The sequence below is a fragment of the Phalacrocorax aristotelis genome, chromosome 1, assembly GCF_949628215.1.
Source record: "Phalacrocorax aristotelis chromosome 1, bGulAri2.1, whole genome shotgun sequence".
Lineage (NCBI taxonomy): Eukaryota > Metazoa > Chordata > Aves > Suliformes > Phalacrocoracidae > Phalacrocorax > Phalacrocorax aristotelis.
The window spans coordinates 163,345,175-163,473,469 of record NC_134276.1 but is presented as its reverse complement, the minus strand read 5'-3'; the positions used below and the strand labels follow the sequence as shown (position 1 = coordinate 163,473,469).

The 128,295-nt window shown below is 51.7% G+C and overlaps 6 protein-coding genes across 8 annotated transcripts; 3 read left to right on the top strand and 3 right to left on the bottom strand.

Moving 5' to 3' along the window:
- The first annotated feature begins 9,751 nt into the window (after nt 1-9,751).
- On the top strand, nt 9,752-16,492 carry TNFRSF13C (TNF receptor superfamily member 13C). Its single transcript, XM_075078415.1, has 3 exons — nt 9,752-13,287; nt 13,765-14,001; nt 15,575-16,492. Exons 1-3 carry the CDS (start codon nt 13,143-13,145, stop codon nt 15,895-15,897), a joined length of 705 nt encoding a protein of 234 aa, XP_074934516.1. The 5' UTR covers nt 9,752-13,142; the 3' UTR covers nt 15,898-16,492.
- Nucleotides 16,493-38,962: 22,470 nt separating this feature from the next.
- On the top strand, nt 38,963-49,005 carry SHISA8 (shisa family member 8). The gene is made up of 4 exons (XM_075078403.1): nt 38,963-39,514; nt 47,302-47,426; nt 47,537-47,677; nt 48,222-49,005. Exons 1-4 carry the CDS (start codon nt 38,967-38,969, stop codon nt 48,536-48,538), a joined length of 1,131 nt encoding a protein of 376 aa, XP_074934504.1. The 5' UTR covers nt 38,963-38,966; the 3' UTR covers nt 48,539-49,005.
- A 647-nt stretch (nt 49,006-49,652) lies between these two features.
- SREBF2 (sterol regulatory element binding transcription factor 2) lies at nt 49,653-75,814 on the bottom strand. Of its 2 annotated transcripts, none has more exons than XM_075078392.1 (19): nt 75,609-75,814; nt 70,702-71,088; nt 69,653-69,819; nt 68,273-68,413; nt 66,301-66,522; nt 65,050-65,164; nt 64,661-64,842; nt 63,677-63,869; nt 62,521-62,702; nt 61,601-61,874; nt 60,447-60,616; nt 60,067-60,235; nt 59,378-59,498; nt 57,752-57,861; nt 56,301-56,433; nt 55,594-55,762; nt 54,168-54,353; nt 53,158-53,269; nt 49,653-52,506 (listed from the first exon to the last, which is right to left on the bottom strand). In XM_075078392.1, exons 1-19 carry the CDS (start codon nt 75,688-75,690, stop codon nt 52,286-52,288), a joined length of 3,336 nt encoding a protein of 1,111 aa, XP_074934493.1. In that variant the 5' UTR covers nt 75,691-75,814; the 3' UTR covers nt 49,653-52,285. The 2 variants fall into 2 exon arrangements, with proteins under 2 accessions (XP_074934493.1, XP_074934488.1); XM_075078387.1 differs by having other exon boundaries at nt 69,638-69,819; nt 75,609-75,810.
- A 526-nt stretch (nt 75,815-76,340) lies between these two features.
- On the bottom strand, nt 76,341-83,840 carry CCDC134 (coiled-coil domain containing 134). Of its 2 annotated transcripts, none has more exons than XM_075078332.1 (7): nt 83,750-83,840; nt 79,554-79,671; nt 79,177-79,298; nt 78,846-78,930; nt 78,381-78,562; nt 78,070-78,141; nt 76,341-77,692 (listed from the first exon to the last, which is right to left on the bottom strand). In XM_075078332.1, exons 2-7 carry the CDS (start codon nt 79,654-79,656, stop codon nt 77,567-77,569), a joined length of 690 nt encoding a protein of 229 aa, XP_074934433.1. In that variant the 5' UTR covers nt 79,657-79,671; nt 83,750-83,840; the 3' UTR covers nt 76,341-77,566. The 2 variants fall into 2 exon arrangements, with proteins under 2 accessions (XP_074934433.1, XP_074934440.1); XM_075078339.1 differs by having other exon boundaries at nt 78,393-78,562.
- Nucleotides 83,841-84,244: 404 nt separating this feature from the next.
- Nucleotides 84,245-123,905, bottom strand: MEI1 (meiotic double-stranded break formation protein 1). The gene is made up of 31 exons (XM_075078287.1): nt 123,750-123,905; nt 123,346-123,469; nt 120,450-120,500; nt 118,554-118,627; nt 117,785-117,890; nt 117,022-117,225; nt 115,654-115,781; nt 115,035-115,149; nt 114,098-114,214; nt 113,473-113,572; nt 110,825-110,959; nt 110,170-110,284; nt 108,516-108,634; nt 107,318-107,459; nt 105,803-105,914; nt 105,096-105,156; nt 103,732-103,829; nt 102,450-102,624; nt 102,203-102,350; nt 101,365-101,637; nt 98,123-98,288; nt 95,902-96,006; nt 94,125-94,235; nt 93,353-93,534; nt 90,903-90,984; nt 90,237-90,442; nt 89,462-89,543; nt 87,301-87,407; nt 86,324-86,455; nt 85,869-85,978; nt 84,245-84,529 (listed from the first exon to the last, which is right to left on the bottom strand). The coding sequence occupies exons 1-31, from the start codon at nt 123,867-123,869 to the stop codon at nt 84,484-84,486; spliced, it is 3,846 nt and encodes a 1,281-aa protein (XP_074934388.1). The 5' UTR covers nt 123,870-123,905; the 3' UTR covers nt 84,245-84,483.
- A 909-nt stretch (nt 123,906-124,814) lies between these two features.
- SNU13 (small nuclear ribonucleoprotein 13) lies at nt 124,815-127,460 on the top strand. Its single transcript, XM_075078360.1, has 3 exons — nt 124,815-124,935; nt 125,767-125,887; nt 126,918-127,460. The coding sequence occupies exons 1-3, from the start codon at nt 124,933-124,935 to the stop codon at nt 127,178-127,180; spliced, it is 387 nt and encodes a 128-aa protein (XP_074934461.1). The 5' UTR covers nt 124,815-124,932; the 3' UTR covers nt 127,181-127,460.
- The last annotated feature ends 835 nt before the right edge of the window (nt 127,461-128,295 follow it).

Here is a 128,295-nt window from a genome sequence, read left to right as displayed (position 1 = left end):
CAAGGCACAAAGCCTGTATCCTTGCTCAGAGGACACACAAATCCTAGCCCCAGTTTTATTGTTGCTGCCGGGGGAGGGCTAGGTTGTTTGTCAGCTGGAACAAAAGGAGCTAAACCATTCAGCTGTGTTATGGTGCCCAAAAGGACTGGAGTCTGGCTAAAACCCAAAGGAGAACAACATGTGCAAACTCTTGCGGCTGTGTAAGGAGGATTGGGAGCTTAATGGCCATGCCCTACTTTCAGCTAGCTTTGTGAAGGTACTAGCCAGGACTTTGCCACCAGAGAGGGGTAATCATGCTGAGAAACAAGTTTCTCTGTTGGTTGTGCTGTCTCAGCCTTGCTCTCGCTTTGGGTCCCTCAAAATAAATGAGACCATGGTTTAGAATAGACTAGTTTCGATTTGCTCTTGATGTGCAGGTGCAGTCTGGGGGAGGGAAGGAAGGGCTGCGGCATGAAATGAGCCATTCTTTCATGTCTTCCGCAACTGCTATAAGGTAAGGAGACTCTTTTGTCTCCCAGGTCACTCTCCAGTTGCCTCTAATAACTATGGGACTTGGGTAAAATCCCTTTGGCCTTGAGTAATTTCGCTGTGCTTTCTTAACTGGTGAAAACGAAACTTTCTTTGGTTCACCCAGAATGCTTTGTAGAAACCCACACGTGCTACTGTCCATTCCTTCAAACGTAGAGGTTTTTTTTCCACTGCTGTGTTTCAGATGTGGTATTTCTTTCCTTCGACTACTTTCAAAGAAGAAAGATGCTGTTTGTACTTCCTACAGGTGGCCAAATCCCAGCTGGTACAAAAACATCTAGTTCCTTAAGAGCAGCATCTCGCTTCATCTTGGGGCAAATATTTTTCTTACTCTTAGGAAAAAGTGTTTACTAGAACTGGCAGGGGAAGTGGAGCATATCTAAGAATATGACACTGTGTCTCAGGTCCATCATGTTCTACAACCGAAAGTAGTTGGGACACATCTAAAGCTACAGCTTCAATGACATAAATACCTCTAGGAATTGTCAGCTATTACTTTAGACAGCCATAACACTGCCCCTACAAGAGAAGGCAAGGCAGCTGAGGATATCTCTCATCTGGATGGAGTAGCCAGGGCTAATGTTTGATAAAGGTCTTACGAAAGTAGTACTTGGATGGGGATCAGAGGCATGGGAGGCCTGAAGCTGAATTAAGGCTAGTGACTCAGGTTCTGTTGTGTTTAAACACCATGGAAGAGCTTGCCAAGCTGGCTGAAATATAAACTAACAGAAATATTTTGGAGCTACTTGCTTTCTCTTCCTCTCTCTGTTGCCTCAGTTCCCTATCCCTGTAGAGGCTTACAAAGAGAAATTCCCCTTTCTGTGGCAGAAGTACCTGTGAGCCTTGCTGCTTTGACTGTTTCAGTTGTTGATGTGTTTTTGTTTATCAGCTATGTCAGCAAAATTAGTGTAAAGCGACTTAGAATAAAATACCTTCCACCAGTTGCACTGGTGTAAGCTATGGTCATGCAGTGCTTTTTTTTTTTTGGGTGGAATTGAATGAGGCTATAATAGTTTCTTCTGCTACGGCAGGCTGACCCACAGGATTTTGCCTTCAGTCCAGTCACTTGAAGAAGATTTTGTATCCTCAGCCTGTTAGCTGAGCTGCTCATGGAGGTGCTCTGTGAGAGATTTCAGCACAAATCAGCTTGGATGGCATTACCTGTTGGGATTATAGCTCTCTGCTAGCCCAGGCTTTCCAAGGGAAGGGGTGGGGTTTTTTGCTGGCTTTGACACACCAGCAGTTAAATCAGACCAACTTTTAAGTGTGGTAAGATGTGATACGCTTCATCTACGCTAACAGGAGAGAAAATCTATGTACTGATATGATGCTATAGTAAAAGATCTCTCTGTCCTGGAGCAAAGATCAGAGCTGGGTTTATCTGTCCCTCCAAACCTTGAAACTGGTGTAGAGGTTTAGATTTAAGGCCACCTGTAATATTTGCTTTGGGGACTGGTTAAAACTGGATATATCTGCTTGATGGGGCTGGCTGAGCCGCTGTGGTCACTGTAAGAGCTGCTTGGTAGCTCTCATCATGACCACTGTCCACAGCAGCAGTGGGCAAGAAGGGACTTCTGCTCTGCTGCCTGGAGCTGGCCTGCAGAGCTGTGGCGGAGGTACCTGCTCTGCTGGCAAATGCAAGGGAGATGATTTCTCCTGTGGGGTTTTTAACTTGTTTTGATTTTTCAGGAGCACTGGGCTTTGCTCTGGCCAGATTCCAGCTGCTCTGTCTTCATTCAGCTGGCCCAGATCCCCTGGCAGTCTCCTCTGCACGCTGAGTGTCCCCTACTTCCCACCCTAAGCTGGTGTGCAGTGTTGCTGTGGGCTGCTGAAGAACTGCCACTTTCCATTCAGTGACCAGCTGTCCTTCACTGGTGGGGAAAAGTGATTTATATGCAACAGAAAGCAATAGCTGGCACAGCCCAGAGCTGGCAGCCAGAAATGCTGAGCTCGTTTTACCTCTGTGGCTGATTTCTTGCATGACTCTGAGCATGTGCGTTAAAATTCACCGTGCCTCACTTGCTCTGCCTCTACAGCAGGAGCTGCCTCTGCTGGAAGGGTGTGATGAGGGTGAAATTACATTGCTTTGGGGTCACAAATCTGGAATTGGGTGGAAACATTCAGAAGAAATAACTCTTTCCTAGTTAGGAGAGTTTGAATTTTGCCTAAGTTATGGGGGAAGAAGGTTTGGTGGGACCTGCCTGCCAGTTACCTCCTGAGATGGGCTGTATTTTATGCTGCTTGCCTGCCTGACTCTGCGGCAGGCAGGGAAGCTGCCTGAAACTAGGCTACGATCATTCTCATAAGGCGTTGCGGCATGGTTGGGTTTTGTTGTGAACCAGAACAAAACTGTTCTCCAAAACACTGAAATTCCCCGCACAGTTCAATTATCCTTGAATTGGCTGGTCGGAGAAATCAAAGTCCCTGGATCTCTTCCTCACTGTTAAATATTAATACAGTGTGGCGAAGCTAGGCAGGACGGTATCCCCTCGGGTCGGCTCTGTGAAGGAGGGGCGGTCTTGGCTGTGAAAAACCGGTGCGCAAGAGAGGTTGAGCACAGGGGACTCGGGAGTGATGTGACTTGCTCAGACGCCTTGGCAGCTGAGTAGCGTGGGCTCCCGGCCCATGCTGGGCCACGTTTCCCTTGCCACAGGCTCCTTCTGCGGGAGCTGACACGTGCCGTGATGGTGACATCCCTCGTCACCCTCGAACTCACTGTGCAGTGGGGCGTTTTGTGAGGAGCCAGGAAAGGTGCTGTGCCCGTCCCCCCGCCCCGCTGCCTCCTTTGCCGAGGGAAGTCAGTGGTGTGTGAAAGAGAGCCCGTGTTTTACATACGCACAGGCTGCCTCCTCGCCGCCGGCCCAGGTGCAGCTGCGGGCTGGGTGCGAGAGCCCTGTGGGCTCTGCATGTCACGGGAAGGAGCACCGAGGTGGGGCGAGGACAAAAACAAAGAGAGAAGCCACCTCCCCTTGGGAAACCTGGCCCCGGTGCACAGAGGCTGCTCTGTCGTTTGGATCCTTCTTCTCTCTCAGCACTACAAGCAGCTGTGCCAGGGTCAGCTGAAGGCACCCGTGCTCTAGAGCAGGCCACATGCAGGAATGAGGCAGAGGCACACTGGTGAGCACTTGGAAAGACCTAAAAAGATTAGCAAGTATTAAACATGCTAAGGAGGCTTCCCCTGTTTTCTGGCAGCATGTCCTGTCTTGCCATGGAAGCTCTCCGGTTCCACCATATGCCTACGCTGCAGTGATGGGGTGACGGTACCGTGCTGTGGCTGGGCCTGCCTTGCTCCTGCCCTACTGGCTATATTGCCACAGAGGTTGGTTTAGCAACGCATCTTGGGTGTTTGCTGAGGGTTGGCAGTCCTTGAGGCACGATCACTGCACTGGTCAGCTCAAAGCTCTCTTGAACCTCTGTGCTGGCCGGTCTCCTAGTTTTGACAGCAATGTTGCCATCACCCCAGTGTGAACATTCTTTTTTTTTTTTTTTTTTTTTTTTTTCCCCTCCACTGCTGTGTTTCCTTTTCTTGCTCTTCCAGAGATGACAGATGTGAAGCCAGGGCTGCGTTTGACTCAGCTCGGTATGTAACAACCTGTGGCTCACGCTGCAGTGGAGCACCTCTCTTCAAAGCAATATGCCAGCATCAACTAACTAATCCTCGTTCCCCCCGTGGGACTGAGGGGTGACTCAGTGCCTTGTGCTGTTATGCCAAGCAGCAGAGGATTGAAGGCATTGGAGCTGGGGAAGCCCTGGGATAGTGCGGTGTCACTCTGTGCCAGCACACTGGGCACCTGTAGTCTCAGACTTGCATGCTTATTCCCTGAGCTCTGCCCAGGCTCCTTTTAAGCCCTGCAGAGAAGGGCTGAAAGCTCTTCTACTTTAGAAGCAGGGCTGAAGCTGCCTTCACCTTGCTTTGCAGGGAGTGTTTTTACTACCTGGTGTTCCCTTTTGATCTTTTCCATCCTGCTGCTCCTTTGTTATAATCCAACTTGGCCATCCTGAGCCATTCTCCCTGCTGTTCTCTCCTACAGGTCCTTCATGCCTCCCTGGCATCCCTGGTTGGCTGTGCTGAGCAGCAGGCATGGGCGTCCAGGTGAATGGCAGAGGCAGGGAGGCTTAGGCACTGTGGAAATAGAGCTGTGGTAGTGGTGCACATCTCCCTCGGGCTTCATGACCCCCAGCGAGCTGCATGCCAGGCCATGCTGGTGCAGCATGCTGTAGCACGGTGTGGCCCTGAAGAAGTGCAAACAAACCCCAACACCTGGCCTTGGCTTCCCTGGCATCCATCGTGCTGCTGTGTGTGAGCTGCTCCCAGGGAAGGGAAGAGGAGTTGCTTGTGTGCAGATGTTGCATAATACTGACCTAGTTCAAACACAAGTTTGTGGGCTGGGAAGTGTTTACCCGGCCTGTGGGGAAGAGAAAACCCCTCCAGGGCCAGGGCTGCTGCGCCATGTCCTCTGCTCTGTGTTGTGAAGGAGATGAAATGTGAAACGTGTTCTTCCTCCAGAACCTGGCTTTTCCCTCTTGCCGAGGTGGCATGTGGAGCATCACCTGCAGGAGTCCCTTCTGTGTGTGCATGAGCCGTGGTCTGGATGAGCTCAGCCACTGCATGGGACTAATACATAGTGATGGTGTCCTATAAATTATATAGTCGGTATGTTTGCCATCTGCTCTGTGCTGAAAGCTGAGTGTGATTGAGACCTTCCCCCCTTCCCAAAGCTTGACTCTCTTGCCAAGCTTGAAACGTGTGCGGATCTCCCCTAAGTGGTTCTGATTGAATCAGGTAAAGAGGGAATTTTTTAAGCAGGCTGCAATGTTCCTTGCACCCAAAGTGAGAGCTGAAGCATAGGCCAGCATGCTATTACCATGAGACTATGAGTAAAAAGCGAGTCTGATTTCATGCTAATTGGTTTCTAAAGGGAGCGAATCTTGATTGCAGTGGTCATATCAAAGAATCAAAATAGTAATGCAAAAAGCAAAGGAAACCCCAGAGTGATTCATATGAGAAGGGGAAATAAAGACAGTCATGGAGGAAGAAGGAGTTTGAGGGGGACTGAATTGCTCTGCTGCCCAAAAGAAGGGGGGATTTGAATCAGATTATCCTTATTAGATGTCTCTTTAAAGCATCATCAAACCAAATGAATGGTCCAGGGGAGAGCTTGTAGCCATGGTGTCTGTGATTATCACCAGGGATTTACAGTCCTAGTTATCTAGCTTAGAGGCAAGATTATTAGGGGGTATAATGCTGTATCTGCCCTCAGCTTCTAATGTGCATTTTTTAGGTTGGGTGATGGAAGGTGTTACGTTGCCACACGGTCCCTCAGAAGCCTGCCTGCATCCTCTGGTGGTCCAGCCCTCCGCAGTGCTGTGGGTGCAGCATGGAGGGTGGTGGCAAATGTGAGCCAGAGATCTACACTGGCCAGGAGATGTTCCCTGGGGACGGACAGGCAGTCTCCACAGTGGACTGTGACAGAGGGCAGGACCTCCCCTATGGGTGCTCTCACTGAGATGGGGAAATGGGGAAAGGGAGCTTGGAGGGGAGATTATGTCTGCCTGCCTCAGCAATACGGCTCACCCACTGCGAGCATACCCCTTCCTGTGGCAGCCTGTGCCAGTGCAACTTATCCTTCTTCCAGCCAGAGCCTTTGAGGCCCCAGAGGCTCAGAAGTTGGCAGGGCTGTTATGGGGGAGCCCCTGTGACCTGTGGGGAGGACCCTCTCTTTGAAAGAGAATTGGTGGACTTTGCCTACGGGTCCCTTTGAAGCTGGGGGTTGAGCGTGGCACAGGGCTGCTGGCAGTCCCTTTCCGCCTCCCCAGCTCTACATCCACAGCAGCCCATCATCCTTCCCTTCCTCTCCTTTCCTACCCAATGCATTGCACCCCTGTTGCTTCTCCAGGATGGCTGAGGTGTTGTGCCCAGATGCGGGTCAGGAGAGGAGGGGTGCAGGCCAAATCCTCCTGTCAGCTCTCTCCTACGTTGCATCCTTAATGTGGTGATTGAAATTTGTAATGTTATTCAGCATTTAAGCCAGCCTTTTTACACCAGGCCAGTACCCAAAGGTCTGTGAGAATCCTGAGAATGGTCTGGAGGTACTAGTGAGCAGTGAGGCCACCGCAGACCTAATGAAATGCTGTTGGTGTGGAGGTGCTTCAGTTGGAGAGGGAGGAGAGGGGAGGCTGTCAGCTAGAGCCTCACAGCCGACAGCGTGGTGGTGATGAGCTTGCTGCTGGAGGCAGCCAGCCGGCCGCGGGGCCCGCTTCGGCTTAGAGGAAGTGTGCTTCCTTGCTTCTCATCCCGGATTGGGGCTGCACTCATGTCCAAACACGTGCCCTCATTCCTCCTGCAGCACTGCGGTCCCTCTCAATGCTCCAGGGCTGAAATCAGCTTCAGTTTGGCATCTGACTGGCCAAGCAGCCTACAGTCAAAATCCCTGTACTCCCTCAGCTGAGCTGCTCATGGGGCATTGTCCAGAGGTGACAAACAGAAGAGCTGGAGCTCCCTGGCAGTGGGGGTGAGGGAGGCTGGCCTTGCACCTACCGCCACTGCCTGGGCCCGGGGTGGTGGGAGGCTGCAGGGCAGCCACAAAAGCCAGCTCGGGGACTTGTTTCTGGAGCAGCGGTTAGTACTGGAAACCACACAGGCTCTTGTACCCTTACTCCTGCTTAGACTGCTGCAATCTGCAGGTGCCACAAGAGTTTTGGGGGGTTTTTTTGGTGCATTCTGTTCCCCATTTGAGCTGTGCTTTAAGTTATTCAGGCATGCTGCTGGTTGTTAGAATCTCCATTAGGATGGCTCCCATGGCTGGTGCTGAGGAGCAGGACTGCAGAACAGCCGTGCTGGGGCTGGGCTGCAGTCCTTGGGGGCGGTGGGGTGTTATTTATTTACAGGGAAGAAGGGTGGTTCAATGGCAGGCAGCAGGTTAAATTGCAATAATTCAGTGCAATCAGGACAAACATAATTTCTTCTGTGTTGGAATCACTTGCAAGCACCTTCCTGTTTTCTCAGGGTGCCTTCATGTTCAAATATATTCACCAAACCATTCCCATGAGTGAGAGCTGCAGCTCTGGCTCCTGCAAGCAGTTCATTATAACGAAGCACTATGCAAAACGCAATTGGGGCTGCTTAGTTTGGTTTTGACTTCCAGGCTGACCCAATGAGTTCCTGTCCCCCTTGCTGCTGGAGCAAGCTGCAAAGGGTGAGGGGTCAAAGGGAGACAGCTCCTCACCTTCAGCGGGCTTTGATTTTTGGCTCTGGAGTTGTCTGCTGGAGACCTCCACGCCCCAAGAGCACAGCAGTGGGGTTCCTCACTGCAAGTTCTGGGGGGGTGTGTGTTTTCTGCACGCAGTCTGGTAACCAGGGAGGTTTCTGCCCCAGCATACCCTTGCCTGAACCAGCTGAACCCACCTGCTTGGAGGTTCATAGTGCAGCAGTGCATCCCCCCCAGCCATTTGTTTCTGTTTCAGTGCTGGAGGTGCTGCCCGGCCCTGCCAGCGCACGTGAATGCTCCCTAACCAGCCGCAGACAAAGCTGGGGGCCGCTTAGCCTCCACCCACCCGCTCAAGGGGGTCAGCGTGAGCTCCCACCCATCCTTAGGGTCAGGATGGGGGCAGCATCCCTGCTGCAGGCAGAGCGGGCAGGGGGATTTTCTCACGGGAACATCCAGGCAGAAGGGCCAGGCTCAGCTTGTGTGTGTCATTCATGACATAAGGGGGCTTGTGAGAGCCTGGGCAGCATCCAGGGCCAAAGGCACGCTGAGAGTCCCACCGCACTCTGCAGAGCAGCAAGAGCAGCCAGCCCACTGGCTGGGAACACCCCTTCCTCCACCCCACTGCCTGCTTTTGGCAGGGGAGGTCAAGGGCTCAGCAACGCCAGGGCAGGATCAGGAAGGGGGGGCAGTCCCCCATGTCCTCAATGCTACTCTGTCCCTCTTGGGGTCTCTGGAGCAGGGAGGGGGAATGGGCAGAGGGAGCTTGAGCCCAGGCAGTGCAGACCCACTGCACTCCCTCTGCAATCCTAGAGGCATCTTCAAAGGGCAGCCCACCATAGAAGCCTAATTTGGGTGCTCAGCATAACCCCTGGAGGGGTCCAAGTCCCCTTGTAGAGGGAGCCAAGGACACCTGCTTTTTTTTCCTTAACCTCATGGACAAGCACAACTCTAGGGGCTTTTAAACAAGAAGGGGAGGAGGCAAACAATGTTCAGCAGAGCCGGTGCCACCAGGGCACTGCCCCACACCAAACTCCCCATGGAGATGGCTGAGCAGTGCCACAAAAATCCTTGTAAGAAGCAGAGCACCTACGGGAGGAGTCTGGGTTTAGGGTGTTGGTGAATCTCTTGAAGCCTTCATTTTCCCATCTTATTCTTAAAATCTTTCCAGATTTTGTCCCTAAGCCCAGCTGGCTTTGAGAAGGCAGAGCAAAGGTGGGGCTGTGCTGTGCTGGGGCATCTTGGCAGATCCCAGGGAGATTTGTGCTGGAGCCCTGAGAAATCGGCTCCTGAGAGCCACGGTGGGACCTTTCAGGAGGGGTGCTTCCCACCAGCTGCCACAGAGGTGCTGGGAAGGGGCGCAGGGGTGAGGTGCCAAATGTGCTTCGGGGGTTGGCTCCAACCAAAGCCTTCCAGCAGCACCATCGGGATGCAGGGCAGATGTTGGGCCGTGCCGAGGTGTTCCCAGGGCATTGGGTGTATCCTGTCAGAGGTTTGTCCCAAGGTAACTGGGTCTGCCTGATAAACACCTTGCGGCTTTTTTGATCGACAAGTCTTTGGGTTTCCGGTGCACACGAGCACAAGGTGAACTTTCGGTGGATATTTTCTGCTACGGGCGGTTCTGCAAGCGTGTGCGTGAGTCACTTCACCCACCCCTGACACCAGAGGAACCGCTCACACGAGTCCGGTCGCTCATGTATGCACGAGCACTCACAGGACACCGCCGTCCTTCCCTGCTCCCAGGACCACCAGTGCTGCCCTGTCCCTTGCTGGGCTCTCCGCGGGGATCCCAGCAGCCAGCCTCAGCTGAAGACAGACCTCCCAGTGCACAGTTGGAGAAAACAGTATGGAAATCGAGCTCTCTGAGTCCAGGATTAAGACATAATTTTTAAATCACTCGTTTGATATCTTTGCTGGTTTATTTGTTTAATAAAAGCACTTAGTGCTGGGACCAGAGTCCCAGGCTCCCGAGGCTTTCGTTTCTCTGCCGAGGAGATAAGAAAAGCACATTTCCTTATCCAGTGAGTCATTTTTTTCTGCCCTTTAATTATGCATTTGTGCTATTATCAAGCGTATTCAGCTCTTAGATGCAAACAGTTCAAACTACTCACCAAGCTTTAACTTTTGCTGCTCCAAAAATGAGCAACACTGTTACGAAGGGCAGGGGAGGCAAAGATGGGGGAGATGAAGAAAGGGGCAGCTGATGCCCAGAGTTGGCTGGGCAGCCCAGGCCATGCTGGTGAGCAGGCACATGTGCAAGTGCCGCTGGGGAAGTCAGCGGTGCTTTTTTTCTGTGAGTAAGTGGTATCATGTGTGAATTCAATCATTGTTTTCTTGGCCCAGGAGGGAGGAGACAGGCCAGGGAGGGAGTGTGAAAGAGCTGTAGAGGGGGACAAAGAGGGCTTAGAAAATGGGAGGAAATAGGGTAAGATCAATTGCGGTGATAAGGCTGCAACACCCTTCCATGTAACAGGACTTGGCATCACAGCTGCCGTGCCCAGGCTCCCCACTGTGTATTCCCAGTGTCAGGTTTTCACTCCAGGTACCAGAACGGGAGCCATCAGATCCCGAGCTCTATTGTAAACCTCACCCTCTGCATCAAAAACAGCATGTAGGTACCTTGGTTTGGGATTTCCCTGGTGCATATATTTGACGGAAGGGGATACAGAGTTAATCTGTATGCGTGGTACAGCAGATGCCAGGACGCATTTCCACCCCACTTACCAAGCGGGGAATGGAGAGGGAAGAGTGACAGTGCTACAGCAGGAATGGAGGCTGAGGGTTGCCAAGAGATAACTGACATGGGGGAAGCACAGTGCGGGATTTCAGGAGGGGGAGCAAGACGGGGATGATGGAGGAGCATTCCCTTCTAGAAAAACAAGACCAGCAGGTGGGAACACCCTGGGGCAAGAACAGCAAAGCCTTTGAAGCTGGGAGCTGTTTTAGGGACAGGTATCCTGACAGAGCACTGGCTGTTTTGTGGCCTTCCTCTGCCTCTGTGCATGGCTCCAGCCGCACCAGCCCACAAGGTAAGATATTTTCTGCTCCCTTGTCCCTACCCTTATGCTTCTGCAAGCTGCCTGCCAGGGACAGCAAGCACTCCATGTGCCCTCTCCTCCCCAGGGCTCTCTGCTGTGGACCTCAGATGTGGCCTGGAGCAAGCCTGAACTTTTCTGCTGAACCCTCAGCCCTCCCTGCCGTGGCTTTCTGACCCCACAGAGATTCTCCCAGTGCATCCTGATGCTGGATGCATGCCTCTCCTGCTCCTGTGATTGCACCACAGCCCCACTTCTTGCCTGGGGAACACGAGAGGCAGGGAGCCGATTGAGATGGGCTATGGAAAGATGTCCTCCCTCAGCATGTGCAGGGGCGAGTGCAGCCTGTTCAGTGCAAGCATCGAGCTGGAGGGTGCTGAGCTGGCCGTGCCGCTCATGGCTTCGGAGGTCGGGGCCGTGCCGAGAGAGGGAAGTGCTTGGCGTGCCCCTGCTCACTCGGAGAGTTTTACTTTGACTAAGATGGAGGGGGAATAACTGAGTCACAGGCGCAGGAATGGTGGCCGGGCTCACGCAGCTCCTCAGAGGAGTGGCAGCCCGCTGGGTTTGGCACAGCTGTCCCTGCTGGCACAGCGCAGCCGGGCAGGGCAGTCCCTGGCAGCTGGGCACATGTGCACGTGTGCAAGGGGCAAGGGAGCAAGCGGCTGGGCACGCCGGCTGGAAAGGGAAGTGAAATTGCGGCAGACGTGGAACCGGTGGGCAGCGACCGGTTTTGGTTGGGACTTTCACTCACACCACCATGGTGCCTGGCAGGGAGGGCTGAGACAGTGCTGGGGATGCTTCAGCACTGCCCTGGTGCAAGCCACCCTCTGGGGATGCTGGTGGCAGGGAGGGAGATGCGACCAGGGGGCTGGAAGGGTCCTGCTTTAGGGCAGCTCCTGCCCTGTGTGACATGGGGTGCTGGAAAGCTGTGCTTGAGTTGTGACCCAGGGCGTGGAGCTGGTGCCTGCATCCCACCCAGGCCTTCAGGGGGTGGGGTGCTGAGGCTGTGGGCTCAGCTTGCCCAAAAGCCACTGGAGAGGGGCAGGCACACCCAGGGACCAAGTCCTCTGGTCTGCCTCAGAGGAGCTCAGTTGCCCAGTGGGGATGTCTGGTACTCTGTCACCTTGAGCCAGAGCATCCTTGGGCTTTTCTCCTCCTCCCCTCCCAGCCTCTGACCAGGACAGCAAGTGGCAGAGACCTCACTAGAAAGAGCCTGCAGGTCATACCTGCTGCAAGGATGGGATCCCAGCAGTAACGCCCTGGTAGGGCTCTCCTGGCCAGGGCAGGTCTCCTGTGCTACTTCCTTCAGCTGAGAGCAAGCCAGTAACTCTGGCTGGTCCCTTTCCTTCCTGTGGGGTGAAAAAAAAGGGGACATGACTTTTGATTAGTAAGGATGGAGAAGAGCTAATTACAGCACTGAAATCCATCACTTATCCACTTCAGATCTCAAGCACTGGGCTTGGATGTGTGAGTACCGGTGGCAGGACATTTTTCCTGCTCCTGATCAGGAACACCTAAAACTGTTAAGGGTTTATTTAGTCCCTTCCAAAGGTATGGGGACCAGACCTGCTTTGCCCATGCCCTGGCCAGTTACTGAGCAGAGCCAGATCTGAATCACAGAGAATGAGACATGGTGCCAAGGGGCTGGGAGGGTCTTTGCCACAGGTCTATGTCTGGGATGGAGAGGATGGGGAAAGTGAGGTGCTGGAGGTGATGGAGAGCACCATCATTAGTAGAGATGGAGAACACACACTAGTTGGCTTGCCCATGCAGCAGTCACTAACAGGCCATGTCCTGGGGGCAGTGGGAGCTTTAAAAAGGGGAAACCTTAGTGCCCCTGTACTCTTCTTCTCCAGTCCTTTTCTGCATTTTCCATCCAAGCTGGATCTGTGACCCTGTGATGAGGTCTTGTAAAGACCTGGGCACAGGAAAGCCTCCTGTAGGCACTGGAGGACGTGAAGGGGGCTTTTCACCAGCTGACAAGGACAGGTGGGAGCTGGGGGGATATGCCTGGGCTGGGGGTGACGTATGGCTGGGATGGGGAAGGCTGAGGGCCAAGGCGGTGACACCGCTGGGCTGGGGAACTGTGCTACTGGGTGTGGGGTGCTGCATGGCTGGGGCACGCCAGGAGCTGCGGAGATTTCAGAAGCATATTTTGGAGGAGAGGGGTAGTTTGAGGGCACACTGCACAGGCCGGCAGGGGTAGGGCTTGGGCGCTCGCTCTCCTCCTCCCTGGTGAAGATCCGCCCCAGGGCAAGCGCAGCGATCTCAAGCCCCAAGGGAGACGACGCAGCTTGACAGACTGTATCTCCCTCTGACACGGGCCCCAGGGCGCTGCGATTTCACACTTGGGCAGCCCCTTCGCTGACGCACCATGTGGGAGCCAGGCTCTCACTCCCGCTCTGCCATGTCCTCATCAGGAAAAGACGCCGCTGCCTCCTCCTGCCTCTCCTCCCAGTGCTTCGACCCCCTGACCAGGTTGTGCGTCAAGTGCTCCGACTTGTTCAAGGACAACACAAGTAAGGGGACGAGGGCAGCCAGGGACCATGCTCCCTGGGGCTGGGCAGCGGTGAAGCCAAGGGGGCTGGGGGCACCCCAGGGGTGGGCAGGTGGAGGGGACCTTCTCCTGTGTATGAGGATGGAGGTGGCAATGGAGGATGAAGCTCTGCCTTCACCTGGACAAGGGGGAGGAGGAGAGAGGAAGAGGGTAGACAGGTCCAGTGAGGGGATTGTGGTGCAGGGAGAAGATGGGTGATCCAGCCCAGCGCAGGGGTCACAGCCTGCCCCAGGCGTGACCATGGGAACAGGAGGATGCCCTCATCTCCCACCAGCCAGGAACGGCAGAGGGTGGGATGAGGGTCCCATCAGGCAGGGGGACGGTTCATTGTGGGTGGTGAGTGGGAAGCAGTGAAGATCCACTCTTCTTCCCCGCCACTGCAGCCCTGAGGCTGGACAGACGGGTGGGTAATGCTGCTGCCCTCCTTCCCTCACCCCAGCTCTTCCCCTCCTGACACTGCCGGCATCTCACCCCTCAGCAGAGCCCTCCCACACGGCACCCACCTCTGCCCTGGCGCCCACCCTTCCCTCGGTAGACCTGCCCAGCACCCTCCTGATCTTCGGGGTCCCAGCAGTGGTGGGGCTCATCCTGGCTCTGGCTGCTCTCTGGGGCTTCCTGGCCTGCAAGGTGGGGAAGCGCAGGAGGAAGAGGAAGACAGCAGATGAGGAGGCTGAAGGTAGGGGACCTCTTGTTCTCCCTGTCACAGCACCCTGAGGACTATGGGGACTTGCCACTGGCTCCTCTGAGGCACATCCCTGTCGAGGCCGGCCCCTCCACCTTGACACAGGCTCCACAGGCATCCCGGGGCATATTGGGGCAGCTGAGCTGAGTGATATTGTCCCATGTCCCCTGGGAATCCATGCCTGTACCTGACTGCCAGTGCAACCCTGATGAACCATGCCTCCCTTTGCCAGGTCTCCCTGTGCCTTCGCTTGCTTAAAGCACCTGCTGGCACTGACCCCTCTCCACGGAGGATAGGTACAGGCACTGGTGAGGAGCATCTCCCTCTCCCCCAGTAGCTGGAGGGCCATGGATGGAGTGGGGGCTGCAGGGGCAGCGGTGGGCATCTGGGGACGGCTCTGGAGAGAGACTCTCCCCACAGTGCTGTGAATAGGGGTCCCATGTTGAGCGCCCAGCTTGCTATTCCCACTTGGGATGCACAGTGCCTTCCAACACGCACCCCAAACACCGCAAGAGTGTCAGGGCCAGCCCCATCTGCACGACACCAGCGTACCGTGTGGGGTCATCCCCAAAGGCATCAAAAATAGAGCTGGGGGATAAGGGATGGGGCTGAGCCTTTCCTGGCGGGGTATTTCCAGGGTGGTGAGGTGACGGTCCATCTTGTTGGGGCATCAGCCAGGGGCCAGGTGGCCATTTCCTGCCCCAGAGACCCTTGCCTTAGCATTGATTCAACCCTGGCTGCTCTTGTCAGAAAGTCTTGCCTGTCTTCACCCCTCCCCATCCCCAGGCAGGGGTATGGTTCCCCAGGACCTTCATGTGAAGCTGCCCTGGGGGATTCTGGCACCTGCCACTGCCCCACCACCTGGATGGGTGCCTTTGTGGGGGGTGATGTGACTGGGGGCAGCCAGTTCTCATGCCCCAGCTTGCCCACACACCACGAGCAATGCAGGCTGAGTGACTCAGACCCAGGGGGACATTACCTGGGGTCTTTCTGCTAAAGCAAGTGCAGCACCCATGATGTACATGCCTGGGAAAATATCTGGAATGAAAAAGGAGGGAGAAATCCAGTGGCAAGAGAGGTCCGGCCATGATGAAGGGCTTTGGAAGCACCCCTTGGCTACTCCCCTGCCGCATGCCCTGGTCCCTGTCTCCCCCGTCCCCCCGGGCTGCACCCTGGCAAACACACTGCTGCACTGAATGTGTGGAAAGCTGCAGGAGGCTTGGGGCCAGAGGCACACGCCTGTGTTCGAAGTGTGTAAACAAGTCTATTTTTAAGCGGGAGGCAGTCAGGGAGGGAGAGCCACCAAGGGCCGGGCTGCTCTGCTGCCAGCAGGGTTTACTGAGAGGGCTCAAAGTGCAACTGCAAGTTTCTGCCTTTTCCTATTTTTTTTTTAGGGGGGAAAAACCCCCATCATTTGTAAGCAGGAGGAGTTCTGCAGCAGAAGTGCGGTGGGGACCTTGCAGGCTTCTCTTCCTCCACCTCTGTCTTCCCCTCTGTGTGTCCCCAGGGACAGGACCTCCTGGCCCCATTTTGTGAGCTTGTAACCCCTATTCTTGCCCCCTCCCAGCAAACATGGATGCCACCAGCACCCTGGCCAGCCCAGGCTGCCAGGACCCTGCCATGCCAGAGAGAAATGCCACCGTGGCCCCGGCCCCATGCCCACATCTCAATGGAGGCCTGAAGATGCCAGGGCTACCCGGCAAAGCCGGGACAAAGCGGAGGCCATGCTGCCAGGGCGATGCTGACGGCGACATCATCCTGCTTTCCACTGTGTACCCCCGGCACGAGGAGTGCAACCACAGCTTCCCACTGCCCGCCACTGAGCTGGGGGCCACGGCCCTGGTCACCACCAAAACCACCCAGAACTGTGCTGGTGAGGAGAGAGCCTGAGGGTGGAGGGAACAGGGCTGGAGCACTCCATCTGCTCCCTGTGGACACCCAGAGCCCGTCACTGGGGCGGGCAAATCCTTGCATGGATGTGAGCTGTCCAAGGACCAAAGATCTTGTCTTGAGCAAGATCTGCCTTCTAAGATGACTGTCCCTTTCCACTTTCCCATTTGTGCCAAGTCCCAAGTTACACCTGTAAGTGCTGGATGAAGCAGAAACAGATCATGCCAAGTTACGCCAAGATGCCAACAGCTGCTGCAGCCATGCTGTCAGGAGGAGGCAGAGGAGAGATGGCTGGTGAGGAAGGAGTGTGGCAAGGACTGCTGTGCCGTTTGCAAGGCTGCTGTTGCACCAGGATGGGATTGCCACCAGATGGGCAATTCCTGGGGACATGGGGCTGGAATGGCAGAAGGAGGGGGGGAAGGAAGATAGAGATGAAAGCAGGGAGTTACATTAGGATCAAGTCCCACATCACTGCGATTAGCTCAATTTTTGCTACTGACCTCAATAAAAGGAGGCTTGGGGCCATATGGAGCAAGGTGCATTCAGCATCTGCTCCATTTACAGTCCTGCCCCCCTGTCTGCTGCACACTGTAATATCCAGGTCTCTCCTCCCTCTGGCTGCTCTCATGCGGTGGCAGGCATCCACTAGCGGCTTCGGGAACCCCCTCCGCAGCCAGTCATCCACTGGCATTCATGGGAATCCCCTCTGCAGCCAGTTACCCGGGGGATGGGAAATAAGTCTGTCTTCCCAAGCAGGGAGTGAGAGAGGGAAGGGGGGAAAAAATCTGCCTTTTCTCTGACCTACAATCACTGAAGCTGGGGAGGACCAGAGGCAGGCAACGGAGACTGCTGGTCTAGAGGAGCTCCATGAGCTTGTCATTATGGCCCCAGACAACCATCACTTCAGCTCACGGTGGCTGCAGAAATACCATGTGTCACCTGGGATGACAGGGCTCCTGGTGATGGATGTTTCCACGCTGTGCAGAACCAGGGAGGGAGTGATATAAGTGCAGGCGGGATGACTTAATTTATGTGTCTTCAAGGCTTTGCCTGTGCACTAGAGCTGGCCGGTTGTGCTGGTCCAAGGCACCACTCTGTAGATGGTCTTGTTCGACCACCTGCAAGTGGCTTTACTGTGCAGGAAGGGCTCTGCTTCAAAAATGAACTTGTTTGTGTGGGAATGCTGTTCCCAAGTAATTGCAGCAGTCAATCCCCCGGCTGAACAGAGCCTGGCCAACGGCTTGGGTGAGAAAGCCTGCTGGGTCCAGAGGGAGTGGTTAAGCAGTTAGAGGTGGGGGAGTTTATTTGCATGAAGTGCCATCTTGGTGGCAGCCCAGCTCTTCTTTTGGTGAGGTGGCCTTATTGCCCAGGAGGCTTTGGGGACCAAGCAGCGGTGGCGAAGCAAGGTGTGGGAGCACTGCCACCAAGTGCCAGTGGGCCACTGAGGGCCACAGCTCATGGTATAGTCATCCACTGGTCGCTCTGACCAGCGTGGTGATTTGAAAAAGAAACTCCCATACAAATCCTGTTGAAAAAAACCCCTCTTTCAGCTCAGGTAAGGGCTTCTGCTCTCATTTCTGCTAGAGCTTCAGCCAGGCGTCTCCTCTACAGGACCCCGTTGGCATCTGCAGTTTGCAGAAGCAGCATGTCAACTAACATTGGATTCCTCAGCTGTCAAGTGCCCCTCCGATTTCCGATCGGTTATGGCATGCAGGTCATTTCCACACATCCTGTGTGCCCGACTGCCAGCATGGTGGGGCAGTGCTCCCCTCCTGCCCAGCCTGCCTGCCTGGGGGACATTTGCAACCCCCTCTGTGTGTGCTTCTCCATCCTTATGTACAGGGCAGGGGATTGCCCGTCTTCTCTGTATGAAGACTAGAAAGAGACAAATAACATGGTCGTAAAAATGAAGGAATAAAGTGAACCCATTGCCAATGCACATTCAGGGGTCTGTATGGGGTCCCCATTCCCCTGGTTTCAGGGGTCTCCACCACGGTGGCCCCAGGGAGTGCAGCAGGGCCTTGAGCTGGAGAGTCTCCCTTTGCACTGGCTTCAGTGGCATGTCCCCTGCACACAGCTGCCTGCTCAGCCAGGGACTAGCTGAGCCCAACCACCTCCATCCCCACCACAGCCTCCCCAGGAGTTGGCTGATGGGCTGGGAAGCGGGGTGAGTGGTTTTTTTTTTTGAGGGGGGGTGTTGCCTGTCTTTGACTTTCCACAGCAGTTTCTCACTTCCCCCTGCGAGGCAGGAGCTGTGCTTCCTCCCCAGCCCAGCGCCCGCCCCGCTGCCTGCACAACTGCCTAGAAAGGCTGGCAAGGCCGTGCTTCACCTGGCTGCAGGGGCATGGGGTTTCAGAGGGAGACAGGGGAAAGTCTGAGGAAACCCCGGGACAAGAGGAAGGAGCTGGGTCTAAAAACCATCGCTCCAAAAACATCTCAGGCTTATCCCTAGCCATTTCAACCCCACTGACCCTGCTGTGAGAGAGATTGTGGGCGTATTTGAGCTCCTGCAAGTCCCAGCCACAATGCTGGTAGTAAAGGACAGAAACTTTGGTGTCCCTAGGGATGGGGGTGTGTGGGGGTGTGTGTGTGTGTGGTTTTCATCCCTGGTCTTAAAGGCAGGAGCCAGCTAGCCAAGAGACCCTTGTAGCACAGGGAGGGGAGGCACCAGAGGTACCCTGGCCAAGGGTCTTCTGCAGCCACTGGTCATGTCTGCCAAACCCTCCTCAATCCCACAGGCTCCCCAGCCTCCAAAGTGCTCTGCTTTCCTCCACTAGCCTCCCCACCTGGGTCCTTCTCCATCACTTTTTCCTCTCTCCTCTCATTGCTGCTTCACCCACCAGTTTAGTCTCCTGATAGTTCACCCACGGGCCCAGGTACTCCAGCGCAAAAAGCAGCCCCACAAACCCAGCTTGCCCCTCTGTAGGCTTTCTGTAAGTGCTGGACCTTGACAGCAGGGCATGCAGGGTACAGTAGGCACCATTTTATCCCATGCACAAAGCAATACTCTGACGGCCAATGTCCAACAGGGACCACCCATCTCTGGGTACAGCCTCCGATCCCCCCACTTGCTGCAAGAAGACCAGGGCTGCATGGTCACCCCATCACCCATTTATGGGGCACAGACCTCAGCTGACCCCACAGGAGCCTTCCCTACCACCTGCTTCCCAGTGCTAGCAATGGCAGAGGGAAATGTGGGTGCCGGTGGGCTGCTGTGGGTGGCAATGAGAGGCCAGAAGGCCCAGGGTGCCTGCCACGAGGTGGCACTGACACTGCATGCCAGTCTGCATGGCTGCAAAGCTGCAGGGGAGCTGCATGGGAGGGTGAACGTCCAAATGCAGCAAGTGTAGCCAGAGAGGGCCAGGCAGGCTAGTGGCCAGCCCCACTTTGGCCAGACAGAGGGGTGACAGCTGGGCCTGACTCCGCCTGGCCACGCAGACCATCACCGTGGCCTCTGGGCTGCCTGGGAGAAACAGCTGCTGGTGTATCTGGCTGCAGGGCGCATCACCACGGTCTCTGGGCTGCCCAGCAGAAATGGTCATTGGTGGCTGGACACCTGTGGGCAGAGAAGGCATGAACTGGTGGGACAACCAGAGGCAAAGCGAGATGCAACAAGCTGCTGCTCCTGCCTACAGCAACACTGAACACCTCTACCATCACCCTGCTCCCTGGAGCAGCCCATCCCCAGTGGTGTCAGGCCTCCCTAGGCACTCCCCAGGACTCAGACCTGCCAGCCGGCACCTCCCTTCCCCATTCCCTCCCCATCAGCCTCTACCAAAAAAGAAAATACCATGCTACCCGTCAAACTCCCCAGCTGGAAAAGGCCCCAGGCTGTGGAGAAGAGGCCGCCTGGCCCCCTGTGCAAGGCTGTCAGGGGACCACGGTCTTCCTGATGCCAGTCATCAGCATCCCTCCCTAATTGCTACCCATTGCCTAATGACAGTAATTAAGAACAGTGAAGCTGCCTGGGGACTGGAAGCGCTGATGGAGCTGAGGGAGCCAGATGGTGTTCGCACTTAAGGAAAGATTTGAAAAAAAAAAAAAAAAGATAAGATAAAAAAATACCGCTTGGCTTCAATCAGCCTTCCTTTCCTTTAGTGTCATGATCCCTTTGGTCCATGGATGTGCTGGGGAGACGCTGAGATGTGGCACTGGCTGCCTTCCCCCACTCTGGCCCCATCTCCAGGTGTGTTAGGGTGCCTGGGGAGCGGAGGGAGGGGGCATGGACCCACCCAGGTGCCCTGCACACAGGGGGTTTCCTCACTGCCATCGTGGCTCAATGCTCTCCCCTGGGGCCGCCCCCACTGCTCCCTGCTTTGTTGGCCGTGCAAGCAGTTTCCCAGGGGGATAAGTTATGGGGGGGAGCAGCCAAACACTGCCCCAAGGGGCTGTGGTGAGCAGGCAAAAGCTCCCCTGGCAGAAAGGGCTGCCCTTGTTTTCAGCAGGTGAAGGGACAGCCCCACACTTTCCCCGGCACTGCAGAGCAAGGCCACCACCCCGGGGTTTGCAGGGGAGCACCCAAAACCTGACCTCAGGGACCAAAGTGGTCGGGAAGGAACCGCGATGCACTCAGCTTCTCCACCCTGGTGAAACCCCACCCGCAGCCAAACCCCCCCAAACCCTTTACCCCGTTCCTTCTCCAAGCCCCGGGGCAATGCCACCTGCCTCCAGAGCCACCTGCCAGGCTGTGGGTGCACCTGGGGCCGGAGGGGTGCGGGGAGTGCGAGGGAAACCCCCCTCCTGTCCCCACTGGCTGCCCTGAATGCTCTCGGGGTGCGCGGGCCTTTCTCCCGTTGCACTCTGGGGATGCAGGGACAGGGACATGCTGGGCAGGGAGGATGCTAAGCCTCATGGAGGAGGGTGCTCAGCCCCATGCCATGGTGTCAGCCTGGCCCTGCTCAGGGGATGCTCCAGGAGGAGGCCCCAAGGCAGGCACAGGGCAAGCCTGCACGTCCCCTGGGCTTCAGGGGGTAACTCCCCTCTCCCCAGCAAATAAGGTCATTTTAAACCCGCTCTTCATCCTGATCCCAGCTAGTGAGGGAAGAGAGCCCTGCCGACTGACACAAACCCCATGTGACACCTGAAGTGATCGACAGCGACAGGCAGATTGTGCAGGGAGAGCCTCTGTGCTTCTGTAAAGGCACTGCTGTGACAGGGACCGACCCCTCCACCGCTGGGGACACCTCCGAGGGTTGCAGGACTCTCCTCCTGCTGGGAGGTTGGCTGCCCCATTGTGCCATTCCCAAAGGGCTGTGGAAGCGGACATGGGATGTGTAAGAACCCCAAAAGTGGGGGTCCATTTCTGGGGCCCCCCAAGAGGGATCAGCCAGGCAGCAAGGTGGCCACCATCGGAGCTGGAGCATGTAGCACAGCCTGCCCTGCTACAAGCCCAGGTTGCATCCTCCTCTTTCCCACCCACTTTACATTATTTCCCCCTTTTCCTCCCCTTTTTCTGAGTGTGGGGCTGTGCTGGGAGCCCAGGATGCAGCCAGAGGGGTGCAGGGGGAGAGGGGTCACTGGCAGCGGGGTGCCACGGGGGAGAGGCCCCATGTCCTTCATCCAGCGGCTCTGGTGTCCGCTGGTTGCGGCTCACTGGCTGCTGGCAGGAGCTATTCTGAGTCTGGATCGATGGGCGAGTGTGGGGGTTTGGGTGACAGCTACAGGAGTCATGTTGGGAGGAGGGCTGCGGGCAGAGAAGAGCAGGTGGAGTTTTTTCATGAGGTTCTCCCATCCTTTTCCCCTGACCCTGTCCTGAAAGGTTTCAATTATGCAGATGTTTTTCTTGTTTCCTTCCCTACAGAGGTTGCAGTCTGACTGGGTCCCACTACGCAGATGCCATTTCCTGATTTGAGAAGAGCCGGCATTTCACGGAGCAGCAAAACTCCAGGATGAAGGCACCTGCAGCCAAAAGCTGTGGCTGAGACCCAGCTCAGGATGGCAATTTAAATAGGAGTTTACAGTGGGGGTGATATGCAAAAGAGCATCTTCTTCTTCCTCCCAAAGCCCCTGCGATTCTTACTCTTTGAATATAATGATATTTTTAATAAGAATTTATAAGGCTGTTAATTCCTTCATGAAGTTAGGGTGATTTTAAAGCAGGTGCTTTAAACACAGCACTGGTAAATTTGGGTATTGGGTAAATTCAAGTATTAGAATAATTTTTCTTTTTTTTCTATTGCTGTTTTCCTTAGCTAAGAGCTTCACCTTCTCCGTGAGCTCCCTCAGAGAGTGGCCCTGGCTCATTTGCAATGGGAGATCTGAAAGCACTTCCTGTTCCAAACGAGAGGGAGCATCGTTTTGATGCTGGGCAATCCCATATGGTGGGGCAGAAGGGACTGGAGCAGTGGATTGGGATGAGGGGGAAGGAGAGACCAGTCGTCCCCCTCCCAAATCCCCCACAGAGCACCCACACAGCCCCAGCCCCCCAGGCCTGCCCCCCTCAGTCCCCTCCTGTCAAATTCCCTCTTGTCTCTGCTTCCCCCCCCTCACTGCTAATATCAAAATGAAGTCTACAAATGCTGCTGGGGTGACACATTTCCCAATGCATTCCCGGTAACAGTCTCTCTGGGTTTCTGGTTTGCTATTCAGCTCCTCAATTATTAATCTCCACAAGGAAATGGGGAAACAAACTCAGCGAAGCAAACTTCATGCCCTGTAGTGACACTGTGAGTTATTAAAAAAAAAAAATTCCCCAATGAGTCATTTAAGATGTATTTAATCAGCTCCAACCACAGAGAGGCTAGTCATGACTAGCTGCTTGCTGCCGGCATCAGCCAGGGAGGGCCAGTGGCAGGGCTGAATCTGGATCCCCCCACGGCATTTCCCAACTGGGATATTTGGGGGGAGTCCTGCCAGTGACGGGTAAACCCTGGCTGTCCTCATTTACAGTTTAAGGTGGTTGGGGGGTAATTGTAAACTCCCTGTAACACGCATAGATGTCCGGGGTTGTGGTGGGGTGGGATGTGGGAATGCAGTGGATGCAGGGGATGTGGGATATTGTAGGGACCGTGGAGGAATGCAGGAGATGGAAGGATGCAGGGGATTTGGGGGATGCAGGGCAATGCAGAGGGGTGCAGGGGGATCTAGGGGGATGCAGTGGGATGTGGGGGACGTGGTAGGAGCTGGGGGATGCAGGGCACACAGTGGGTTGCAGTGGATGCAGGGGTGCAGGAGATGGAGGGTATTGGAGGGGATGGTGGGGATGTGGGGGGATACCCATGTCCATGGGCACATTGTGCCAGGGGGCTGCTGAGGTCCTTTTGCAGGGACTTGGAGAGCAGCAGGGTGTGCGCAAGGCCAGTTCCTTGGGAGCCCTGCTGAGCTGTCCCCAGCACTCCCCTGCCCATCTAAGCCCCATCCCAGCTCTGATGCCGAATGGCCACGGAGACAGCAGCAGAAGGGCTCCCTAAACACTACCTCCATGTGATGGTGGGGGTCTGCTGCAATCAAGTAGGCATTAACCCCATGCTCAGGACCAATCCCCTTGCCTCTGGGGGTCACTTTCTATGGGATCCCCCTGCTCACCACCTCTTGTACCACAGCCAGGCCCCTCTGCTCCCTCAGCCGCAGATACCCATTGGGGCAAGTCCCATGTCCCTGGTCCCAGCCTGGAGAGAGGCAGTGGCGATGCAGGAGATGACTAAGGGTGGCAGAGCATGTGTACAGCCCAGTATGGGTGGGTTCTAGTAGAGAGAAATTAGGGGGTAGCCACTGGCCTGGGAGGTGTTAAGAGCAGCTTATCTTCAGCCCATCTCTTGCTTTCAACCCAAATTCATAGCTAAAATGCTCATGCCTAAATTATGACGTACATCGAACTCGGGTTTGTGTGCGCCACGGAAGGGAAGTATTGAAACCTGTCTTGCTTCAAGGGATGCTCTGATCCACCGTCCTCTCCCCACTGAAGGCATGCACTAAGTCCAGCACAGACCCCTGCTGCCACCCCACATGGTCCCCAGTTCTGCACTTCCCAGCCCTCCCACCTCTCCAGTTCTCTGCCCCAGGAGCGAATGCTCACTTGGGCAGCGCTTAACCTCTCGCTCCGCTGCCCCCGGAGCTGGGTGCAGCCATCGAGCTGCTCTCCCTGCATGCCGCTGGCACGCCAGGCTCTGCTTCAGCTTGAATGCTGGGAAAAGCAAAGGGCATAATTTTAGGAGAAGCGTGTGAAATGTGTTCTGGCAGATCAGCCAAAGAGCTCTCCAGCGAAAGGAAAGCATTAACATTTGCAAAAGGTCCTTGCAACAAAGCAAAACATTCCCAGCAGGCAAATCCAGATGTGGCAATGTACAAGCCCTGGGATGCAGACAGGGATGGGAGAGGTCCACTGGTTTGGGAAATGGTCTGGGAGTGTCCCGGGAAGGAAAAGTCTCTGGGCAGGAGTGTTATGCTGGTGGGCTGAAATGGTGGAGGCAGTCAGAGTGGGAGGGACTGCTGGCTCCTGGCCGGCATCGACAGCACGCAGAGAAGCAAGGGTATGGGTTTAGATTTGCCTGGGACGGGATCTCCCCTGAGTCTGAGCTCCTTTCCTGCACCAGCCCCTCTTCCCAACATGATGGATTCACAAAGAAAAGAGGGTAAAAAAACCCTGCAGCCTGCAGCCTGTGATTCATCCTTACTATATTTGCACTTATTATTAGAAAGACGAAAATATAGCCAGAGCTGGAGTTACAGATTTAGTAAGCAGGACTGCCTATTTCAGCATATACTGCTCTCCCAACAACTCTGACGCTCCAAGAGACTGACTTACACCCTCACTAGCGTTAAGGCATAGCCCCACACAGTCTGATAATACATCTGAGTGGATATATTAAGCAAGTCCTTCAGGGAAGGCAATGTTTGGGTTCCTGGTGGTGCCCACTCAGCATCCCGTGCCACTGGCTGGTGCCCCCAAACAGAATCACAGAATCACAGAATGGTAGGGGTTGGAAGGGAGCTCTGAAGATCATGTTGTCCAACCCCCCTGCTTGAGCAGGCACACCTAGAGCAGGGGGCACAGGAAGGCATCCAGGCAGGTTTTGAATGTCTCCAGGGAAGGAGACTTCACACCTCTCTGGGCAGCCTGTTCCACTGCTCTGTCACCCTCATACTGAGGTGGAACTGCCTGTGTTCCAAAACTCTGCCTCAGCATTCAGCCTCCTGCTAGCCCTTGCCCAGATTTCGGAAATCCATGAAAGAAAGATCCTGGAGGTCCATGAAAGCCATAGGTGGGAGAGACTTTTTTGCCCTCTGCTTTACAAACCTCTATTCCTGGCAGGGAGCCTGTGCCAAGGTGAAAGGGGGGAGACAGTGAGCTTGCCAGCTTCTTGCTGTAACTCTCCCCTTTGCCCTGAGCCCCCAGCTTTTTATGGACAAATTATTAACAAACCCCACAAGGGCTGACTGTCGCTTTCTTGAACCCAGGGGTCTCAGCAACCACGGCAGGCCCCATGCCAGCCCTTGTCCTTGTGCCCAGCCAGTGGGCTCTGCACCCACCATGGAGGGAAAGAGGCTGATGTCGCCCCATGACACCTCTCTGTGCTACCCCATGTGAGGAGACCTGCTGCTGTTCGTGAGCCTGGGTAGCCTGCCTGAAGGCCACAGCATCTTCCTGCATGGGGTTTTCCTCCCCACCAAACTGCTAATTGTGGCCAAGTGGCCAGGGTATCTGCTGCAGTCTGCTTGCTTGGTTTAAGACCTTTTGGTTTGCTAAGAAACCATGTTCATACAATATTGTGGCTGCCTGTGAAAGGTGTTTTTCAAGGTTTAATATAGCAGCAGGTGGCTGCATGACCTGAAGAAGAGCAAATAAAATACCAGGCACCAGGTGCAGTTGCTGGTCTCCAGTATCTTGCTTGCAAAGCATTGGTGTGCTGAGCCCACTCCAAATGCCGAAAAGCCAACATGGAGGGGCTGGGAAGGCAGCACCAGACCACCACCACCAACCCAGACCTTGCCCTGTCACCAGCTGGGGCTATCCTTAACTAGGAATGGTGGGATGAGGACAGAGAGGGAGGTAGCAGGCTCTCATCTGGGAATGGTGGGCACTGTGCCCTGTTCATAACCGTGTAGTTTGGAAGGGTCTTATTTGTCCTGATGGGTATCCTCAGCAGCCCAGCATTGGGAACACCCCCTTGGTCACTGGACCCAACCTGGCAATAGTTAACTGAGGACTGCAAAGCAATCCAGCAGCAAGTCTTGCAAGATGTATCAAGCTGCCCTGCTGCACAGCCAGCAACCACCTTTTCCATGGCAGCTCTTGGCCAAGGCATGGGACCTGTGCTCATCACTCCATGGCAAATCCCCTGCTGCCAGCCAGCTCGCCCACCCACTTCCTGCTGGGCACTGGCGGAAGAGAGAGGACAAGTCCCAGGTCACTGGGTCTCACACTGCACCCATGCATTTGGGCCAGCCCAGCTCAGCTCCCTGAGTGGACCAGGTCACCATGCAGAACACTGAGTGTCTTGCTGAAAGACACTGGTGGGCTGCAAATAGCTTCACCCAGAGGCACAGGAAATTTGGGTGCATTTTCCTGTGTCATGACAATGCAGCGCCTGAAGCAGCTCAGGCCAGGGAGGCGAGCAGGGCCTGGGGATCCATCCCTCCAGCCACCGGAGCCCATGCAGGGATGCAACCCTAATGGAGCATGCAGTGTAGTGAGAGGTATTTTTGGCAGCAGCACGGTGTCCCATGTGGCTGGGGTCTGCAGGGAACACATCCTTGCGAGATGCTTTCATCCTTTTGCTGTCCATAAGGGAGAACCAGCACTTTGGATGGGCAGTTTCCGATTGCTCCAGTCCCAGGGAAGGAAAGGGAGGGCACAAGGGAGACAGCTTTTGGGACTGTGTGTGGCAGGATGCTCTAAGACCCCAGTGTGGTCATATTGGCTGTGAGAAGCCCTGGGCGGCTCCACTTTTGGGATTGCAAAATACTGGGTGACCCCAACTGCCCTCTGGAGAGGTGATGGCACCCCTATTTCTGTCCCTGGCTTCCTAGGAAACATGTGGGAGGTATTTTTATCCTCCTGCTGGCTCCCTTAGTCACCGGCGCTTGCTTTAAATGGGTCAAGAAGGAATAAAGTTGCCGCAGCCCTTTCTCCCTCACTGCCTGTCTTGGAGCACATTTACCAGCAGCACCAACACTCCCTCCTTTTGTTCTTCATCCTGGCCAAGTGCTGCCATGGACCTGGGAACCTAGGAGAGATCTTTCCCACTCAGGCAGTGTCAGCTGCAATTAACTACTCATTAGAAGTCCAGTGGCGAGCACCCTGCTGCAGAGGTTCTGCACTTCAGGACAGCACAGGGTCTCCCCTGGGACAGCAGGGAAGAAGGTGGGTGCCCTGGTGGTGGCAGACACAGCATGCTGGAGTGGATGGATGGGCTGGGGAAAGGGTCAGAAGAAACCTACGTCCGTCTGGAGTGCCCAGACACATGGGTACAGGGCAGCAGAGCTGGCCCTGGGGTATTGAGGGCAAGCATGGCCCCACTGAGTCATTTCAGGAAAGGGATGAGGTACACCAGGACAGCCCACAAGATTTGCATCTGTTGTCAGCAAGGCCAAAACAGCATTTGACATCAATGACCCCAAAATGACAATGATCTTCCTAGGACATAGTGCCTCTCACTGCTGCAAGTCCCAGCATCCTCTGATGCATGCTCTTGCATGTCTCGTGATCATCACGCCAGCATGGCTCAGGCAAGCCTGCCTGGGCACCGTGTTTCATGAACTAGAGTTTGGGTACACCTCCTGCTTCCACCCAGAACCACAGGAAACCTCAGAGGGTTTGGAGCCAGGGGTCTGCCTGAGCATCTACCCCTGGTGCATCTCTCTTCCAGCGATGACACTAGCTGGTCACAGGGCGAGGACATTTTGAAAGGTTTGCTCATGAATGGTGACAACAGAGCTCCATGTCTGCCCATGCCCAGTGTTTCGAGGGTGTGATTTCCACTGTGGTTGCCTTTGAGGCTGACACCTGGTTTGGAGGGGACAGAACTAACCTCCAAGGTGACCTCAGGAGATGAGCAGAGGGTGAGCCACAGCACCCTGGGGAGATTTGGGCCTAATCCTTGTGACATTTTATACCCAGAGAGAGAAAAAAACAGCAGGAGGCAAGCCGGGTATGGGGAGGAGGGCAATGGCTGACAGAACCAGGCAGTCACCTCCATCACATTTAAGGGAGTTCATTTCCCTCCTGTCTCCTCAGATCTGTCCTCCCACTGTACTTGCACAGGGCCATGTGTCACAGCCATCCCAAAGAAGAGGCAAGGGGAGGGGGAACAGTTCATGGAGACACATCCTGAAGAGGAGCCATGGCCGCAGGCATGTCATGTGGATGGGGGTGCATCCCCGGTGTGAGCTGGATAGAGAGCGGGGGGCCAGCAGCCTGCCCAGGACCCCTGCCACACACAGGGAGGGTGGGATGGGTGCTGGCAACCTGGCTCGCCCACTCCGGTGGGAAAGCATCTTTGCTGCAGGAGGAGACTGCAAAGTCCTTCCAGGTCACCAGCAGCTGTCTCGGAGGGCCCCAGCACAGTGCTACTCACGGGTATCTGAAGGCAGGACCCAGGCCTGCAGAAAGCCAAAAAGTGGCATAAAGACAGTGAGATTAAAAAAAAAAGGTTTGGGGACTTTTCTTATTTCACCTCCAGCTCCTGAGCCTCCAGGCTACACTCATTTTACCTTTGCAAGGCTTTTCTCTGTGAGCTGGAGGACTAGAAACCCGTGTCTTGCTAATGAAGCAATTGTGTGGGTGGGGAACCTGGCAGAGCTTTTGGGGCTCCAGTCCCTTTGATTTCTAAAGCCACTGAGCCCCCCTCACACAGCTGGGGAGGGGGAAGTGGCACGAGAGCAGCAGCGAGGGCAGCGCAGCTTGTGGAGGCATCCATCCCCCAAGGCAAAGCCGAGGCAACGGGAAAATGTCTCTGGCGATGATGTGGAAGACAGCAGAAGGGCTGCTCAGGTGTTGCTAATTTTTAAGACTGAGCTTTTTTTGTCTTTCAAATTCAGCTTCTCGGCAAGGCATGACTTTTCCTCACCCCTGCCATCCAGGCCACCCCTTCTCCCACTGGCCCTGCCACCTGCCGAGGGCAGGCTCATGGTGGCCACTATTACCATGCAGCCAGGAAACTCTTGTTTGGGGCTGAAGGACAACCTGGAAATGACAGCTAAACACCTGAACACGAGCTCCATGCTAAAATATCACCTGCTAAAATCACCTGGCCCTCCAAAGAGCCCTTCGGTATGAGGTATCTCTGATGCACATACCACTTCCCTGCTGCAGGGTGGTGCAAGTGTCTAGGGTTTTCCCCTTTACCTAAAGTATTGAAAATACTTTAGATAGAGCAGTCTAGACCTGTCAGCCCTCCCCATGAAACATGGTCTCTAGCCTTTACTCAGGAAGGGCAAACTGGGGCAAGGGATCTCCTGCATTTCCAAATGCTTAGCCCTCAGCATCCTCCATGCCTCTCAAAGTCAGGGGCCCAAGGTCTCATCTCAGACTCCTAAATGCCAATGGAATAGAAATCAGGAGATGATGCTTCTGGCTGTGCTGTGGTCAGCAACGTGTCTGGGATAATGTGGCAGCTTTGGGTCATGGCAGGGAGCTGATTTCTGAGCCAGCTTTGCTCTGCCCAGGGTCTGGTTCCCCCTTCCCACCTCCCACATAGGACCCTGTTGAAGGGACCATCTATCCAAACTCTTCTCCCAGTGCCGGCTTAGCACGCAGCAGCCTCCCCTTCCCCAGCAGTGCCAGGGCCAGCTGTTCCGTCCTTAAAAAGGATGGTGGGTGGAAGTCTTTACACCTATTTCGGACCTGGCCCAAGACTGCTGGGCTTTCCGTGCTGCGGGCGGTAGATGGGAAACTCATTGCTGGTGGATGCCAAGTGCTTATTTTTCTCCTCACATTTGCAATTACCTCCATTGGCTGTGACAAATATTGGCAAGCTTTAAAAATTAGCAGGGCAGCCACAACCCTGCATTTATGCCTCTTGCTCCAGCAGCCCCAGCCTTGCACTTAAGCCCATCGCCAGCCAGGGCATGAGCTTCATCACCATCTGCCCACAAAAGGCTGATGGTGCTTCCTGAAACACAGCGTGGGGGGCAGAAAGCAAAGGGCGAGACTAACACCAGCACCAGTGGGCAACCGCACAGGGTGTCCACAGGCTCTTGTCACAAGATGAATGTCCATCACTGAGAGCCCCACTTAGGGGAACATCAGGGACATCTCTGACATCTCTCTGCAGCAACTAAGAGGAGCGCTGGGGCGAGGATTAACACCTGCCCTGCAGAAGGCCTGGGAGGCTTGAACGCAGCTCTCCCTGCCAGGTCACATGCCTTCCCTGCCTGCAGTACGTGAGCCGGCACAGGCAAGGCTTCACCATCCCCTCCACCTGCACCCCACCGGCAGGATCCCACGTGCACCGGCGCATGCCCCAGCCGCCTCGGCCACCGCGCTCGGGCAGTTGCAGAAGTGAGAGCAGACCTGTCACATCCTCCGCCGTGAGCCTGATCTGCTGCTTTGGCACGTTTTTAATGACACTTATCTTTCTCCAGCCCGAGATGCTCCTATAGCCACATACATCTTGTTGTCTGGATTTTCAGGTTGTCTCCTGTTCTTCTTAATTTAGTCCTATCCCTTTCATCACATATTTTCCCTATTACCCTGTCTTTCATGGAGCTGCAAGGGGTTACTGAGCCCCTTATCCAGTCTTGGCACTTCACAAACCTCACATAGATCTTCAGAAATAATTTGTTGGGAGTCAGTGTCTCACCTTCTTTTCCTTCCCTTCTTTTCCCAAAGATTTTCCACTGATCCTTCTGCATCCCTGGTCACAGGAGTTTCCACTGCCACTCACCACCCAGTCCCTTGCCTCCTTGGGGTGAGGATGATGCTCTTTGGTTTGGCTCAAATCTGCTGACTTAATTGCTCTCCTCTCACCTCTAGACTGCTCTAAGCAGTGCCAGCTTCCCCCCTTCCTTGCTTTATATGGGATTTTTTATACCCAGAAATATTTGCTTAAGCTGCATCTCACTCCACAAGCTTACAATTGCCATATGCTCTGGTGGCACAGGAGCAGGAAGGCTCCTGGTACACTGGGCAGGTGATGTGGTCACGCATGTTGAGGGACAGTCCCTCGCTGCCTGATGAGCCGGGGGCAGGAGGAGTGTGGGATCTCCAAGGAATGGGGGCAACCCAGCTCTAATGCCAAGGCTCTTCTACTGTTATTAGAAATGGTGGCAAGCAGGCAGCAGGCAAATTGCATTTTAAAATGAGTTTTGGGAAAGTATAGTGAATATTTTGCACTTATCCAGTGCACAGCAACAAAGAGTGGGATGGAGGGGGTAGCTGAGGCTCAGTGGGAAATTTACACCCCTGGCTGTTGCAGGTGATGAACACTTACTTGGGTTCAAGGGAAGCCTGGACAAGCTCAGGAAGGAGAAACCCTTTGAGAGATCCCAAACCCAAGAAACAACCCCTGGGTCGGGAGTCCTTCAGCTCCAGGCTCCTGGAAGTGAGGAGATGGCCTGGGAAAGTCTCATTAAACACCCTCCTACTATCTCCTTGGCATCTCCCTTTGGTCACTACCAGAGATGCTTCCCAGGGCTGGACAACCCCTTGTTCTGACCCTGCCTGCTCTTACCCTTTCCTTCTCAGGGGCTCAAAGTCACAATGGCTTTGGATGGCATCCCTGGGTGACAAACATAGGACTTGTTTCACCCAGAGCCCTGCTGCTGGTGGCATCTGTCCTTGTCCCCAGGCTGGGATTTGGGAGGCAGAAGGAAAATGTCGTATCTGGTGGGAACACCAAGGTGACTCCCAATTGCTGCAGCAAGGCTCCTGCTGGCAGAGCACAGGGACGGTTCCAGCGGGGGGAAAGCAGCATGCTTGACTTTTAGTCTCCCAAAAGACAGAGGCTTATTGCACAGCAAAATGTCATCAGGTTAATGACAGGAGACCTGAAGCAAATCCCTGACACTAATAGGATTGGGCCGTCTTCAGCAGGTCTCACTTGCAAAGGCGGATCAGGCCAAAACAAGCTGGCTCGAGATCCAGCAGGCTCCCAGTGGGCGAGCGAGCTCTGCCTGCAGCCAGCTCTCTGAGAGCAAAGTCCTCTCCCTCATCTCTAATCCACAAAAAAGAGACATCAAAGGGTGAGCGCATCCTCCCTGGGACTGCTCTTGGGAAGCCAAGGGCAAACAGAGCCCACGGTCTGCCGGTGGAGAGGGAAAGAGGCAGCTCAGCATGTGTCCAGAGAAGGGCAGCCGGAGGAAGGTGATGGTCCTGAAGGCAGCATGCTGCTCCATGCAGAGGCAATGCGAGGGGACAGCATAGCTGCACCTCCACATTTTCTTTTTCTTTTCACTCACCCTCGTCCTCTGCCATGTGAAAAGCAAACCTGATCTGCTGCCCCTGCCCTCCCCTTCCCTGGCATTAGTTAAGGACCATGCCTTCCCAGTTCTGCTTGAAAGCCTTCCCCGGTGCCTGCCCAAAGCCCCTCTTTCTCAAGATACATTCCTTGATTGCTTTTCCACCCCTTTGCACCTCAAGCAAGGGCAGGAGTGGGAAGTCTGGGGCCAGACTTTGCTGGAAAGGCCTTATCAAGGGAGGACAGAGGTACTGAGCCCCTCTGCGTCCCCACAGGAGTAGCCTATCCCCCAGCACGGGGCAGACCAAGCAGAGGAGGTGGATGTGCTCCTGCTGCCGATGTCCCACTAGCCATCCTCTGTTTCCATATTGAAATATTGCCCTTGTAGAATAAAGGAGATTTCATCTGCTTGCTGGGACGTTTGCAGGCAGCCAGCAGCCCTGCTCAGATGCAAGCCGGCTGCCCTGGCCAGCCTGCCTGGCACACAGGCTCTAGCAGTAGATTGCCTGCTCCGGCCACTGTGGCCACCTCACTCCCTGGGGCTCCCCAGGCCACAGCATGTCCACCCAACCTCTCCCCAAGACAGCTGCCAGCACAGGGTCATGCAGCACACACCTGCACCCCTCCACCAGGTGCTTATATGTACACACTTGCCCAGGCACATGCAGCCCCCCACCATGCATTTACACACATACACGTGCGCATACGTGCACACGCCCACGTGCACGCACATCCCCTGCCACACACTCAGAGACACACCCACACACCCCCACTCATTTATGTGCCTGCATCCCCTTCCACGGCCCATATTCCCCGTGCCCAGCCTGACTTGCCAGCACTTACACTCTCCCACAACCACAGGCACAGTTAGACCCACTTGGCCCAAACCTGTGCTGGGCGGGGGTAACAAGACCCCGCACATCCCCTGTTGCCTGGGGATGAGGAGGGGCAGCTGGTTTGTACAGGGACATCCCGCTGCGCCGGCCGTGCCACGACACCTTGCAGGCTCTGAGCCTCCCGTGGCACCTGAGTGTACCTGGCAGCCGGCCGGCGCCTGTGCCAGAGCCTGCATTTGGCATGGCCACCTTTCCTGAGGAGAGGCTCTGTGCGCTGCTGCCGGTCTGCTGCCGGGATGGCACGCCACATGCTGCTCACGGCCATATGGCCTCCTCCCGCTGACCCTGCCTCAGCCTCAGGAACTAGCACCATAAATCACCCCACCCTGGGCAAATGCCAACAGCTCACTCTGCTGCCACAGCCATCTCGGCTCCTGAAGTGCGGGGGGGCAAAAGCGTTGGGTCCCTTTTGCTGCATCAGCCTGGTTTTTATTGCTCCACAGTTGGCAAAAGCAGCCTGGGGCTGGCCCTGCTGCCTCTCGCCCGTGCTGCAATGGGGCCCCTTTACACACAGCGGTCTCCCCCAGCCCCAGGGATGCCTCGCATGGGGACGGCTGCCTCGCATTCCTCTCCGTTTGGGTGTGTTTTGCCCTAAATGATTGCAGTTTGAATCAGCACCTTGTATGAGGGGTGGTCGCGGTGAGAGCGGCCAGTGGAGGAGAGGGTGGGGAGGGGGAGCACAGCCAGGGGTGCCGTGGCACTGCTGGGTAAGCTGGGCTATGCACTACCACCTCAAGGCGTGCTTAAATGCATGTAACTATTTAACATGTAACTATTTAACATGAAAAACATTAACATTTAGCATACATAACATATTTAACATACAAAAATAAACATATTTTTGAGGCTTTTAATGCTCAAAAAGCTGGTGGAAGCTTGCTTTAAACAGGAAAGCAGAGGATGCTCAGGCTCGCCCCAGGGTAGTGGGGCTGGCTGCACAAGCCCAGTGTGGGAGGGAGGTTTGGGGCTGGGCTGTTCCCTGCTCTGCTTGCAGGCACCAGTGAGGGGATGGTTTTGAGTCCTGCTGGCCGCCCTGAAGCTCAGATGAGTGTAAAGGTGGCTGTGAAGACCCCACACCCATCCAGGCTGCTCTCCAGATAGGGCCAGCAAAGCCCCTGGGGCCAGCAAATGCCTTTGAGGGGGGAGCATTTGCCACCGTGGCCTCTGCCACCAGCAAAGTCTCCAGGATTAATCCTATATGCAAAGTCCATACTCAGCCGGCACCCCAGCACCCTGGGGGTCGTAGCTGATGCTCGGGAGTCTCCATGGCTGCATCTGGGGACATTGCTGCCCTCTAACAGCGGCAGCTGGGGGAGCTCAGGCTGCCAGCCTGGATCCTGCTTGCCAAAACCGCAACATAAATGAAAAATAAGCCTTTGCTTTGAGCAGACATTTTCCTGATTCCTCTGGATGTCATTTGGGTTCAAATCCAGCTGCCTTTGGGAAGCTGGGAGCTTGCAAATCTCAACTTTTGAATGTTTGCAATTATGATTGTAATGGTAAAGGCACATATGCTTCTGTGTTTTCTATAAGCCGTTATGAGGCACAGTTGCTCTTTTACAGCTGTTTTAGAGCCAGAGCATCAAGCGCAGGCGGAATAAAATCCTCGTGCACATTGGGCTGGAAATAGAGTGGCTGGGGGCTGCTCCAGGCTCTGCCACCACGACCCTGTGCCCCCAAAGTTCATTTAGCTTTCCCCTGCTTTAGCTCTCCATCACTGACACCAGAAGCCCAAGTTTTGCTTTGGGTTTCCTAATCTGTGGAGTGCATGAGGACATGTGTAGGGGAACAGCATCTTACTGCACGTTAGCCCAGCACTCGACCCCAGTGATCCCTTTTCCCCGACCCAGACAGTGGATGTGGGAAAACTCAGGGCTTCCCAGTGGGATGCTGATGGCCAAAGAAATTTCCTGCATAGTGAATGAAAAATACAAGGACAACCTCTTCCCTGGCTGGAACAGCACCAGCTTCGGCAGCCAAAGTTTTGGCGGGGAGCAGGTTCCTCCAGGGCGTCCTGGGGGATGGTGAGAGGTGCAGGGGATGCTAGTGTCCCACGTAACCCCAGGGATGGTGGCAGGACCTCTGCCTCTGCTCTGCCTCCAGGCAGGGGAGAGAGTTGTAGTGTCTGCTGGAAGCGCTTCCTGACAGCCATCCTTCACCTTCAGCTTTTCCTAGCTGACGATGTCAGGTGTTAGCTGCTGATTCACAAGCAGCAAAACCTGCCCCAGCAGCACTCCTCAGCACACAGGCAGGAGGTGCCAGCTAGTGGGAGCCCTCCTGCCTTGGAACAGCCCTTCGGTGTGGGGCATTGACACCACAGCAGCTTCCTTTTCTCTGTTCACCCCTTGGACCAGGGCCAGCTTGGTCCTGCATGGCAAAAATCACTTTTTTGGGCAAAAGGCTCTGATTCCCCAGCTCTAGGAGGGGCTCCCTGTGTAGCTTTGGGGATCTGACCACCCACTGCTGGTTTTTCCTAGGAGATGATTGCCCCCCAAAACTCCTGCACTCAGGGAGGCTCCTGGGGCTTTGCTTCCCATTGGTGATGGTGATGGCTCCCTCCTCCTCCTCCTCGGGCAGGGGCCTGGCAGCTCTGCCTGGCTTGCACCCTGAATGTCGGCAGGGATCCGGGTCTGTCAGGCTCTCTGGCTGTGACAGAGAGGATCTCCTCCAGATCGCCATGCCCTGCCAGAAACAATCTGTTTATAGTGTCAGTGCTTGGCATATCCCTTCCCGCTCGGTGTTGAACCACCCGCATCCTATTTCTGCAGGCACAGAGACACCCTTCTGTAGTCTGGGTGGCGTTGTCACCACAGGGGATATTTCTGTGACATCCTCCAAGGCTAATGGCCAAAGCCTACCAGAGCTCCTCTCCCAAATCCCCACCCCAAGAAGGGCCCATGGATGTTGCAAGTACCTCCTTTGCTTTTTCTCCAGAGGTCTCTGCTGTCCTCAATTTTCCTACGGCTCCTGCTGCTGATTCCAGGGGATGTGAGAGGTATGGGTGTCAGGCTACAGGACTTCCATCCTGCAGCCCCCTCCCTTTTGGGATTCAGTTAGTGGCCAGGCAGCTTGTTTGATGGAGATGAGCTGACGGCTCAGCAGGGTTGTGTGCTGCAGCCTCTGGTGCCAGTGCTGCATGGAGCCAGCCCCTGCGGGGTCTTGCCCTGCACACTGGGGACGTGCTGGGGGAGTGCTCCTCCATGCCAGTTTGGTGTGGTTTCCTTCGGTGTGGTTTCTTTCTGGGTTGATGCACGGAGCTAACACCTGCGAGGGGCTCTACCTCCCTCCCTCTTGCTCCCAGAGACCGTTTAAATCTGCTGTTTCACACTCAGTGAACATCCTCTCCCCCTTAAAACTGTTCCCTTTCTCCCAGGTCAAGCCAGGCAACCATTTTCCAGCAAACTCCCCTATTTTGGCCAGTTTTTTGCTCTGCCTTCTAACAGCCTGCTAAAGCCTCCAGGCCCCCAGTACAACTCTGCTTGCACACACGTCAGGAGCGATTGCCCAGCGACTGGGAAATGATTGCTGGCACTACCTGGGCAGCCAACAAACTTTGCTTGCACAGCTTCTCTCAAGGCCAACGCTGCTGTTGGCTATTAGCGCTAACGACCCCCATGCCTGCAACTTCCAGCCAATGGGGCCTTTCATCAGAGAGCCCCTCCGAGATTTGGGGAAAGAGTGGCTTTTGGAGACGTGCAGTTTTCTTCCGCCTCACTGGCTTTTTATCTCTTTTGGGAACCTCTGGAGGCTGCAAGCTATGTTACCTAATGGGTCTCTATTAGGTTGCAGCACTGGGGGCCGATCGGATGTGTCCCAGGCTCCAGCTGCTCTCCTTATCCATGCTTTCAACTTCTTTGGCTTTTGCCGCTCTCCAGATGGGAAGTGGCTGGGGGCCTGCAGGGCCCTGTCTTAGTGACTGGGGGGAGGATATTTTGTCCCCTAAATCCGTCCCACAGCAAACTATGGCAGCGTTTGACCCTTGCTGGGGGGAAGCTGTTTGTGCAAAACTCTAGCCCTAAATATCAAGTTGCTGTGATGTGCAGGGATGATGATGGTGTGTTTCATCCCCCTGTGCAGCACATGGTGCAGTGCTCTCCCACCCGAGCAGCTCGCAACAGCCAGCTCTGGCCCCACATGCCTGCAGGAGGCTGCCAAAGCCCCCAGCTAGGGTGGTTGTCTCTGCAGGAGCTCCACATCACTGTGAGACCCTCAGCCTGCTGCTCATGGTGGGGCAGGTAAGGGATGAGTCCCAGTGAAAGGCTGGTCCATGGGGCCTCAGCATTGGCCCAAAAGAGGCAGCCTCCCTGGCACGTTTAATCCAACCTGCACCATTACAATGTCTTTTTCTATCACCGCTTGTCAGGGGGCTGGGGGCTCCAGTGCAGGCACTGTGCAGCTCAGAGGCAGCCCCATCCCCCAGGTTAGGGTATCGACAGGGCAAGACAGGATGAGGCAATATCCAGCCTCTCTCTCCTGGAGCATGGAGGGAATGATTTGCCCAAGGAGACAGTGGTGATGCTGGATTTGCTGCCCTGCCCTGGGGCAGGATGCAGGAATGTCTGAAGAGGACAAGGCTGCAGCTACAGTTCCCACATGTCACTGTCCTTTGCTCTGGCCACCCTTGTCCCAGGCTGCATAATGTGCCAGGCTGGCCGAGGGGCTCAATGGTGCCTCAGTTTCCCAGTTTCCCCGCCCCCCCCCCCCCCCCCCCCCCCCCATTCCCGCAACAGCCCCAGGGCAGGGAAAGAAAATCCCACCTTTCTGGCGATAAGAGCTGGCAGTGAGGATTAATACCATCTTTATGGGTGGCACCAGCCAGAGAGCAGATCTGTGGGTGCATATCGTCAAGAGAGGTCCAGGCTTTGAAGCCCAAACAAGGGCCTGGCCAGTGGCTTGTAAAAATTGTGGATCTGGGGAAGCTGCCTTTCTGGGGTGCTGCAGTAGCCCTCCACTTTGCCCATCCCGCAGGCCTCCTGTGCAGAGCTCCCCTTGGTCTGATGCTCACGCAGGACCGGGGCTGATGCTCTCCCCCCTTCCCCGCATGGCCACCAGCTGTGGGGCTGCGGGAGGACACCTCATTGCCCCGGGAGCTGTGACCCCCCCCAGCACAAACCTGTCCTGCACCCCAAGGTGCCCACCGGGGTGGGGGGCTGGGCTGGGGGTGTCTCTGCCGGTGGGGGGAGGGGTTGCTTAGGGGCAGGTGGGCAGCGTGGGCGTGGTGCCACGCGTGCCCGGCCGCCCGCGGCGGCAGCCCGACGGGGAGGGCGGGCATCCTGCCTCCCGGTGGCGGCGGGGAGCCCGACAGAGGACTCGGTGAAGGACCTTCTCCGGTTTCCTCGGAAGGCTGTCAGGCGGCGGGGAGCCGAGTCCCCCGCACCTCGCTGGCCGCGCCGGCTCCCTCCCCCCGCCGCCATCCTCCTCCTCCCGCCCTGGTGCGAAGGGCTTTCGCTGCTTTTCCCTTTCCTTTCCCCACCTCTCCCCTCGGCGGAGCGCGGTGCCGGCAGGCGCGGGGATGGGGCGGCCGCCCGCCGCCGCCCGCCGCCCGCCGCCGCTGCGACCCCTCCCCGGCCGGCGGGAGGCGGCGGCTCTCCCCCGCCGCCCGCCGCGCCTCCTGCGCTGAATCTCTGCCCGCCGGCCCATCTGGGGAGAGGCGGAGAAGGGGGTACGTCCCCTCGCACTTTCCCCCCCCCCCACTTCTTACCCCCACCCCTTTTTTATTTTGCCTCCCCCACCCCCCATCATCCCCCCATCTCAGCCCGTTTCTCCGCTGCGGGGGCTCTTCGGCGGCCATGCGGCCGGCCCCGGGCGAGCGGCTCTAACTCGCCCCCTCGCCCGGATGAACCCCCGGAGCCGCGGGCGGATGGAGCCGAGCTACGTCGTGGGTATCTGCTGCCTGGTGCTGTTGGAACCTGGCCGGGTGTGGAGCGGCGAGCCCAGCACCGGGGGACCCGGGGAGAGCGGGAACGGCAGCCAGGCACCGGCGGCGGAGACCACGGCCCCCGCGCCCACCGGGGCGGCACCACCGGGGGGGGACCGCTGCCGCGGGTACTACGACGTGATGGGGCAGTGGGACCCGCCGTTCAACTGCAACGCCGGCATCTACCAGTACTGCTGCGGGACCTGCGGGTACCGCTTCTGCTGCCAGTTCAAGCCCGGGCGGCTGGACCAGAGCGGCTGCTCCAACTACGACACCCCCAATTGGGTCAACACGGGCCAGCCGCCTACCCGGGTGGATGAGACCCCCGAGGACCCCACTCGTGACAAGACCAACATGATCGTCTACATCATCTGCGGCGTGGTGGCCATCATGGTGCTGGTGGGCATCTTCACCAAGCTGGGCCTGGAGAAGGCACAGGGTCCCCAGACGGAGATGACCGTCTCCAGGTAAAGGGGTCTGGTCCCCCAGCAGCCCCACTCTGTCCCCCCATGGTTGGCAGCCCATGTCCCCAGCCCCTTGCGTAGGGTGAGCCCCAGCTTCACCCTGGGGCTGCCAAGAGGGTGAGGTAATCCCCAAAACCCCATCGTGGCATGCTGAGACACCTGGGGGGTGGGTTGGCTGCAGCCCCCCAACCTGTCCCAGCACAGAGGATAGCCTCCACAAGAAGGAGTGATCGTACACCCGTCCCCTCTCAAAATGACCTACTCCGTCCCTTGAGGAGTCCTGTCCCTGGCTCAGGAGAGCCATTGCCACGGGCCAGTGGGGTGGGTGACAGGTGAGCTATAGGATGTGGCTTCTCCCCACCCCCCCCAAAACAAAGCTGTGGTTCCCAGTGTGCAGGGGAGGCAAGACCTGGTCCGACTGTGCGTGGGTGACTTGGGACTGCATTCCCCTTGGTCTCAGCCTTGCTCGCAGTGCGTGGGGAGAAGAGACGGCAAAGACAGCTCCACCGTGGCTTCTGCGCCGCTTTGATGTGCATGTGCACACATGTGCACACATGTGTGTGCGCACGGGTGCCTGCCTCTGTGCACTGGGGTGGGACAATGCCCTTGCAGGGGGGCAGGACCAGGCTGCACACCCCCTGGGGCTCAGCCTCCAGTGGAAAGGTGGGCAGCCTCCCACCCTGGCCCCCCCACCCTGCAGCTGCAGCCCCTGGCTTTTCTTCAGCCCTGTCCTGGGGCTGAGCATGGTGCTGGTGGGGGAGGGTCAGGGTGTCAGGCACACTTTGGCACTGGGGACCCCCTGCACCTCTCCCCGCTCCTGCCCGGCTCCTGTGGCCATCAGTGCATCTTACCCCCCTCACCTGCACCAGTCCTGGCTCCAGATACACACTTCTTGCCCCGTTTCGCCCCTCACACCCCTTCCCGCACAGCCTCCCCTTGGCTCACAGCACTGAGGTGTCATGAGCGGCCTGGCCTGAGCCCCGCAAGGTGCATTGCCGTGGTGTGCCCCATGCTGGGGCACATGGGGACAGGCAGGAGGGGCAGGTGACCCCCCCTGGCCTGGGATGGGGAGGGGCAGGGCGTGGCAGGGCAAGGCAGGACATTCAAGTGAGGGAGTGCAGGGCTGCTCCCCCCAGCCATGACTCCACTGCCTTGCTTTCCCCTCAGTGTCATGTTGCACAGCTCCTCCGCTTAGGTATGATTTTCTTCTCCCTCCTTTTTTTTTAATTTTTTTTTTTTTTTTAACCGATCACATTCAATGAGTTTAACACTTCGTTGCGGCTGCTGGCAGCTCCAGCCTCCCCAGCACAGCTCTGCCCCTGCAGCTCTGACTCAGAACTGTCCCTCCTCAGCCTCCCCGCGACGCACATGCGATGCACACGTGTGCACATGCGTGTGCACATGTATGCACACACACAGGAGCGGAGCTGGGGCAGGTTCACCAAGGTGATTGTGCCATGGTCGTGCCATGGGTGCCCTGAATCAAAGGGGGAGGGATGGGGGGGATCCAGCAAGGGCTGCAGGGGCAGAGAGAGGGGCCAGGGGCTGAGCCAAATCCAACACCTCACCAAACAGTGGGGTGCACACTTTACTTCACATCTTCCCAGTGAGGACATCAAGTCTGGCAATAAATCTATTTCACTGGGATGATAAGGGAGCCACCCTGATTGCACCCCCCCCCCAGCACAGACACGCTCTCTCCTTCCCCTGGCATGGCCACCTCCCCCTGACCATCTGGGGCTTGGGCAGCCACTGGGTGCTGCACCCCAGTTCCGGACCCGCTGCACCCCATCTCCAGACCCACCCCATTCCTTGTATCCACCTGGGGGGAGCAGAGGCTGACCCTCACTTGCTTGGAGAAGGGTCATATCTGGGCATGAATGGGCGTCATAGGGGCCTCCTGAGCCATGCAAGGCAGTTTTGGGGGGATCCATACTGCGGGCCCCACCTCGTTGTAGGCCTGGCTGGGTGCCGATGCAAGCCTGCATCTCCTCTCCGTGTTGCTTGAGGAAGTGCTGGCACCTTGACAGGATCAATACGGTCTCCGCCAGCCTCCCTGCCTCCCGACTCCCCTTCCACTTGCCCGCTGCTGTGTCTTTTTTTGGTCCCCCCCACCTCCTGGGAAGGAGATACTGTGCTTGGGGAGGGATCAGTCCCCGGGGCACCCAGGCCTGGGTCCTCATCCCCTGCCAGCAGGTCTTGCCTTCTCCCATCACCGCGGGATTGCTGCCACTCACCCAGGGGTGTTTTCTGTGGGTAGCCTTAATTCTGTGCTGCTAGAGCCATGTGTTTCCCCATGTCGCCCCTCCCTCTTGCTCGTGCAAGTCTGAATTCTCCTGATGAGTTCAGGGAGATCGGTGCCTTTTCTCCCCAAAGCCGCGGATCTTTTGGGAACTGGCATATGGACTGGGAGAAGGCGAGTTTTCCTCACCCACCTTTGTGGGACAAAATCACTGCAGAAGTCGGGAGAGGTCTTGCCATCTCCCATGCCCTGTGTCCTTCTGTGTAAGCCATGAGTGGCTCTGGTTCCATGGGGATGGTGACCGGCTAGCCACAGCAGGGCGGGAGCTGTGCATCAGGTACAGAGCCCCAGGCACTAGGCAAGCCACCAGGCCAGCACGGCCTCCTGGGTGCAGGGCTGATGGAGACAGTGCAGGGGACTGGGTACATGGCACAGGCATCCAAAAAGGAACGCTGTCGCTTCCATCCCGCTGTGCACCCTGTCAGCCTGGGCAATACATTTCGTCTTGGTGCCTCTGAAAAAGCGGGGCTATTCTAGCTGCCTCACCCCTGTACACACAGGTGGCCCAAGGCATGGTCAGCACCACCTCGCCTTCCTCCTGGCGCCTCAGGTAGGAGCTTCTCATTTGCTCCTCGGGCACCGCATCATGGCCTCGGGCCAGCTCCCTGTTTCCATTCCCATCCCTCCCTCCCACCAGGGTTTTTCCTCTCCTGGGCAGCACTGCCTGCTGCCCTGGGATGGCTCCAGCTGCTGCTGCTTGCAGACTCCCCACTCGTGGTGGGGGGGGTGTGTGTCAACCACTTCTGCACCTCCAGATGTTGTTCATCATGGTCCTTGTCCTGGTCCAATCCCAGGAAGAGTTACGCAGTGCAGAAACCCCACTAGCTCCTCCCAGATGGAGACACCTGAGCTCTCGACCAGCTGGTAGTGAGACCCCCACACTTCAGCCACTTGATAATGGCTTCTTCTCCTGGCTTTGGCTGCTGGTCCACCAGGGAAGCAGGTGCCCAAGAGGCTGCAACTACCTTGTGCATTCTCCCCACCCCATCCGCCTTCCTCCCTCAGGGCCTTATGGCGGATCCCGCAAACCCCTCTCCTTTCTGCTCAGCTAACGCTTGGCATCCGTCCCCAGCACTTGCTCAGCCTGGCCAAACCCTGCGTTGAGTCAGGAACACCTGCCCATGTTTTTCTTCAGGCCCCAGATCTCCGGGGACTTCAGGTCCTTGGGGGATGCTGGGATCTGGCTGTGCCCATCGCAGGAGAGCAGGCATGAGCCCTGGACCTCTCCCCAAAACCTCCTGGAGGGGCACACTGCAGGTTATGGCTGGGGTGAAAAATTCCTACGGGAGGAGCTGGGCAAGGAGCAGCCTCCTAGGGGGCAGCGGGGGTGCTGGAGAGGACCAAAACCACTGGCAGGAGCAGGTGCCCTGGCAGCCACAATAGCTGAGCCCCCAGCGCTGGCTTTTCACTCTCTGGGTCCCCTCATGCTATTTGGGATCCCGAAACCTATCCCCACTGTGCATCTGACTGCACTGGGTGTTTGTCTGGCAACACTCCAGTCTGCAGCCATGCTTGCGGTCGATGCCCACAGTAGCAAGTGGCAGTGAATACCTAGAAAAGGTGTTTGCAGGCAGCATGGTCATCATGTGCCACCCTGCTGTTGCAGGTGATGAGAGAGGGGACCCAGCTCTGGCAGGGAAGGAGGCCTGGACCCCTGTCCCTGGACATGATGTCCAGCCAGGTGTGCTCACTCCCACCTCCCAGTGCTTTGCCCAAGCTCTGTTACCCTCCAATGCAACTCTAGTTTTGCAAAGGTGCCTTGTTACTCCCAAACCTTCCTGAGCATCCCGGCCCTGCTGGACAGGTGTTCCACAGTGCCTGCACTGCTCAGTTGTACAGACAGGCACCCCCTGCCCCAAGCAGACACATCATAAGCCATGGGAAATGTGCCCCCCTGGGAGGTGAGGGTGACTTTCTCTCTTGGCGTGGAGGCAGCATGGCTGGCTGGGGTGCCAGCCCAGCGGAGCTGCAGTGTTCTTTGTGTGTCCAGCACCACACCTCTGCTCCAAACCTTACCACCCCACCTGGCTGGCAGCTGCCACCTTCTGTGACCCTTCCAAGCATTCACTTCAGTTTGGGGCAATGTCACTTTGACCGTTACTCTGTCACCTCACCTCTCCTCTGGAGGCTGTGCTCCTGACTCCTCCCTTTACCCTGTCCCCTTGCCCAGGACTTGGAAGGCTCTGCTGTTGGGCTTGCTGGGTGTGGGGCTTGGGCCTCCCAAAAACAGGTCAGCTCCTGGGTTGGGGTGCTCTGCTAGGCCCTGGGTCCCGCTCCCACATGGGCACTTCCATTTCATGCACTGGCAGCTCCCGCAGGGATGGCTCGGGAGCACCGAGTGCTGCATGCCAGCTCCTGCCGTGGAGCTGTCTTGGCCTCCGTTGTCACTGCTCCTGGATCTGCCTCTTCACTTGGTCTCAGGGCTTGTGCCAAGCTGGTTTGGGGGACCTTGGTTGCATCCATTGGCACACCAGGCTTGCCACGGAGGTGGCTGCATGGCTGTGCAGGTGAGTCTGTGCTCAGGCAAGCTGGGTGGCAAGTGACCTTCGCACATGGCCTCAAGCACTCAGCGTCTGTGGCCACACTGGTGGGTGGATGCCTCCATGACGCCGCTCTTTAGTATTTTGTTGCAGATGAGCAGTGCAGGTTTAAAACCACACCTGCCCTGTGTTCCCACGTCCATGTGCACCTTGGATCCGGCTTGGTGCCACAGACTGCTGGGGGACCTAGGGAGATGTGGCCTCACCTTCCCCAAGCCACCCAACCACAGGACCAGGCTGGGGCTCATAAAACTCCCAAAGACAGCAGCTCCTCAGCACAGTGTTGGCCTCCAGGTCCACCTCCCCTGCACTACGTCATCTGGGGGGACAGGGGATGGGGGGACAGTCCCTGGGGGCCCTGCTGGAAGCCCTGGCCAGCAGCACAGCTCATGGTGCAAGGCAGGGGTTGACTCCAGGTGTTGCCGGTGCTAAGGGCTCCTGCATGCATCTCACCTCAGCAAAATAGCTTGTTAAGAGCTGCTCGTGCCATTATTGGTAATTGTTACCGTCTACACACCCTGGGCGGTCAGCACAGAGGGCAGGCTTATGAGAAAGAGCACGGATGGATTTATCTGGAGAGGAAGTTACAGATAAAGGATTGCTCAAGCTTCATAAATAGACCCGAGGAAAAAAAAAATTAAAAATAGGTCAAATCGCATTGAACTTTCTGGTGAAACAAGCCTGTTTGAGCACTGGGCCCTGGGGACAGGCAAGAGCAGGCAGCAGCCAGTGGGGAGGGGGCCAGCAAGCAGTGCACCCCAGGGAAGGTGGGAGCTGACAGGGCAGCAGCTCCCCAGGTTGACAGCCTGCACCCATGGCCTCAGGAGACCTGCCTGAGCACAGCCCACCATCCACCCAGCCTGGTACCCAGAGTTTCTCTGGGTGCAGCACCCATGGCCAAAGGAGCCTGGCTGGGCCCAGAGCTGGAGTCAGCCGGCTGCAGGAGGGCTCCTGGGGAGGTGCGGGGCTTGAATAGCTGCAGGATGGAGGTGCCACAGCCTCCCCAGGCAGCCTGGTCCAGCATTTGACCATCCTTGCAGCAAAAAAAAGATTGTTTCTTCAGTTTAAACAGAATTTCCTGTGTTTCGGTTTGCACCTGTCACTTCTTGTCAGCCTGGCACTGTCCTCATTGCACCTTCCCTTCAGATCTTCACATACATTGGTAAGATACCCCTGAGCCTTCTCTTCTCTAGGCTGGACAGTCCCGCCTCTCCTTACAGGAGAGATGCTCCAGTCCCTTCATCATCTTTGTGGACCTTTGCTGGACTCTCTCCAGTATGTCCATGTCTCTCCTGTACTGGGGAGCCCAGAGCCAACACGCTGGATGTAGCCTCACCAGAGCTGAAGAGAAGGGAAATATCTCTTCCCTCAGACCTGCTGGCAATGCTTTGCCTGATTCAGCCTAGGAGACCATTCGCTGCCTTTGCCCGAAGGACACCTTGCTGGCTTGTGATCAACTTGATGTCCACCAGGATCCTCAGGCCCTTTTCCGCCAAGCTGCCTTCTAGCTGGTCAGCGCCCACTATATACTGGTGCCAGAGGTTGTTCCTCCCTCATTTTGGTTTGTTTGGCTCCATGAGGGTCCTCTTGGCCCATTTGGAGCTTAAGTGATCCCAGGGGGGTTGTTACCCAAAGCTCCCCAAGAAAGATGTAAAATGAACCCAAGAGGCAAGCAACCCTGTCTTGTAGCTTTGCTTTTGCTGTCACCCTGTGATGTTGATTGGATCCAAACTGGGAATGAAAATGTCCTAGGAACAGTCCTCAGTCCCCCACACACCCCAAGCATCTGCAACCCCAGGCATAATGCATTGCTTTCCGCATTGTTCTCGCTGCCTTCCCTGGCAATTCCCTGTACTGGGCTTCTGAGCACTCTGGAGCCATGAGCTGACACATCCACCAAGTTAGGATTATTTCCCCCTTCCTCTCCAATTTGCATTTATACATGTTGGGCTTAATCTGCTGTTTTGTTATCCAGCTACTTGCTAACTCTGAGCTCTTGCTGCAGCTCCCGGTGTGCATCTATGAGCCAGCCAGAGCCTTTGAGGCACAAGGCATGCTGACAATGAGCAGGGGATTAGAAAGCTTAAAAAATCCCCAGGTGGACACCCCTGTACCCTTGCAGTCGTGCAGGGCTGGTCTCTGCAGGGGGAATGGTGGGTGTCCTCATCACGAAGGCCTACACTAGCAGGAGCATCCTATCCTGCCCTGGGACTTGCTGCCAAAGGTCGCAACACTGCGTGGGCACGCCCTGCTCCAGCACCACCACTGTGCCCCGCTCTGGCACTGACGGCATGCCCTCTCCTGGCAACGCCGGTGCGCCACGGTGGGACTGCACCATCTCCATCCATGAATGTTAAACAAAATAGGGCTTTATCTTATGTAATGGTGTTTAATGTTTAATACTGTTACTCTTAAGGAGGGCATTATGCATGGACAGCGCATGCGCCAGAGGATGCTGGTAGTTCATCCTCCTCCCCAAAGAGGCACAAGTGTCCTCTCTAATACCTTCCTCAGGGTCTTCTCCACTTTGAAGGGACTCAAGCGGAGGTGCTGCCTCCTCTCTCTCCTCTGCCAGGCTCTTGCTCTGGGGAAGCATCTCCAGGGTGTTGCTTCAGCTGACATCAGTTTGGGTTCCTCTGGCTCAGATCATTGTACCCTTGCAGTCCTTTCCCAGCCATGCATCTCCCTTGCCACCCTCACCTGAAGACAGTGCCCGCCCTGGAAGGACTCAGCCCCAGCCAGACCCCAATTCACTGTTGGGGTGGGCTCGCTAGCTCCCACGCAAAAGCTGGGTTAGGAGCCTGGGTGCAGTCCTTGCTGCCAGCAGCCATTTCCTAGCCCCAGTCTGCCTGGCTTTGCCTCCAAAGAGGTGGGGTTCAGGGCTGGGACACATTAGTGGGGCCAGGGGAGTGGGGTATTGCTCTAACAGCCCTTTGCCCACTCCCCAGGACGCTGACAGATCTGCTGAAGCAGCCAGGCCATGGCCCCTCCGAGCACATGGATGGCCTCATGGGGGGTGTGCAGGTCCCACTGAGTGAAGGCCTGGCCCGGGGGCCCCCCAGGAACAGCACAGGTAAGGCCCTGGCATGGTGGGGAAAAATAAGTTCCCTTGGGTAAACAAAGGCAGTGGGAGGGCGCTGCTTGCTGCTGAGCCCCCCGCCCACCTGCCTCTGCCCTCCCCAGACAAGCCACCCTTGAACAACGCGGTGGCCATCACCCCGGCACTGGGTCGGCCCCATGGCTGCGGCAAGCGCCTGCCACTGGCTAGTAGCCTGGCCCTGCCAGCCCCCGCCTATGCTGCCTACGCCACCCTCAAGGCTGGAGGTGAGTGCCGCGGCCGTGTGGGCTGGGATGGCAGCCGGGGCGGGGGAATGTGCCCCACGCATTCCCGTAGACGGGTGGGGAGGAGCAGGGGGCTCGCAGAGGGGTGCGGGCAGCACAAGCACTCCAGTCCCACAGGGCTCCCAGGGCAGCTGCTCATGGCAGAGGGTCTGCAGCTCCCCCACTGCCCTGCCGACCTGCTGCACTGCCCAGCCAATCAGCACCCAGGATCCCACATGGACCCACTGCATTCCCCAGCCAATCAGCACCCAGGATCCCACTGCACTCCCCAGCCAACCAGCACCCAGGATCCCACACAGACTTGCAGCACTGCCCACCCCATCAGAGCACAGGATCCCCCATGGACACACTGCACTGCCCAGCCAATGGGTGCCCAGCATCTCCCCAGCCAATCCGTAGCCAAGATCACCCCCACTGCCCAGCCAATCAGCACCCAGGATCCCAACCACCCCTCCCCACCACTGCCCCCCACGCCAGCAGACGGGAGTGTCCCTGTGGGGGTGACACCGCCCCCCTGTCCCCACAGAGAGCGCCCCTGAGGACTTCTACAGGCGGTTTGGGGGGCCAGAGGTGCCCCCTGCCAGCACCCTGCCCTTCCCACCCACCGAGGCGCCAGCGCTGTCTGAGGGCTGCCTCCCACCTGCAGCAAAGGCCCCCAAGCTGCCGGTGGGCCCAGCCTTGCTGGGGGGCTGGGAGGGGGGTCCCCCCCGCGGCCCCCGCCGGCCTGGCCTGGTCACCCTGCGGCCTGAAGGGCCTTCTGAGGCATTCGGCCCCGCCACCCCGGTGTATGGCCAGGCACCCCGGCACCTCACCACCAACAGCAAGACTGAGGTCACCGTCTGACGGCTGCCGCTATTGGGGATTCTGGCTGCCCCCTTGCCTGAGCGTCACTGATGGCCTCCGGAGCGATGCATCATAGGTCCTATGTAAACCACGACAGCTGGCCATGGCAGGAGACACACCATCCTTCCTCTCCTGGGGATGGGGGCTGCCAGCTGCGCTGCACCATCAAGGAGGCACCATGAGCCTCTCATCTGGGCAACAAGTTTCAGCTGTTCTCAGCCCGCCTCATGAAGAAGCTGAGCCAGGGGCACACTGGCTGAGCAGTGCACTGCTCAGGGGATGGGGGCCAATGCCAGACAGACCACAGCCCCCAGGGATGGGGGGACAGATCCTGTTGGGGCCAGGAACCCCCACCTATTCCCCGTGACCAGGCAGGGGAAGAGCAACAGACTCAAAGCACCATGCTGGCACTGCCAGCAGAGCCCAAGCAGCATCTTTCCCTCCCCAGCGTCCCCTTCGCCCCTGCCCCAGCCTCTACCTTGTCAATAAACAATACATTATTAAACTGTATGGCCTTGGTATGGATTTGCTGGGGGACCCTATGCTGCTCCTAAAACCCAGCCCCTTCCCCACAGGCAGCAGAGTGCAAAGCCCACACCCACAGGGCCCAGGGAACGCCCCCGATGGGGGACATGGTGGGAACATAGCTTCCAGGGCCAACTCCAAAACCCTTCAAGCAGCTATATGAAAACCAAACAGATCTCCTCTGCCTGAAGTTTAGTGGTTCTGACAGAGTTTTACCAGGGGGAGAAGAGAAATGGAGAGATGGAGCGAAAGGACATTGTTCAAGCAAGGTCAGGTAAAAGCTTTCCTCCCACATAGATGCTCCTAAAATTGCAGGCTCCTCTACCTTGCTTGGCTCTGCTCAAGCCATCAGCCTCTTGGGTGGCTTCCAAAGGAGTACTGAGACACCACACTTGCTCCACCAAGGGACTGTCTTTCCTTGCAAGCCACGCAGCTCCATTTTCCAGGTGATCTGGACAAAGGAATGACAGCTTCCTGAGACACTCGTGTGGTTGGGTATCTCTGAAGGACAATTCAGGCTTACCAGTGCTTAAGAGCAGCTGCTGCAGGGGTGATGAAGAGGGCTGAGAGAAAAAGGACAGGCATGAGGTGGTGGTAACATTCGCCTTTATTAGGTACAGATGCTCATGAGCCCTGAACAGGGTTTTCAGACAGCAGATATGTTCCCTAGGGAACCTCCCCACCACCAGTTGCACCTTATTTCACAAAGCATCCCTATTCCAAAATCCATGTGGATAAATAGACTTTCTTCACAGAATCCATAAAACAATTTCCTCCCACCCATAAACAAAAAAAAAGTTACAGTATATACACACACATATAAAAAAAGTTGTAGGGACAGATGGGCAGCAAATTTATAAACAGTGTAGAAAAAAAAAGGGCAAAGATCCCTTGCCCTGGAGGAGAGAAGTATCAGCAGTGCTAGGACCCCCTGTGGATCATGCCATTAGCTACCAGGGTTTCAAAACAGTAGCCCCCCACCCCCAGCCCAGCAGGGACCCCCTGCAGCCCATCACCTAGGACTCAGTCTACCATTAGCGACAATGTGAAGGCTCAGCATCTCCCATTTTCCAAAAGTCTCAGTTCCTCTTTTACTAAAGCACAGAACTTCCCACATCTTGGACGCGGATCTGGGGAAATGCAAAATAACTTGGAGGTTGCCACTGGTAAGGAGCTTCTGTATTTTAGGAAAAACCCATGACCAGAAAGACAGTGTGAGAGCCGCTTAAGAGGAAAAAAAGTAGGAGGATGTGATCCATCCCCCCAAACAGGAACACTGATAAGCTAGGAAGCTTGGGATGGGCAATCAAAACCCACCCAAACCCAAGTGCTGTTCTGCAAACTTTGGATACCTGCTCAAAGCAGAAGTGTCTGCCACCAGAGCATCCCCTACACTGATCAAAGACATGCAAGAGCAACCTCTCCCCCTCAGAGGATGAGCTCACCTCTGACTGCTGACACTGGGAAGCAAGGGCCCCTGCTGCCTGCCGGTAGGGTGAGAAGCACAGACTGCCTGCCACTGCAGCTGGGTGTCCACCAGCTATTCCCCAAAGTGGGAGAAGGAGTGAGGGAAGCATCTTCTTGGTCCTCATGCTTTTGTTTGCACGTATAGCTCAGGGTCACTGGGACCAGGCTTTGCTAGGAGACAGGTTTCTCCTGGCCCCAGTTTCCATCTTGTTGAAGCCAGGCAACTCTAGGACTAGCATTACATGTGTTCAATTCCTGCAGCACATGAAATTCCCCTCCCAGATGCCAAAAGGCCCCATGCAAAGTGAGACAAGCTCCCCATATTTTTCCCCTTGTTTTAGGAGGAGCTCAAGCTCTCATGCCCTTCTGCAAAAGCTGGATACACATAGAAGCCTCTTGCAATGCAGCCCAAGTTCTGATTTTACAGGAGGAAGGCTGTACAAGCCTGACTGGGACAGGACAGGATTAGACTGCTGCCTGTATCTAAGTGCTTCTAGCTGCCAACACGGAGAAAACACCGTCTACGCACAGAAACACCAATGCCCACCTGCCAAAGGCTGGTTTCCACATTTGCACACATGAGAGGGCAATCATTTTGCACGTCTTTGGAGAGATGCAACCAGAAAGGCAGAGAGAAAGAAGGCAAACCGTTTCCTCCCTGTCCCGAATCCACCCCTCCTCCCACCTTGGAAAGTCACAGGTGATTCAACACCTGCAAGTCAAACTGCTCTGAATAGCAATGGTAACAGAGCTGGGAGGTTCACACCCTGAACCAACGCTTCCCAGTCACTGCAGGAGCTCAGGAGCTGTTGAGCAGTTAGAGAAAGGAAGGAGAAACACCTGAAGACAAGTTCTGGGACTGGGAGTTGAGCAAAATAAAAGCCTGTTTCTAAAAATTTTTTCTGCATCAACAAAAAGGCACCAGAGAAGCATTCACCCTTCACGCTGAGTGCAGGGCACTGCACATCCACCTCTGCTGCCACCCAGCACCAGGCTTTACTTGTTGCAGGCTGCCACAAACCAGCCCCCTGCCAAAAACCAGAGGCAGCTATCACAGGAAGGAGGCGCATGAAGTGGAGAGGAAGGGAAATCTGCTGCATCGTTCCCTATGTTTTGTAAAGCCACAAACACTCCTATAAAAAAACCTGTATAAAAACCGTAGAGAAATTTGCTGGGCAGTACTGGCCCCAAGCAATACTCCCAGAGCACCTCTGTAAGTTGGGTCTAGGGGGCTTCAGCTTCCTGACACGCAGCTCAAGGAAAGCTGGTGCCTTCCCCCCCTCTCGGGAACACCCCGAGACACAGCAGCCCTGCGAGACAAGGCTTGAGCAAATCCTCTGCCCTCCCCAAAGGCTTCTTTCCGCAGAGGTGTTTGGGAAAGGAAGAAGATTCCCCTGAGGACAGACACAGGATGTGCCACTTCTCTATGCCTTGGGCTTGTGGGCTTCTCCCCACAGCAGGGATGGGGACTCTGGGTCACAGCAGCGCTTCCCAACCACCCCGGGCACAGTTGCAAAAACCACAACTAGACAGATTTCTGCTGCAGTGCCTGAGAACAAGCAAGGGGGCTAATAAAGCTAAACCTGGGACAAGTTAAAAAAACCAAAACCAAAACAAAACCCTCCCTCTCCCACCCCATTGCAATCCCACCAGCACAGCCCTAACCTCTAGCACTTTTTTTTTTTAAGCTCCAGAAGGGAAGTCCAGGCTGACCGTCGACCAGGCTGTCTTTGCACGAGGTACCCCATGCCAGTGTTAGGAGGCAGCAATGGCTGTGCCCCCACTCAGCTTGACGATCATCTGCTGACAGTCATTGCAGGAACGCTTGTCCCCCACCTTCTCCAGGGTGCGGGCAGCCTCAGCCAGCAGGACTGCTCGCTGGCCCGGGGAGGAGAGGAAGGAGAGGGGAAGATGGCGGCAGGCCAACAGGATGGCCGTGGCTCGCTCCCTCTGGCCTGGCAGGGTGTCCAGTTCACCTACGCACAAAGAGGAGAGAGAAAGCTCACGATGAAGCTACCACCTGCATGATGAAACCCCACCATGCAGGCCCTCAGCTGGCACTAGTTAGCACAGGCATCCCTGTGCCAAGAGTGAGGGCCACCCTGCAGATCGCCAAGCAGCTGCTTTAGGGTGGCAGGGGAGAACAGTCTGAGCTGAAGTCAGGCAGAGATTGGCAATCTTGTCTCCTACAGAGACAGTACCTTTCACTTCAATTCCTAGGGCTCATCCCAGCACTGGCACACACATCTGCCCATTTCCTTAAACCCCCAAGGGGTTTTATAGCCAGCACCACATCTCTCAGGTCTCCCCTTTAGGATTCCTGGCTTCTGCCTTTGCATTGACTGCCCCGAACTCCAGCCTGCCATTTTGTGCATGCACGAAGGTAAATGTTTTCCAGCCTGTTCGCTGACACCTCCAGCCCAGGGCTGGCAGTGCATGTTAGCCAGCTTGTAGAGAGCGTGGCAGATGCATTGCCATGAGCCATAGGCTGACAAGAGCTTGTTATCCTGAGCCTCAGACATGGGGAAGACACTGCAGGCTGTGGCTATGCCCCCCCTACCTTGCCCAAGTGCTGCCCCCTCCCAGCCCCACAGGCAGTGGGTCGCTGCCCAGGCCCCAGGGCCAACCTTGCTTGCTGCTCTGGGGTGTGCGTCGCCTCAAGCTGTGCTCCAGCAGCTGGTGGGTGCGGGTAGGGCTGGCACCTGCCATCAGGCGCACGGTGGCCTCATGGAGAAAGACCTGGAAGGGAAGGCAGGACTGGGGGTGAGAGGTGGGCCGGCACGGGTGCGATGAACTCAAGTCATCCCTCAGCAAACCACATTTCAAGAGCAGAGCACTGATGCCTCAACAACAGAGACTCACTTCCACACTCCTCCCTCATCTTCTCACCTGTCTCTGGGGAATTTGCAGGTCAGTGCAACTGTGTGTGTGGGGGGGGCAGAATCTTTTGACACATAACCATGAGTGGCCTGGAAAGAGGGAGGAACGACAGCAGGGAACAGGGTGGAAAATGGGAGAGCAAACCTTGGCATTGTGGCCTAGGTGGGCACCTCACCGCAAGCTGCTAGTGCAGCACTCCAATAACAGCATCAGACTTTGAAATCCAGCATTTGGACAATACCAGGACAACTCTCTTGTCCAAATATCAGACTACACTTCCTCTGCAGAGGCCTAAAACTAAGTAGACTAAACAGAAGGGTGGAAAAACCCCCAGCGAAACACCTGGTGCTCTACAGGTGCAGAAGGCATCTGTCCCCCCCCCAGCTACCTGCAGAGCCAACACAGCAAGGAAGCCTCCTTCCACAATCCCTGAAGGGGCTGACCTGGTCTGAAGCCACATTAAGGGACAGGATGCCATGGTATTTGCTTGGCAATACAGACGTGCTGATAACTTTCTAGGTAGAAACTAAGGCAGACACCTCCCTACATGCACCAGACTCCCATGGGAGCCTCCCTCAACACCCACCAAGAGAAAGTATGGAGGCTGCTGGTGGCAGACCATCCCACCCCCAAGTATCCAAACCACTCAAGCCCAAGTACTCCCTACATTTCCAAGGGCTGCAGCTTCCCCATCACCCTGCCGGGAAGGGCTATAGCTAAGCTGAAGGTTGAGCAGGCAGAGGAGTCAAGCCATCACCTTGCGATAGGCAGGCCTGAAGCCATGGGCCAGCTTGCGCAGGCTGCCGAGGTCACGCTGGAAGCCCGTCAACTCAGGGGCCGAGGCATGGTAGGTCTCACCCAGGGCCTGGCTGGCGTTCGCCTGCTTCTGCCACAGGCTGGTGCGGAGAGAGAGCAGCAAGTCACAGGCCAGCAGCTGGATCATCTGCAAGAGCCAGGGGGCCCAGGCACACATGCTTATTAACAAAACCCATCAGGCAAGTAACAGGCCATTTGCTACACAGCTGCTGACACAGCCCACAGGAGAGGGGCCGCAGTACCTCCTGCCCACCCAGGGGTGCTCCCTGGCCCTCCCAGCCGAGCTGCCCCACCATGATGCACCAAAGGGAGCAGGGCTTTGCCTTTTGCCCAGTCGGCATCTCTGGGGCGCTGCACCAAGAGGTCCGGCCTAAGGAACAAGCACCAGGCTGTGCCCAAGGAGCAGCTGCCCCTCCAGGAAAGCTAACACCTCTGCAAGGTGTTACTGACCCTACTCCAGACAAGATGTGCCAAGGGGATATTGCACCAGCAATGCCCCAGCCTTCTGCAAAGGCACTCCTGCCCAAACGGTGATACTAACTAGTGGGGAAACAGCAAAGACAGCCTTACTCCCTTCAGAGAGGAAAAAAAAACCCACAGTCTTGACACAGCCCACAGTGGCTGCCCAAATCCCTTTTCCCCGTCTGCTGCTGCCCCCTAGCATCGCTCGCTGTCTTAGTTGCTCTTAGGGGACCCTACCCATGCTGCCGAAGCAGAGAGCGCCTCTGTACTGCACTGCAGAAACATTGCACAGTTACTGCCACAACATGCAATGCAACTACAATGCACTACAGCTGCCACCCAGGAGCGACAGAAGGGACCAGAACTGTGTCCCATATGCCATGCAGGGAAGCTCCAGCTTTAGGTAATCCTGGAAAGAAGAGAAACAAGCCCCATAGAAACTCAGGAATAGCATGGCACAGTCCCACTTTTGCTGTAGAGGGTTCAAACACTTGTGAGTGCTGCCTAAAACAGAGCAGATTTGACTTAATGAGGTCCTGCTTTATAGGTGTCAGCAACTCCTTTTGGAGGATGGAGATTGATGCTTTCCATGGACCAAGTTCAAGGTGCTCAAAGCACCAGAAAGAGGTGACAGGTACTGCCAGGAGAGGAATGGGAGCTCAGCTATTTGAGACCATGCCCAGGGAAATGGTATTGTACTTGCAGTGCTGCTCCTCCACACAGCAGGGGCGGAAAGATGCCAACGCCCTCTGGAAGGAAAAGGAGAAAGTTTCCTTTCTAATCCCATTGGACACAGGGTAGATGGAAAATGCAGATACACACTGTAGGGAAGTGATACACCTGAAGCAAGACCAACCTCACAACTAAAACGGACCACATGTTATCCTGGGGCTTATAGCTCTTACGTTGTTAAGGACAGTGCTGGAGATGCCACTGCTCATGTTGAGGCTGTTCCATAACTGACCGCTGGCCCTCTCGCAGTGACCCAGGGAGCTCTGCTGTCCATCTGCCTTCCCAGACAGCGAGGCCTGCATGGCTTTACACACGTAGAAGGTGGCTTTCACCAGGGCATTCCTGAAAGAGAAAGAAAGCACTGCTTTCAAGCAGTATCATGTCATACTGCCACATGGCAGCCCGAGAAGCTGAGCTCAAACATCAACCAGCATCAGCTTTCACCCTCCCATCTTCAAGAGCAGAGATACCATTTCTTAGAGGGGAAAAAAAGATGGAAGTTGTTCCTCACCCACAAAGACTGCTCAGAGAAATGGAAGGCTAAGAAGCTTCAATGCTAAAGAACCAAGATGGTGATGCTAGCCTTTCCATCAGCACATGAGTTTTGCTTGTTTGTAGAAGGCAGGAGGCTGTGGAACTAGATGAAAGCCAAAAGACACACCTAAAGAAGCAGTTCTAACTTCCAGTCCACAGTGCTAGTATCAGCCTGCAAGCCTTGATCTACACATCGGTTCCTGAACATAATGCATTATTGCTTCCCAGAGCACAAGAGGCATGTGACTCCAGAGCACAGGTAGGAGTAGCCTACAGGAGAGGGGTTGGAGGAAGAGCTGCTCCTGTTTAGAAGCAGGGGTTTGAAGGTTGTACAAAGCCTACTCACTCTGACATCTCCAGGGATTTCGGCATGCGCTCCACTTCTGCAAAATGTGACCTCACAGCTGCGTCATCCCCTCTGAGCCAACCGATTGCCATAGCCACTGCTGCTGACCACCATCTGCATACCACATCAGGGCCTGTGAAGCAGAATCATAAGCTGCAACCCAGGAAAGGACACCTGGCTCCTTCCTGCTCAGAGAAATGGGTGGGTGTCATGTGCCCTTGCCAGTGTCCTCTGCCAAGATCGATGCTAATGAGCCCACACTGATCCCATAGGAATGCAGCTGTCTGGGTAAATGCTGAAACGTGCTGCAGGAACACAAAGGGACTTGCAAACACTCTACATCTGATCAGAGTTTTGGGTGCCGAGTTTGTATTTTGTCAACAAGAACCTACCCCATCTACTTGTCTAGAAATCTGTTGATTTTCTTCCTGACAAGGAGCTCCACTCACCACCCCAAAGTAACAACTCTACTTGCATATACTGTGCCTTGGCACTGATCACCGTCAAGCTAGTAAATACATCAGGTTCCTTGTAGCACTTCCTCCATTATTTAACATCCCCTCAAAAACTTCCCAAAGCCTATCTAGGGCCAAAGGACATAGGCTCTGCTACTTTGAGCTCCTTTTAAGTTTCATGACAATACTGACCCAAATATAGACTTCCCTTTATATAAAAAAACCTAATCCCTTGAAAAAGAGGTATCTACTTTTCCTTCCAGTTTGCTCTACATATTTTAGGCACAGCACAGTTAGCCTGTGTCTAAAGCTCCAGCAGCATCCTGGTGAGCTGCCAGGTGCCATCTGTACCAACACCAAGCAAGACAAATACTCCAGCAGCTTGCTACCAGTCAAGCCCAGATGAGTGCACAGCCCAAAGGAGGGAGGTCTACAGCTCTCGCTGTCCCACTAGATATACACCAAGGGACCAAACTAAGCACCTCCCAAGAGATGCCCAGAGCTTCTCTACAGCAGATGTTGCAGGTCTCTGGAGACTGAAGAATACACATAACAGCTGCTGTGAAAGTGAGGTCAACCTGTATTTGGTCCAATAGGTAATTAAATGGAAAAAAAACCCTTCCTGTACCTCAACTGCAACACTGCTGTGCTGGTTTAGATACCACACCCTGTCTCTCTTGCTGTGCATTGCCAGGAGCAAGCCCTCAGATGAGGGCACAGGGCTCAGCTTGGAATATGCCCAGCAATACAAGTAACTGCAATCCCACTTGGGCACCCAGCATTACAACACGTGGCCAAATGTACAAGCCTTCCCAACCACCCTCTTCCAGTCTGAGCTGCTGTATCACATTGTAGTGTACTGCTGCTCAGCAGTCAAGGCTCGCTCCAAGGACTACATTTCTCCTTGCCTGGAGTCTGAGAGGTGGTGGGGAGAGAGGGAACATGTATCAACAGTAGGTCCTGCAGCTGGGAGAGCTTTGGTTTTGCTGCACTTACCCAGGGCGGACTTCAGTACAGAATTGCTGGCAAAGGGTGGGGCTCCACTTCCCATGGAGTCCAAGAAAGAGTTGAGCAACTTCAGGTACTCCATGGCAGTGGAGAACTCACTGAAACAAGAAGCAAAGCAGACCTTCACTATGCTGTCAAACAGGAGATACCAAAGCCTAAAGGCATTTCTCATCAGTCACAAGGCATTTTTAAACAACATTGACCCATTAAGCCAGCAGAAAGTTCAAGCTCTACAAGTAACTCCACACAACCAGACTGAAGAGACCGCCCCGAGAGCGGAAGCGCACAGACAGATGCTCAGGGAGGAGGAGCGTCACATCTCTCCAAGCAAGGAGACCAGCACAGAACCAGAATCAACCCTATGGGTCTCACCCCATCTACAGAGATGCTGGACTTGACACACGTTACAAGTACAGGCTCCTTTTCAATCACTGCCTCCAAAAGAGGATGAACTACACTTCTGCGAGTGACTATTTGCATATATGTAAATATATATGAATGCAAGTGACAACGCATTCATACATGTCAAAATAGCACATGTGGCAATGATCTAATTTCCTGGGACATGCTACAGGGGAAGATCTTGAGCTCCAACCCCTGGGGGGCAGGGCAGGCTTGTTGTATTGCTAAAGCTAGTCCTTCCCATGAAACAGGACCCCCACAAGTATATTGACAATCCACCTCACTTATACAAATCCTGCTACCTTCTCTCACCATCTCATCTGATCACAAGCATTTGTACCGTGCAAGCAATTAGACCAAATGGCTGCTCATATTCTGCAACGATGCTAGAAAACAGATGTGAGATTGGAGGTAGGGAAAGCTGTATGTGCAATATTTTCCCTACACAGGTAGGGAAACCAGGTTATCTTCCCATTTGAGGCTTTTACTCACACTTTTCAGGGACAGGATCCTTACAGAGCTTCCCACATATTTACATAGTGTTTGCCTGGCACCAGCAAATCTGGAGATCAGCTAGAAACAGTGCAGAATTGCTGGAAAAGGCTGGGGCTCTGCTTCCTGCCAAGTCTAGGAAAGAGCTGCCCTGATTCCCACCTATCAGCCCTTTTTATTTGGTCACGGAGCTCGCTGAGGCCAAGGATAATTTCTGCCAACATCTCTCCTGCTCCCAACACGTTGTTTCGATTTTTCACTGCTGGTAATTGTGGCACTTTGTTGACATAGGAGAACATCCTCATGCATAATACAGCGAGCTGATGGAGTCATCCTCTGACATGCCAGACCTTCATGCTCTTAAAGGCCAGGACTGTAGAAGTGGTAGGTGGACACTAATTTTAGTTCCTGAACATTACGCTTTGTCAGCAGAGAAAGCGTCATCCATCCAGTTCAGGAATCAACCAGCACTATACCAGCTGACACCAAAAGCCCTTACCACACATGGGTTCACCTTTGACTTCAGAGGTGTTAATATGAAGAGGTAGATAAAGCTCATCCATCTAATAAGCTGTGGTGGTCAGACTTATGCTGTCATTTCAAGTCTTTAGTAAGGACTAACTGTTCAGTTTGCCCCATAGCGCTTGATCAAGGGTTATGAGCTCTGCCTCAGAGCCTGCAGCTGCAGCCAGCAGTCCCCAGTGCAGCACACAAACTTACCATGGCTCCTCCTCCTCTTGTCCCGCTATCTCTTTCCTAGTTTGAGGCTTCACGAGTGAATCTACCGCTCGCTCTAGCAGGTTCTCACAAAACGCCTGATGAACTTGCGCAATGGGATCCGCTAGAGAGGAGTTAAAAAAACCCAAACCATTTCACTTTTGTACAATGATAGCCACCTCCCAACACCACCAAGAAGAATCAAAATGTAGGAGCAAGATGAAGAACAGTAGAGGACAATTCTTGAGGAATTAATACAAAGATTTCTAAAGACTAAGTTTCAGGCCCTTTTTAAATACTATTCTTATTCATTAGCCATTAAAAGCTGCAGCCTTGCCCAAACATCACTGTGGCACTTCAGCCACTCAGCAAAACAGTGATGACACTGCTCTGTGGAGGATAAATCTTGGTCACCCCAAAGCCACGCCCCAGACATCTGGGGCCATAGCCAGGTTGTATTCCAGAATATGAAGACACAAGCAGGATGACACAGCACATCATACAAAGGGAAGAGAGCCATCTCCTGCAGGCTGAGGAGACATCTCAGCTCCACAGCCCCTCAGGACCACGAGCAGGGCAGACATAAAAGAGCACGCTCTCAAACAAGACACCTGCTTTTGTCCCAGAGGCAGAGAGACTGCCAGGCTTGAACTGCTAGGAGGCCACGCACTTGGGACACAAACATCTCTCACCAGGGTTCCTCTGGGTGCAGTACAGGCTCTCCTTCGCAGCAGACTTCACTGTCCAGCTTCGCTCCACAAAGAACTTCTGTCCCAGGGGATGGCACAGCCAACGCAATGAGTCAGGAATGGCACTCCGTTCTGAGCTGCACAGGCTTTGAGCTTGGCTTAGAAAGTAGCTCTGGGGAATGGAGAGGCTAAGGTTGAGAACAGTACTCAGGAAGACACACCACTGAAGACAAAGGTCCTATCATAATTACAGCCTGTATCATAATTGCAGGCCATACCGCAACTGTAGTGCTAACAGATACCCTGAGATACAGCCACACCAGCTTGCAGGCCTTCCTAGAGCTCTGCTTGGAGGTATGATGGGAGAGGAGATGACAACTTACCGCTAGGAAGCCAAGCTTGCCTCCACAGCGCGTTTTCAAACCAACAGCAGCCGTCAGGTGGATTTCTGCCATTGTGCTGGGTGGGATCTTTTCTTCTGCACACTCAGCCAGATTCACAGCACACAGGGCCATGTGTAAGCCTGAGTAAGCTGAGCTGGAGGGAAGTTTACCTGGACCAGGAGGGAAAGGAAAAGTGTTAACCTTTAATGCAGCAGTACCGGCTACTAAATACTACCATAATTTGCAGGGCTACTATCCTAAAGAGATAAGAAACTGTTGACATGAGAGGTTTATAACAATGTATGCCTTCTTTGTGTTCAGGCAATAGAACAACTGTAACAGAACCTTCCTTCCAAAGAAAGCAAGGTTGGCTTCCGCAGCTTTGCTTCTGCGAGAAAGCCCTGTATAGCTAAACCATTTAGGATAAAATCATCATCAGTTTTCATCCTACTATATTCATCACTATCTTAAAACTCATCTCCTTTATAGTCCACCCCTGTACTAAGACAGATAACACTAAGGACAAGTACTTATCCCTGGTGGCATGGCTGTAATCCACACAGCATGATTAGGCAGAAGGAAGTTTAGCTTGTATTTCTGATGTGCTTAGAAGCCTATTAATTGAAAATTGGTTTGCCAAGGAAACAGCAAAAACAACTGTTCACAAGGAACATTCAAGCACTTCCTTAGTACATGTGCATACACCCAGGTTTTCAAAGGATGTCAACACCAACTGGCAATCTGTGCTCCACAGAGCTTCGGAAATTTAAATTCTTCCAGCAATTAACCCCAACCCCTGTTTCCACATCACATTCCCAAGCGATAGGAATGAAACAAGCCCTTAATAGCAGCTAAAAGTGACTGGACTTAATCAACTGCTGCTTGGGAAAGACTCTCAGCCATCTCTACAGACTCAGGAACACATAACTCAAGACACTGCTGTTGCTTCAGCTGATCTTACAGAGCTCTTTTTTTCGCATGAACCTGTCATGTTTTAGTAAGTGGCTCCTGAAATTTGTCAGGCTAATTTCCAGCAGCAGCCCTCCCAGACGGGGGAGGCCATAGTGCTCTCCCTGTATCCGCCAGGATCAGCTCTAAGCCTCCTTCCTCATTTGGCAAAACAAGGACAGCAGATCTGCTGCCTCTGCTCCTACCTGTTATGTGGAGCTGATGGAGCTTGTGATATGCTAGAGCCGCATCCCGAGCGCTGGTCTTAGCCTCGTCCTCAAAGCCTGCAGTGGCCTCCCTTGCCCGCCACTGATGAGAAGTCCTCTTCAGCAGCCACCGCACCAGCGCCAGCTTCTGCAGGCTATAGCGGATCACATTCCAGGACAGGCTGCAGGCCAAGTCCAGGCGGGAAGCCGGCAGCGCTCGGCCGAGTACCGACAGGCACGTCTGCAGGTTTGATGCAGCTGCAGCAAAATCCCCCTGCAAACAGCACAACAGAAGGTTCAACAACAAGCACCATCACAGAGACACTTTGGGACCTCCTCAGCATTGGGAGCAAGACAAAGTGATGCGCAAGCTAGGACAAGATCTTTAGCTGAGGGAAGTCAACAAAGTCTGGTAAATGTGAAGACAATTCCACACATGGCTCTGATCTGCACTGCCTGTGAGACACACCAGCACTAGGTGAAAGCAGCTTCCTGCCTTCTCAAGCAACATGGAAGTTTCAGGGTCCCCATATCAAAAGCCAAATGTTGCCTCAACAATGGAGAAGTCTTCCAAGAGACTGGAGGACAACTAAGAGACAGAAATAGCAGAGGCCAGGTTCTGGACAAAAACCAAGACCTTGCTGCTGCCAAAGGTTGCTACAAGATGCAGCAGCAAGGAACAAGGACAGAAGTTCGGAGCCTTTTCCAATGTTGATGTCCACACCTTGTTAATTTAGCCTGAGGGAGGATGGCAATCCACTCAAGACAAGCTAGCACCAGCTTCCCTGAAATCAGGCAGGATAATCTACTCGAGGAATACCATGCTCCTCCAAGTGCCGAGCCGCTGCCTCACTAGAGCACATTTACTCACACCCCTTCCTAGAGGATGCGTTTAATGCAAAACGACAAGTCAATTTTACCCGTGCCAAATCCAGATCCGCTTGCTTGCGATGCCTCCAGAACGTGACCGATGACCTTGAGTGCAGCCGTGTCACTGGCTCTCCATGCACAAGGAGCTTTATGAACACACTCAGTACAATCACTCCATTCACAAGCCACAGGATCAGTGTGGGCATCATCCAGCCAAACCAACCACCCACACCTGCAATGGACATCCCAAAAGGAAAGTTAAATTTTAATCTGGACACCAAAAGCCTAGCAACAGAATGAGCACAGACCCAAAAGTGTGTCTTGCTATGCTTCCCACATGGGGTATCAACTTTCGCATAGACCGCATTTTAATCAGGAAACACCTCTGTCGACAGCTCTTCATCCAAACTCCAAGCCATAGTCTTCCAAACTAAATAAAAATAGTTATTTTTACAAGACTGATTTCTAAAAGGCTGAGTCTGCACTTAGTTTCCCTAGAGTACCTTGTATTCTGATTCTTCTATCAGATCACCCATGGCTACTCAATACTTCAGTGTAATTTTCTGGTCTTAATTAAGTATACAGAGTGACACTGAGGAAGCATACCTACCAGTCAGGGAAATGACAGCATGCCTACAGAATCCCCTTCCCTAAGCTGCTGTACTCTAAACTATGAATATTATGGAATAAGCACATTGAAAAAACTGGTTGCAAGACCCTATAGCAACAGTGCTTCTGAAGTAGTTCTTCACCTATTACTTTATTATTAGCTACAAAAATCAGTCCATTCCCTTAAAAACAAATATAAAATTAATACGCCTCAAAGACTGGTGAGGACAGAAGGACACCCCGTACCCTCAATTGCTTTTCAAGGATCTATCCCAAGAGCCCAGGGCTACAAATGGATGCCCCCTCTACCCGGCTGTGCTGAGCAATGGCTGGTTTTGTGCAAGAAGAACGCTGGATGTGGATGTAAACTGGAACTGTGTCCAAGTATTCTCAGCTGGCTCCCCTCCTACACTCAGCCCTGAAGTTACTACCCCTCCTCAACCATTAAACAAAGGTCATACAACTCCCTGAACACACAAAACCATCCTACTGAATCACACTGACAATCCACCTCATGACCTGCAACTGTCACAGCTGGGGACGGTTTTTAGGGAGACCTGGCCACCTTCTGTGGTCCAAACTATTCTAGCTTGTTACCTGATTCAATGGTCAGCACGTTCCTGCCAGAGCCATGGCGCACCAGGCTGTCAGACTCAGAGGTTCCTCGGACGTCCAGGAGAGATGTCAGAGGATTGAAGGAAAGGCAAAGGAATGTCAGAGCACAGAGGAGTATTCGAGAGCGATCCACCATACCAAGGGCCACAGGAGGAGAATCAGGCTCATCTTTAACCTTCAAAGGAATAAGAGGAGAGTTAAGTAAGAGGAGGAAAAAACCCATTTACTGTTCTGTAGAACAGAAAATGCTTATGCCAAAGGACAGGTAGGGAAGAAGGAGGAACAGAACATGTTTTAAAATTTGCTTTTAAGATCAAGATCAGCAAGAACTCCAGTGAAGCTTTCCCTAGCTTTGTAAGATATGGCTGAAGTATTTCAGTGCCTTTGCCTTCCTTCTGCTCCCAGTGATTTCGGATATCATTAACTGGATCCCTGGTTTAGTCTATGATTAATCTTTGCTGCCCTTACTCTTTTGAGGATGTCCCAGAAGACACACTCCTGCAATATCCACAAAACAAACCTCTCAGCCAAAGACAGCTAACAGCTTTCTGTTACTGTGGTGACTTACAGTCTCATTAACCACAGCTAATGTCATCATGCATTTTCAAGTTCTCCTGCTTTATCCACTGGACATATATATCCCTGGAAAGCTCTTTGGGCTCTTTGGGTCATGAACATGCACTGTAAGTCCACAGAGACTCTACGGGGGCTGAAGGCTAACTACAGTTCTTCTAGAAGCTAAGCTATGGCTCAGATAATACGGCTCAGGAAGTAGTCTCAATCATTTAAGAAAAGATGAAATGCACCCAGGCACCTTCCTCATCCTTACAAAGGATCTCTGACCCCTACAGATCTGCTTGCTGATGTCCATCGGTTCCACTCCTGAGAATTAAGAGAATTTAAATTCTGGCCCTTACCTATCCCTGAAGTAGATGCCTTGAATTTGACAACTGAAGTCACAAATACCTTTGCATCATCAAGGAGTGGGCTTCCTGGCTCCGAATCAATGGAATAGGGAGAGAAACCAGCCTGGGACCCCGAGTCAGAGGCTGGAGGAGACATCAGGAGCACATTCTGGTTGAAGTCATCTATCTTCAGATCCACATCATTGTCAACCAGACTGCTTAGGTCAATGCCCTTCAACAGCTCTGCAAAAACCAGAGTACACTATGCACATGTTTCTCGATCCTGCATCCTGCCAGTGTTGCTCAGACTGGCTCTATCACCTGGAGCCAACACTGGCCGCTACCGATGCAACACAAGTGTTAGCTACCTCTGTCAAGGATAATAAACTGCAACAGGCATCCTACTTCACGCCGACTGCCTCCCCGTGCTGCACAGCCTCCACAACTTACTGTTTTTTTGGTTAGCCAGCTTCAGAACCATGTTCTCCTGCCTCAGCTTATGGTTGGCCTGCTGTAGGTACTTAATGTAATCAATGGCTTTTCTCAGGACTCCAGACTTGTGCATCTGCAAGGAATTAAGACATACAGAAAGCAGTTTATATGAAGAGCGTCATAGGGTCACTCCTGCCTGTAGGGATACCACAACCCTTTGTATCGTGTGGTGATAGAAAGAAAAGGGTGTAAAGGACTGCACAGGAGGTGCAAAGAAACTAAGAGCAGGGCACACTCTGTGGGCAAGGTATCAGACTTTGAAAGACATACGAGGACTGGGAGCTCTCAAAGATCTTATAAAAATACGACAACGGAAACAGATTAACATCCAAATTACAACAGAGTTCACACATCTTGGTTTCAGCCAGAAATAGTCCTTTGGAAGTACCATAGTTCTGAAATGAAATGGCTCTCTTCTGGAACAAGCTGCTGTCTGTTAATCATCATTCACTGTCTAATTCTGAGATAAGCGGTTCCTTCCTTGCCTCACTCCCTTGGTCATCCCCATGAAAACACTTGCTTCCAGCTGCAGTAGGCAAGTTTAGCTTGTAAACACAAGCCCAAAGTACTACAAAACCACTGCACATTACCAATGTTTTTAAAACGTAAGCTTCCACTTCCACCCAGCAACAGGAGGTGACTTCACTAGTGCACCTATTTGTACAGAGAGCATGCAAAGTGTCAAGAATACTACCCTGTGCTCTGCCAGCATGAGGTAAAGTGAATAGGACAACCCTTAATACATGGTGCAAGAAAGCTTCTAATATTTGAGCAAGGAGGAATTTTTACAATTCAATATCTAAAGGAGAAAAATTGGAAAGCTATATAAACCCTCATCGCTACTGCAGTCACATGGAAAAAGAAACTTAAAGTAAGCAAGCTCTGGTCTGGCAGAGTTATCAAAACATCCGCTTGGATATTCTACCTACAGGGCGTATTTAAGTTAGGCCTAACATAAGAACAAACACATAAGGTATAGCTTATTTTCAAGAAACAGTACTAGCATAGCAAAATAAACATTTTACAGGTGACCCTTCCCGAATACAATTATCAAGCTTTCCATTGCGCAAGTGTTTCTCACCAATATCCCAATACACGTGTGCATACAACTAAGCCACATGTTCCCAACTGCTTCATTTGGTAGGGCAACAAGCACCTGAACACAAAGTATTTATGACACTAGATTTGTTCTTATTCCATATCTTTTACCTTGGCATCTGTCCCCATGACAAGGTCCTTCAGCTCAATGATCTTGTCATTTATGGATGACCGGTAACGCTTTTCAATGATGTTGTGAGTTGTTCTCCTCTCTCCTTCTTTAGGTGGTTCTTGTTGCTTGACACCCCCAGGAACTTGTTTGATAGGCACTTTTTCTTGTCCCACCATCACCGGCATTGTGGTCAAAATGGTCCCATTGCTCCCAACAAGTGTCTACAAAGACCATGCGTAACAAGCGTCATGAGCAATCAACCAATTTAGATAAGGTTTATGATGGTAAGAGAAGAAGGAGTAAACAAGAATCAGGAAGAAGTTTGTACAGCTCAGAAGAGATATGCCAATTGCCTCCTGTCTTCCTTAGGCATGAGCGTTGGCACTGCAGCACAGGAAAACTCTGCCTCCCACACTGGTCACTGTGCAATAAGAACATCTCTTGCTCTCCAAGAGCATCAACACGCTTCTACCAATACTATGCTCTGTCCATCCACTAAACAGAGAAACAGACCAAGGCTCCTCCTTGCTCCTACAATCTTTATCCAAATCCACCTTTTCTGTAGACAAGTAAAAGTCATCAAATCAGCAATAGGCAATACTACTTCCAAACTGATAACTGCAATGTTAAGAAGGACCCAACTATGGAAAAATAAACCTTGGCTTGAGCAATGCAGTTGATTTGAATTTGATTAAATGCAAAAAAAAAAAAAAAGATCCATAAGATATAAAAATGCCTTAAGATGAGGAACTAAGGCAATGAGCGATATACACTGGCATGAAAAGCTCAAACTTGGACATCTAGATGTAGGACAGACCATCTACACCAAACTAAAGCAGCCTGTACTCTGCGATAAAAGATGATGAATCCCACCGGAACAGTTGCACAGAGGGGCTTCTAGGACAGTTGGCGTAAAGAAAGTTTAGACTGCTTAACCCAGGAAACCAAGACTGAGAAGGGTACATGTGTTCTCTAAAGTACACTAAGGATCAGGGAAGTGGTTATGGAGAGGAAGAGTTATTTCTGTCAAAAGACAGGCTAATATAAATGAGAATAAACTAGCAGTGAGCAACTTCAGGAACAATTTTGACTCTGAAAGAGTCTTCTAATTGGGATATCAGAAATTAATTTAGTTTCATTTCAAGATGGAACCTGATTTAAGTCCTACACCTTTCCTTGGCTAATTTCCACCAAATTTCAATGTGTTCAAAATGCTTTACGGATTGTGTCTCAGACAGACACAATCATATAAGCCTCATCTCTGCGTGAAAATGTCATCTAAAAGCAAGGAGGTTAACTGAAGATTTTAGACCAGCTGCTAACAAGTACATAAGAAGCCTACCATGCTATGCAAAAGAAATCAAAACTTCAGTCCAGACTTGCAGGTTTATCTCCCCCAGTAAATATTTGAACAGAGATCTGTTCAGAATGTACAAGATCATAATAAACGCGTCTTTGGGGGCACAAGTTTCTCCAAGTTGATAAGAAGTGGAGGCTATGAAGCACAGCTGCCATCTCCAATGATTATACTGAACCCTCACTGCAAATGCCCTTTGAAAATAAGAACTAGTTTTCACATTCAATATACCGCTACTAGACACTACTGAGGGGGAAAAGGAAGTTCCACAATTTCTGTGTGAGCTAGCATTCAGTTTCAAGTACCTTCCAGAGGTTAAAAACTGGATTAAATTTTTAGGTCACGTTCCTCTCCTTGTAATACCAGAAAAAGGTAAACAGAAACATGCCCTTGGTCTTTGCTTACTGGCCATGGGAGGCTGCCAAAAAAGTACAATCTGTGTATTTAGCCTTGGAAGAAACAGGGTATTACTCACTCTGGATGTGTCTAGAGCAGCCCTCAAAACCCCTCCCATTTGCACCACTACAGAATACTAAAGCCCACACCTCTTCCTTGCATTAAGAGGAAAGGACGTCGGCGAGGAGGGGGAAGGAAAAACACCATCCGTACGGTACCTGCAGAGCTGTGGTCTGAATGGGAGCAGTGAGCGCTGTCAGCGCTGGGTTCTGTACCGCAGCCATAACGGGATTACCATCCGCTTTCAGGGTTGTCAAGACAAGGGAGTCCGTTTTTATGATCTGAGGTTGGACCAGAACCTAAGTTGAAAAAAGTTACAGGTGAAGGGGAGAGTAGACACATATTTCTCTGCTGATCTCAGTAGCCAGACATAAGCGATGACAGAGCTGTAACTTTACATCTCAGTGGATGGCAAAAAAGCAGGGCGAGTATTTCTTTCACCTTGTACCCTGCATCACTTGGATGGTTTTTGTCAGCCCCTGATGCAAACTCTGACCATGAGACAGTCTAAATAGCAGTGGTGGGAGGGGAGCAGAGAAACCACCAGGACATTGGTTTTCAAATCAGTCACCAGAAGTAAACAAGTATGTAAAAAAACAAGAGAGCTGATGGAAGAGTTCCCTTCCCCTCTCCAGTTACACCTATAATTAGCGCTCTACAGTAACTGGTTGAGTACTCAGAGTCTAACATGGCTAGAACAGCCTGATTTGGCTAGAGCACTTTCCAAATACCTGTAGTAGCTTTTCTCCCCTCTGATTTCACTTGAAGGGTCTGTACCATGAATGTCAAGCAGATCAAAACCAACAATAAGTTATTTTGCCACAACACAGCTTGCTCTTACTTGTTCAAATACCTCACTGAGTCTCAAACACAGAGGACACTATAGATGGCACAGTACAATTGAACCAGAGTGACTCTGTCGCATTGAGAGTATCCCCATGCCATGTTTTTATCCAATACAAAGAAACACAAGATTTTTTCACTATCATACATGTATTTTAAAACAAAACAAAAAAAAAGAATCACATGACGCTGTATCAGCTAAAAGATCAAAGAAACCATAGCAGAAGAACTGGAAGAAAACATTCCCATATCATCTGGCCCTTGAAAGACACAAGGTGGTGGACTTGCAAAGGAGGAGGAAGTCGTCAAAGAAAGATTGTTCAAGTAAGGTTTCCAATCCAGTTTGGCAGCACCAAGTTACAAAAATATTTTAGACCAAGTTTAGTTACGCAGGTGTTTTAGTGAAAATGGTTTCTGAGCATTGCCCACTACCTGATGTCACATCACGGCTCACCACAGGGACCCTCATGCATGACTTGCATGAAGTAAAATTGCTTCTGGAACACAGGCTGGCTAGAAATACCTCTCACGCACAAAAACATTTGTGCAAAAGGAATCCTAGCCAGGACCACCAGCCCCACAAACTTCACCACCTTTTCCCTGGCAAGCCAAGAGACCAGACCCACAGAAGCAATTTCTTCCTCTGCTAGATCCCTCTATCACTGCTCATTTTTGCTTACTGGAACTTGCTGGACCTGTGGTGCAGCGACCGTCTGGACCGTGGCTGGTGTTAATGTCTGGATGGTGCCGTTGGCAGCCTGCGTTAGCACTCGCTGGGCCTGCACAGTCTGCACTTGCTGCTGGATGGTAACTGGCTGAACCTGGGAGGATGTCACCAGGCTCTGGACTTGAGGCTGGAGAACTGAAAAGCAGAAGAAATGTCAGGAAGAGTCCAGAGACACAGATCTCCATTCTGGAACCCATAAATGCTTCTAGCTTCACTCCTCCTCTTCCCAGAGCTTCTCAGTAGGCAGCCTTCAGCTAACACATCCCACACCTTGGGAAGCTTCCAGCTCCTTTGGTGCCTCCTTCAAGAGGACACTGCATCAGAATAGCAGCTTTCCAGGAGGCACAGAGGATCAGCTAAGAGAAAATTAAGTCAAAAGCCTTTGGTCTGATAGCACAGGACTCATTATTTCAGTGACATTATGCAGTACATCCAACCAGCACTTGCCTGCTCCTGCTGATCCTGGTGGACTCTAGGATCCTATTTATCATGTAAAGAATCAAAACCACTGAAGAGGATCAAGACAACTAGCATTCACAAAGGAAGATCTGGTCATCAAACATCCCTACAAGCCTCTTTGTTCAATGCAAATACTGTACTTGAGACTCTGGTAATTAAAATGTCCCTTCACTCCAGACTGCCACATGGGGACAGACCAGAGCTTCAGGACTGGATCTGCCTACTGCACCCACCAGGAGGAGGACAGGGTTGCCAACAATGATTTTTTTAGACATCCTTTCCACAGGCCTCCAGAGGCATAGGAAAGAAGGGTGTAGCAGAGGAGCAGCAAGATGACAACTATCACAAGAGGTCACATGAGGACTTCAGATCTCATAAATGAGAGTTTCTCAGCTCCCCCAACTCCAAAAGCCACGTAGGCAGGAGAAGGGACACCCCACAGACAGCACCACAAAAGAAGGATTGTGGTGGCTGAGGATGCTTTTGGAGTTTGAATATCTACACCATTTATCACAAGTGCACCAGGCACGCCTATAGCTTGAGTACCCTGATGGCTACCTTGGAAACTCGTGGCTGCATTCTGGTAGATCACCGGCTGCTGGATAATCCTGGTCTGGGGAGCAGAGCTGAACGTCGGTGTAATCATCACAGCCTGCTGCTGGAGCTGAGGTTGGAGCGGGGGCCGGGGCTGAAGGAGAGGAGCCGACCGCGGAGGGGCCGGAGGTGTTGCCTGCGCCGGTTTGACTGGCAGACTCTGGAGCTGGGGGGAGGCGGGGGACGACGGGAAGGGCTGGAGCTGCACCTGGCTGTACGGCCGCTGCAACTGCGGTTCCAGGGTCCCACCGCTGCTGCCACCATTGCCGCTGCCCTGGAAGGTGCCACACAAGTGATCCGAAAACAGATCTGGAAAGTCTCCTGCCTGGTTACTGACGAACTGCAGCATCTCTGTAAAACAGAATTAAAAACGCTCAATGCTATTTCATTGCCCGTACACTTTGTTACCCACCATTAGGTCAGGACTCCGAATGCTTGTGCAGAAGGGAGGTCCTGGTCCTTCAAAACCTCTGGAGAACGTATCGCACCAACCTAACGTCTGCAGAGAGAAACCAAGATGGCCAGCAGCAGGGCACTGCTGTCACTGTTCATGGGGAAAGGCAGGACACCCCTACAACACTTTCCCGGACTACAGGCTCCAAGCAAAGACTAGAACTTAAAGCCATCTCCAATACATGTAAAATATTAGAGTTGCATTCCATCAGTGCTCCAATCTAATCCTTGCAGAAGGAAGAAACCAAGCACCTCCATGATTCTAGCACTAACCATTCTTCCACCCAACTTTTAGGGTGGCTTCAAGTCCCCTATCCCTCCTACCCCACTGACTACCTGGAAAATGAAGAAATGGTGTAAGAATTCATTGTAAGTTTGTTTTACTTTCAAGTGTACCAGAAATTGGGGAAAAAACACTGCAGGAAACAACAATTTCTAGAACAGTAGCAGGAGAAATCCATGCATGTGTTTAAACCACTGGAATAACTTTTTTGGTGTTTTTTTTTTTTAGTGGGTTTTTTGTTTTGTTTTTGGTTTTTTGCCTATTTATCCCCTGCCTGCAGTCACTGCACAGCAGTTTCTCTCCATCCCACCTTCTCCAGGATTTTATTAGCCCACATCAGGAGGTTCTTACCACAACACTATGGCTACCACCACCACCCCCCCGAGGAAAAAATTTCACAACCATAAGATCATTGTTCATAAGTGAAGCTTCTTCTTCCCTCTGTCTAATCCAATTTAATCCAATTATGCACCCCAAGCCACCTGAACGCTTTCCTTGATCTGTGTGTGGGCGGTGGTGTGAGGAGTCAGACATCCTTCCCCACCCCAGGACGGGCCCACGCTACACTGGCTCTTCCACTGTTTGCTGAAAGCCTTTTTTATTTTTTTCTGGAAGCAGGGGGAAAAAAAGAAGGGAACAGATCCACAAAGATAATGGAGGGTTTACAATTGAAAAATAAAATTGGTTTTAGAAAGTAGAAAATAGATTTCTGATTTATAGGAAAAATATAGCAAAGAGCTCCTTATATCAGGGGCTTTCTCATCCACAAACCCAAAGGATGATGCTACTGTGGTTTATGAAGGGGGTTCAAAGCAGCAAACTTTTCACAAGATGTTTCTGTGGAAATTGCGCCAGCTATAAAACAGCTATTAATTTGCTTCTCAAAAATGCCACCCACGCATTATCCAATTAATTTGTCTGACACTCCTGAGACAGAGCAAAGGGATCTTCCTCCAAGCCTCTTGCTCCCTCGACAAACGTTTCGCCATTATTTCTACAATACTACTCTTCTTCCCTTCCGACAGCAATCTCTCCACACCCTGACGTACATTTAAGCACTGACCACAACCATTGCTCTTAAGAACTCGTGTCTGTTGGACAGAGGAGCTTGGGAGAAGACGTGATGCATGGGTCTCCTAGCACGGAGCTGCAGCCACCCTTGGGGACCAGCCAGACCAAACCTTTGTCTCTTCTCCTTTTAACTAGATGAACAAAAGTTTTTGGTGTTTTTTTTTAATGCAATGCCTCAGTAAACTTGCACAAAACACCACTGGAGCAAGGAGGGCTGTTTAAAAATTAACACTTCTGCATAACATCTAGATGGGTATTAAGTAGCTTTTCATCCTCCGACCAATGCAGCAAAGACAATCCCAAATAACCCCCAACACGATAAAGTTGATAATCCCCAACTGTGTACTTCTCAACCTCTTCATTTGATGGCACTGCTATTTCACTATCAGACAGCACTACTGCAAGTGGGGAATAAATATAAAACAGACAAGATTTGCTCTTGAAGAACAAATTCCAGTGAAAGAGCCAAATTTCAGGTACTGTATTTTAAAGAACATTGTGTTCAACTCAGCAGATTTAATACCTTGTTAAGAGAAACTAGTTTTGCTCTCACAAGTTAAATTATATCTTTAACATAGGCTGAACTTTGACTAAATGCAAAAAAGTCTAAAGATTAGTTCTTAAAAATTAGACTGCCAGGGGATCAAACCTTCTTTTAAAGTGCCCAACAGTTTTCCTAGCAGCAACACAAGGAAAACAAAAAGCAGGAGAAACAGCAACATCCAAAAGCTGAACCTCTTCCTTTTAAAACATCTTCGCCTACTCAGAGAACAGAGCAAGCGTCTGCATTAACTGTTAGAGAGCTCGGGTGCTTTTGGAGGACAGCTATCAGTGATAAACCCATCATCACCAGATCACCTGCACAAAGAGTTCTCAGTCCCTAATGCAGAATGAGATGTAACTGCAGAAAACTAGCCCAGCCCAGCGCTAAAAACATCAACAAGGTATTACAAAACCAAGCCCACCGAGGACTCCTGCTGCTGGCGTCAGCCCAGCACCCAAATACCTGGCAGAAAGGCAAGGGCTGGGCTTTAGCTGCCCCTCCCAGATGGTAGCTCAGAGCCTGCACACGGGCTACTCTTCCTCACGCTGCTAGAGAGACGCCGCGCTTTGAGGAACACAAAGCGGCAGGGATCCCAACCTCGGCAGAAACAACCCCTCCATCCTGAACCCAGATGTGCTTCGCACCCATGACCGACTCAGACCTCACTCTCCAGAGTTACCCCTAGGGTAAGGCAGCACCAGGCAGTGCCCTTCCAGCAAGGAGGTGTCTGTGGCCATGCAGGACGGCCCACAGCTGGCGGAGCAGGCAGAGCCAGACACCTCCAGCTCAGCACCGGGATCCCCCGACCAGCCTCACGGCCCATCCTGGAGCACAACCCCAGCGAGCACTGGGGCATCCCAGAGCATTCGGTGCACCCGCCAGACGGGTGTCATTCCTCCTCCACCACGGAAAATCAAAAGCCGTGCAGCAGGTGGCAAGGGTCCCTCAGCCTGAACGGGAGAGGAACATTGGGACCTGCCAACAAGATGACTTAAAAAGCAAATCAAAAACCTTTCAGAATTTCAAACCCTGAGATAAATCCACGTCAGAGTACTAAAAAAAAAAAAACAAACCAAACCCATAATTGTCATGTGCTTCCCCCACCCTCAGGAAAATCCACCCCAGGAGCCGGGGAAGAAGGCAAAGCTTTCTCCTAAGTTACTCATCGCTCTGAATCACACCTCTCCCGGCACATGGCGGTTCAAAGCCAGCTCTGGGTTCGTCAGAATTTTTCTCCGTTTCCACATGGATCCCCAGAAGTCATTACATCGTGCTTAAACAGGAGTAAACACCACCTCCAATTTGTACCATCAATTTTATGAGCGATAACTAAGCCCTTTACATTCCCATAAGGTATATTCTTCTTTTACATACGACAAAGAAAACAATGAAGAGGTATCAATTTTGCCCCCTAACTACACTGCAAATCAATCGCCATTAGAAACCTAAAAGCACTAGTTTAATTTTATCTCCTAACTGCTGAACACGGATGCTTTAGGCATCACACCCCCAAAGCCGAGCTCTGTTTGGGATCACAACCGAGCCGAGCAGGGGGGCCGAACCAGGTCCCCGTCCCCAGACTACCGCAGGGCTCACCCAGAAACTACATTTCTGGTGAGTTTTCAGGAGCTATTTGGGAAACCCAAAGTAAGGCATCGCAGGCGCTTCGCTTTGCTGCAATCCCATGGAAAGCGGGGATTTTCTCACAGGTCTGAGCTCTGGCGTCGATGCGGTGAAGTTTTAGGATGACATGGGGGGGAAAAAAAGGGAAATTTAAGCAGTTACGTCTGTTTCGGTGGAGGACGGCGAGGAGGCACGGCTTCCAGGCACAGCTTCCTCCCACGGGTGCTAGTGGCAGCACAGCTCCAGCAATCGTTTAGCACCGACTTTGAGAGAGCCACGAGGAAACACGAGGGGAATCCCGGGCCACACCGTTTAACCCACGGGTCTGAGGCAGGAGGAGAGAGGCACGACAATTACCTTCTCCAACCCTCTCCCGTGCCGGCAGTGGCCACGGGTGGGGAAAAAAGGGCTCGGTCCCCCACGCGGTTTCTTGCGGTTACTGCCTCGACGTCCCGCGGCGTGGGTCAGCCCCATGAAAGTCGCTCAGAAGCGCTCCCCAGGCGGGGCTGGCCACGGGCTGCCAGTGCCACGCGGGAAGACACGCGTGGCCGCTCACCAAGCGAGCGCTGCCCGGCGGGACGCGCCCCGCACCCCCCACCCCTCACCTCTACCCAGCCGGGACGGGGGATTCCCCGCGCTCACCCCCCGCCTCCACGCGCGCTGGAAGCGTACCCCACGCAGCAGAGCCAAACCGGCGCGGCCTCCCTGCGTCCCCACTCTGGAGGGAGACCCCACGCAGCGAGACCCAAGAACCACTCCACCCACACACCCCACCTCCCAGGCGGCACCATCAGCCCCAGGCTCTCGCGGACAAGCGTGGATGCAAACACACGCACACCCTGCGTGGGGGGAGCCCACGCGCGCCGCCTCCCCACCCCCACCTTCCGCGGCGCCTACCGTCGATGTCGCCCAGGGTGAGCTCGTCGCCCAGCTCGGTCAGGGTCTCCATGTTCTCCGCGCCCAGCTCGCCTCCCTCCATCGCGCAGGGGCCCGCCGTGGCCGGGCCCACCGGCGCATGAACCCCCCCACGCCACCGCCGCCCCGGGCGCTCAAGCGGAGGCTGCCGGCGAGCGCCGCCGACCCCGCGCCATCTTGGGTCCGCCCCGGCCGAGCCGGCGGCCCCGCCCACCACCTGCCCGCCGCCACGGCAGCGGCGCGCGCGCCCCCCGCGGTTTGTTGTCAATGAGACCAGGTCGCCGCCGGCCAATCGACGGCCGCGGCAGCGCGTGGTGTGATTGCGCGTCAGCGATCAGCAGCTTGCGATTAGCATGGGGCGCCCCGCCCCTCTCTCCCCCGCCCTCCTGATTAGAATATTCATGAGGGGGGCGGAGGCCGGCGGGGAGCGACGCTCGGCGCCGAGCACAGCGAACACGCGTGGGAGCGGTGGGGAGCGCTGCCCGGCTCCCCCTCTGCCCACGGAAAACCCGGCTGGGGCAGAGCTGGCACCCCAAGTCCGGCTGAAGCGGGAAACAGCAGGTGGAAGACGGCGCTTCTCCTCCATTAGAATCCCCATCCCTCTGCAGCTCCCCACGGACCCTTGCCTCCCAAGGGGCCAGACCCGATGCCCGTTCCCACCAGGAACAGGAGCAAGAGGCAGGCGTCTTTTACTTAAATAAAAAAAAAAAAAAGAAAAGAAAAAGTCAATTTTATTCAAGAAAAACAAAACACCCATTGCCACCCCTCAGCTGGCCAGACCTGGCTCCACAGTCAAAAATTCGGGACATTTCCCCTTTCCTGAAGGCCACAGTGTCCCCAGCCCAGCACAGAGTGCCCAGTTCTCAGGGATGGTCCCTCTGCAAGAGCCTCCTCTGGTGTGAGTGCATCAGCAACCACGAGAAGAGGCAGGGGCTCACCTCTGCTCCCACTGCAGCCCAGATGCCCAACAGACGGTTGCAGCCCATCAGCTGGCTCCTTCGCTGCTTCAGCCCTGCTGTCCCCACATGCCTGTAGCTGGCCGTCCCCTTGAGAAGGGGGTTTGGGCGACTAAATTAGAAAGGCTGAGCCCTACACCGGAGAGGTGGGGGCAGGACGGCATAGGCAAGACGTGGAAGGCAGGACAGGCTCACAGCAGTTCAGGGCTGGTCCCCCTGCACCTCCAGCATCAGCGGTGATCGCACTACAGGCACACATCGCCTGCAAAGAGGGCCAAGAGCTGAAATCCCTCCTTCCCAAAAATTCACTGCATGTTTGCCTGCCTGTGGGGATGTGCTGCGGTGGCCGCCCAGGGAGAGTGGGATGCTGTCAGGCTGGGAACCGGTGCCATCGGCCTTTTCAACCACAGTGCTCCATTAAACAGCCATCGGGAAGAAGGGAGAGCTGATCTGGCAGAGGTAGCAGCTGGGCAGAGACCAGGTATAACCGGGTAGGGGGTGCTAATGAGATCATCGGCTTAAAAATAAACCAAAACTGAGAGAAGCAGCATTGCTCATGAGGCTGTTTGGCATGACGCCCACTCCAGCCCACCCACGACAGAGGAGGCACGTTCAGCAGGGGACAACCTGTGCTGCGGAGGGGAGGGCTCCCTGTGGGGCTCAGCCACAGTGTGTCCCCCTTGCCCTACCCCATCACAGGTGGCAGCACCCCAACAAGCCCAGGGGATGGCTCAGCTGCCTTCCCATCTGTGCTTTGGCTCTGAGGAAGGGGTACCCCACTTCAGCTCCCCCCAGCCCTGTTGGGGCAAACCAGCGGCACCACCACCTGGCCCCTGCCGAATGAAAGGGAAAGGCAACAAAACAAAACCCACGGCACAAACGGAAAGGGGACTGCTGGGCACCAGCCCGAGGCTGCCGAGAGGGAGCGAGTCACTCTGCGTCCCGCCAGCGTCGCCCCCACCGCGAGGCACAAGTCCCCGCATGCTACAGCTCCGACTGCGAGCGGGAGATGCGTGGGCCCTTGCGTATCTCCTTCCGCTTCTCCTCCTTCTTCCTCCGCTTCTCCTCCTCCCGCAGCGCCTTCTGGAAGGTGTCGGCACTGGGGAAAAACTGCAGGGTGACAGCAGGGGGTCAGCACCGGGGAACCCTCGCAGCCTCCTGGATGCACAACCCCCACAAACCCACCAAAATCATCAAGCAAGCCCCATGGTGCCAGGGGGCTCGAGGCTGGATGCGGCACAGGGCGAATGGGGTCCCAATGCTCCCATGGGCAGGTGGCCACAGGAGCAGGGAGACAGCATGGGGTACCCAAAGCCAACCGCAGTCCAGCCGGGGAATTTGATGCATGCGTTTCGTCCAAGCTTCCTCCATACTGGGGGTTTTTGGCTGTTTCCCACCAAGCCACCCATTCCCTTCCCAGCTGGATGCCTGGAGCCACAATGGGATGGAGAAGCCCACGGGGCAAGCTGGTGGCATTGCTGTCTTACCTCAGAGTGGTCCGTTTTAAAGGGATTGCGGTAATCGGGCGATTTCTCACTGATTCCCAGCTCCTGAGCCATCTGCAGAGCAGAGTGGAGACCGCGTCGGGGAGTGGTGCCTCCCACTTGCACCCACCCATGACGGGGGTCCCCTTCTCCTCATCAGCCCCCTCTGTGCTCTTCCCCCATCCCTCAGCACAAGGACATCCCTCAGATGTGGGGTACACCCCCCCGCCCTCCTTTTAACCCAAAAACCTCACACTCCAGACCTGACAGCAGAAAGGGAAGGCAGTGGAGGGGGGGGACACTGGGAGCCGTACCAGCCCCAGGACCTGGGAGTGGGGTCCCTGCTCAAACACGCCTGTCAGGTTGCAGAAGCCGATGCCCCAGCGGATGAGGCTGTTCCAGTTGGAGTTGCGGTCGAAGTAATGGTGCACAATCTTGGGGAAGCGCAGGACGACGTCCCCGAAGAAGGCGGTGTTCTCCACCACATGGGAGTATGCTGTGGGGACAGCCACCCAACCTTGTTGGCACACTGGTATGCGTGCCTCGCCCCACCGGCACCTATGTCCCTGCCGGAAGGTGGGGAGGCTGGGGGCAAACAGGAAGGCTCCCCAGTATGAACTGGTCAGAGAAGCAAGGTCCCTGACAGACAGGGACTAGACCAGGTCCGGTCTGGGTGCACAGGGGTTTTGTACCTACCCCAGAATCAGTCCCAGGAGGAATACTGGTGATACATCAGAGCACTAGAAAAGGGAAAGGAGTAAGGACTGGAGAAGACCTACCATCCTTTATCTTCTCGTCCTGAGGGAAAGGCCCATCGGGAGGCACGTCAGCAGCAATGAGCACAGCCCGGGAGTCCTCCAGCACCTGCCAGAGCCTTCTGTTACCATCCTACCCTGCCAGCCATTCACCATGCCCTCAGGGCACCCCAGGGGTGCTGCCCCAGCCACCCCACTTGAAACTGCATGGCATCCTCCCTTCAGGTCCTAAATCCCACCTGCCTGCCCAGTTCTTTGATCCCATGGAAGCCCCTGACACTCGCCGCTTCTCCTGCCCACCCTCCCTGGCCCCACAGCACACTGAGCCCGTATGGTGGCCTATGCTGTGGCTCACTTTGAAGAGTCCCTTGAGCATGATGTCAATGATTTTGTACTGCTGGTTGACGTCATTGAGCTCGATCAGGTTCTTCAGCGCGTTCATCTGGTCCTTGCGCTTCACCTCAAACAGCTTCTTATCTGCACCACTGTCAAGGGTGCCACCAACATGCTCCTACCGTGTTCCCGCTCTCCACCTCTGCCAGGCACTCAGCACCATCCCAGACCCCCCAGTTCTCCATGGGATGCCCAAGGAGGAGACACAGGTTTCATGCAGCCCCTTTGTCCAGACAACCCAGTGGGCTGCTTAGCAATGCTGGGTGCTCGTGTGGAGCTTTCTACTTGCCAGCCCCTGCTCTGGCAAGGCTGGCAAGTAGAGGCTGCAGAGAAGGATACAGATTTCCAAGCCAGAGTCCACCCTCTGCTTTTCCAGGTCTGCGAAGCTGCCCCAGGGCAGCAGCAGTGCCAGCAGAAAGGGCCAGATCAAGAGAAAATCCATGTTGGCCGCTGCAGCCTGGAACAAAACAGACCAATAAGGACCAGTGAGGAGACTTACTGAGCAGAGGCCACCCGAGCCTCTCCCAGAGCGGCTGCTCAGGACCAAGGGCACACTGCCCTTGGCACGAGGGTCCTTTCCCGCCTCTCCCTTGTGCCCACGAAGGCTTTGAGGGAGACGGCAGCCAGAGCAGGACCATGGGGCAATGCAGCAGCTGGTCCACTCTCCCCTGCGAGGGAATCCTGGTCTACCCCTCCCTCTCTACCTGCCTCCACTGCTGGCTGGGCACCCAGGGATCTGACTGACCACTAATTCAGGAATAAAAATAAGTCCTATGTCTTCTCCCAGAAATAACAGCTAGCTTTTTGCTGGGTTTGTGAGTGAGAGCAACCCAGCAACTGAAGCAGCAGGGCCAATGGGAGGAGGAAGATCACCACAGGGCTGAAGTCCACCTCTCCTTCAAGCACCAGGCTTGACCGGCTCAGCCATCTCACTTCACCTCTTGGGGTGCTGGCACCTGGACCCTTCCCCTCGCTACAAGCCAGGTGCCAGCTGCAGGCCCATGCCAAAAAGCAGCAGTTGGGTGACCTGGTGGTAACTCTCCCCTCGCCCCAAACATGTCCCTCCCCAGACAGCACCCGAGGCTCTGCAGGGATGCAGTTGGGCAGAGCCACTCCTGGCCACGAGGGTCCCTCAGACAAGGCCAATGTGCAGAAGAGAGGCTAGAGGAGGAGGTCCTTGAGAACGAGGACCCTGATCCCTGGGATGGCCTAGACCTCAAAAAGGAGAACAGTACGTTGGTCTCCAGGTGGCAGGACTCGAGACATCCCTGTCTGCAGGGACGAGGTTTCCACGGAGCCAGGCAGTGGCCACCGGCCATTATTGAAGCGGTAGCTCCTTCAGAGGCATCCCCCAAGCCACCTCCTGCTCCCAAGGGACAGGCAGACACGTAAGGCCACCAGAGCTGCCCTCACCCTGCTTCCCCACTCCCCTCCTGAGCCCGAGCTTGCCTGCCCAGCCAAGCCTCCTTCTGCAATGTCCTAACACTGGAACAGAAACAAACCCCTTCTTCACACCAAATCTGTTTTGCCCTTCATTGTTTTTCTTTTTTAACCAAATATAATTTTCAACCCCAGGCCCATGAGTGAGGCAAGGTGGGCACCACCGGCAGCTCTCCCAGCTCTGTGAGGAGCAACATCTCCCAGTCCCACCATCCACCTCCCACCAAGGCTGAGCCAAGCACCCCCACATCCCCAGCTCAGGCAGGGAAACGGCATCAGGCAAACATGAGAAACCCTCTGCATTTCTTTTTGCTGTTGTACTTTGCAAAAGGCAGCATCCCTGGAAGGGAACAGATCAGAGTAACTACAACCAGCGTCAGAGGAAGACACAGCTGACCCTGGAACAGGCTCCTCATCACAACTTGCATTTCAGGTGCAATGCAGAGCACAAGCATCTCATGCTGGGGACCGGGGTCTGTCCCCTTTGCCTGCTGTGGCGCAAGGCTTAAGGCATAGTCCAGCCACCCTGCAGGCCACAAAGCACACCAACAGGCTGAGGCCGTAAGGAGAAATTATCCAGCCCAGGCAAGCAGGTGCTCTGCTAGACCCACCAGCCTGGTCAGCTTCCGATAGACTGCTTCACCTGCCAACAAACACGACTCAAGGGCCTGGGGCCTGGCTCAGTGAGGGGGTGCAAGTCCCCCCTCTGCAGAGCCTCCCATAGCTGCTCGCTCCCTCCCAGGGTCTTGGAGAGGAGGAAGAACAGCAACTCAAAAGCACAAACTGCAACTGCCCTGGGACCCGGGCTCCTGTTTGCCCTCAGATCATATACACGACATGAGGACCAGGCTGGCTATTTGCTGTGCTCATGGCGAATTGGAAAAAGACCTCAGAGGCAGCTGGTGGCCTCCAGACCAGACTGAAAGGCAAACAGCAGAACAGCTGCCTGCGATGGCTCTGCCACACTGCCTGCAGCAATCCGAGCATGCCTGGTCAGGGCAGGGGCTCCCACATTCCCTGCTTCTGACACAGGAGCCGGGTGGCTGGAGAAGGCCCCATGGCTGTGACTTTGAGCTGCAAAGAAACCTGTTCAGGCAACAGCAGAGCAAAGCACGGCTCTTGGCCAAAGTAGTTGCTGGCCAGCTGGTTGCTGCAGCAGAAAGCCCACCAGCCCACCTTGCTGCCCTCAAGTCTCAGAACGGAGATGGGCTTTTCCAGAGACACGACAGCAGACACTGTGTTATAGATTGTTGGTGTTTTCAATGAAAAATTTTTTCATGACTTTACAAATCCTCCTGAGGCAGCCCTACAGATTGTGCCGTGGGACGAGGTCAGAAGAGGAGGACCAGAGAACCACGCCATACCAGGAGCCCATCATCTTTTTGTCTGACCCCTTCCCTGCTGACATTCATGCTCACATCAGAGCTACTGACCACCATCGTCCATCAGGGCTGAAACACCCCAGTGAAAACGAAGCAAGAGAAGCTGTGGTCTTCATCCACAGGAAAAGTGAGGCTGCTAATGGCACGTGGGAATAGCTTGAGCTTACTTCCCTTTGCTGCCCTGCCCATTTCACCCCATTTTAATAGCAGAAGACGTTCCCTCCTCTCCAGGCTGGACTATGTAAGCGCAAGGATGCCAAAGCTTCTTGCAGATGTTCCTCCATGCTCTCCCCGCGAACCCTCCCTTGCGTTTTCACACCCGCTGAGGGATGAGATGAGACAGAAACACTGCAGAGCTGCTCCTCTCCTCCCTCCCTGCACTGATCCCTGCCAAATCGTCTCTGCCCTGTGCTCCCAGAGCAGTCCAGGAAGCCAGGTCCTGGCCTGATGCTACAGATGGAAAGGAGTTTCCACCAATATTCCCTCGCAGCCCCGGCCAGCTGGTTGCTTCAGCAGAAAGCCCACCAGTCTGTCTCGCTGTCTCCCATCCTCTTAATTTAGACATGTTTTTCCAAAGACACGACAACAGATGTTGTGTTATAGATGGTTAGTGCTTTCCATTAAAATATTTTTAATGACTTTATAAATTCTCCTGCAGGAGCCCCATCTGAACTGAGCATCCCCTGGATTTATTCGCTTAATGAGCTGCCAAGGCAGAGCTATGCTGCCACGCTTTGGCTCCCCAGAGGGACTTTCGCAGGACCCCCACCCCTCCCCTCCGCAGGGCACCGAAACACACAGGGGAAAGCATCATCGGCCAGCTTGGCCCGGGAGCACACTGTGGCAAAACAAGGAATGAAAACTCCCCGCCCCACGAATCCATCTCTGAGCCACTCCTCCGTCAAGCAGATGAGAATGAATCTCTTGTCACAGCTGAACCAAAAGCTTGAGAAGTGAAACACAGGCTGCTCAGACTTCTTCTGCTGGGGCATTTCTATACAGGGCTTAAAGGATCAGGTGCTTCAGTGAAACGACAACAGCCGTTTACATCAGCTTGCCTCAAAAGTCCCTCCACCACCAAAACCAGATCTCACATATCGTAGGGACGGCTGCCAGCCGCGTTAGGCAGCCCCGGACGAAGCCAGCGAGCTGCTGTGGTTTCCACCAGGGACGGACCCGCCCCAGCCACCCCCGTGTCCCCCAGCCCGCTGGAGGGGGTCAGCGGCACCCCGAGGGGCTCGGGCGGCCGCGGGCACCGGGAGTTGAGGCTTCTCTGTCAAGCACCGCTGAAACTAATGGCAATCGCGCGGGGACGGAGGCGTGGAAATCGGATTAGCGGAGACCACCCGGCTGGGAAACCCACCCAGAGCCGTGTCAAGTGGAGGCAGCCGGCAGCACACGTGGGGGGGATGCAAACCTACTGGGTGGGGATGCAAACCCACGGGGGATAGCGGGCTGCCTCCCCGGTGCTGCCGGCAGCCTGTTCCTTGCACCCGCTCCAACACGGGGCTCCAGCCGGAGCACGGGGCGACGGCAGAGCCCCCCGGGTGGGGGCAAAGCTATTCAACCAAAGGTCCGGGGAGGCACCCCCGGGGCCGCCCTGCCCACCCCGTGCTCCCCGGAGCGGTCCGCGGGCTCCCCCTGTCCCGCCACAGTCCCGCCGAGACACCCCACCCACCCCCCCCCGGCCCCCTCCCGCAGGCTGCCACTCACCTGCGGCCCGGGCACCGGTACCGGGCTGGGCGCTCACGCCCGCCGCGCTGCCATGCTGCCGCCGCCGCCGCCGCCGCTTCCCCGCCCCGCCCCGTCACTTCCTGAGCTCCCGTCCCGCCCCGGCCCCGGCCCGGCCCCCCGGGGCTGGGGGGAGTCGGGAATGCGGCCCCCGGGGCTGGTCCCGCTGCGTGAGGGTTCCCCCGGCTCTGCCAGGTAAGGAACCTTGGTAATGAACGCCCCAAGGAGAAAGCGGTGGTCTGGGGCTGTTCCCTGGGGGAGCATCCGTGAACTGGAAGAAGTCTCCTCTTCCCAGTGGGGCAAGTGGTGTATCTGCTAACCCCTTCCCAGGGGTCGGGGCTGGAGCCCCCCAGCAGCCCGGCCGCCCCGGAGGACGGGGGCCATCCCGCAGCACCACCAGCTAAGGCAGGGGAGCAGAGCCCTTCTTCCCTAGCACCTGCCGCCCATGTGCCGCATCGTTTTCACCAGGCAGTTCTGTATTTTGATAACCAAAGAGCACCAGCCAAGCTTCATCCCACACAGAAAAGGAAACAAGGAGCCATTTCAATAACAGGGCTTTATAAATTATTGTCAACAAACCTTTTTCTGAAAATTAGCTACAAATGACTTCCTTTGTCCATCTTCTTTCTACTGCTCACTGGGAATAAAAGGCAGGATGAGGTCTCCTGTTCCATTCTTGCCTTGTTCTTCTGCTGCATGCACCACATATTCTCATTTCAGTCTCCAATGTGTGAGAGGGACACAGCCACATTTCCCAGACATCTGCCATTCACAGCATGAGTGGAAACCAAAGGGAAGGCATGGCTGAAACTCCATCCTGCTACTGGAATTCCTGCATTTCACACATCACCGACGGGAGGTTTTCATTACTAAAACAACTCTCCCCCAAGCCATGGAACACACACACAGACACACACCCAAAACCCATGTGAGAAACACCAGAGTGGGTGAACCTGAAGAAAGTTCTTTCTTAGAAAAACTGATGTCAAAGCTTGGTTTTGACTAGAGGACTTTGTCTTCCATGTTCATGACTATCTTATTCAGGTACCCACCACTGCTGAGCTTTGAGTGCATCCAAAGCCCTTCCTAACAACAAAGATTTGAAGGCTTCTTTGTACATGGAAGAGCCAGAAATTAGAAACACCTTCAGCAATGTAACAAGACCTCCTGTCTACCTTCCCTCAACCCCATACAGACAAGCAAAGGCAGTGCAGAGAAACTTCTTGGGGCCGGATGGTTTCCACCTGGACAACTTGCACTCAGAGCATCCCACCACAGAGCGGTAGCATCACGTTGGGGGTAAGCATGAGGACAAGCACGCCTCGCAAATAACAAACACCTCACCCACCACAGGCCCTGCACATGGCTGGTGACAGTGTCCCACAGTGGAGGAAGTCCCCACCCCGACAGGAAATCACTACTGGGGCCACTTCCACCGCTGCTACCTGTCTGGGGCAATGTGGTGTGATGAAACAGGAAGGCAAAAGCAAACAATCTGAGAAATAAACAAATACTGCATCAGGCTCCCTCCTTCTCCACAAGTAATGTGGGAGCAGGTCCTGCTTCTCATCCACGGAGAAGAGGAGGATTCAGTTCTCAGTGGAGGACTCTGAGGCCAAGCAGCGCACAATTTGGTAACCCCACTCAGCAGTTTCCAAATGCTCACTGTACTTTGAAAGTGCTCAAGTCATCTTAGCGCTCCCACGACTTCACAGGCACACTGGCGCTGGTTAGCACACAGACGGAGGTAAAGTGATTGCTCATCCTCCAGGGAAATCAATACAGGAATTGTTACTGCTTTGAAGTCCCGGGCTCCCTGCCTTGCTCTGCTTTCATCAGACCACCTCTGCCATAGAGATGAATGCAATCCCAGCAGAGACACCCATCTTTCATCCCAAACGTCTCCTCATTTCCCAAATATCTTCCCAAATTTGGGGATGATTAAGTCTTTAATCCCAAAGTTAGCCAAGTGTAGCAACTACTCAGAGTTTTTCCACTTCTGTGTGCCTTCAGCTGGAACAAGGGAAGGATTAAGTATCCCTTCTACCGCTGCTACACCTACCAGCCTCATATCACCTCTCCAAGGCCCAGCAAAGGATACACAATGTCCTGATGTTTCACCCAAGTGCTCCTCTGTCCCAGGAGGCGCTTCAGCAAGGTCTGAATGGTCCCTGACTGCACTGGCTCCACCTGGCAATGACTGCTCTGAATCTGAGCAGTCAGAAGAAAGAATGACATCCAGACCAAGAGGAAACTGTTGGCCTTGTTCCTTTATATCTCCCTCCCTCATCTCCACACAGAGCAATGAGACCTTCAAACTTTGATCTGGGGGGAATCAAGGGGCCACCCAATATGATGACACAATTTAGGCAGCTGCTGGCATCACTCTTTCCAATTTCACCGAACATCCCTCAAGGCAGTAGGCCAAGCTAGCAGCTGCAGGGTTGTTCTTCATCTTGAACCTCCTCAAAGGAAGTTTATGACTCCCCATCAAAGGCTAAAGCAATCCCCCAGGGATTCCCTTCTCATTTTTCAAGGCAGTCACCGCTCTCTTACCTGACAGAGGAAGAGGTGAAGAGCACGAGATGTGGCCTCAGGCAGCTCTGCTAAGTTGGCTTCTGCTGCCTCCTGGAGAATCTGGCTAATTTCTTTTTGAGAAATAATATTGCTGCTCTGATATCTCAGAAACTTGAACAAGGAAAAAAATAGAGGCATTAAATAGTGAAAGACCCACAGATTCCAACCGTGACTCATCTCCTGGAAAGACCTCTTCTATGTAATGGGATGCTGCAGCACCTTAACCACAGACCTGACTTTTATATCACTTCTAATAGAACCAGTGCAAATATCTGCATTGACAGCGCTCTGATTTATAACCAGACTTATTTTGGTTTAGGTCGGCAAGGAACTGAAACGAACCAGGTAACCTTTAAAAAGTAAAATACAAGTAACAAAGTTTCACAGACCCATCATGTATTTGGAGGGGGAAAGTTCACATTAATAACCCCCTCCTCTTGTCCACTGCTATGAGGGCTTTATCTTCGGTATTTCTGCTGGGTAGGACCACATTCCCTCTCCTGCTCGCAGGCCCCAGGTACGGCAGGGTAGTAGGTAACTCCCTGCCCTGAAAAGTCAGGTCTGTAAGGTCAAAGATGGGGAGATGAGCTGTGATGGCAAGCAGAGGTCTCGAGGCCCTCTGGAGAACCACAGCATGCTCCCTGACTGGCAACAGCAGTTGCATGTTCTCTTTGGGTTTCCCCTCTCCACTCCAGGGCTCCTAGATCATATAAATAAACGCTACAAACACCAGAAGACCAAGATGTGTTCACTAACAGCAGTGAGTTTCTGCAGGGTGCGGAAGGGAAGTTAACTTGAAAGTATCATTATTATAGAGCACAAATATAGTGACAGACAAAGCCACAGCAGTATCTGAGATTGCGTGTGCGTAGGGACTAAGTTCCAATAACTGACCCACATGAACTGCACCAACATACTGGGAAAAATGGAGAACAGCCTGCCCTTCCCCTGCTCACCAAAGCCATCAGCCTGAGAACTTCCGGCTGCAGAAAGGACTTCTGGCCCCCATTGAGCAGTGTGAAGAGCAGGAATCGGTGCCAGGGCTGTGAAGCAACATGTAGGGCTGGGAGAGAAGGAGAAGCCAATCAAAGACAGCTTTAATATCAGCCAAGTGACAGGCTGGACCCGGATAAGGACAGTCTTCAATGCTGACCCCAAGTTTTCTCTTCTAGACCTCACGCTGTGAAACACTAAAGGGACATTTTGCTCTGTTCTTACTTGCTTTTTCATCTGTCACTCTTTGGGCAAGAGTTTAGTCATGAGGACAAAAGCTTAATAGCTTTTTAAAGCAGAAAATACATTTTGTCCATCTTTGTGCTGGTACAGGAAGAGAAACCTTCTCCTGGGGTGCATGTCATAAAATAGTAAGGGATATCTTTAGCCCAGGGCTTTAAAAATAATACCCTCTGGTTTCAATATGAAGACAAGTTTCCTGACAACGGGTTTTATTTAGCTGCAGAATACTCTTTGGGGAATGAAGAAAGACTTATAACATCAGCTGCACAAACCGAGCCTGGATCTGCATCAGAGAGCGTACTACAGGGACCAGCCAGGCTGATGGCAGCAATGCAAACAATCAGTAGAGAAAATGTTCTAAATAAGGAGCATATACGACAAACAGAGGTAAGGCTCAAGGTCACCGTCTGTGACAGTGTAAAGTCTCTCCCTGAACGCTGAAGTTGAGTGTTATTACCTTGTATTTATTGCAGGTTAGGGTGTATTTCTTGCATGGGCTGGACAATTACAACAGGTCAGCGATATAACATATTACACTATGGCAACTCACGAGAGTTTCAGGAAGGTTCCTCTTCCACTGGCACTCACATAACCTCCCTATTGCCACTACAAGAATCTTTTCTATGGGGAAGCACCACTGAAAAATAATGTAAAATGTCTGGGGGATATCTTTTAGCTGGTGGAAATGAGAAGGTACCAGCACTGTGCACTGAGCCTCATCTGAACATCTGGAAAATTCTCTGGACCAAGAGACAGTTTTAGAAAGCCTCAAATGAGGCGATTCCTAGAGGTAGAGCCCAGGCCACGCTCTTTGCAGTGCTCTCAGATCCTTCAGTCAAACATAGCTATGACCCTCATTCTGCTTGGAATGAGGAGACTCCTGTTGTCGCTGTTGTGAACTTCTGCACCACAGCAAGAACTTAAGCAGCCAAAGTGACAGGTTCAGCTGTTGCTAAAGCAGCATTTCATTAGCTTAATCCCAAATCAGAGGAACCTCCCCATAACATGCCACCTTTTTTTTTTTTTTTTAAACCCAGCCTTTTAATAGCCTCCCTTCAGCTACTGGCTCTCATTCATCTGCAGTATTACATTTTCATTCAACTACTTCCACTCTCCCACCAACGTCCCTTTTGTCTGGTGTTCATTCACTCCATCCCCTCTTCTCTCAGCATTTAAATGACTGAGTTGAACAGACCAGGGTACCGAGAACTTGCTGTCTGTTTCAAGATCGGAGCCAGCACCTGGACTTTGTGGCAGGAGGCTGCCAAAAAGCAGAAGGGTCTATTCTTCCCCCCAGCTGTACAATGCTGTCTTATTACATTATATTGCTAATGTGCTATACATGAAGGCTGGCACAGACTCTGGAAACCAAGGTCTGTATTCGCCCCTGGAAATCTAGAACTTCCAGCTTCCATTCCCTAAGGCCGCCTAGTACCCTGTTCTCATTTCTCCTCCCTCAGGGACAAACTGTGGCCAACACTGTCCATGTGAAAAACACACCTCATATTCAGATCCTCCCTCCCTGATATCTGTGGTCTAAAGGTTTGCTACAATTGGCCTGGAAATGAAAGACTATTTGTATACTCCCCCCATTCCTAAACCTTATTCTCTTACCATATGGGGAGGTAGGGAATGACTTTTTTCCTTCTGGAAAGCATTTTGGTGTCCAGAGCCAAAGTGAGGGCTCATGCCTGCAGGGGAGCCAGGCACTGTGATTTCATCCCACAAAGCACATGACTAACTTTAGGCATACAAATAATTTTTCTTTTTGGGCATAAACTCAGTAAGCATCTGCTCCAGGGAACTACTGGATGGAGATCAAAGATCTCAAAATCACTGCAGGAGGGAAACCCAAGAGAAGGAAGAGCAGGAATACTTTACCAACATCCTGGTTCTTCACATACAGGTATTCCACTAAGGTTTCCAGGCAGGCAACCACAGCTTGAGAGAGCAGCAAGTCCTTCTGGAATACCAAGAGAGGGGGAAAAAAAGAAGAAAATAAAAAAGGTCAACAGCTATTGCAAGAGGAAAATTCATAAAGTGGCAGGATCTGAAGAGCATGTCGCACAGGAAAATAACACCCTTCATCTCTGTCACAGGATGCAACGTGCTGCAAATTATCTGTCACATCAAGGAGCCAGACAAAGGCACAACTACTTATTCTGAGACTAAAAATAATTAAGTAACAGCCTCCAAAGAATAAAGATGGGAGGCCAACATCGCTCGAGAGAGTAAAATGTAAACTGATGCACTATCCCCTGGAGCCCAACATCACTTAGGCAAGTTAAATGTACACTGATGTACTACCCACCAAAGCACCTTTCCAGGGGCGTGGGCGAGGGACTAAGATTTGTCACACTTTTCCCACCTCTGTCCCTATGGGTGCAGTGTCCCTGCAGAGCAGGAGACGGGAAAAAAAAGAGATCGTCATTAGTACACAGAATTTCAGCTATCCAGTTCAGCAGCAGGGAGTACTGTGTAGCTTGCATTTTCCCTCCTCCTCCTCACACATCTGTAAGGGGTGGAAAATGCAGGCAGAAGAAAAAATAAAAGGCAGCCCCTTAAGTTCTGCAACAGGGTGGTTTCTCCTCAGGTTAGCGCACCTGCTTGAAGCCCAACAACACTGGTGTTGTTCCAAAAGTTGTATTTTATATACCTGCAACTGGACATGCACCAAAAGGTTCTGCAGACTGACAACAAGCAAGAAGACCTGCTGCATGGCAAGCGGGTGCAAGGCAGCATCCTGCAGTGATGATGGCTGTGGTTGCGTAGCACCTTGGGCTGTGTTTTGGCCAACAATCACCAGCAGAGAGGAGGAGAAGTTCTGTCGCAGAACAGCTCTCAGGAACTGCATGATGCTCACTAGACAGGGAGCCACTTATTAGTGTGTGTCAGTGTTTTTGCTCTCTCCTGCCCTGTGTGTTGGTGTCTGTGCAATAGCATGGGAGAGGGAGAGGAGAGAAAATTTGGGCTTCAGGGCCCACTGGAGTTGCCCAGCAGCTGCTGACAGCTGCAGGCCGGAATGGCAACATGAGTTCCCTTGTTTGTCTCCTCCCTGTGAGACACTACCCCAGTTCACGCTCAGTTCCAGATATCACTACCAACCTCCAAGGATGATTTGTCCAAATCCAGCAGAACTCGACAGCTCCCTTTTGCCCTTTTCTCACCAGTTACATACTCCCAAAGCCAAATGGACCAAAGCTTCCACATTCCCACCAGCACCTGCCCCATCCCATCCCATAGTCACCAGTTCTCCCTTGTTGCCTGTAGCATGGCACTAGCAGCTGCTTCCAGTCAAATCCCTGTAACAGATGCAAAATACCTAACAGCAGGATTGGCTTCTTCTTTCTGAAGATGACTGCATTCAGGACTTTTGTTAAGTCTAGAGAGAGTGTCTGGTGAACCTAGAGGAGAATGAAATACAAGAGAATAAATGGTGTTGGTCTGGACCAAGTAAAAAGCTCCCTTAAATACTTTCATTCCTTAGACACTACCCCATAATAACCACTGAAAAAACAAGGGGACAGCAGCAGGGTTTCACGAGTCTGATCCAGAAGGGAGAGTCACATTACTGGTCCCTCAAGCTCACCACCAGCTGCCAGCCCTGCGCAGCTTCCAAACCACAATGCAACTCATTTGCTTGTCTCGCGCTCACTATCTTGTAGGCCCTCTGGCACGTGGCTGGCAGGCTGCTGAGCACATGGAGTAGCAGGAACAGCCATCACTAAACATGGCTTAGCCCTGCAGCCAGTCATCAAGACTGAGGAGCCAGGCAGTCAAAAGCCAGCAGTGACAACAAGAATCTGGCCCTGCCTGCTGGAACTGGGAAGCCTGCAGAGAGCCCAGGGCTTGGAACTATAGCATGAGTGAAGGAGGCAGAGGAGGTTAAGGGCTTGGGAACTAGGGGAAACGGGAAAGGTGGGCTTGACAGGGCAGTACCCGATACACTGTTTCCCTCACAGAGCAGCCATTGAGCAGCAATGGCATAAAACCTCACAGGGCCCCAGAGGCAGATTCCTTCAAACCATCTTCTGAAGAAAGAAGTGTTCAACAGGAGAGCTAGGAGCACCTCCTGCAACAGGGTGGCTGTGGTTAATTGTCTAACAACTGACAAGCCAAAGCCTTTAATAGCCTACCATCCATCACCCATGTTTATCCACAGGCTTCTGCTAAAGCCAGTAGCAGTAACACAGTTAACACGCAAACTTGCTATGGCCAGACAAGTCCTCACTATTAACACCAGCCTGAGATGAATGTGGCCATTTCTCTGAGCCATTGTTCCCCTCTAAAAAACTGCAGGCTTGGGGAGACAGCCTGGCATCAGCTCACATTCACAGCCACAAAGGCCAAAGGCTCTCTTACAAGGGCCTCCAGGATGCTTTGCGCAGCTTCAGTTATACTGAGCAGCAGAAAGTAGTTAAAGAAGCGAGTCTTCCTCTTATCCCATCTCCTTTCCCCTCAGCAGAAGATTAGAAACACTGAAGCTTAGAAATGCTGAAGATCAGAAATGCTGAAGCATCCTTGAACCACTTCCATTTGCCACCTGCATCTGTAGTTTCTTTCCCCATCTCTGGTGCAAGAAGGATTCTGGATTGTAGGTCATAGGACATCAAGCCAGTGAGGTATTGATGAAGCCAAACAACAGGCTTATAAGCCATTAAATGATTGCACTTCAAGATTCAACATGAGCTGAGAGTGTCAATCCCAGAAGATGAAGCTCAACAGTAGCCACTAGAATGTAATCCCTTTTAGGACTGGCACAACACCAACCACGCAGACACAGCCCTGACTTGGAAACCGAGAAGGTAAATCGTGTTCAGTACTTAACCGGGCAGGGACAGGCAGATCTTGCTATGCATTCACACAGCTGACAGTCTATAAAAGTCCCATGCTGTAAGGCCTAAGCAGAGGCAGCACATCCATGAAGCAACAGGTGCAGACTTGGTCTGGGTTGGCCTTTTGGAAAATGTCTTCCCTCAGCATTAGAAAACCAAGCCCTGCCTCTCTGTGCAGATGCACACATGTCCTTAATGTGATTTTTATCATCTGTGAATAGGTGCACTGACTCCCAAAGCACATACTCTGCGGGTCATAACTGCAAAAGCAGAGCTCACAACTCATGATGCGCTGTTTAACTCCATATCAAGTGAGGGAGAGAGGCCTGGGTAGATACTTCAAAAGGACACATTATCCCCTTGTGTTGGCTTTAGAAAGTGCTTCCCTTGAAGTTGTAATTCCAACATTAGCTGACAACTCCAGCTTAGTTCTCTTGTCAGACTCCAAAGCATCACATACAAAGACAGCTGCCCACATTTGTATGAGCTTGCTAATATTGAACACTTACTTGCCAATAATAGGTTTGGATTGTGACTGTGCCAGTATTGATCATTTTAGTACCAAAAAAAACCAGTTTACAACATGGGAGCTGTGTCTCCCACCCCCAGCCTTCCCTTGAGAAAGTCCTTGAAGTGTATTTTGCTCTGTCCTGAGGAAGAAAGTGATTTTGATCAGGAGGGCCAGGTATGCACTTTTCCCCCCAGGATTTCTGCCCCTCTCTAACTCTCCAATGATTCGGGCCTCAGCCTTCAACAACATGCTAACTTCTAGTCCTGCTGGAGAAGCACAGAAGGGAATAACTTATGGACAATAACAAAAGAGCAACCGCAGCAAGCAGATTCTAGGCCAAAGAAAACCACGTTCCTCTGCTAATAAAGATTTTTTTTTCTTAAGGTTTAGCCATTCCCTGAATCTGAACACTAGAGTGGTTCTAACCTCAGTATTGTAGCGATGCTGATAAAGTAAGAGGGACGCAACCAACAGCCATCCAGAGCACAGCAAGGCATCCTCAGATGATAGGTAAGCAGGTTCAGAGGGAGGGGACCGCAACCAGGTGTGCTCCAAAACCTTCTGCAGGAGCTCTAGCAAGGACACATTGGAGAGCAGCACAGCCACTGCTGCATGGGAGAAACATAATCAGAGAGGCTGACGGGATGGCACAGGTTAAACCAGCTTGACAAGCAAAATAGAAGTGCAGCACACGCCCCTGCTGCAGTGAGGCAGCCCCAGCTGCCACGGCTCATCAGAGTAAGGCTGTCCATCTACGCTGGTATTCATCTCCCACAGCACAAGCGACCACTCAGCCAGCTAATAAAATGACCAGCCTTCAGCTAACACAGCTGGAAAGTTGGTTAGAGCTATTCTCTATTATTGTTTAATTTTTTGAACCATGGCAATACCAGGACATTTCAAACAAGGCACGAAAGCCCCACTGCTGTGTTTTATGAACAAGAAAAATACAGTGGTTCTGTCTCCCAGCAGCCAATTCCTGAATCATCAGAAGGCAGCAAAACCAAACCAAACTAAAACAAAACCACCAACCTAAAAAACCTCATCCCAAATACAAAATGGTCTTTGTTAACTGCAATGCTGCATCTGGAAAGGGAAAAATCCACATCGCCTGCTGAGACAGTGAGAATACAGTCTCTGATGGCCAAGCTACAACCTCACTGAGATTAACTTAGCAATCAATACAATCTTGTCTCACCTCTCTGTTGACTACAAGGTGTTGTCTGATGAAGGCTCCAGTACAGAAAATTCAAGGATGGCTGCAGGAGGTCAGTGTCCCTTGGCCTGCATTTCCCACAGAGATTACTGACTGGAAACAAAAGAACATGCATAACACAGACACCAACAAACAGAGCACCTAGCATAAGGAAGAAGTCTGTAAGTGGGGAGCGAATTTGGACAAGAGCAACACAACCTGAAGTGAAAATAAACAGAGCATGGTACAGAAAAAGCAATAGGCATCTACCCTAGAGTGTTTGCTTTAGACTGGACAGTACAGTGGAGAATGATAACAGGGAGGGGGCAATAGAAAAGGGTATATTAAAGGCATATATCACATTGGGCAGTAATGAATCCAAGAGCAACAGCCTAAGTTACCTGTTTCCACAGAGTGAGTTTGATGCTAGTACTAGGTCAGCCATGAACAGCCATGTGCCTGTCTCACATGGTGACCAGATTTGGGGGTGGCATGGAGAGCTGGCCTCCTCCACTCTCATCTACTCTGCTCATACTAGGAAAAAATGTCCCATGTATGTTGTAAGTACTAAACACTTTGGAACAATGTTTAGCAAGAGTTTGGGAGGGAAATCGAGGACTGCAGGGCTCAGCAAAACTGTCACAGGAGATCTTTTGAAGAGCTTAAAGTCTGAGTAAACAATTCTCAACAAGCACCCATCAACACACCTCCCCACACCCCTTCCATCTATGAGCTGGTTTCACATAAGCCTTGTCAGAGGAGAGTGCCCTGCACACCCACCAAGAACATAGCCTGGGGAGCCAAGCAGGGAATGAAGGGGGTGGCTGGGGCAGGGAGAGAGGTGTGTTGAAAAATACACAGCAGAAAGCAAGAGCAGAAGGAGCTTGCGACTCCTGGGAGCAGCTGAGCTGTGCTCTGAAATCACAGCAACTAAAAAGGACTGGTATAAAGAGGACATGCTCCTTCCATACCCCCAGTTCCCTTAGCTAATGAATGTCTGAGAAACACTGCTTCTTTACAAGGGCGACATAGGCAGCCCTGAGACATGGAACACTTCAAACTGAAGGGGATAGTCCTTCAAAGTCTGCTGGAGAGATCAATTTGTCAGAGCAAGGGAGAGATGAGAGGATGGATCAGCTGAACTTCCCTCTAGTACTTTTTTTTTCCCCACAGCCTGCATGAAACTCCAAGAGCCAAATAAGAAGAGAGAAATCGCCAAGTAAGGATCAACAGACAAGAAAGCAGGTTGCGGTATGGTGAGTAAACACACATGGCCCACTCTTCTGTGTCTGTAGGGTGGAGTGGGCAAGTCCTGCAGCTGGCTGGGACCCATATACTCTGGACTAACACTCCAGGGAGAGCCCAGGTTCACTAGGCTGCTGGTCCCTGTGGCCTGAACCCCACAGGAGTGTGTTAGCACGCGTGGATGGGGAAGGATGTTTCAGGAAGCACATCAGCAATACCGTCATATGCCAAGTCAACAACAGTCACAGACCCTGAAATCACGTCACAGCCAGGAGAATACTTTGGCCACCTTCTAAGTTTCAGACAATAAATGTATTGTAAAAGCAAGAGGCAGAGAACCTGGGTTTTGTTGATTGAACTGGGAGCCAGGGCTCTTTTCAATGCTCTGGCTATGAAAGTATTTCAAAGCAACCATAACTGTAATGCAAGGTACACCTTCTCTCAAAGGACTAAGAGCCAACCCCTAATCATCTTATGGAGCAATTAACAAATACAGATCAAAGCCCCCTGGGAGAAGATGGATGCACAGACTCACCCTGGTGAAGCAGCTTGAAGTCTGTGCTGTCCAGCTCCCTCACACCCTTGCTCCGCAGCTGCACCAGGAAAAGGAGGCTCAGCAAAACAGGCAGGTTCCTGTTAGCTAAGAAGGGCACAAACAGCTTAGCTTGTCAGTGAACTCTAAACTGCTGTACCTTAAGCATGAAAAGAATTTTTAATTTTCTGGCTCAGGAGTGAGAGTGTGTTAAGGGAGGCAGTATTCCCCCTTGACACACATACACTCTCAACTTAATTCTCATCTCTTCAGTCCTCTCTGGATCAGGCCCCCTTTCTGCCACTGTGGGTTAGCCTGAGTTACACGCTGGATCCTGCCAACACCATTCTAGGAACAACTAGAAAAGAGAGGGGAAAAGGAGGCTAGAGTCTTTTATACCCTTAGTGAACCATGTAAGGGGCATGGTCACTGCACATTCGAATTGACACCTCTAGTAAGTTAGAAGTCACCAGCCCTTTGCAGTCTGCCCTCTTACCATCTACTTCACCATCACTGGCAGCCCATACTTTCACAGCAGGCCAGCACCTCAGAGCACTCAGCTACACAGCACTTGTTCTCCAGCATCCTGTGAGGCTTCAAAATGCTGCCCGTCCCACTCCACAGGGCAGACCACAGACAGCAGAGGTGAGAGCCCCGCATGGCAGGTCTGTACATGAGGAGAATGGAGCTGCTCAGACCACCAACCCCCAAGGCCAACCCCCTCCTCGTGTATTCACTCTTCTGTAGCACTGTAAACAGGTAAAGATTTTGCATTGTGTATAGCCATACCTACAGCAAGCAACTATCACCTCCAGAAAATGTCTTCACAAAGGCTCTCGAGTTTTCAGTTTTGAGAAGGAAACATTTACAGGTGTCTTTACAGTTAACATATTCTTGATGGAATCCCACTGTTGGGCCTTCTTGTTGTCTAAGAGCAGGCTACTGTTTGAACAGGGATGCAGATCCCCTGGACTTATCTGCCCCAGACCTCACAGAGAGCCGCCTGTGTGCTGGCAGACAAGGAAGTCGTGTTTCCAGACTACATCTGGTGATTGACTTTCTGGATGAGGCTGCCAGTAACTCAACTAACAAGTTCACAATGCAGTATAAAGAGGATCGGGCGACATTAGACACAACAGAAGGGCTTTAGTCTTGCAAAAGCCTCCCTAGCCCAGTGTCCTGTCTCCATCACCAGCTGTTTGGAGGAATAGGTCTGACTCCTGCAACAGGAAATGGACAATCTACCTCCCCACAGCACCTGGCACCACTAGATCAGTAACGGAGGGACACCACAACTCCAGATGTGCACAGTTCCAAACAAGATCAGACCTGGCAGATGCCAACATTGCTTTCTTTATCCATAACCTTGTAGCCTCATGCTCTATCATGCTCCTGCTTTCAACCCCCATCTTCTCCAGCCTACTGACTTTGCTGGAGGTAAAGCAAAACCACTTCCCCTTTTGTTGCTTCCATCCCAACTGCTGCACAACGTAACACCTCAAACAGAGCCCCAAACAAGTACCAGCATCCTCCTCAGCAACAACCAAAAGTTTCCTGAGCCCCTATCCCAGGGGAGCCAAGGAGATCCTACCACTGTTCCCTTTTTCAGTTCAAGCTCAAAGACCGCTTTGCACAGCACCATTCACAATTGGACAACAGTCCCAACTCCACAGCAGGGCTAGGAAGGAAAACAGACGGTTTTCCGCCAGTGACAACCCTGCTAAATCTTTGAGAGATTTACTAGAATTATGAGATCTGGTGATACCACAGTTCCTGTTTGGAGATCAATATCATAAATGATTCCAACAATCTCTGCTCCCGGTCCCTGGGAACCAAGTGTACTCAGGCACGCCAACCTGTTTTGCACAAAGAGGCAAAAAGGAGGATGTATTTCAGTCACCACCTGAGACCCTGCTCAAGCTGGGAGATTTACTAGCACAGCTCTCCACTTGAACACTTAATGACAGTAAAGCAAAACCTTGCCTTAGTTTAACAATCACAGTTTGAAGCCAGAATAACCTAAATCAGAAAATGACTCTCTCACTTCAAAACAAGAATGTCTGGAAACTAAATTAGCACAGTTCTTGTCCATAAATTTTCTCATGCAGATAAGTACTGAAGCTACATCAGCAGTTCAAAACCAATTCATCCCAGACTGCATCCCTTCAGCCATTTACCCTGCTAGTTAATCTTACAGCAAAACCAAGTCACAGAGGGGAGTCACCTTGTAAGGAGGCTGAGCTGCTCTCTACCAGCAGCTGCTGCAGAATCTGTAGGAACTGACTCCGGAGGAGGTCACAGACAAGGACATTTTCATTTCTTTCCAGGAAGGTCCTTAGAGTCATCAACACCTTCCAAGCCACCTCCACAGAACTTGAGCAGACCAGGTCCTGCGAGGGAAGAAGTACACACATTACCTTTATGCCCTGATTAGGCAGAAGTCACTGCTATTTAACACCATTATGCTAATCTGCTGCCTTGGGAAACAGCCTAATAAAGCATTATTCAGATTAAGTATGTCCTGATTAAATAGAGAACTGAACAAAGCAGACGGACTCTCGTCTGATATGCACCTCTGAGTAATATCCCATTTAAAGAATGCATTTGGCTACATAACTCCTGTCCAGCACACACATGTAGGTGTAATGTACATTTAATGTCAAGGTTTTAGACAAGTGAGATGCTAAAGCCAGGGCCCTGTTTCCAAGAGTCTCTGGCACTTCTGCTCTCCTTGTTGTTTTGAAAAAAAAATGTTGTGTATTAAAGATGCTTTCCTAAAATCAAGTTTATGAGTCAGTCCATAGTTACTAATTTTCAAAAGGCTGGCAGTAGCAGCATAACAGCTGAACTGCATGAAACATACACAAACCAGACAAGCAATCACTCAGTCACAGAAAATGGAAGAGTCGCATACAGAGCATTCAGCCCACGAGCCTGCTTCTTGACTACAGAGCTCTGTCTGGAGTCTCTGAGCTGAATCCCACAGCCAGTAGCCTTAATTTGGGTATACTTTTATTGTTAATGTGTTTAACATTAAATTCACCTGCACAGCATGTACAGATGCAGTCCCATAAAGATCAGGCAGAAAATGTCTGGTAGTGCTGACATAATATGATCATCTCAACATGTATTATGTCAGCACTACCTTTCGTCTCTTCCCCCAGCAGTCCTGGCTACTGCACTGCAAATGGTACAGCTGAAAGAGGTAAACAGAAAACTGGTCTCAGCAACCAAGCCTACAGCCTGCTAGGACAGCCTACTGCCTTTTCCAGCTGCCTTCCCCTACAACACAGTAGTCATGCATCCAGACTGGGATGATGGACAGGAATGGCTGTGGAATCCCATACCCAAGGAAAGCAGTTAAGGTAAGAACAGGCTGCCTGTGCCAGAAAACCCTCTCTTGTTCTGAGCCTGATTCCTGCCCATATCTGACACCTTCAGGAATAGGGGGCAGGGAGCTGTCTGCACAATCGGCTCTGCTGACATAGATCTGCTCCATACAACATTCAGGGATGTAATCTAACGTCAGTCAGCCTGTCTCCATTCTCTGACAGAGCAGCTCAGATCTGGAGCATGGAGAAGACAAGTGGGACAGCGTGTGATCATGACCACATTCACCCCCAGATGAACACACACAGCACAAACCATGGGCCACAGCCTTCCTGGTCCTGGTAAATGCATCACCATGTTAACATTTTCCTTCCTGCTCAGGAGCTCAAGGTCTCAGATGAAGGCACTAACCATCTGTTCTATCTAATCCAGACAATTATTAAAAGACGATAAGCAAATAAATCATCCTTGGAAGGACATTAATTTTTGTTTCGGTGTACCATGCAGAGGCCTTTCCATTGTACTAGTGCATTCTCAGGCTGAGGTTATTCACCTCATAAGTTTTGTTTACATCTGACAGTATATTTATCCCAGGATATCACACTGTTTTATTAGCCCATCTAAATTCAGATTGATTATGCTCTTCCCCAACCGAAAGGTGAATTGTCAGAGCCTATGATTTATTACAACTCACTTTAAAGACCAGGACAGAGCTGAATTAATTTATTTCTGCAAGAGCACATGGCAAGACAGAAAAAGGAAAGCAGAAATGCTGTACCGTTCACGCAGGAGCCACTGTTTCTCTTTTGCTTACTGATAGACCTGTGATGTATACATCTGCTTTAGTTTATGGAGTAATAGGTTCCAGAACTACTGCCAAAGGTAACAGCATAGGCAAGTCTCATGGGGCACTTCTTAGTTTATAGTGATATGTCAACTCATTGATCACTTTTACTAATGCTCTGCAATGGTATCAAATGCCCTGGATGTTGCTACCTGCTCTGCAGTATCACCTTAACTGTGAAAGAACTGCCCTACGTGAGAGCCCTCCTCCAAGTTATTTCAGTAACCTGGGATATTAAAATTTACTCCATAGCCTCTTAGATCAGAACAAATACATACCCATCTGTAATGCCTGACAGGTGCCCACTCAGAATCAAACCTTGCTTCTTCACTGTCTACTGACATCATGGGTTTCTATTCTCAATGATACATAGTTTTAATTTCTCTAGCAGCTCTTAGCTTTTGCCCTTACAGGCAAATCTCATGTTCTTGTGTGGAAATGTTATCGAGTATTTACTATGTGACTGGCTGAACAGTCAAGGGACAAGTGGCCACTGATGGGGAGGGGTGACAGGGTGGGTGGGAGAGGTTGAAGTGAGAGAAAGCCTCTGAGCAGCCATCAGGGCTTGGATTCTGTTATGATTATATAGATTAACAGAGCTCATTACACCAGCTAAAGGCAAACACACTAGTCCTGCTACTTCAAGGCCCTTTTCTCCCCTCCACTAATTTTCCCTGTCCCAAGATTTTTATTTTATCTTTTTAGAGCACTCAAATGTGCTATTTGCAGTCCTGAAAACTCAAGAGTACTGCAAGAATCTCTGACAAGACTCTCCGACAAGACTCTCCAGTTAAAAACAAACAAAATTAAAACCCCAAGCAAACAGAAAGCTGTGCTCTCAAGACCTGTTCTCTGCATGCTATTTTTTCAAAGTTTTTTGTTCCTCATACCCTTCTCATCCATCAGTAGTAAACCATTGCTGCCAAATTAGCAAAACAGCTTCTTGAAAGGCTGCCACAGAAGAATCTGGAGTACCCAGCTGTGTATCTGGATAGAGAAAGGAATGGGGTTTTTCATGGCATACATCAGCAGCACTCTTCAGATGCCTTCCTAGCCAACTCTCAAAAGATCCCTTTCTATGACAGTGGATGGATGACAGAAGAAGAGCTAACACACATAGAGAGTCCCCTTTTCCACATCAGGCTTCCCTGGGAGGTAGAAGTCTGTGTATACACACATGGGCCCTTTTAGCAGAATCCTTGGCCTCATAACAGCACTAAGAGCTTTAAGAACCAAAAAGCTCCCCTAAATCAGGGCCAGGATAGCAGCCTGTCCTCGTGAAAGGCACATACCAGTAAAATAAGTAAAATGCTGGAATTGCTCTTCAGAATGGGAAGTAATGGGTTAGCAGTGTTCAGCTGATCAGATACGCCAAAGCCAGCTTCTTCAATCTCAGTTTCCTTGCAGTCTCCCCAGGAAAACCAGAGTTGGAGGACTTGGTGTCCAAACCTCCCCATAAGTTCAGGGTAGCGTAGGAAGAATTTCAGCAGGAGAGGACAATGGACGTAGACTAGACTCAAATCTGGAAGATTATCCAGGATCCTCCTTATGGTACACAACGACCTCTGGTAAGTGTGTAGGAGGGAAAGGGGGAGGGGGAGAGAGAACAAAACAATCACTAGACACTGAATATCAAAAAGCTGAAGTGATGAGAGTTTACTGAGAGAAACAGTCGTACTGCCTTTTAAGTAGACAATCAAATATATCAGTTAAACATCATTTTGTGAAACCCATTTGCATCACAAAGGCTAAGAAACTTGTAGGCTTTATACAGTGCTCAAAGCTGTGCAGCAGCAAAGAACCATATGGGAGCACTAGAAAGCCTGCTGCAGAGGCTGTACATGTGTTCAGGAGACTGAAGCTATCAAATTTATTATATTCTGTATGTGAATTCACAGCCTACCCAGCACATTTACACTTCCCACACATACACAGGTTTATTCAGTCAAATCTATATTCCCTAGTGGCTTTTCACAGTTAACTTTCCAGAGTGTAGATGCACTGCACACTCTTCACTCATTCACCACTCACCACCTATGTCAAAATACTTTCTGCAAGAGGGTTGATGGGAGTGGGGAGAAACCTTACAACAAAAAGGGTCCAAGAGGTAGAAATGAAATCTTCTTTTACCAAGTCCAGGGCTTTGCCTTTGTCCTGACAGACAGCAAGGAGGTAAAGTGTAGCTCTGAGTATGTATGGAGGGGGACAGTCTCCATGGTCCTGCGCTGATAGGAGGAAATTTCTTATGGCTAAAAATAATTCTGCTTCTGGGACAAACCTGCATTCAAGGAGATTGGAGTGGAATCAGTAACATCAGACACCTTTAGACACCAATACATGGCCATAAAACCACTTGCCTTGTATACTCTTGGCTCACCTGTCCCCAAGGGTGTAGGCAAAATACAACAGTAGTATGAAGCAGTGTTGATGGCTGCAAAGAGACTGATCCAAAGAGAAAGGCTCAGGGGTTTCAGCCAGGAGAAGAAGGCTTTCAGCAACAGTGTAATTTAATTGAGGCAGACCCTTCTGCAGGAGCTCAGACATCTCTTGCTCTAGAAATAAAACTAATATGAGCAGGCAGGCAGTGATGAGGAATGTCTACCACTAAGCAGAGTGGAACAGGGGGATGGAAGCATCTGCCTGCCCTAACTCAAGCACATTAAATTAGGGAAGTTCCTGATGTAAGAAATATCAAGGCCAACCTACTACCCCACAGTCTGCACACAGCAAGTGCACCTCTATGATTTGGCATGAATAGAGGTGTGAGACCCAATTTAATGGAGCTGGCTTTGAACATGAAAAGTCACTTCTGTTTGAGACTCCCAGCTCTTTGCTGGTACTGCCTGTATGGTGACCAACCACTGTCAGTAGGAAAAGTGGTTTCTGTGATGTGAAAACTTTAATCTAATTTATTTGGGACTTACCTGTTATAGAAAGTTACAGTATAGACAGGAAAGCTTTATAGAGTATGCCAGAGGAAAAAGATGGTCTTAACTGCAGAGAGGGGTGACTATTTGGCAAGTAATATTGTTTCAATTAAGCCACACACAGCTGTGGTAGGAAATGTCACCAAGTAAAGAAAACCATAGGCAGATGAAACTGGGTGTCAAGGGGATGGGACCGCACTTTGTTCAGTGGAGCCTAATAACAGGAAAAGGGGCAATGGGCACAAGTTGGAACACAGAAAGTTCCACTTTAAACATAAGATAAAATTCTTTACTGTGAGGGTGACAGAGCACTGGAACAGGCTGCCCAGAGAGGTGTGGAGTCTCCTTCCCTGGAGACATTCATAACCCACCTGGACATGGTCCTGTGCACCCTGCTCTAGGTGTCCCTGCTCAAGCAGGGGGGTTGGACAAGATGATCTCCAGAGGGCCCTTCCAACCCCTACCATTCTGTGACTCTGTGAAACACATTCTTTCAGGTAGGGTTCCAAACTCTTCAAAAGCCTTTCTCTCGGTGTTATCTCCCTGCTGGACCAGCTTAAAAAAAACAACTAGGGAGAAAAAAAATAATCTCTCCATCGAGCTTATGTATGTCCTCCCTTCCCTCTCTCTTCGTTTTTTTTTTTTTTTAATTATTTTTGCACCTAGTGGCTAAACAGATGGTGTCAGGGCCTCAAACTAAATGAAGCAATATGTCTCTTTTGCCAAACTTGCCCTCCTGAGAAGAAGTTCTCTCCTTCTCTGTGTCAGAGTAAAGGCTCAGGCACAAGCTGCAGAGGAAGCTGGAACAGGCCTGATTCAAGGCAGGATTACTGTGAAGAAGAGCAGAAAGATACTGTGAAGAAGAGCAGAAAGATACAGTGAAGAAGGCTAGAAATATCCTATTCATACTTCTAATATCACATGCTATCTGCCAGAACCTCATTTTACTGAATGACCACATACAAGTCCCTGCCCCATCAAAACCAGACTCCAGGAGCCAGCCTGGGCTTCCAGGAAAATGAGGAGTTCCCAAAGGACAGTCGGTTTACAGATGTGGCGGGTGCGCGTGGTGACAACAGTGAACATGTTCACATACCTTGGGACAATCTGAATACAGTGGGGTGCTCTCAGAATCATCACACCTCGTATACACAGGGAGTCCTGTGAGGGCAGGATCCCTAACACTGCAGAGAATGTGAGGTCTTTGAGGTTGGCTCCCAGTACCCAATTCCACTGTCAAACACCAGTAAGCAGATTTTGTAGCAATGGTGTTTCCAGAGATCAACAATTAAAAATGCCAAAACATTAACTAAAGGGGTGAGAACAGCTTGATTTCCAGGTATTTCTCTCTCCAATGATTTCCTTGCAGAATAGGACATAACCAAACATCTTTGCACTGTAACACACCATCTTTGGTGCCCCACACTACTGTATTCAGAGGCCTAGATCACTCCCCACACGCACCACTCACAGGCATAAACATCCCCACTCTAAGTTCCATAGTGGTAACCTGAACTAGGGGTGCTGTGTATTTTGTTTACTCTTTTAATGAGATGTAGTTGCAGGAAAGAGGAGGTAAAACATCTCTGCAGACCCACAGAGTCTCCCCCAGCACTCCTCAACCTAGAAATCATAGCCTCTGCCATGGAAGACCCTTTGCAATGTCTGCTGTTGAAGTCTTCCTCCTCCCTCCCATTTCTTATACATTATCACACCATTAGAAACAAAGATAGTGGCAATATGTGCCTAGGAAGCCAGAGCTCAGATGGAACTGATGCTACTGTTACTTCTTTTCACAACACCCACCGATTCTACTACTCCAAAGTCAGGCTGCTTTATCTCTATCTGCACAGCTCACAACAGAGCACAGAATTCTCACAACACTGTGTAAATCCACCCGCCTGCTACCCGACCGCTTCTCCCTTCTCCCACATCCAGTTTTTCCATTGTCAGTTACCCTTTACATTCTGCAATAAGATACAACCACTCTGGAGTCTTTCAGCCTCCCATCATGCCTAATCAAGTGCATTAGATTAGATAATCTGCTTTCCCATCCGGAAATTTTTGACTTGCTCACAATACACACATCACAGTACCTTTGTACAGAGCAAAATCTGGCCTTCAGCTCCAGTGTCAGTCGGATGAAGGAGGAGGATGCTAGACAGAAAGCAAGACAAAATTGTCAAAGGAGCACAGAATGCGTACAATAAGGGAAGAGAGTAGGCAGGTCCCATAACCACCCCTACACGTCTCCACATAAACCTGGGGAACAGGGCAGGCTACCTCAGTAAGGATGCATTTGTTAGGCTTTCTCTCCCAAAGCAAACTACTCCAAGTTTGGTTTGGAGAGGAGTATCTGAGATTTGTTTGTTTTCTCAGGAGGAGAAGGGAAGATTTGCCAGCTTCACATGTTTAGAATAGAGGAATTCTCTACATCACCTCTCTGATGTGCAAAGAGTAAGGAATACAGAGAGTAAACAGGATTTCTAGATAGTAAAATCCCACCAACAGTTCCAGCATAATCCCTGTCTACAGGAACAGCCAATTCTGAATATTCCACAAGAGAGGGTAAAGTTGACACAATTTAGTTATCTAGAATAAAATCTGTCCCATCATCGTTGCTAGACCAATTAACTTTTTCATTCTGCTGAACATGACTGTGCACTCCATTCTTACTCATATAAACATATAATCCTCCACAAAAAGTCTCGTTAAGCTCATTGCCTCAGTGATATGCAGTAGCAGCAAGTTCCATCAGTTAAGTTAAGAGCACAGAGAACATGATCCCATACTGCCCCTATACCCAGCTTTTTGGAGAACTTATTCCGCATGTTTGGCACCACTGTAAAGAGTGTATTAAGTGTTGAGATGAAAACCTCCATCACTGATGGGCTGACAGCCCTTTCCAGGCAGTCCTGTGGAAAGAAGAAAAGATCAAGTGTGTAATATGCAATAAACACTGAAAGCAGCAGCTTTCTTCCAGCCTCCTGCCCATCCAGAAAGTTAGATTTCTAAATCCAAACAAATGGAGTAACAGTTCTCCTACCAAAATGCCTGGCAGCAAGTACGCAGGCTTTACAGAGCACTTTGAAAGCAACTAACACTCCCCTCTGCCAATGTTATGAGCTGTGCTGCTAACTCTGCAAGACATTATATCAAACAAGAAACTTCTTCCTGATTCCAGCTGGCAACCAGTTAGGCCTTAATGCACAGCAACTGACATTACTGCCCATATTGCCCTTGAAGTAACTGCTCATACAGGTGAGATGGCTAATTCTCCAGTACAACATCGGACATATGCTTAAGTGCAGCTGATTTCAGTAATGCTTAACACCTGTACTTCAGCGTTTTATTGAGTACTGGCAAACACAGGCATTTAAGCTCTCTACAGTCCAGCCCTAAACTGTTTAGAACAGAGCAACTCAACTCACTCTTGTTGAAGGCCAGTGGACAATTTTCTCACAGTCCATTAATTTTTACTCAAGTTCAATGAGCAAGAAGCAGCACACTGACTCCAGCTTTGCCAAACTGGACATGCACTGCACCTTCCCTTCAGGGAGGAGAAGAGCAATGCCACTGCAGCTGCCTACCAAGAGATTGGTTAAAAAAATACAAAACAAAACATCTCCAAGCTCCCAACAACTGCAAGAATCCATACACCTGAACCTGTGGCAAAGCACAAGCAAAATTACTCAACATTTAGAACCACAATCAGAGCCCCATTTTTTTGACAATTCTGCTCAAAGTATCTTAGTGACCAGTCTATATGGAGCACTAAAGCACATGTGACTCTCCACAGCTGCTTTTTAAACCCTCTCCCTGGTCTTACTGTGACACAATGCTTAGTACTGCCCTTGCTGTGTAGACTGGGCAGCCTCCTCAATACCTTCTGGAAAGAAGCATGAAAACAAAATTGCAGATGCAAAATACCACTGCTTTACGGGACATGGGCAAGTTTTGAAAACAGTGGCAGAAAGGGAATCAACAGTTCAGCACTCTTCATGTTCTGCAACATCCAGAGCTGCCATGGATTAGATAACATGGCAGGTAGGCTATGGCATCGCACAGTCTGAAGAAAGACATTGCCACCTACATGGAAGCTTTATTAATTTCTCCACCCAATGAGACCACACACTCCCATTTTGCATGAACTGTATAATGCTACATTTGGCTCTGGAGAGGTAGCAAATGCCACAACTGTTCTTGGCTTACTCTACATGTTCTCTTCCCAAAAAAAAACTTGTGCAACCTACTCTTGGTGCTCAAAAGCACCTTTCCAGGTACCCAAGGAATAGACCAAGTTCAAAAGAAACCCTACCATGACCATGGGGATGCAGAGACTGTCACAAATCCTCAACAGGAACTCAGAGAAGTTGCTCAGTGTGTCCTTGCTCTCAGAGTTGGGGGCAGTGAAAGCGTTCTCCTGGGCCATGGGGTCACTCTGGAATTCCACTGCTAACCTACAAACACACAGCAGATACCAGAGAAGAATCCTCCTTGCTCTGTAGGAAGTCAGGAAATACTACATTTCCATCACAAGTTTCAACATTAAGGACCCTACAAACACTTGATGGGTTGGAAACACAGGAATCTGGCAATCACACAGAGTTACCCCTTGAGTGAAGCTATTAAAAGTCAGCAACGTTGCACAACAGTACTCGTTGGGAAAGGAAGACTTAGCTTCTGTGAATAAAGTATCTGCTCTGGAAAGCCCTACTGTGGCAAGACTAAAGGTTCCCAGCCAAGCCAGAGTGCCTGGAGCACAATACAGCAAACCTCATGAAAATCAGCCAGGGGACCATTCAGCTGACCTAAAAACCATGACAGAACCTGAGTGCCCTGTAACACCACCCCAAGACACTGGGTCAGTGCAGACAGGGACACCTGCTTCTGACTGAATTATCTCAGCCAAACCAAATGCAAGTGGTGCAAAGCAAAATAACTAAGCTGGCCAGACTTCCCTAACAACAGATCCAGTTTCATACACCACCGTCTGCTGTGCAGCTAAGGGTGAGAGATAGCTCTCATCCAGAAAAACAGGAAAAGTTGGTGCCTATAAACCCCCTTGCAGTAACAGATCACAGACATGAGCAAATCCAAGGCCAGCAGCTGAGGCAGATACACATTTGTTAAATGGTTAATCCCCTCCAGCAGTGAGACCATATCCCCCAGGGCAGAGGAATATGGCTTCACACGTACCTTCCAACCATTCTTACATTGTCACCAGTTTTGGCTAATTTTCAAGCAGTTCCTCAAAGGCCAAAGACATGAAATAAACAGATAGGTCCCAGGCAAACTTCTTGGGAGACACATACAGTTGTCACAAAATTTTTGCTGTCACTACATATCCCTCCTTCTTTTGTTTCACTGACAAGTGCCATGCATTAAACTCACCTGTGATATTCCATTGGTAGGGCTGGGTAGAGGAACAGACAAGGACAGGAGGACAGAAGGACAGATGGACAGACATGGACACACACACCACCCACCTGCCCACCTCCCTGACTTTTCCTCACCTGCAAGCATTTCTGAAACTTTCCAAGGTGTTGAGCAAGAACTGGCCCTGTCTCTGAGGAACTCTGCTGAGATTTCTGTTTGCTGGGTGACTCTGAGACACTGAGAATAGGAGATCACCCTGTTAAAGGAGAGGTGTCTTTAAAAGCTTATGTTCACTGTCAGGAAAAAATGCCTTCCTCCTCTGATGCCAGCAGCAGGAGGAACAACAGATTTCCCTTCACTCCTTTCACATAACTGGTTTTTTACTACTGTGCTTTTCCTAGGGAGAGCAGAGTCAGAGAGCTTCTGTGCTCTTCCTAGGGAGGACAGAGTTACAGAGCTACTAGTGCTGCACTGTCCTGTCTCTACAGTCTGTATTGCCACGGTTTGGTCTAATCTGAGTTTTAAACGGCTTAGCTAAGGGAGCTTCAAACCCTTCTGGGAAAACTTGGTATTTTAAAAAAATTTTGTTTCTTCCAAGTACTCTTCAGAAAATGTTGAACAGTTCTCCTTGCTCAGCATGGAAATCTTAGAAGTTCTCTACTTTGGCTCAATTTTGTAAGCACTAGCTCTTGTTCCCAAACAGCATCCCACTGAGTTCAGCCAGAAGCCAACTGCAGCGTCAGAGTTAGTAATTTACCCAAACTAGGAACCACTTGGAACTCAAAATCTGCCTTTAAGCCTTAACCTGTTGCAGTGGTCTTCTCCAAATACTACCAGAGAGCACAGTGACATATTGGTGCCTGCCAGTTCAGAACTCCTTCTCCTTCTCCATTTGATGCTGAGATACCTTAGTACAGGTACAATCATTTTCCCTTTTCTCCCATTAAAGACAGCCTGGATGTTGTTACTATCTGCCTAATTTCCTTCCTGTGAAGCTCCTTATTATGAATGGGACACCAAGCCCTGTGTCTGTGCAAACAGACTGACCAGCATCTGCTTATGGGGCGGAAAGCAGTTCTGCCTCTCCAGACAGAGAAGACAGAGATCTGGTACCACAGAACTTGGGCCTAAAGATAGTTCATCAGGCATTTGGAGATCCGGTACTCCAGCAAGATGCTCTTGCCACTATGGACATGTCTATAGACACTAGAGACACTATAGACTATGTCTAAACAGACATGGCTCTAATCCTAGAGCAAGAAGGCTCAGCCCTTTACTTTTCACTAGCCATGTGTAATGGAGGCTCTCTCCAGAAGTGCATAGGTCCCAGCAGCACATCACACTAACTCCATATTCCAGGAACAGGAAAGGATTTGCAGTTCAAAGAGTGGCTAACAGGTCCCTTGCTGAGGCATCACAGTGCATATGTGATAATCCTCTTGGTCTGAGGGCACAGCAAGAGATGTTCATTGCCAAAAAAATAGATTTACCCACACAGTCTACAAGGTGAGGGCCTGAAGAAGGGGAAGTTCAAATGACCTTGGAGTACTGGACACAGAGAAGCACACTCAAGTGTGCCCCACAAATCTTCACTCATTTAGAAAGACAACGTTCACCAGCTTCCATCTTCAGCTACTTCAGAGACAAAGATGGATAAAAAGAAACACCAAAGAACCCAACAGCCATAGGGTAAGGGGATGGAACATATACACAACAGCCACATAGTGTGCTAGGAGGATCACTTCTGTCGTCCTTGGTCCTACCAACAAGCAACAACAACTTTTGACTTACTGCATGCCTCTTCCTACTCTGTGGTGGGGAAAGGTCAGCACACCGCTTCAGCACTGCCTCCAGCAGTTTCTGCAGCTCTTCATATGGAACTGGAGGGGAACTCAGATGATCCTTCCTGAACAAGCAGAGAGAAAGACAGCATGCACGTTCCCTTCTGGGAACATTCCACGTGTAGCAACACTAGCAGAAATAACTGCTCTTCTGACAGCAATATGACATTGCCGCTTCTCTCTAGCACAGCATACTAAGGTCACAATATTTGAACAGTGCCTTCACCCAGATGTGAGCCCAAACACAACCTCACTGCATTCACTGTCCACTCCCACTACAGTCAGGAAGAACATGACTGTATAGTCTCCTGCTTGCTCTTACCTATCTGGATGGGGCACAGAGTGACAAAGCCACAACAGCCACAGTACCAGTCTACCTGGGACACTAGGTCCTTGCTGCAGTGACTTGCTGCCTACCACAGCTTCATTGCCCTGGCAGCCTTCTGAGGTGGGTGGGAAGCTAGCTCTGCTGTACCCACGCCTGCCTCAGCCAGAAGTCCCACTGCAAAGCACACTCACCCACGCAGCCACAGGGGAGCCGCAGAGACCAACATGGTATCAACAGATCTATCTGAAGAAAAGCCTGCAAATACTTTCCTGCCTACCTCAGGAAAGCTGCCACAGCTCTCACAGCCTCCACTACCACCTCCAGCACTGGGCAGTTCACTGTTTCCATCAAAACATCAATGGCTTCTATACATACACCTCGGTTTGTGAATAATTTGATTTCCACTGGTTGCCTGCGAAGAGGAAACAGTAAGCAAGGAGAATATTGTCAGAGTTAAGTAAATCTAGTGCCCTCTCCTCATGTCACCAAATGGACAGCTAAGCTATGTCATTCTAGCCATGCTTCTCAGTATTCAGAGCCAGCTGCTCTCAAGGAGGTATTCTCAAACTTCAGCAGGTGGAGGCTTTGCTACGAAGAGTAAACTTCAGCAGGTCTGGAGCCCTGCCATGATGAAAAAAACCCACAGCCTGGATAACTGTGTGACTGCACCAGTGAACACTGACATAAAAAGCACAAGAAAAACAGGCTTTGCAAAACACAATGATCTCTGCCTAGGACTTTATGCTGAGGCCATCTGCTCTGGCATTTGTGGGTTCATCTGGCAATTCATATTTCTGAGTAAACAAGCAAACACCACCAGCCTAGAACAAAGACAATGCCATGAGAACAGCTTCTTTTGCAGTCCTATAGCACTTCTAATGCCCAATGCTGGCAGAAGGACAAGGATTTACTTGAAAAGTAATCAGGAAAATAAACACAATACAACTGTTTTGACAATTCTTCCTGACAATGAGCATTTTGGTCATCTGATCACCTGTGGCCCAACACCTTTGAGCATCCAGCACGAGAGCACGGAGGGATGACAATCCATTAATCCCATTATTGGACAGAGCTGTGTAAATGGCAGACTGTGCTCTTTTGGCTCCTGGCAAGTCAGGTACAGTCGGGAAGGCAGGGGAAAGACAGGCAGCTACATGCAGACAAGAGACACTAACAGCCTGCCAGAAGGCCTCTCCAAAGTGAAGCAAGAAATGCAGTACAGCATGACAGGAGCCAGGCTTGGAAGCCAAAAGTATTCCCTGTTATTCAGTTTTCACAGACGTGCCTGACTAAAGCAAGCCAGGAGCATGTGCTCCCATGCACAAATGGGAGAGGAAAGTGAACTTCAATAGAAATTACACTAGTAGCCCAGCTACAGGGCAAAAAGTGAACAGAGGCAGAACCACTCTTTTTAGTCACTCAGTGGGATGAAACCCAGCTTGCTAGTCACCTCACTTTCTGCTGCAAGAAAAAGCCGTGAGGTGGGCATGGCAAGGAGAAGGCCTTGTGGAACTCGGGCACCAGGAGCAGCCTCTGGCCCAAGCTGTAAGTGATGTGCTGAACTTTCAAATTGTTTCTACCTATACAGTAATTCTATTAATCCTCTATATTTCCTTTCTTTAATCGCTGACCTTCTGAAGTAAAACACATCAGGGGAAAAAAAGAGTCTTCACTGACTCATGCAGGGAGGAAGGGATGGAGGAGTATTGCTGACTCATTCAAGAAGCACAAACCCACTTGCAATATGGTGCACTACGATGTCTTCAGGGCCTGGGAGAAAAGTGTCAAAGACAGCACTTGTGCAGCTTCCTGCAGCCTCTTGTCTTTGGGCCCCAAACTGTGCCTGCCACTCTGGTTGCACCAGGAGAGACAAGGGGCACTCCAGGGACAGCCACCCACCATTCCCGACACACTGCCAAGGGCAGCAGTACATCCCACTTGGACAGCACCAGAGTGTGGGGTTTGCTTACACAAGAGAATCCAGCTGCAAGGAAAAAACAGGAGAAGTTCCAGGATGCGACTTCTTTCCCCACTATGAGATAGTTTTAAATAAAACATCATTTCTAAGGAAAAGCTCAGAGAAACAGAATGGGTGTGCTAGAAAATTAGAGTAATTGCATGGAGCGCTCTCTTTATTTTACAAGCATAAACACTGTAATTAGTGTTTCCCACTGGTTTCTCTTTTTAACAGATCCCACACCGGCATCATCACACTGTTCTAGCATTGCTGCTTTTCTTTCTCCTTTTTACCCTGCCACTTGCTACAAAATTGACTATGACATTTCCAAAATTCTGCTCAAGGGTTCTCTTGGGGAAACTAACTGGCAAAAACAAGACACTGTCACTAGCATGACAGGATGGGAAGAAGATCATAGAGGCAAGAACAGGAAGCACAGAAGAAAAACAAGCCAGGTTATGTTATTCCTTAGCAGAAAACAAGAGGAAAAAGTGACAGAAGACATTAATATTTCAGCCTAGAACTTGTTTTTGCTGTTTGAATTTAGCTCAGATGATGATGCAAGACTAGAAGCCATGGAACTTGCACATTCTGTTTTGTCACAGAGGCGCACTTGGCAGGAGCTGGCCTGGTCATATACGCCTGGACCTTCCTAGCCTTCCCTCCTGCTCTATCTACAGCTGAAAGGAGATTTCACCTCCCAGATTGGCAAGGAAACAGGAAGAGGCAGATATACTGGTGGATGCATGTGCAAAGAGGTCAAGCTGGGAGGTTCGGAAACAGCCATCAGGCCCTTCTTCACAAGAATAAAGGAGATGCATTTGTTCAGCAACACCTTTCAAGCACAAAGGCTCTGGGGGTGTAGATATTTGGCCTCGGACAAAAACCTTAAAAAGCAAAAGCACCATAGCCTCCATTATGGGGCACCAAACTCTGCCTGTGCAAGCCTGAAGGGGGTACTCCCTTACCGTTTCAGTATTTCAGTGAAGAGCAGGAGTCCTTGTTTGTGCAATTCCACATTGTTCAGCTGCAGGACATCTTGGAGACTCCTCACCAGAGATTCAATGCCTGCACATGTTCAAGACAAGTCACAGAGAAGGCTTTTAACACCCCAAATCCCAGGATGAAAGCAAAATTCATTTTTAAAAGGAAGGAAGATTTGAAGAATTCTTCAGAGCCACTGACAGAAACACCGGCCCAAAACTGCTGAGTGTTCACTCAGCTCCCTGATAATAGGCCTCAACCTCCACTGCTGGAGGTAAGTCCAGAAGAACGGAAGGAGTTTAGTTTTTCTTCCTAAATCCACTCTTGGCATGTCCACAGAAACACCTAATAGTAACTTAGGTAGTGTCAGTCATGATAACTGGTTATTATAACAAATGCAGGCTCTTCAGGAACTCATTAGGACAGTGACACTGTAAATTCAAGCTATGTTGGACATCACAAACATGTCTGATAGGTACTGATTTTCAGTCCTTAATCCATCCTGACTGGAAATTTTGATTGTGTGTAAAGCATTCAAATTCAGCCAGAGGCACAACAAATGCCCATGGCATTACTGCAGTCACTCTGTCAGAAAGGCTGATGACTCACCATAGACTGTGTGACACTTTGAGAAGAAAAGGCGCTCTTCAGTTAGGAGGAGCAGGCAGCAATACACTGACCAGATGAGTCTTTCACTGTTGCACGAGAGACACTCAAACAGGAATTCTGCAAACACACACACACACACAAATAAGGTCACCCTGGTAAGAGACAGTCTGCTCACAGCATGGCGCAGCTGTTCCTAGAATAGAGCAGAGGAAGGAGGAGGAAAGAAGGAAGCATAGCAACAGCCACAGGGAGAACGGTTGTATTATGAAACGGCAGGAGTGGAGAACGGAGTGGATGCTTGGGGGTATGCTAGTCTTCAAAACAAGGTGACTGGAGAGCAGAGTTCCGCAGGCAGGCATCTTCCCAGCACAAACTCAGCAGGCAGGAGCTGAATCGTGGCTCTAGCCTTTGGCACAAACGACAAGCCACAAAGCAAGCTTTACCACAGATGCAGTGATCTTTTTTTTCCTCAGAACTTTTACATCTCCCAGAAAATGTGTAAAACTAAAGCATTTCTGTCTTTTGGGATTACAGAGAAATAATAAACCAACTTATACAGCCATGTTCTAAAGCTAAATCCTAGACCAAAATCTGTGCTAACATACAATATCTAGTGGGATAAGATGGAACCCCAGTCTGTTTAGGCCTGTATCTAAGGTCCTGCAAGAAGGACCTTGACCTACAGGACTTGTCCAAATTCTTGCTGTGGAAACTCCATTCTGCCTGTTGCCAGCTGCTTCTCTACTTTCAGATGAAAATTTACTCTCCCCTTCTACTCCTAAGATCACATAAGCCATTTTTCCTGGTATAAAATGGTCACCGCACACATTTATGCCATCTGTGGACTTCATGATGCCACACTGATTCCTAAAACAAACAGCCAGGGCATGCTTTGATACTGGGAGATCAACAGTAAGATGCTACTGCATCTTTTCACCTGGAACATCCGCACGGATAAAAGCAGGAGCATATCTGCTGGGAGAGTGAACCAACACTGCAGCCACACAGTGAGAACTTGCTGCCTGTAGCATCTCATCTCTGGTCAACAAAAGCTGCCAGGAAACAAAAGTCAAAATGAGAGAGGAAGTCAACTATGCAGATATGAGTAAGAAACAGTTTCCTCTGCATTTTAAAATTTAAAACCTAAATTAAGATCTCTCTTTTGGCATTTAATTCATGGACTAAACTTGCTAAGGCAATATAAAACACTGCACCAAATACAGTAAAAAAAAAAAAAAAAGCAAAATGAGAACCACAACAGAGAAGATTATGAGTATGAATAGCTCTGCCCCATGCTTGGTCATGCTGGCACTACAAGTGCTGTATCAGACCTCAAGTGTGAGTGAGTAAAATCAGCTGAGACCAGGAGTAAAATTTTCCCCCTCCTGGATGCAGGAACGAACAATGAGGTGATCTTTGGGGGTGTCCCCATTTCCCACTGTGGCCTCTATTGCTGGGCTTGGCAACAGCATACTCAAGTGCCTCAGAAAAAGATTCAATACAGGCCAGCAAATTCTTTACATCTATCAACAATTCACTACTACTTCAACAAACACCTTTTTGAGAACAAGTGGCAGTGGATTTTCCCCTTCTAAAAAGTCAGGGTTCTCAGGCTCCTCTGTCTTTGAATTATTCATAAGAATGGATACAAAATGGTCAGTTTTCAGCAGCTCCTTTAGCAAACCTGCAAAAGGGGGAGCAAGAGTGAGCACCATATTAGGCATAGCAAGGATTATATTAATACAGGAATATTTACAGCCTAAGACTTGTTGCCAACTTCCTCCCCTTTCTTGCACTCAGGAAAAGGCCCTCACCTCCAGTTTAGGGAGCTGCTTCTCCCTGTGACCCCAGATACTGCCATGAGCCCCATGTCTTGCAACCCCTTGCTGCTGATGCCTTTTGCTGGGTCTGATCTGCTCCCTGTTCCTTCTCAGAGACGTGCACGTGCACTCGTACATGATCTCAGGAGCACTCTACTTTCATTGTCTTCTGTGCTCCAGTACCAACCCCTTAAACTGTTTCTTGGGAAAGCTCTTGACTTGTGTTTTTCTCCAAGCTACAGTCAGTGATCCAACTATAACTAGACATTTTCCCTGGAATACTTCCTAGAGAACTGGCATTTATCTTCCCCTTCTACTTTCACAGGCTCTTACTGAAACAGCTGCATTTAGCCAAAGGATATCCACACACACAAAAAAGCCCTCAATATAAAAGTATAGAACACTGCTACAGGTGTTGATGAAAATCATCAGTACATGCCAGTATAAATGCACAAGGGGTATCGTCTGAGCTACAGAATTCTACTTTAAAAGGAATCATCATCCATTTCTAGTAGCTGAGTAGATGATCTGAGGAGCAATCCAGTTCTGCCTTACCTCCTACAAGAAAAAGGAATTCCCTGGATGGTTTACAAACAAGCAAAGTCAGAAAGGCTGAAAGAGTGCTCCCCAGCAACAGCTCATACGTGCAGTCGGAAGCATAAATGCAAGAAAGTGCCACTTTCACATCAGCTTCCTAACCTAAATAACATGATGCCCCATATCTGAAGACCATATTTGTTAGACTCCATCCCACTGTTCTACAAAACCCACCTGTCTGTGCATAGTGTTTGCATTCAGACACTCTGAGGTCTGTTCTAGGATGAAACATCAAATTGAGACAGGCCAGGCCACAGTACAAGCTCTGAAGAGACTCTGAAGATTAGTCAGTGCTAAGGAAATGTGGGGCTTGAGCCGGGGGAGCTCAGCAGCTGGTCTGGGGCATTTGATTGCTATGCAGTACCAGAAAGGATTGACTGCTTCGGACAATCAGCAAAAAGCTCCTCTAGGGAACAACCCACATGAGAGCGTCTAAACCAGCCAGGGATTTCTTCCTCGTTCTAAGCCTTCTCTTGCACCTTGCAGTTTCTGTCAGCAATGCCTTACCCAAACAATTAACCTGCAGCTCCCTTGTCTGCGCACGCCCCAAGGTATTCAAGAAGAGACCACACAGCTTTTCTTCAAAGTGTGCTGAGAGCTGTTCTGTGCCAAGAGGAGAGGAGTACAGCTTGCCATACATGTAGCAGACAGCAGCCTTTATACCTTCATTTGGGTATGTCAAGCCCATCAGCAGATGATCCACTAAATTACCTACGTGAGGAGCAGAAACGGCAAACATTCACACCAATGACCTGATTTTTTGAAAGGACCAACCTATGTTCCTTGAAAACTTGCAAAAGCCCAATGCACAGACTGATGTGTGCAGATTAATGAATGCCGCAATTAGGTGATGTGCTCACCACCATCTGTCCCTCTGAGCAGAAATATTGTACTAAATGGCTAGAGGAGCTCACTGTTCACCACATGAAGATCCATCATCCCAGCTACTTCCACAAACAGCTAAGCTTACTCACCAGACCCCCAGGGGCTGGACCAAGGAAAGAAAAACTAAATGTATGTTGCCTGAGAGGCAGACCCACAAACCTCGGTTCACAGAGGATGGTTTTGCGAGGCTAGCCAAAAGCACAATTACAAGCCTGCTATGAAGATACTGACCTGCAACCCATGAGGCCTGAATGCTACTCCCACTTCTGGATAGGCTTCTTTTGAGACCTTCATGAGCTCACACAGGGGATGGGCAAGTGCATGCATGCATATGTTATTAGGGCTGTGAATACTACCTGTCAGTGGGGCATAACACATTACTTACTGTGTTCTACCACCAGTATATCAGCAAAGCCTGGGATGGCATCTGCCAGCTTGCCCAGGAGAGTGAATGTGGGCAGGTTGCCTCTCATGGTACCTGCTTTGCACAGCTGTACAGGAGACAGAGAAACAAAACGTTTAACTGGTGAGGACACAGTCCAAAGGCAGAAATGCACCCAAACCAGCAAGTTCTGGGGGATGCATAATCCTCCAGAATAGGATCTTTTCCTAAGCTGGGTCCTCTTCACAACTTAGGATAAACCACAGGAAAACCCCAAACACACCACTAAGTCTCCCAAATGTCTTTTAATTAATCCAAGAAATCTCTTGCTTGTTACTCCTTTTCTTCTCTCTCCCCTCCAGCTCTTACATGAGCAGATGAACCAGCTGAACTTCTCACTTTTGCTACTTCCCAATTTTTTGTACCCCATAGAACCATCACAAACTTAGGAATGAAGAGAGCAACAGCCCACGTCACAGGTTGGGAAAACTTCCCATATCACTGAAAACAGTAAGGTAGGAAAAGAAGAATCTGAGGAAGCCACACAGCTTCACAAGAGCATTGTGAAGCTGTATGGCTGCAAGGCATCATGGGAACAATAGGAAAACTCCAGGTTAGACACCAACACTGCCACAATCACAGCAGGGGAGCTGGCACTAGGACATCCCAATGCAGCAGAGTGCAGTAGCTACAGTTTTGCAGGGCCACTCATTCCTACCTCCTCAACCTCTAAAGGATTGAAAGCAAGGGCAAGGAATTAATCTTCACTGACCTCTTTTTGGCTTTCATCCAAAATGCAGCGTAAGTAGTGTTCTGACTTCAGCTCCACTACAAGCTGCACCAGAACTAGGCAGAAGAAACAGGATCAGTAATTCACACCCAAGAACATTCACAGTCCATCTTTCACAGGGCTTTAGCAGGTCAGTGAGCAAAGAGCTTAGAAATTAAATGAGCACAGAGGTGCTGAGAGAGCAGGGTAACATCGGCATTCCCAGCACTATTACTTCTGATAGCCCATCACGAGCTCTCTGCAGAAACATTACAGCAGTCCCATTCTAGCTGCACTATAAACCATGCATGGAAATGAACTGCAAGCGACAAACTGAGCATCAGGACACCAAGTAAACATAAGGACCCAGGAAGGGTAGAAAACAAAGCCCTAGCTTAAAAGCATAAAAATTTCTGTAATTGAATAAAGCATGCTTCCTACAGTATGAAAATTGGCCTTTAAAAACATATCTTTCCAGAGAAGATATCAGAACTGAAACTGCTGCGTATCCTTATGTGCAGACTGACAGCTCCTCCTCCAGCTGCTACTGTCCCTGAGGCAACAGTGCAGTCTATCAGCCATTCCTCCCCACCGCAGTTATCCCATATACCTTGCCAGACACCTTTGTGGTACTGTTCACCTCCTCAGCCCCAAGTGAGGGCTGTTATTCTTGGTTCACTGCAACTTTAAGAACTCTGTCCGCTCTGTTCTAATAAGAGGAATCAACAATAAACTATGTTTACCAGGCACTGGCTTCACATCACCTGGGGTTTCCTTAACAAAATCACAAGGGAGTTGCCTGATGCTGGCAGACTGCCACTGCCTCTGCACATACACCTGTGGACCAGTTTCAGGAAGCAAAGTTCCTCTTCTGCTATTTTTAGAGCCTGGGCACCTGAATGCTCAGCAGATAAAGTTTTGACAATAGCTCTCTTACTGAGACACTGTGCAGAACATTGTTCCATCAGATTTGGAAAGGCTGTCTTGAATGTATCTTGCTGTCATGGCATGACTTATTTGAAAAACACACTCCTTTGATTTGTATTCTAGGAAAGCATCATTAAAAAAAAAAAAACAACAAAACAAAACAAAACCAAAAACAAACCAGAGACTTGTAGGTTCACCGTCTTTTGGTATATCCAGGGCAATACTGGAGGTTTATCTAGGAGACCTACTTTAGCTAACAAGCTACGCATTTCAGCAGAAGCATATCTTGAGACAGGTGATTTATAGATCTCTCAACAGACTGCAACATGACAGAAAGACTTCTCACCTTTTCAACACTATTTCAAGCAAGTGCGTGAAAACTGAAACCCCTCGAAAGGGAGGAGCTGGTCACACCTCCTTTCATCTTTCATGGCTGGACAGGAAGAAATCATTCCACTGCTAATATCACTAGACTCAGCAAAGATGCCCAAGGTTAACTGGACTGCAGAGATTCCCTTGTCAACCCTGGAGGCATTTCCTTCAGATATCAAATGAAGGACTGCTCATAAAGAGGAATCTGCAGCTTGTACTGGTAAATCCCAAATACCCTCTATCCTGAGGAGAAAGCAGGAGACCCCAAAGCTCGCTGAAGCCTACAGGAAGATTTCCATTTGCTTTGAGACTTCAGACAGGTCCAAAGATGAGGCATTGTTTACCACTGTTACCCATCTGACACTAAATTCATGGTGCGCACACACAACCTGCGACAGAAATGCTAAATATTTAAATCTACACACACTCCCCTGCCCCAGATATAGGAACAGCCTGCTTATCACTGTTGCATCCATAGAAAATAGATGCTCTTCCCAATTCAAGCTGTGCAGAAGCTGAGCATCTCACTATAGTTATCAGGCAAGACAGAGCCTCCCTTCACAAACTGTCAGTAACTGAGCTGTGGCATCTGCCTCTCACCTTCTATGAATAGGTCCATGGAACCGCTGTCTTCCACAGTATGCAACAACCCTAAAAGATAAACCACAGTCATGGAATTCATTCCTGCTTGTGATCATCAGTGCTGTAACGCCTTCTTGCAACAGGACTTTTTTTTCCCCAAACTGTTTTGTTTTCCCTGCTTCATATGACATCAGCCTGACTTTGTCAGAGGAAGGCAGATACTCACAGGGAGCGTCACAAAAGGCACCTCCATAAGGAGGATGCAGGGACAGGAAGGTATTCAGTTCTTTTGCAAATTTTTTAGGTACTTTATAGTTTAAGTCAATGGCTCCACCTACATATGTAAATATGTAACTGCTACCATTGCCACATCTCACTGCACATATCCAATATTATACATCTGAAATAAGACTCCAGAATGACAGAAGTTAGAGCCCAGATGTGAGTTGTCCTTTCTATCTTCCATTCATACCAGTTACCATGAACAGGCTTCTCCCTCCACAGTATCAAAACTCCTGAGAACAAATTTGAACATGAGGTTTAGAGCATATGGAAACTATTCCAACATTAAATTAATAGAATCATAGAATGTCCTGAGTTGGAAGGGACCCAAAAGGATCATCAAGCCCAACTCCTGTTCCTGCACAGGACAACCCCAAATTTACACCATGTCTCTGAGGGCATTGTCCAAGTGCTTCTTGAATAGCGTCAGCCTTGGTGCCACGACTGCCTCCTTGGGGAGCCTGTTCCAGTGCTCCACCACCCTCTGGGTGAAGAACCTTTTCCTAATATTCAACCTACACCTCCCCTGGCACATCTTCCTGCCATTCCCTCGGGTCCTGTACTTGGTCACCGGAGAGAAGAGATCAGCACCTGCCCCTCCTCCTCCCCTTGTGAGGAAGCTGTAGACCACAATGAGGTCTCCCCCTCAGTCTCCTCTTCTCTAAGCTGAACCTGAAGGCACCACTTCACAAGTCATTTGTATGAGTGTGTAAGATTGGATATATTAAAATAAGCCACTGTCTATCTCTGCTATACCACAACAGATGAGAAACTCTACCTCCCAGCTCCTTCCAATTTCATGTACCTACAACATCAGGCATCTGGTTCAGACCCCCACTTCTGCCTCACCAAACCACTTGCCTGAACATATCAAATCAACTTTCCTCCCCCTCTGGAGACTCCATGACCTCTCAGAAATTTGACCAACAACTAAAGCAGTGTTATGACATTGCAGGTGAAGAAATGACTTATTTCCTGCCTCATATGCCCAATCCTCAGAAACTTCCTCACACTTTGGAAAAGATCTGCATACGGCATTAGTGAACATTGCATTGTTAGCTGCATGAAATTCAGGCTTACCTGAAACTCACCATCTCCTCATACGTAACACTCCACATGACACCTCTGTTCTCCTAACCCTCTTTCTTCTGCCTGCCCTTACCCCAATATTCTCTCTCCAGAAATGAATGTATTTTCCTGAATTTACTATTAATACTTCCTCCACAGCATTGCTCAAACCTTTGGAGGTCCCCTCTTACACTCTTGCACCAAATGATCCTTGGTTCATTCAAGCTCCATTCAAAATGCACGTCATTGTAGCCCCAAGCTTAGACTGGGATTCCAACTGCTATAGGAGTTACACCAAGTACAGTAAAATCCCAAAGCTGTCTCCACATCATCCAATTGCAAAGTTTCTTAAAGAGAGAGACAATAAATATTTTTAAACAGCCAAAAGCATTGAAATGCAAGCACAGCTCCCCTGTCTTCTGCGGTGTGTTGTGTTATGGTCATATAGCGTAGGACTGAATCGGCCATAAGTGCCACTCCTTCCACACCTGTATAGGACTAGGTGTGCAGGCTGCACTCAACAAAAATTTGTGCGAGTGGGGGAACTACCCTGCACAAAGTTCTGTTTCTAACAAATCTACTCCCAAAACATGCACAGCACAGTTTGTGCTGGGAAATCAACTGGGAAAATACTGTTTGAATTATTCAGTACGTCAAGGCAGGGGAAGGGATTTGTAAGTCGCTTTCCCCAAAGAACAAGATTTGTCTGTGATGTGCAAATGAGGTCCTGGAATTAAAGGAATCCAATATATCTGCTCTTTGAAGGCACTTGCATTCTTACCCTCCACCTTTCTCTTCCTGCCCCACTGTTCCCTCCTTTAGACCATTATTTCTTCTCTGCAAAGATTTTACACAAGGTTTCAAAGGCCATTCCCACAGCACTGCTGTGCCAACACAAACCAGCAAGAGATGTTCAAGATCACAGAGGCTGTTACTGGAAGGTCACTTTCTGACATCCCACTGCACACTGTATTCTGATGTGGGACTGACCCACCAGAAAGAAGTAGGTATTACAGTCCTGTGGCTACAGGGATTTCTAGAAATGTGGCATGACGGTGTAAAAAACCAACTATGCAGATTCCTATTTTGCACATTTGTCAGGAAATCCTGCAACACCTTTTTAAGCTCAACTTTTCATTTCTGTATGAATCTTTACGTAACACCACAGTTCATCAGGATGAGAAAGAACCAAGGCATGAAACCATAACAGAGGGTATTCAGCGAAGAATTATGTGCCAGGCACTCCCTGCTCCCTAGGAAGACTTTAAAGATAGGTCAGGAGGCTTTGGAAAATTGCAGGAGCTTTATGAACGTGCCAATTCCACTCCTTAGGGCATGAGGAAATTAATTAACCTATTCTAAATCAAATGACACAGACTTTTCCACGGGGAGTAGTAACACACCTAATGGAACAGTGGAAGTATGGAATTAGGTACCCCAAATATACTTTTGCTTTTAGTCATTGTTGTTTCAAATGCAGAAAAGCTTCACATTTACACATCTACTCCAGAACAGGTCACTGCCTTCTCCCTGCTGCTGTACTAGGCCACAGCAGAGCTCTTACCAAAGAGGGTTCCTATCAAATGAACGCAGACCCTCTCGTCTGGTGCCAGCAGCTGGACGACTGGCAGCGCCTGCCAGGCCAGGGCATCGTGGAGACGGGAGAGGACGTGCTTCTTGCGCACCAGCTACGGATCAGAGGCAACAACGCGTCAGGTATTCGGTCCGAGCCATCCCGTGCTCCCACCACCCTGGGGTGAGGGGGCAAAGGGTGCCACCAGGCCCGAGAGCCCGGTGCCAAGGCGACACGGCTGGCCAGACCCAGATTCAGTGTAGGAGAGGGGGCGGCGGGGTTGGGGACCGGTGAGGAGGGCCGCGGGGACGCGCTGAGGAGGGCCGCGGGGACGCGCTGAGGAGGGCCAGCTCTGCGCGGGAATGGGTGGCAGCGGCGAGGCAGGCGCTGCCCACCGAGGAGCTGCCGTCGCTCAGGGTCTCCACAGCGCAGGCGAGGCAGAGCGGCGGGCGGAGCGGCAGGGCCCAGCGCCCACCGTGCCCGCCGCAGGGAAGTAACTGCTCCGCCGCCGCCATCGCGCCGCCGCCGCCGCCACGCACTGCGCGTGCGCGGGGAAGGCGGTGGACCCCGGTCCTCCTTCCGTGCCGGCCCCGGTGGTAGGGGGCTGAGGAGGCTGTCCCCCCGGCAGGGCTGTGTGCTTTTATAGCGTCCTTTTATAGGTCACCCGCACAGCCTGGTCAGGTAGTAACGATGCGCCCTGGTGAGGTACTGCTGGTATCCCGAGGAGAATGAGTTTTTCTTCTAAGCAGTAAGTGATAACCCTTAGCAATAACAGTGCTCCGCGCGAGCCTGGCAAAACAGGACGTGGCGGCCAGAGAAGGGAGCTGAGAGATAGGGAAGCGTTTGTTTTTCGGCTATATCCTTGAAGAGAGCTGAGAGACTGATAGCAGGGAACATCCCGCCTCAGAAGACGGCGAAAGCTGCGTGGTAAAGTATATAGTCGAGGAGGACAACTCATTGGGATGTTGATAAGAACTAAAACTAAGCGTCCTTTACGTGAACCATCCTCATTATAATACTAAAAATCACGCCCATAGGCCAGAAAACTCCCTACTCAAATAAGCCCCTCACAATCTGAGCATGCGTGGTAAATTTAAAGGTAGCTGTACTTTAAGGTGAAATGAGAAAGAAATTAACCAATTATTGGATGGGGGGCGCGAATATTGTCTGTGACTGACACATTTAACTGTATGAATACTTCGTAGCGTCTCGGTGCGGGGGGCTGGCTTTGTGGGGTTACCGCCTAGCACGCGGCTTTGCCCAAAATGAATTGAATAAAATACCTCCGCTCGGTGTGTAGTTTGGCGTTTCGCACACCGGGCGAACGGACACGCTTTTCGGGAAAACGACCCCGCCGACCCTACCATGCAGTGCCGCACCACGCCGCGGCGGAGGCTCCGCCCGCGGCCCCGCCCCGCCCCTACTGACCCCACCCCTGGCCCCGCCCATCCTGGCCCCGCCCCGTCCCCACCGGGGCTCGCGGCCGCCTGACTTCCGGCGGCGACGCGACGCGCAGGAGCGTTCCCGCTTCCTCCCCTTCAACGCGCTCGGGCCGAGAGGAGCGACCGGGCCGCGGCCATGGTGAGCGGGGACGGGCGCCGCCGCCGCCGCCTCCTCCGCCTGCTCCTCCGGGGTGGCCGCCTCCGCGGCGGCTGCGGGGCGGGGAGCACCCGGGGCCGCGGGTCTCTTGCTCGGCGCGCTGTCCCGGAGGGAGGATGCCCGGGGTGGGGGGGTGGCGGTCCTGGGGGTACCGAGTGACGTGGGGGACCCGCTCTCTCGGCCCGGCACGGTGTGCCCGGCCCCGCGGGAGCCATGTGCTCGGTGGCGGGAGAGCGGCCGGGGCAGGACTGTAGCCACGCGTGTGGCAGGCGGCGGCGGCGTGGGGAGCTGAAGGAGTTGCCGTTCTGCCAGTGCCGGCCGTTAATGCCCCTCGTGGCTACGTTGCTGTTCCATTACGCCATTGATGTTAACGCTTAGAAGCTACTTCTAGTTCATAGCAATAAACCCAGTGTGTGCTTTTCTCGGGGTTTCTTTAAAATTCATGTTGGAGCTTGTTAATTTGCTGCTGGCGGGAGCTTGTTCCTTGTGCGCTGGAATGCTTCATTTTATATAGTATCTGTGATAGCAAATGCCTGGAGACTGCCCTGCAATGTTCAAGTTTACTGCTGCTGGTTTGCTGGATCTGAATTGTCTGTCTGTGAGTAGAGATGCTGTCTGCTTCCAATACAAGAAGAATCCCTTTTTATAAATAAAATCCCACTGCATTTTTATTGTATGTTGCAGAGCAACTGAGAATGGTGAGGTGACTCCAGTAGTCAATATGCATGGTGGACATGATGCTGATGTAGTGTTGTTCAAAGCAAAGCCCCGTTGCTCCTGTTCATAATACTCTTTGCTTTTTCCTTTCTCTAGAGCGAGGCAGAAGTGAATCCCAAAGCTTACCCCCTGGCTGATGCACAGCTCACCAAAACGCTACTGGATCTTGTGCAGCAATCCTGCAACTACAAGCAGCTGCGCAAGGGAGCCAACGAAGGTGAGACCTTTGTGTTGGGAACTGTGCTGGGAATCGTAGCAAGGGTTCTGTGAGAAGCCGTGGCTAGAGGTTGCCTCTTCTCTCTCATGCTGGGCCACTAATGTTATATGGATCTGGACATTGCAAGTGCCCCTCTCCTTCCTCCTCCTGCTAGCCTGCTTGAGTGATATTCGGGGACAGAATTAAGCTGTAATTTTTTTAGTATTTATATACAGTAGGTGCCCAGGCTGTGTTCCTGGCATGTGTGCTGTGACCATGCGTGCCTTAGTGGTGTGGCACTGGGATTGCCAGGTGCCTAGCCAGTTCACAACCATAAAATGATTTGGCTTTGAGGGGACCTCTGGAGGTCTCCAGTGCAGCCTGCTCAGAGAGTGGCTCCCTTCAGTTATATCAGGTTGTTCCGGGCTTTGCCTAATCAAACTTTTAAAACAAACAATCCCTAAGGATAGAAACTCCACAATCTCTGAGGACCCATGTCCCATGGCTTAAACCCCTCTCATAAGGGGCAGGGGGAATACAAAATTCCAGCATGTCTCCAGAATCTCTCTGAGGCAACTCGTCTCAAGTCTGCAACTTGTCCTGTTTCCCTATGTGCTCACGAGGATGGTATGGCTCCATCTTCTCTGCAGTCCCCTTGAAGCAGTGGAAGACAGCAGCCGCATCCCCCTGACTCCCACCTCGGCCCTCTCTCTTCTCCAGCCTGAACAAACTCAGCTCCCTTGGTCCCCCCATCAGTGGCGTGCCCCAGCCCCCCTGCCCACTAGCCGCCCTGGGCTGGACTCGCTCCTGTGTGAATCTCCGCCGTGCTTGAGGGCAGCGCTGCGCACAGTAACCCCAGTGCAACCCTGTGAATAACCCCCTCCCTGGCCCTGCAGCTGCCCCTTCCTTTCAGCCTGTGCTCATGCCACCACTACATCTCCTTGCTCATCAAAGAAGCTTCTTGCTTCTTTCAGCATCTCCTGATTTACACAGTTTTCATTAGATGTGCTTTCCAGAATGGCCTAGACTTACTCTTCAGTTTCTTTTACAGCCACCAAAACGTTGAACCGAGGGATAGCAGAGTTCATTGTGATGGCAGCAGATGCAGAGCCCTTGGAGATCATCCTGCACCTCCCTCTTCTCTGTGAGGACAAGAATGTACCTTATGTGTTTGTGCGCTCCAAGCAAGCCCTGGGCCGGGCATGTGGTGTTTCCCGGCCTGTTATCGCCTGCTCCATCACCATCAAGGAGGGATCTCAGCTAAAGCCTCAGATCCAGTCTGTCCAGCAAGCTATAGAAAGACTGTTGGTCTAAATGCCCATGAGTTTAAGTGTGTGTGGAATAGGAAAGCTGAGGTCAGGGGGAATTAATGTTTAGCTTCAGTTGAGATTATAGTTTTGATATCAGTGTTACATTTCAAAACACCACATTTTTGTTCAATAGTGGCTTAATTCTTAGTTTTTCTGCCTCTCCTCCCCCTTTTCTATTATTCCACTCCAACACATTAACTCTCATTGTATTACTTCTTGAAAAGTGATTGTACAATTGTTTCCTGTTTTATGTTTAAAAGAAAAAAAAAAATCATCCCCTCCTATCCATGTCTGCCTGCTCAGGGCTTTTTTAACACACCATTAGCTTACTCTGCGTTGCAGTATTTCTGCTAAGCTTCAGCCTCTAACAGGTGTGAGTAACTCTGAGTTTCTGAATGGTTAAGTTTACTGAGGATAAGGTATGTCGATTCCCTGCACCGTGTGTGTGTGGGGGCTGCTGGAGTCATTGCTTTAAGTGATGGAGCAGCACAGACCTCATATAAGGCAGGCAGCAGCTACTGTGTAGCAGCGGATGAAGCCAAGATCAGTGCACAGAGCACAACCCTTTTTCTTCTTGAAACCACACAACAGACTTCTGTCAGGTGTACGGGGAGCAGAACTCTTACGGCAGTGCACAAGGGCAAATCTCCTATCTCACTCATTTTGAAATACTGACCTTTTAAGAAAAATAAAATTGCTGACAAAGCAAAACATAATTGTGTTCCTTTGGGGAAGCATTTGCAACTAACTAACTGATGTGTTCCTACTTGTAAAGCTAAACTACTCAGATTGCCTAAAGGCTATTGCAGTGTAGTAGTTAATATTCAGTTTCTTTGTGTGGGTGGTATCAGTGGGCTTGCTAGGGTAGAGAGCAGCCCGCTGTGGCTGACAAGTACCCTACATATCTCATGCTTTTAGGGAAGCTGCTGTACTGTAGTCACCTGACTAAAGATAAACCCTTTTAAGTCATGGCCAAGGCAACAGAGCAAGTAATTTTTCAGATAAAAAAACTTGTATGTGAAGAGGAGAATGTTAGATAATCTCACCTTCTGGAAAAGTGTGAAGCATCACCAGCTTTCTGGATTAGTGGTGGTTTTATGAAGCCAGCTTTATTTAAAT

Bases quoted from the DNA above. Each gene is read 5' to 3' on its own strand.
- TNFRSF13C (XM_075078415.1), top strand. From the start codon at position 13,143: ATGTGGGAGCCAGGCTCTCACTCCCGCTCTGCCATGTCCTCATCAGGA. The intron at 13,288-13,764 runs GTAAGGGGACGA...CCCTCACCCCAG, and splicing joins CTTGTTCAAGGACAACACAA to CTCTTCCCCTCCTGACACTG. The intron at 14,002-15,574 runs GTAGGGGACCTC...GCCCCCTCCCAG, and splicing joins AGCAGATGAGGAGGCTGAAG to CAAACATGGATGCCACCAGC.
- SHISA8 (XM_075078403.1), top strand. From the start codon at position 38,967: ATGAACCCCCGGAGCCGCGGGCGGATGGAGCCGAGCTACGTCGTGGGT. The intron at 47,427-47,536 runs GTAAGGCCCTGG...TGCCCTCCCCAG, and splicing joins GCCCCCCAGGAACAGCACAG to ACAAGCCACCCTTGAACAAC. The intron at 47,678-48,221 runs GTGAGTGCCGCG...CTGTCCCCACAG, and splicing joins CGCCACCCTCAAGGCTGGAG to AGAGCGCCCCTGAGGACTTC.
- SREBF2 (XM_075078387.1), bottom strand. From the start codon at position 75,690: ATGGAGGGAGGCGAGCTGGGCGCGGAGAACATGGAGACCCTGACCGAG. The intron at 71,089-75,608 runs GTAGGCGCCGCG...TCTGTTTTACAG, and splicing joins CACCCTGGGCGACATCGACG to AGATGCTGCAGTTCGTCAGT. The intron at 52,507-53,157 runs GTTGGCCCTGGG...CTTTGTGCGTAG, and splicing joins ACCCCAGAGCAGCAAGCAAG to GTGAACTGGACACCCTGCCA.
- CCDC134 (XM_075078332.1), bottom strand. From the start codon at position 79,656: ATGGATTTTCTCTTGATCTGGCCCTTTCTGCTGGCACTGCTGCTGCCC. The intron at 78,931-79,176 runs GTGAGCCACAGC...AGGCTCTGGCAG, and splicing joins TGCTCAAGGGACTCTTCAAA to GTGCTGGAGGACTCCCGGGC. The intron at 77,693-78,069 runs GTAAGACAGCAA...GTCACCCTGCAG, and splicing joins TTAAAACGGACCACTCTGAG to TTTTTCCCCAGTGCCGACAC.
- MEI1 (XM_075078287.1), bottom strand. From the start codon at position 123,869: ATGGCGGCGGCGGAGCAGTTACTTCCCTGCGGCGGGCACGGTGGGCGC. The intron at 102,351-102,449 runs GTGAGCCAAGAG...CCTTGAATGCAG, and splicing joins GCCTACACCCTTGGGGACAG to GTTTGTCCCAGAAGCAGAAT. The intron at 90,443-90,902 runs GTATTTTGCATC...CTCCCTGTCTAG, and splicing joins GAAGCCAATCCTGCTGTTAG to TGAGCATCATGCAGTTCCTG.
- SNU13 (XM_075078360.1), top strand. The intron at 125,888-126,917 runs GTGAGACCTTTG...TTTCTTTTACAG, and splicing joins GCGCAAGGGAGCCAACGAAG to CCACCAAAACGTTGAACCGA.